The sequence below is a fragment of the Chlorocebus sabaeus genome, chromosome 14 (genome assembly GCF_047675955.1).
Source record: "Chlorocebus sabaeus isolate Y175 chromosome 14, mChlSab1.0.hap1, whole genome shotgun sequence".
NCBI lineage: Eukaryota > Metazoa > Chordata > Mammalia > Primates > Cercopithecidae > Chlorocebus > Chlorocebus sabaeus.
In genome coordinates, this window is record NC_132917.1 from 38339199 (window position 1) to 38479988 (window position 140790).

Below are 140790 nucleotides of genomic sequence, written 5' to 3' on the forward strand. Positions count from 1 at the left end.
GGGTGAAGAGTGGGAGGAGGGTAAAGATCAAAAAACTACCTGTTGAGTACTATGCTTATTACTTGGGTGAGAAAATAATCTGTACACCAAACCCCTGTGACACGCAATTTACCCAAGTATAAAACCTGCACATGTACCCCCTGAAACTGGAATAAAAGTTGGCGGGGGGGAAAGAAGGGACATATTTAAAAAGGAGAGAGAACTTAACTTTAGAAATTAACAAATAAATGTTCACAAAATTGAAAAAATATATATATATATGGTATTTCCATAACATTTTCCAGCCATATTTCCTACCTCTAATTTCAGTTTTGGGTTTCTACATACCTTCTTGTATATGGTAAATGTTGGCTCACCAATGGCATCAAGAACAGCACCACCACAATTGCTGTAAGAATTCTCATAGGTGAATATTTGCATTTAATATCGATGGTATGTTCCAACATAGCTATAAGAAGTATACTGTAGACTCAGATGAGAACATTACACATCACTATGCGCCAACAGTTCCCATACTCATTCCAGTATAACCTTATTCCAGTTAGAATTCCAAATGTAGAGATCTTTGTTTTGCTTCTATTAACAGTGCCTGGAATATTGCTGGAATACAGTAGGGCTCAATGAGTATTTCTTTAATGAATGACTGAATCTCTTCGGTCATTTCCCTTTTCTACTTACTTCCCTATTCCACCTTCCGCTTCTTTTGCAGAAGAAAACCACAACATGTCTGACATGTGAGGGCCTTGACCACAAAAGATAGAATTGTCCCCTACTTCTCATTATATGCTATAGTATTTTCACACTGTGCAGCCAGCAAAATGGTATTACCAATCACCTACAGAGAGTTGAACGTCTAGAATTTTTAAATTACATCTAAAAGATTTGATGAAGAAAAATAATTTGCATAGGCTTTACCTCTGCTCCTACTATGTGTAAAAAGCATATTGTCATGGTTGTTTGTGGATTCTTCCTGACCTGTGCCACAGGCAAATGCTCCTGTGTTTTTTAGGGTATAGTTTTAAGGAGCAGGGATTGAGGTGGTCAGGATAGGATGTGTTTGCAAGACCAAATACAACATAAGTTTGAAGCAGGACATTTTTAAGCAGCCATTTTGATGTAGCCAGGTCAAAATGGCCCCATATAAGTGTAAAATCACTGTTTTTTAAAAAAAAGCACAGGTAATGGATGCAACAGACATTCTTGAACTTAGTTCACCTCCTATCAGCACTATCACTAAGGTACTACCTACAAATTTAATGAGTTTTTTTTTTATTTTTAAACTGAGAATAATGGAATCTGTTTGGGGGGTGTGTGTGTATGTCTATTTTTTCCCCCAACCAGAGTCTAATGTATATAAGATCAAGGATAACGTAATCAGGAGGTCTACAGAAAGCAGACTGTCCATCCTGTAGCGTAGAACAGTTTAAAAACACCATTAAAAAATTTTTCTCTGGCACAGTGGCTTACGCCCATAATCCCAACACTTTGGGAAGCCGAGGCGGGTGGATTACCTGAGGTCAGGAGTTCAAGACCAGCCTGGCCAACATGGCAAAACCCTGTCTCTACTAAAAATACAAAAATTAGCCAGGCATGGTGGTGAGCACCTATAATCCCAGCTACTTGGGAGGCTGAGGCAGAGAAAATTGCTTAAAACCCAGGAGGTAGAGGTTGCAGTGAGCTGAGACTGCACCACTGCACTCCAGCCTGGAAAATAGAGCAAGACTCCATCTCAAAAAAAAAAAAAAAACAAAAACTCCTTTTTCAGTACAAAAACCCAAGATCCTATAGCAATCCATTTTCCTATCACCCAAAGAGATTTCATCAAGCTTTACATTCTTTAATAATTTTATTAATAATATTAATCATACTAATTAATTATTATTTTACCATCAGAAAAAGTGGGCCACTAATTTCTCAGCCTGGAGGGATTCGAGAGAGGTCCTCAGCTCCACAGCTCCCGTCGCTTTGGTTCCTTCAGAGGCAGTTCATTGGTCATTTGGGTCAGCAGATTTGCATGAGGCCTGGTAAGCCAAGGAGGAGCGATCGTTGAATAGTCCATCAGGACTGGTCGCTATGGAGAAAAAGACAGAAACAAATAGATGTCTATCATTTAACTGCTGTGGCCTGTGAGCACCAGAAGACAATGTGTGCCTCGCTGAGGGGGAGTAAAAGTCAAGGTGGAAAAGTGAATCTGAGATGAGAACTGGGTTCTAGATTCCAACTATTTGAAAACTGACCAGCCAATCAAAAGTCTCATAGCCTTGGCTTTTAAACAGTCTTCTGGATGATTCAGTCATGGGGACAGATGTCCAGTGGCATCTTCAGGATGGTGGCTCAGTGATACTGGATTGCAGCATTCTGGGGCACTGAGGGGAGGGGCTTCAGATCCAGTTGGTATCCAGGATCTTTGCTGGTCTCTGCTGTGGAAGGACTAGTTTGGTCTTATTCCTGGATGATGACCCCTGAATGAAATGTTCGTTTCTCTCTGCCACTCATGGTATTCTGCTGCCCCCACTGATGGAGTTGATGGTTTTGTCCATTTGCATTTTCGTCCTGAAGTCTCTAAGTACAAGGCTTTTTGTCCAAGCACATACCTCTATTCAGGGTTTGCTGGTAAATGTTTAACTGGCTATCTCCAAATTACTTCTTGTCCTCGGGCCCCTAACTGCTCGGGGCTGTCTCTAGCATGCCTCTTCTAGGACTGTCAGTTACTCTGGTTGTGTCCTCATGGACTCTACCTAATCTCCAAATACGCCACATGTCAAGCATTTTGTCAAACAGCTTACATATATGAACTCATGCAATCCTTACAGCAACCCTGGCAAGTAGATACCAGAGGGTAGAGCGTCTCAAAGATCGCACAATGTTTCTTCTCTGGTCTCTAGGTAAATAGAGATGAGAGCTTAGGGTGGCCAGAAGCAGAAAGGGACTCCAGAGAGCGGCACTGAGAAAACTGATGGTAGTGTCCCACACTCCCTTTCCCTTCAGCCCTCTTCTCATGCAAGACTGTGTTACTGGCCAAACCAGAAAGGAACTGGGGAACAGCCAGCCTTGCTGTCACCTCCTGGTCCCAGTCCTAGCCTCCACAACTCCATGTTGATCGGCCCCATTCACTTTTTTTTTTTTTTTTTTTTTGAGATGGAGTCTCACTCTGTCGCCCAGGCTAGAGGGCAGTGGCGCGATCTCAGCTCACTGCAACCTCTGCCTCCCAGGTTCAAGCAATTCTCCTGCCTCAGACTCCTGAGTAGTTGGGATTACAGGCATATGCCACCACACTCAGTTAATTTTTTGTATTTCTAGTACAGACGGAGTTTCACCATCTTGACCAGGTTGGTCTTGAACTCCTGACCTCAGATGATCCACCTGCCTTGGCCTCCCAAAGTGCTGGGATTACAGGCATGAGCCATGGTGCCCTGCCCCCATTCACTTTTTCAATAAATATTTATTAACTGTCTTTTATGGACAAGGTACACACTAGGTATTTCAGGGAATGCAACCGTGAGTAAACCATGATTCTCATTTGTCTTCTGAGAGATTATAATCTAGAACAGATGAGATGTGTACACAAATTATGATTTTTAAACTTTGCTACTTTATAAGTGTCAGAAGAGTTTTAGAGACAGTGAATCAAACCTCTTGTGTGACCCTATCCCCCAAATGCTCGGTGAGCATCTCTCATAGCTTAAGAGCAGCTTGCATTTAGATTGGTGATTTGTCCTTTAAAGAAATATGCCAATCACCATTAAAGATATATGGACTGAACACAGAAAAATGAAAATGGTTTATTTGTTAAAGTAGTGGAATTACGGGTGATTTTTTCCCCAGTGGTTTTGATTTACATTATCATTATATAATGGTGCTTGAGCTTTGTTATGTTTAAAAGAAAAAGTTGAAATTATTATCATCCACAACTCAGCTCCAGGGACTGATTCCCAAGTTAGCTTAGCTCACCTCTGAATTAATCTCCTGAGGATCTTAGAAAACTCTATAGAGTTCCACAGAACACTGCCAGCTTTACATAGTCACAGCAACATATTTTTAAACCATTTGTGGATGTTTTCTATATCGTATGTAACATGAAATGGTTTTTTTTTTAAATGGTGTTAAACCTTTGAAAAGTGATGTGCTTGTAGAACTGTCTTCTTAAGACCCACTGTGGGATTTTTCCCCTCCCCCGCCATCCTTTTGATGTTAGTGATAACAGTCCCACAAGGGCACACTGTCAGTTAACTAGATAGGAAGCTTCATTAGGCAAACAGGTGTCAGCAGTGGCACAATCTACTCATTTATAAATGATTGTATTAGGGTTCCCTAGAGGGACAGAACTAATACACATATATAAAGGGGAGTTTATTAAGGAGTACTGACTTATACAATCACAAGGTGAGGTCCCACAATAGGCCGTCTGCAAGCTGAGGGGCAAGGAAGCCAGTCTGAGTCCCAAAATCTCAAAAGTAGGGCAACCAACAGTGCAGCCTGCAGTCTGTGGTCGAAAGTCCAAGAGTCCCAAAGCTGAACAACTTGGAGTCTGATGTTTAAGGGCAGGAAGCATCCAGCACAGGAGAAAGACAGAGGCCAGAAGACTCAACTAGTCTAGTCTTTCCTCATTCTTCTGCCTGCTTTTTATTACGGCCATGCTGCCAGCTGAAGATTGTGCCCACGTAGGTTGAGGCTGGGTCTGTCTTTCTCAGCCCTCTGACTCAGATGTTAACCCCCTTTGGCAACACCCTCACAGATACACCCAGGAACAATACTTTGCATCCTTCAATCCAATCAAGTTGACACTCAATTTTAACCATCACAATGATCATTACCTGATTACTTGCATTTAACACCAATCTAAGCCAAGAGTCCTCTGATGAGAAATTGGGCTCTATAAATATGAGGAAAGATTTCTCTGAGCCCTTGGCAGCCGTTAAGCTACTCCCATTAACAGCCTCCCTCATACTCTGTATAGGATTTCCCACTCATAAAGAAGGGCATGGGGACTGCATCAGCCTTTAACAAGATACGATTCCTGAAACTGCAGTGACCATCTTGGACCATGAGGAAACAAAGGAGAAAATCACAAAGGTGCCATTTCTGCCATAACTGGGATATTGAACCAATGCTTGCAGCTGCTACCTCCAACTTCTTGTTTTGTGACAATAATAAATGGCTATTTGTTTAAGCCATTATAATCTGGTGGTGGGTTGCTTGCATCTAATCCTTAGTGATATGAGACTGTGGCCATGGCAGTGCTAACATTGCAGATCAAACAGCTTTACAAGCAGTGACTGTAACTCGACTTTACTCTTTCCAGGGTCAAGAACTCTCTGCCTTCTAACATCTGAATTCCATTTTTCTCTGTTTGTTTTCGTATGTGTCTTTCATGTTGCAGGTTTTCTTGAAATGTCGGAATCCTTGGCTGGTCATTAGTTTTTAAGAGTGCCTCCTAAAAAGACTCTTTGGAAGCTCTGGGTGCATTGGCAAGGTGTGTTGCCTCAAAGGCTTTTCTGTAGGACAATTAGATGGTGAACCAGCTTTATTTTTGGGGGCACCCTGTAATGTCAGCAGCAGCCCCTCCAGAGAGATCCTTCCACCATTTCTCCTCATCAACTTCCCCTCCACTCTTCCCAGCCCCAACTCCAGCCTCTCCAGTGATCTAAGACTTTCAGGAAATAACTTAGGGAAAATAGATCTTTATTTTAGAGGATGATATGGCCATATCTGAAGCTATGTGTCAAGTAATGTTATAGCAGTGCTCTATAATTCTTGGTGATATCACAGTATGCTGTACTCAGTGACAGCCTAACTGGAAAAAAAATTAAGTAGTAATAATGATATTTGACATATTGAGAACACACCATGTGCCAAGCAGTTCGTTAAACACTTTATACATATTAACTCATTACCCAGCCAAGTATACGCTCAGTATCCCATTGTACCAATGAGGAAAGGGAGGCCAGGAGGTTATGTAACCTGCCTAGAGTTACACAGCTAGTGAATGGATCGTTGGAATCAGGTTTTTCGTTGTTGTTGTTGTTTTGTTTTTTGTTTGTTTGTTTTTGAGACAAAATCTCACTCTGTTGCCCAAGCTGGAGTGCAGTGGCGCAATCTCAGCTCACTGCAACTTCTACCTCCTGGGTTCAAGCTATTCTCCTGCCTCAGCCCCCTGAGTAGCTAGGACTACAGGCACCTGCCATCATGCCTGGCTAATTTTTGTATTTTTAGTAGAGACGGCGTTTCACTATGTTGACCAAGCTGGTCTTGAACTCGTGACCTCATGATCCACCTGCCTCGGCCTCCCAAAGTGCTGGAATTACAGGCATGAGCCACCGTGCCCGGCCTGGAATCAGGTTTTCTTACAGTGCAAGCAGGTATAAGCAAATTATGTTTGGCAGGACACACTTTAAAGTCAGACTTCAAAGAATTCTCACAAAGTTCCAAGGAACATGACCTCACAATAAAAAATTATATAACACACAAAGAAACAAGCCACAATATGTGAGAGTCATCAGAAACAACAGCAAAATCAGCTTGCAAAAACTTTTGATATTGGATGATCAATTATAGATTTATTTTATAAATATATAGAATGTATTTAACATTGAAAGCATAAACAGGAGAATATAAAAACTGACAAAGCAGATCTGAACAATTAGAATAACTAAAAATTAAAAATTTTAATTGAAATAAAAAATCAAAGGGACTGGTTAGCATATTAAAAACATGGAAATTTAACAATAGGCTGTCATGACAAAAAAAAAAAAGAGAGAGCGAGAGAATCAGGCCAGGCACAGTGGCATATCCCTGTAATCCCAGCACTTTGGGAGGCCGAGGCAGGTGGATTGTTTGAGCCCAGGACTCCAAGACCAACCTGGCCAACACAATGAGAACCCGTCTCTATCTTAAAAAGTAAAAAATATTTTAACTAAAAAAAACCCATTAGTATACTAGAAGATAGAAGTCAAGAAGTTTCTCAGAATACAGTACAAAGAGAAAAAGAGTATCTTCAAAAACCCTCTAGCAGGTGGTACATTAAAATCATATCCATTAAAATCAGACATTTAAAAATGATGGCCACTATCATCACATCTATCAAATATTGTACTAGGGGTCTAAGCAGCCCAATAAGATAAGAAAGAAATAACTGGAAAAGTAGAAAGAAAACTGTGGTTATTTGAAAATGATAGAATCTGATGGAATAATCTCCAGATAAATTCTTAGAATAAGTAAGGTTCTTAGACACAAAAATCAGTTCACAAATATCAACAGCATTTCTATAAAGTACAAGATATAATAACATTAGTTTTTAAAATACCATTAAAATGGCAATGAAAACTATAAAGTGATTAGAAATAAATCCAGCAAGTTATTTTTGTAACAGCTATGTGTACAACAATATCGCATTTGTGTCCTATTGCTGCTGTAACACATGACCACAAACTTCGCATCTTAAAATAACCCAAGTTTATTATCTTACTGTTCTGGAGGTCAGTAGTAGGAGAGAGTTTTATGGGCCAAAATCAAGTTGTCATAGCCACATTCTTCCTGGAGGCTCTAGGAGAGAACCTTTTCATTGCCTTTTCCATGTGATACAGGCTGCCTGCATTTCTTGGCTAGTGGCCCCTTTCTCGATCTTCAAAATTCAAACCCTGCTTCAGTCCTCACATCTTCTCTCTGACTTTGACCCTCTTGTCTCCCTCTTATAAAACCCTTGTGATTACATTGGGCCCATCTAGATAACTCAGATGTAATGTAACATATCACAGGCTCTGGGCATTAGGACATGGACATCTTGGCAGGTGGCATTATTCTGTCTACCGCAAATATAAATGGAAAGACATATCAGGTTTTATGTTTTTTTGGTTTTTTTTTAGGTGAGGTCTCACTCTTAGCCCAGGCTGGAGTGCACCAGTGCAACCATGCCTCACTGCTGCCTCAATCTTCTGGGCTAAAGCAATCCTCTTGCCTCAGCCTCCCAAGTAGCTGGGACTACAGGCATATGCCATCATGCCCAGCTAATTTTGTATTTTGTGTAGAGACACAGTCTCACCATCTTTCCCAGGCTGGTCTCGAACTTCTGGCCTCAAGTAATCCTCCTGCCTTGGCCTCCAAAAGTGCTGGGATTGTAGGTGTGAATCACCACACCTAGCTAAGACATACCTTTTTCATAAACAGAACATCATAAAGATGTCTGTTCTCTCAAACTGATTTATAGATTCCATGCAATTCTGAATCATACGCCATTAGGTTTTTTTTTTTTAATTAAACTTTACAAGTATTTTCTAGCATTTATATGAAAGAACTAAGTGCTGAGTATAGGCAAGACACTTCTGAAGAACAGATGCCCTACTGGATATTAAGACTTAGTATGAAGCTATAATATTTAAGACTTAGTGGTATTGATCAGAGACAAATCCACCAGGAGAACAGACTCATGTAGAGACCTGATATATGATAGAACTGTACTACATCAGGTCATAGAAGCATGCATATGCTATAATTACGTTGATACAAAAGTTGAAAACAGGAAATATCAAGCAATATATATTATTTAGACACACACACACACACACATATATATGTATGGTAATACTACAAAGAAAAGCAAGGCATAAAATTTACAACTGGTAACCCCAAGACTGGGAAGGTTAAGACTGGGGAGTTTTACATAGTGCTTTCCAAAGTACTGCTAATGTTCTACTTCTTAAGCTGAATGTGGGGTGTAGAGGTGTTAATTTTATTATTAGTGGTGCTAATTTTATTATTAGTCTTTTTTTTTTTTTTTTGAGACAGAGTCTCACCATCACCCAGGCTGGAGTGCAGTGGTGCAATCTCAATCTCATCTTACTGCAACCTCTGCCTCCCAGGTTCAAGCGATTCTCATGCCTCAGCCTCCAGAGTAGCTGGTATTACAGGTGTGCACCGCCATGCTTAGCTAATTTTTGTATTTTCAGTAGAGACAAGGTTCCACCATATTAGCCAGGCTGGTCTCGAACTCCTGACCTCAAGCAATCTTCCCACCTCAGCCTCCCAAAGTGCTGGGATTACAGGGGTGAGCCACTGAGCCCAGCTTATTATTAGTCTTTAAATTGTGCAATATGTTATAGATACCCTTTTGTTTGAATACTATCTTCATATTTTTAATTTAAAAGGTAATCTGAGTTCATTTAAAAATTTCCTTTAAAACAAGTTAAAATTCATAAAACAATGTAAAGTTAAAGTATCAGTGTTGTATCCAGTTCATATAAACTAATCAGATAAACATTAAGACTACGTTAGAAAATGACATAGAAGTCATTAATAAACAAATTCACACAAGAAGAAATCTAAATGGCAATTAAATATATGGAATTTTAAAAAGAAACTTCCATCAATCTAGTAGTTTAAAAATCAAATATTTAAATATTATCGCCTCTCTAATTCAAAGGGGGTTAAAAATATCATACTGGTTGTTGGTATGATACTGCTGATAGGCAAACACATCGACAAGAATTTGACAAAAAAACAATTTATCAATACCTGTCAAGGGTCCTAAAGTGTTTATGCCCTTTTGTTAAATAATACAATTTCCCGAAATCTGTACTAGAGATAATTCTTATATATCAAGAAATATCTTTGTGACAAAAAAATAATATTAACTAAAAGCTTATGCTGGTGCCAAGCATGGTGCTAAATCCGCCCCACAAATTAGGAGACTTGGGTTACTGCCAACACTACTCAGCCTGGAGATACTAGGAGGGTCAGGATCAAAACCCAGCAGTGTGATTCCAGAGCCCATATTTTTAAGCGCCACACCATACTGTAGCATTGCAACCTGGTTTCTACTTGTTGAGAAAGAAAAATTTAATGATTAAATAACCAATGTGAGACAATTATTCAAAATGAAAATGAAAGAAAAAAACCTAGAAATGACCTGAATGTTCAGTAACAGCCAAACAGCAAAATTAAGCATGGTATATTTATATGTCATAGGCAGGGGGAAACCACTCATTTCAAAAATTTTAATACGTGGAAAAAATACATCTTAAAATTGAATAAATATGGTATTGTGATTCAGTACAAATGTATCACTGTTATAATTAAACTAAAAATTAAAGTCCTACCGATAATGGGTCGATAGTATCATCTTAATCATCTTAGCAAAGAACCACACATTGTTTTGTTTTGTTTTGTTTTGTTTTTTTAAGACGGAATCTCACTGTGTCTCCCAGGCTGGAGTACAATGGCGCGATCTTGGCTCACTGCAACCTCCATCTCCTGGGTTCAAGCGATTCTCCTGCCTCAGCCTCCTGAGTAGCTGGGATTACAGGTGCCCACCATCATGCCCAGCTAATTTTTGTAGAGATGGGGTTTCTCCATGTTGGCCAGGCAGGTCTTGAACTCCTGACCTCAGGTGATCTGCCCACCTCGGCCTCCCAAAGTGCTGGATTACAGGCATGAGCCACTGCACCCAGCCCACACATTCTTTATTTCTATTTTAATTTAATGTGAATAGATAACGCATTCATTCATTCACATTGTCCAAGCAGCAAACAAGCATAAAAATATACACAATAGAAAGTCTCACCCCTACTTTGCTCCAGGGCCCACTGGTTTCCATTCTCAGCCTCAAATGGGTTGTCAATATTAGTATTTTCTTATCTGGCCTTCCAGAAGGCTGTTCCTAGTCAAAGACAATATACATTCTTTGTCCTCTTCCTTTTTTATACAAATTATAAAAGACTATACACATTTTTCCAGTAAGTTACTTTTTGCATTTAATAGATCTTGAAGATCTGTCTAAATCAATACAAAAGCACTTACTCATTTTTTAATAGCTATATAGTATTCCACAGTGTAGCTATGCCATAAATAATTTAACAAGGCCTATACTGATTGACATTTATGTTGCTTCCAATTTTTTTTCTTTTTTTTTTTTTTTTTTTTTTTTGAGACGGAGTCTCGCTCTGTCGCCCAGGCTGGAGTGCTGTGGCTGGATCTCAGCTCACTGCAAGCCCCGCCTCCCAGGTTTATGCCATTCTCCTGCCTCAGCCTCCCGAGTAGCTGGGACTACAGGCGCCCGCCACCTCGCCCGGCTAGTTTTTTGTATTTTTTAGTAGAGACGGGTTTCACCGTGTTAGCCAGGATGGTCTCGATCTCCTGACCTCGTGATCCACCCGTCTCAGCCTCCCAAAGTGCTGGGATTACAGGCTTGAGCCACCGCGCCTGGCCCCAATGTTTTTTTCTAAAAAACTTTTCTGAAGTGACCATTTCTTTTGCTATTACAAAAAAAAAGCAATGAATAATATTCATTCAATACTATCTCTAGAAATCATTATTAAAAGTATAATAGAATGCTGGGTCCAAATGTACATACACTTGTAATTTTTAAACATAATTTCAACTTTTGGGCCAGGCATGGTGGCTCACGCCTGCAATCCCAGCACTTTGGGAGGCCGAGGCGGGCAGATCATGAGGTCAGGAGATCAAGACAATCCCAGCTAACATGGTGAAAACCCCATCTCTGCTAAAAATACAAAAAATTAGCTGGGCTTGATGGCAGGTAGTCCCAGCTACTCAGGAGGCTGAGGCAGGAGAATGGCATGAACCCAGAAGGTGGAGCTTGCAGTGAGCCGAGATTGTGTCACTGCACTCCAGCCTGGGAGACAGAGTGAGACACCATCTCAAAAAAATAATAACAATAATATAATAATAATAATAATAATTTTAAGTAGTCCCCCGTGTCTTTGTTGCCACCTTTATGTCCATGGGTACCCAATGTTTAGCTCCTACTTATAAGAAAGAACATGCAGTATTTGGTTTTCTGTTCCTGCATTAATTTGCTTAGGATAATGGCCTTCAGCTGCAACTATGTTGCTACAAAGGATATGATTTTGGTTTTTTTTTAGTGCACAATTATAATTTTAATGGATACCGCTAATCTCTAATCGGCTAACATCTTGATGCTGTTAGGCTTCCTACCAAGAACATGGTCTACCTTTCCATTTGTCCCAGTCTCTTTTTGTGAAGAGCAACACAATCTGGATCCACTACTTTTCAAAAAGCAGTGTGTATATGAAAAACTTCACCTACCAATGATTTCAGCGATGCACCCTAAAAAAAGTTAAAAGGAAATGGGTCACTATGTTAATACTATATAATTTATCAGGGCAGGTGGGATTTGGGGTTATATGGGTATTCTTCTTTATTCCTCCTTGCATTTTTCAATTTCTTGCTTTATTTTGTTTTATTACAAAAGTGATAAAACAAAATAAAGCTTTCTTGCTTTATTTTGTTTTATTACAAAAGTGATAAAACAAAATAAAGCAAGAAATTGTCACCCGTACCCTGGGCGACAGAGCGAGACTCTGTTTCAAAAAAGAAAAAAATATATATTTTTTCTTTAATCACAGAATAGTCAATAACTTTCACAATAATAAAATTTAGCATCATTCACCAGAGAAAAAGCAATATAAATCTATGAAAGTTTGCTCCAAAGGATTAGGTACTTTGAGAAGAAATTTTAAACTGTCTAGATAAAGCACATTCCCCTTTTGACCTAACCATGTCCCTGTATCAGATGACAAACTCATGAAAGACCAGTAAAGAGGAAGCTGTACTCTTGCTCTGAGTTTGACCTTTCTCAAAGCAGAATGTGGTTTTACTAAAATAAGAAAATAATCTATCAAGGTCATGCAGTACTTGATTGTTATCTTACAAAATTTGGCAAAAGTTTTCCCCTAAACATATGAGCAATGCTGACAATTCCACTACAAAATTGATTTAAGCTGGTGCCACTGCTGCTGATGCATAATCTCATTTTCAGAAACTTCATTGTTTTTGGAAATCACAGTTTTAGAGATTTGTAATTTGATTTTTAAGTAAGATAATTTAAATAAAGATTGCCTGAAAGGAAAAATTCTAATATAATTGAGACTCATTGGAGGAAAATTTTACTGAGAATTTCCTTTAGGGGACATTTCCTATGTAGTATAAATGACTTTTCCCTTTTAGTCAATTTTTATAATAATTCTTTTTTATGGCCCCAAACCTTTTGTTTGTTGTCGTCATTATGTTTTGTATATTTGAAATGGGGTCTTACTGTGTCACCCAGGCTGGAATGCAGTGGCACCAATCATAGCTCACTGTAGCTTCAAACTCCTGGGCTAGGTGTTCCTCCTGCCTCAGCCTCCCAAGTAGCTAGGACTACAGGCACATGCCACCACACCTGACTTATTTTTTTAAATAATTTTTGTAGATACCAGGTCTTCGTATTTTACCCAGGCTGGTCTTGAATTCCTAGCCTCAAGTGATTATCGTGCCTTGGCCTGCCAAAGCACTGGGATTACAGGCATGAGCCACTATACCTCAAAACCTCTTGAACTTCTTATTCTGGGAAGAAGAAAAGATGGAAGAAAAGGAAAGCAGGTCTTAAAATCCTGGGGGAAGCAGAGGAAGGACCATCCTTAATTACATTAAGGGCTCATCCTAGGCAAAATTACAAGGAAATTTCCTCTTCTTCTATCATACCTCCTAGTATCCTTTCCAACTTACCTGTTTTGTATTTCTTCAAACTCTTGCTCCTAGCCAGATGTCAAACATGGACAGCTATCTAATAAACAAATCCTCACCAAGATGGTTTCCCTTTCCAAAGAATATTCATATTTCTAAAGACCAAACAAACATAAATCTGATAGTGGTATTTTAGAAAATATGAGAGAGCATTGGGTGCAGTGGCTCATGCCTGTAATCCCGGCACTTTGGGTGGCCAAGGCAGGTGGATAACTTGAGGTGAGGAGTTCGAGATCAGCCTGGGTAACATGGTGAAACCTCGTCTCTACCAAAAATACAAAAGTTAGCCAGGCGTGATGGTGCACACCTGTGGTCCCAGTTACTGGGGAGGCTGAGATGGGAGGATTGCTAGAGCCCAGGATGCAGAAGTTGTAGCGAGCCGAGATTGTACCACTGTACTCCATCCTGGGTGACACAGTGAAACCTTGTCTCAGAAAATAAAAAAACAGAAAGAAAATATGAGAGGCTGGTGGAAAAACATAGGAGGCTTTTATCAGCATCCCTGACTCACAACACACAGGTTGGTCACATATGCCACCTGCTTAAGATTAGTCCCAGGTCCCCAAAATGCCCTAGAGAAAATATCTTGATTACTTCTGCCTTCAAATAAAGAAAGAGCAAAAAGATTTAAAGTGACAGCATATAGATTTTGTTCTTTGAAGCAAAAGAAAACCTCCAAATCATACATCATTAGGGTTTCATTTAACGTACTCAAAATATATTTAAACTATTAGATACAGGAGATTCACAAAGTCTTCATAGAAAAATAAAAAATGAAGATATATACCACATCCAATGTATAGCTCAGTACCAGAAATAATTAATCCTCCCAATTATAGGAGGATTTTTTTGTTACTTGGCAGGTCACTGAGTTTTTCCAGATTAGGGGCAATGAAAGCTCCCACCTACTATATATTTTTATTCTCCTGGCTGGGTGCAGTGGCTCATACCTGTAATCCCAGCACTTTGGAAGGTCAGGGCAGGTGGATCGCTTGAGGCCAGGAGTTCCAGCGAGACTCCGTCTCAAAAAAAAAGAAAGAAAGAAAGAAAGATAGTGAGTTTTCCTGAGATCTGGTTGGGTAGCACCTCCCCTTTCTTCATCCTGCTCTGCCATGATAAGGCCTGCTTGCTTCCCCTTCACCTTCTGCCATGATTGTAAATTTCCTGAGGCCACCCAGCCATGCTTCCTGTACAACCTGTGGAACTGTGAGTCAATTAAATCTCTTTCTTCATAAATTACCCAGTCTCAGGTAATTCTTTATCACACTGTGAGAACAGATTAATACAGTTACCAAGAGACTAAGATGCAGAATTGTAGCAGGGAGAAGTCAAGATATATCTAGAAGACAGCATCCCACTAGATCTGACGGCTAGAGGGGACTCACAGACCACTTCTTCAAGGCCTGGTGTCTGGGGATACAGCTGCCACCTGGCATACCCCAATCCAGCAGGGAAAACTGGAAGTCCCAAGATTAAGAGCAAGCAGCAAGAACTCCATCAGAAAAGGAAAGGAAGGAAGGGAGGGAGGGAGGGAGGGAGGAAGGAAGGAAGGAAGGAAGGAAGGAAGGAAGGAAGGAAGGAAGGAAGGAAGGAAGGAAGGAAGGAAGGAAAGCCGGCCGTGGTGGCTCATACCTGTAATCTCAGCACTTTGGGAGGCTGAGGTGGGCAGGTCACGAGGTCAGGAGATCGAGACCATCCTGGCTAACATGGTGAAACCCCGTTTCTACTAAAAATACAAAAATTAGCTGGGCGTGGTGGCACAAACCTGTAGTCCCAGCTACTCGGGAGGCTGAGGCAGGAGAATGGTGTGAGCCTGGGAGGTGGAGCTTATAGTGAGCCGAGGTCGCGCAACTCTCAATTCCATAAGGCAAGAAAACTTTATACTTTTCTGTATTTTTAATTTAAAATTTTAAAAAATGGAAGAGATTGAAGTAGAAGGGGGTGAATTCATAAAGGATTCCTGAAGAAGATGAGTTTTGAGTGGGTATGTAATGTACCTCTAAATGTAAAAAATGAACCTTGGAGGAGTTTTCCTTTTGGATCCTGTGATAACACAGAAAGCACAATTAATAGTCCCTGATTTTTAGAAGTTGTTCGGGATATAAAAATTAGCTATGTGAAACACTCAGTGACCAATATATACTCAGAGTTTAAAGTTATTGTTTATTACTAATAAAAGAGAAAGCAAAGAATTACTCAGAATGAATGATTCAGAATTTTTCATGACCCCATCTCAAATATATCATCTCCATTTCTTTCAACCTTCCCACCCACTGTCATCTACACCTATGCCATCATCACATCAATGATGCCTTTGGAATGGTCTTAAACTAAAAACGAAGGAAGGAAGAAAAGGAGGTAGGGAGGGAAGGAGAAAGAGAAAGAATGGGGGGGACAAAGGAGGGAGGGAAGGAGACAAAGAGGGAGAAAGAGGAGAGATGGAGAGAGACAAGGAGGAAAGAGAGCAGAGAGCTCAATGTATATCGGTAACTCACTAATGGGCAGGATTATCATTCATTCTAGAAAAAAAGGAAAAAGCAGATAAACCCACAATATCACACTGGACAATAAGAAGTTTTCTTTTTCGAGGGACAAGAGCAAAAGTTGTCCTAAAAGGATACAAGTCTCCAACCCTGTGACTAAAATATACCAGAATATTTTTGGCTCTTTTGGGTTGGCTATTTTTATGAGTATATGATTTCAACACAAATCCTCCCTCTTCATGTTTCTCAATCCTGTGTGAATCCACTGAAGTTCTTTTTTTTTTTTTTTTTTTGAGATGGAGTCTCACTCTGTCGCCCAGGCTGGAGTGCAGTGGCACGATCTCGGCTCACTGCAAGCTACGCCTTCTGGGTTCCTGCCACTCTCCTGCCTCAGCCTCCCGAGTAGCTGGGACTACAGGTGCCCACCACCATGCCCAGCTCTTTTTATTTTTTTTTTTTTTTGTATTTTTAGTGGAGACGGGTTTCACCGTGTTAGCCAGGACGGTCTCGATCTCCTGACTTTGTGATCCTCCCGCCTCAGCCTCCCAAAGTGCTGGGATTACAGGCGTGAGCCACCACGCCTGGCCTCCACTGAAGTTCTTGATGTCATTTTTTGTGTTAGGTCTTTTTCTTTTTAAGAATAATTCATGGCTGGCGCTGTGCAACCCTCCAAGTGTGAAGTGACAGCCTTGTGTGTGATCTCCCCAAGTTTGCATTTTCGACATTAAAGTTTACTCTTTATTTAAAAGAAAAGAAAAGAAAAGAAAAGAATAATTCATGGCTAGGTGCAGTGGCTCACACCTGTAATCTAAGCACTTTGGGAGGCCGAGGCAGGCGGATCACCTGAGGTCAGGAGTTCAAGACCAGGCTGGCCAACATGGTGAAACCCCGTGTCTACTAAAAATGCAAAAATTAGCCAGGTGTGGTGGTGCATGCCTGTAATTTCAGCTACTCGGGAGGTTGAGGCAGGAGAATCGCTTCAACCTGGGAGGCAAAGGTTGCAGTGAGCCGAGGTAGCACCATTGCACTCCAGCCTGGGCAAAAGAGCGAGACTCCGTCTCAAAAAAAAAAAAAAAAAAAAAAAGGATAATTCATTTCATTATCTTGCTATCTTTGAGTACCATGGTATCAATTAACAACATAAGCCACAGGACACCTGTCAACAGGAGATGTTGCCACAGCTGCAGAACTCACCTATGCCATAAAGCTGCATTTACATTTTGTCTTTTAGAGTTTAAATAAAATCTGATTTCATTACTATGCTATTGAGCACATTTATAGTGTGAGCATTCATAAACACCCCTCCATGATAAGATGACTCAATTGCCCTTTTTTCCTGAACTGCTGAAGCCTGAGATGCTACCTGTGAACAGCCTAAAATGTGAGGTCAGAGTCAGGCTAAAAGTATATAAAACAGTATGTCTTTCCCAGAGAAAATTTTTAAAAAGAAATTCTGATGCAGATAAAATATTTAAATGAAGGGGGAAAGTAAAAACATGCAAGCCACTCTGAAACTAAATAATGGTAAATTATCTAACAGCTTTCAACAATACTTAGTTCTCATGAAAAGTATTTACCATGGCAACCATTGCATCCAACTGCTCTTAAACAAGGAATAAATTCAAGAGATCTATTGTACAGCATGGTGACTATAGTTAAAGAAAATAATATTGTATTCTTGAGAAATGCTAAGAGAGTGGATGTTAAGTATTCTCACTACAAAAATGATAACTATATGAGGTAATGTATTTGTTAATTAGCTAGCTTTAACCATTCCACAATGTAGATATACTTTAAAACATTACGTTGTATAAATTCTTATAATTTCATATCAATTTTTAAAAAAATAAATTTAGTTTGTTCAGCAGCAATAAAAAATAAATAATTTAAAATTTTAAATTTTTTAAATTACAGGTGGCTCACGCCTGTAATCCCAGCACTTTGGGAGGCCGAGGCTAGCAGATGACCTGAGGTCAGGAATTCGAGACCAGCCTGGCCAACATGGTGAAACTCTCTCTCTACTAAAATCACAAAAATTAGCCGGGTGTGGTGGTGGGCGCCTGTAATTCCAGCTACTCAGGAGGCTGAGGCAGGAGAATCTCTGGGACGCGAGAGGCAGAGGTTGCAGTGGGCTGAGATTACTCCATTGCACTCCAGCCTGGGAGACAGAGCAAGACTCCATCTCAAAAACAAATGGCTAGGCACGGTGGCTCATGCCTGTAATCCCAGCATTTTGGGAGGCTGAGGTGGGCAGACCACCTGAGGTTAGGAGTTCAAGACCAGCCTGCCCAATATGGTGAAACCCTGTCTCTACTAAAAATACAAAAATTAGCCAGGCATGGTGGCGGGCACCTGTAGTCCTAGCTACTCAAGAGGCTGAGACAGGAGAATTGCTTGAAGCTGGGAGGCAGAGATTGCAGTGAGCTGAGATCATGCCACTGTACTCCAGCCTGGGCAATAGAGTGAGACTCTGTCTCAAAAAAAGTAAAAAATAATAAATTTGAAGAAAATTGTTCTTAAGCAGGTCCCAAACTATAACAAAAAAGGGAAGCAAGAGGTTATCTCCTAGAATTATATACTTCCCCTATACATGCTTATCCATTTTTATGAACTCAAAAGCTCACCTTAAAAACAGCAGCACCCTTTGACCCAGCATGTCACTTCTACTCCTAAGTACAAATATTAGAGAAGCACTCACAAGATAATATGTACATAAACATACATAGCAACATTGGAATTACAAAAATTTGAAAATGAACTACATTTCCATCAATAAAAAGAGAGTTAAATGAATTATACGTATAATTCATACTAAACTATACAGTACTTATGAAACTGAATAACTTGAACTACGTATAACAATAGTTAATCTCACAAATAAAAAGTTGAGCAAAAAAGCAGGTTGAGGAAGATTACAGTATGTAGCACTAAGCCAGACATGGTGGCTCAGGCTTGTAATCCCAGCTACTCAGGAGGCTGAGGCAGAAGGATAGCTTGAGACCAGCCTGGGAAACATAGCAAGACTCTGTCACTTAAAAATATATGTATATATTTTTTCATATTCATATGAAATGTAAGTATTTATATATAAATATATATTATCTATACATATTTATTAAATATGTAGCACTACTAGAAGTATACCAAATAAACATTTTGGCATAAGGTCAATAAATTGAAATCAATATTTAGTTGAGGAGAAAATGAATATTAACATCAAAGAATTATTTCTGGGGTACAAGAACAAACCTGAAATCATGGCCAGGTGTGGTGGCTCACGCCTGTAATCCCAACACTTTGGGAGGCCAAGGCAGGTGAATCACCTGAGGTCAAGAGTTCAAGACCAGCCTGGTCAACATGGCAAAACCCCATCTCCACTAAAAATACAAAAAATTAGCCAGGCATGGTGGCGAGCACCTGGAATCCCAGTTACTCGAGAGGCTGAGGCAGGAGAATCACTTGAACCCGGGAGGCAGAGGCTACAGTGAGCTGAGATCACGCCACAGCACTCCAACCTAGGCGACAGAATGAGACTCTGTCTCAAAAAAAAAAAAAAAAGAAGAAACCTGAAATTACATTTAAAACATTGATGGCTATTGTATTATTAATTTTAGCAGTAATTGCATCATAGCACATGAACACTATTTCTTTAGCACTGTCAGATGCTATGTTGCTCTCGTAGTCACCCATCTGCCCATGTGTGATACCAAAAAAACACTCCCTTGCACCTGAGGTCAGTTGAGGAGCAAGATATTTGGGGATCATCTAATTTTTCTCTAATACTTTTTTCTTTTCTTTATATATTTTATATTTTTATTAGGTTTGACTCAAAAACTGATTCGTTATAGATGTTGTACATGAATTTGGAGTTTTTCTTGGTGAAATTTTGAGATGACAAAATTAATATTCTACTGTAAATGTATCCTCATAAAGACCAAGCACTGTGCCTCACGCCTGTAATCCCAGCACTTTGGGAAGCCGAGGCAGGCAGATCACTTGAGGTCAGGAGTTCAAGACCAGCCTGACCAACACGGTGAAACCCCATCTCTACTAAAAATACAAAAATTAGCAGGGCATGGTGGCAGCTGCCTGTAATGCCAGCAACTCAGGAGGCTGAGGATGAAGAAGTCCTTGAACCTGGGAGGCGGCGGCTGCAGTGAGCCAAGAACGGGTCACTGTGCTCCATGCTGGGCAAAAGAGTGAAACTTGGTCTCAAAAAAAAAAAAAAAAATTATCCTCATAAAGAAAAAAGAGGCCAGGTGCAGTGGCTCATGCTTGCAATCCTAGCACTTGGGGATGAGGAAGGCAGATCACTTGGGGTCAAGAGTTTGAGACCAGCCTGGCCAACATGGTGAAACCCCATCTTTACTAAAAATATAAAAATTAGCCTGGCGTGATGGCACAGGCCTGTAGTCCCAGCTACCTGGGGGTCTGAGGCAGGAGAATTGCTTGAGCCCAGGAGGCAGAGGTTACAGTGAGCCAAGACTGTGTCATTACACTCCAGCCTGGGTAACAGAGCGAGACTCTGTCTCAAAAAAATAAGTAAATAAATAAAATAAAAAAGAGAAAATAATTTCCAAATGACACTTTTTCTTGAACACTCATGATCTAAATGGAATTTAAAAGCTAAAAGTCAAATAGAGTTCTGAAAGATTATTTGTTTTGGATACTAGTATACAAGCAATTGTAAAATGATTGAAATTATAATATAATGTCTATTATTCTAACTTGTATTATTTTTATAAGGAGTTATCAAGTCAATAAAAGTCTACCATTCTTCCTAAAATTGTCAATGAATACACTGTCAATATTTTAACTATTTATTTCCCTATTTAACTATTAAAAAGTTCTTAATAATTTTGTATGTAAATGAGCAGCTTTCAAAATTGTAATTATTACAGCATATTCCTCTTGCAATAATAAATACACATTTGTACTTCAACCTACTGAAAATCTCAACATACACAGGAATACAAAGATATTTTCAGTACCAGTTACATCTAGAATATGCTTAACTATGTTTGGAAATGACTTTCCAGCTATTAACAATAAATTGAAATAACATGTCTTGTTTGTGTAACTGCTACCATGGCTTAAATAACTATGATCTGCCTACACAATCACATGATCATTGACTGGGCCTCGACCGCTGAACCAAGTGCCAGAAACTACACTGAAATAGGTATTCTACTGTTTGGCTCTCCAAAACCCAAAGCTGAGGCAGGAATTGTAGTCCTTCCCTCATCTTGAAGTTTAAAGTATGCAGAAACAACCTGATTTTGTTTAGGGAGCATCATATGAGTATTTATAACAATTACAAAGATATGCCTGAGAAGAGACATGAACCCAAGGCATAAATTTCATTCTTTTTGGGGAGAAGGTGGGGAATGCAAAAGATACACAAAAGGGCCAGTTGTGTTTGTAGTGTTTTTTGTTTGTTTGTTTTAAGATGGAGTCTCACTCCCATCACCCAGGCTGGAGTGCAGTGGCGTGATCTTGGTTCACTGCAACCTCTGCCTCCCAGGTTCAAGTGATTCTCTTGCCTCAGCCTCCTGAGTAGCTGGGATTACAGGGGTGTGCCACTACGCCTCACTAATTTTTGTATTTTTTGTAGAGATGGGGTTTCACCGTGTTGGCCAGGCTGATCTTGAACTCCTGACCTCATGTGGTCCCCCTGCCTCGGCCTCCCAAAATGCTGGGATTACAAGCGAGAGCCACTGCACCTGGCCTGTAGTGTTTTATTTCTTAAGCAAAATTTGGAATTTGAGTGTTTATTATTCTCTATCTCTTTTTTGCATGCCAAAATATTTTAATAGCAAAAGGATAAGAAAAATAGCAGCTAAGCAAACTCTGTGATTATTAAGAAGCCCATACATTCTAGAAACCAGAAATATTACTTTCTCATTTATGAACTTTGTAATTTGGAAAAAATATTTGAAAATAGGGACTTATCTTCAGAGAAGATATTATTGGTTTTTTTTTTTTTTTTTTTGGAGATGGAGTCTTGCGCAGTCGCCTAGGCTGCAGTGCAGTGGGACGATCTCGGCTCACTGCAAGCTCTGCCTCCCGGTTTCACACCATTTTCCATTCTCCTGCCTCAGCCTCCTGAGTAGCTGGGACCACAGGCGCCCACCACCACGCCTGGCTAATTTTTTGCATTTTTAGTAGAGACACAGTTTCACCATGTTAGCCAGGATGGTCTCGATCTCCTGACCTTGTGATCTGCCTGCCTTGGCTTCCCAAAGTGCTGGTATTATGGGCGTGAGCTACCGCGCCCAGCCGACATTATTGGTTATTAAAGTGATGCTGACTACGTTCACTCTGCCAGAACCTAGTAAAGCAATCACTGTGACAATGGGTTTTGTAAGAGAAGATTTATTTCCAGGGCAGCCTAGCAAGGAGGTAGAAGAAGAGCTCTCAAATCTGCCTCTCCAAAGATAAGGTTTAGGAATATTTATGGGTTAGAGAAGTGGGGTGGTCTAAGGAATGGGGAAAGATGACTGGCAGTGAGGAAAAAGAAGTAATCAGTGATCTGTGCAAGCATAGTCCGGGTTCATGGCTCTTTACAGGATGCATGTTCAGAAAATAGTGATGTTAGCATGATTTGAAGGTGGAGTTTTTGGCCCTCTGACATCAAAAGGCCATGTCTCATGCATCTGAACAGGTCCAGTTGAAGGGGAGGTGGTCTCAACCGGTTTGAACAGAACAGGAGCTGCTCTCAAGTTCCTGATAAACAACTTAAGCAACTGTTACCATGGTGACATATACATCAGAAATGTTATCAGTAAGGTAACCAGTGAAGGTTAAGTACTAGCATTTAGCAGCATGGCTTTTAGATATATGGGTAAAAAAATTAGCAAAAAGCAACCAACCAAAAGAAAGCCAAGGCAGATTAAATTTGGCAGACTGAATCAGATTATCAGATTAGCCCTTCAGTTTCGAAAGCATTCACTTAATGAGTGATTTATGTAAATCTCAAAAAATAAAATAAAAATAAGCAGCAGCTAACTTTATAGTCAATCATTTTATTTATTTATTTATTTTTGATACAGAGTCTCACTCTGTCGCCCAGGCTGGAGTGCAGTGGCGTGATCTCGGCTCACTGCAAGCTCTGCCTCTTGGGTTCATGCCATTCTCCTGCCTCAGCCTCCCGAGTAGCTGGGACTACAGGTGCCTGCCACCATGCCCGGATAATTTTTTGTGTTTTTAGTAGAGATGGGGTATCACCGTGTTAGCCAGGATGGTCTCGATCTCCTGACCTCATGATCTGCCCACCTTGGCCTCCCAAAGTGCTGGGATTACAGGCGTGAGCCACTGTGCCCCGCCTTTATTTCATTATTTTATTTTATTTCTTGAGACAGGGTCTTGCACTGTTGACCAGGCTGGAGTGCAATGGCACAATATCTGCTCGTTGCAACCTCCACCTCCCGGGTTCGAGTGACTCTCCCGGCTCAGCCTCCTGAATAGCTGGGACTACAGGTGTGCATCACCATGCCTGGCTAATTTTTTTATTTTTAGTAGAGATGGGGTTTTGCCATGTTGGCCCAGCTGGTCTCGAACTCCTGGTCTCAAGTGATCCACCAGCCTAGGCCTCCCAAAGTGCTAGAATTACAGGCCTGAGCCACCTCTTCCAGCCTACTGAGTCATTTTAAATAGCAAACTGATACAAAGTATCTTTCTGCTACAGCAATCATAATTAAAGGCAAAAGAAAACAAATAGCTCAAAAAAAAAAGAAACTTGGTAGTCTGACCCTGATTGAAACCAAATGAACAAAATTCAAATCTGCAGTCCTGAGGGGTAAATAACATCTGTCTATCTTTTTTTTTTTTTTTTTTGAGACGGAGTCTAGCTCTGTCGCCCAGGCTGGAGTACAGTGGCGCAATCTCGGCTCACTGCAAGCTCCGCCTCCCGGGTTCACGCCATTCTCCTGCCTCAGCCTCCCAAGTAGCTGGGACTACAGGCGCCTGCCACCGCGCCTGGCTAATTTTTTCTATTTTTTGTAGAGACGGGGTTTCACCATGGTCTCGATCTCCTGACCTTGTGATCCGCCCGCGTCGGCCTCCCAAAGTGCTGGGATTACAGGCGTGAGCCACCGCGCCCGGCCACATCTGTCTACCTTAAGTGGTAGTAACCCAATATCAAAAGCCAACTCACTGGGATGTCCCCTCAATTCTGTTTGGGCACAGCTTTCTTTTCTACTATTATCTGGTACGAATCTGGTTTTCTCTACATCTCAACCTCTGACCAGAAAGCCTTCACCCTGGAATCTCTTGGTGATAGTTGTTTGCCTGTGCTAAACAACCTCATTTCCTGTTTTCTCTTTTATCTCAACACAACAGGTACAGAGTGGAGGATGTAACAGTTAGAGGGAATGTTGCAACAATAATGAAAGCAATTAGTCTTGAGTCTTAGGCTTCCTTGCTGGTTTTCATTTTAGTAGATTATCTCTTGTGAATAACACTTAAAGTGCACAGGGCCTGTACAGATACCAGGGAAAAAGAAAAGGCATGTGACTCCAGTGTCACCGTCAATGAGCAGCTTGTCTGGCCGCTTCTGGCGTTGGGTAAATTTTGTTTTTGTTTTTAATCAAAGCCTTACCTATCATCAGACCCTCAGGTTCTTTCTTTTCTTTTCTTTTTTTGAGGTGGGAGTTTTGCTCTTATTGCCAAGGCTGGAGTGCAGTGGCATGATCTTGGCTCACTGTAACCTCCACCTCCCAGGTTCAAGCGATTCTCCTGCCTCAGCCTCCGGAATAGCTTGGATTACCCTGCCACCATGCCTGGCTAATTTTTGTGTTTTTAGTAGAGACCGAGTTTCACCGTATTGGTCAGGCTGGTCTCGAACTCTTGGCCTCAGGTGATCCGTCCTCCTTGGCCTCCTAAAGTGCTGGGATTACAGGCGTGAGCTACTGTGCCCGGCCCCAGACCTTGAGTTTCTTTTTGAGTTTTGTAATTTTATATCTACTTTATGTCTTTATAAATCTCACTTACCTTAAAGAAAGCCTGAACTATAAGATAGCCACGATTTAGAAAACAGCATGATTATTTAGGACAGTGTAATGAGGAAAGAAAGTGCTTAGAAATTTTGCTTTCACTAAGTGCAGTATGGAATCAGTTCCTTCACAAAAAACTCTCCTACAGCAGATGAATTGCCTTTCATGATATATTTAAATTTAAGTATCTACCCTGCAGCTCATTTTTATAGTGTTTTCTACTGACTTTCCAGCAGAAAATCTGGCTCTTTTAAACATTTTTGCTCAAATAGAAATTAAATGAGTGGTTGCCTGGCGGTGGGGTTTGGGGTACAGATAGGATTGACTCCTCTGGGATGGGAGTTCCTTTTGGAGATGATGGAAATGTTCTAAACTTGGATTTTGGTGGTAGTTGCACAGTTCTGTGAATATGCTAAAACCATCGAATTGTATACTTTAAACGGGTGAATTTTATGGTATGTGAATTATATCTTGATAAAGATGGTTTTTAAAAATCTATTCTGGAGGAAGAATCTAAAAGAGGAAGACAGCCGTAAGAGAGAAGTTAGAGGTCTCTTAGATTTAGGTGATTTCTTTGCTAAAGTGGAGAGCCCAAGAAACCAATGACAGACTTTGTTGGTCAGCCTGGTCTCGAACTACCGACTTCAGGTGATCTGCCCACCTCGGCCTCGCAAAGTGCTGGGATTACAGGCATGAGCCACCATGCCCAGCTCTGACTTTTTTGTTAACGTACTGTTATTGCTGTTGAAACCACTATCCTGTTATTTGTGAGCAAAAGCACTCGAATAAAGGCCAGGAGTGGTGGCTTACGCCTGTAATCCCAACATTTTGACAGGCAGATCGCTTGAGCTCAGGAGTTTGAGACCAGCCTGGGCAACATAGTGAAACTCCATCACTACAAAAAATACAAAAAATTACCTGGGCATGGTGGCATATGCCTGTAGTCCCAGCTACCCAGGAGGCTGAGGTAGGAGAATGCCTTGAGTCCAGGAGGCAGGGGTTTCAGTGAGCCAACATCTTGCCACTGCACTCCAGCCTGGGTGACAGAGGTGAGAGGTGACAGTGTGCTAGCAGCCCTCACTCTCAGCGCCTCCTCGGCCTCGGCGTCCACTATGGCGTCACTTCAGGAGCCCTTCAGCCTGCCAGGCACCATGGGAGCCCCTCTCTGGGCTGGCTGAGGCCCGAGCCTCCTCCCTCTGCTTGCGGGGAGGTGTGGAGGGAGAGGCGCGGCTGCGCTTGCGGGCCAGTGTGAATTCCGGCCGGCGCAGACGCGGGCTCAGCGGGCCCCACACACTGAGCCGCGGGCCGGTACCCGCTGGTCCAGGGCAGTGAGGGGCTTAGCACCCCGGCCAGCAGCTTCGGAGGTTGCGGTCCAGCAGGGCCGGCCCCACACTCAGATTCTCACTGGGCCTTAGCTGCCTCCCCGTGGGGCAGGGCTCGTGACTTGCGGCCGGCCATGTCTGAGCTCCTCCCCCTGTGGTGGGCTCCCGCAAGGCCTGAGACTCCCCAACGGGCGCCGCCCTCTGCTCCACGGCGCCCAGTCCCATCCACAGCCCAAGGGCTAAGGAGTGCAGGCGCGTCTCAGGACTGGCAGGCAGCTCTGCCTGCAGCCTTGGTGCAGGATCCACTCGGTGAAGCCAGCTGGGCTCCTGAACCAGATGGGGACTTGGAGAACTTTTATATCTAACTGGAGGATTGTATGTGCACCAATCAGCACCCTGTGTCTAGCTCAGGGTTTGTAAATACACCAATCAGCACTCTGTGTCTAGCTCAGGGTTTGTAAATACACCAATCAGCTCTCTGCAAAATGGACCAATCAGCAGGATGTGGGTGGGGCCAGATAAGGGAATAAAAGCAGGCTGCCAGAGCCAGCCAGTGGCAGTTTTCTCAGGTTTCTTTTGACACTGTGGAAGCTTTGTTCTTTTGCTCTTTGCAATAAATTTTGCTGCTGCTCCTTCTTTGGGTCCGTGCTGCCTTTATGAGCTGTAACATTCCTGGCAAAGGTCTGCAACTTCACTTCTGAAGCCAGTGAGACCACGAACCCACAGGGAAGAATGAACAACTCCAGACACATTGCCTTTAAGAGCTATAAGACTCACCAGGAAGGTCTGCAGCTTCTTTTCTGACAGCAAGACCACGAACCCACCAGAAGGAAGAAACTCCAGACACATCTGAATGTCTGAAGGAACAAACTCCAGACACACCATCTTTAAGAACTGTAACACTCACTGCGAGGGTCCACGGCTTCATTCTTGAAGTCAGTGAGGCCAAGAACCCACCAATTCCGGACACAGAGGGAGACCCTGTATCAAAAGAAAAGGAGAAAAAGAAAAAACAGTCTAATAAGCCAACTCTGAGATGTTCATAATTTATAATTATGTAAACATGTCAGTGTCTAAAGTGAGTTTGTTTTAATGACCAGAGGTGGCTTCTTGTGAACAGAGAAGAGCATTTGTTGTTAATTGGGTTTTTAATTACTGCATAATTTATTGAAGAAACATTTTTATTAAATTTTTAAGTTTAAAATAGTTCAGCTTACTTATAAATGTGATAAGTGACATACTAGAGATCTGTGCAAAGAGAAAGAAAAAGAAAAAAATTTTTCACAGAGAAGTGTTTGAGCTAGGGCTTAAATAATGAAAAGAAAAGAAAATTTAAGGCAGAAAAAATAGCACATGGGGTCCTAAAAGGGTGTATTATGTTAGATGTCCATGTGAGGCAGGAAAAATAGAGATAAGGCTGGAAAGTAAACGAAAGCCCAATTGCTTAAAGTCTTACTTACACCAGACTAAGCAGCTGAAAGTTTATCCTATTGAAAATTGAGGTTGGGCATGGTGGCTCATACCTGTAATCCCAGCACTTTGGGAGGCTGAGGTGGGTGGATAACTTGAGGTCAGGAGTTCAAGACCAGCCTGGCCAACATGGTGAAACCCCATCTCTACTAAAACTACAAAACTTAGCAGGGCGTGGTGGTGGGTGCCTGTAATCCCAGCTGCTCGGGAGGCTGAGGCAGGAGAATCACTTGAGCATGGGAGGCAGAGGTTGCAGTGAGCCAAGATCGTGCCACTGCACACCAGCCTAGGCAACAGAGCAAGACTCTGTCTCAAAAGCAAAAGAAAAGAAAATTGGAAGCTCTTAAGAATTTTTTTATGATTTTCAGGGTATTTTAGAAAGATGCTCTGCAGCTGTGAGGAAGAGACTGGAGGAGGCCATAGGTAGAGAGGCTATTCAGAGACAATTATGGTGTAACTAATGAGAGAGGACACAAGTCTGAACCAAGAGAAGCCCCACTGCATAGGCTGCAACAGGCCACTGCTACTACAAAACCAGGGCTTCGGTCTAGGTCCTACTGCTGGCCACACAGAAACCCAATCACTGGAGCAGTGAGTATTACCAGGGAAGAAGGCTTTAATTGGGGGCTACAGCCAAGGAATTGGGAGATCAGTCTGAAATCTATCTCACTGATCAACTAAAATTAGGGGTTTATATAGCAAGGAAGAAATGAAACTACATGCAGGAAAACAGGAATCAGGGAGGGGTGAGGAAGAGGAGTTGGTCAACAGGAAGCAGGTGGTGGGTTAGGCAATCATGATGGGTGAGGTGTCTGGTATCTCACTGTCCTGATGCAGCGATCTGGTAAGTTTCAGCTTTCTGATACTATGGGAGGCATGATGGTTGGTTTCCTAGAATGGAACTCAGAGAAGACAAATGGAACTTACTCAAGTTTTAAGACTAAGAGGGTTAATTCATATGTTTATTCAGAAGAAACTATAAACATTAGTTGTATGTGACAATTAGGCAGATTTCACCACCAGGGCAGGCGACAAGTGGGGGACAAAGCAGACGCTCAGGGTTCACAGTCAGAGCCGAGGGCAAGTCACGTCTGTCATGGAAAGGGGGCCAGTGTTCCCAAGATGCATTGCCAAGGCTGTGCAGGACCACGGGACCAGTGCAGGACCTGCAGGACCTTCAGTTCAGGACCACATGCTAACTGCTACAGGCTGCAGCTTCAGAAGCCAGCAGAGCACACAGAAAATAGGTGGATGAAGGAGAGAGAAGGCAGGAGACCCAGCAGGGGCCCGTGGCTCTTCCTGCTGTGGTGAAGACTCATAAGCCATACTACTCTGTCTTCTCCATACATCTGTTCACCACGTTAGGAGAAGAAGCAGGAAGACAGGGAGATTATTGAGATAATTCAACCAAGAGAAACTGAACATAGCTAAATGAATTGTGTCAATGATCAGCATTACCATGCTTTAAACCAGATAGCACATTTCGATCATCCTCACCACCAACGACAACAACTAACCAAGTGAGTGGTGGCTTAAGAGAAGACCAGAGCAGCTATAGACAAAATGATAGGAAAATCTATTTCATCTGCACAACAAAGTTGGAGCACAAGTTAAATTATGCAACTCTCTTGGGGAAGCCAAGCCGGGAAGATCATTTGAGGAATTTAAGACCAGCTTGGACAACATTGTGAAACCACATCTCTACTAAAAATACAAAAATTAGCTGGGCATGGTGGTACGCACCTGTAATCCCAGCTGCACGGGAGGCTGAAGCAGGAGAATCACTTGAACTCGGGGGGTGGAGTTTGTGGTGAGCTGAGATTATACCACTGTGCTCCAGCCTGGGAGACAGAGCGAGACTCCATCTCGAGAAAAAAGAAAAAAAAAAAAATGCAACTTTGATACGAAAGCACAGAAAAAGAAGTGTTGAAGATACAAACATTGGCTGATAATATCCGGCACTGTCCAGGGAAGACACCGAATCTTGGGAGCATCAGTAGTTCGTCATCAGAGAGGAACTCTCCCTTGTGAAGCATGGACTTTCCTTGGGCATGTACATTTCCTAGCCAGCTCTTTGCAGCAACTCATGCTCATAAAATGGCCCTTGATTTTGTTTGTTTGGTTTTTTTTGAGATGGAATCTCGGTCTGTCACACAGTGGCATGATCTCTGCTCACTGCAACCTCCGCCTCCCGGGTTCAAGGGATTCTCCTGCCTCAGCCACCCAAGTAGCTGGGATTACAGGCGCCCACCACCATGCCCAGGTAATTTTTGTATTTTTATTAGAGTCGGGGTTTCACCGTGTTGGCCAGGCTGGTCTGGAACTCCTGACCTCAGGTGATCCACCCTTCCTCAGCCTCCCAAAGTGCTGGGATTACAGGACTGAGCCACCATGCCTGGCAGGCCCTTGATTGTTAATTCTTCTAATTCATCATCACCAGTTCTTTCATACTAGGAAAGGGAGATTAGAACATTCCAGGCCCTGGAAGAGGATAATTTCTTTTAAATAAATAGATAGGCTTTTATCTTATATACCAGTCCTTAAAAGTGTAGCTGGGGTTAGTCTCTAAGCAGGATGAATCCCAGGGCACTGACAATACTGAGTTTCTTGCCTGAAAGACTGAGGACCAGACCCTGGACTAAAAGGTGAATTTACACTTGGCGAGTTTCTCCCGACAACACCGCTACCTTCCTGTCCTGTCCCTTCCATTAGTGTCATGTCACACTGCCAACTCCACCTTAGATGAACAAACAAACTCATGGAAGTAAAGCACAGTTTGGCCAGGTGCACATATTTCCTCCAAGCTCCTATTCTTGCCCTGTGATGCACTCCAGGTGTGTTGGCCAAGCTGTGGCCTCATGGACTCATCCCTAAATCACCTCCCATCACCTATTCCACTCTATTCTGACCTACTGTCAAAGTTCTGGCTGCTGATTTTTATATTCCTTCTGTTTATTTTCCCACTGTTCCTGTTGGATTTGGCTTTGGTTTACTCAGAAAGCCCTGAGTGACGCCTTTTCTATTTCAGCCCATCTTCCTTTACGCCAGCCCTGAACAGAAGGGCTGTTCTCCTACCCGGCCCTCCCTGGCCTTGCAGACAAGACTCAGGACCAGAGAGCCATTCAGGGGACATTCATCACATCAGAAGAAGGTCAAATTGGCATCAACCAAGCTAGATTCAGCATTAGATGTGGAGGTTCCAACAATCTCCAGAACCTTTGGCCAGGCTGTACCTCCGGGATCTGAGATCAGCACACTCTACAGAGAGACAGGGACACATTCAGCAGGACTGCTGATTCCCCAGGGAGGGTTTGAGAAAGTGGCGCTTCAGGAAGCAGCATCTGGGAGCTGATCGTGCTCCTACTTGGCAGCACAGAGCTGTCCCGTCCCTCCCACTGTTCCAGACGCAGTGATGATGGAGCAAACAGCACTGCACTGTGGCTGCAGCAGCTCGAGCTCACAGCCAAGTCACACAAGCTGAACATGTTCCCTGCCCACTGCGTGCTATTTGGGGGTAGACATTGGAGCCAGGCAGGCCTGAGTTTGAATACCAGTGTGACTCTTTGGCCCCAGTCCCCTTTTAGCCTCAATTTTCTCAGCTATGAAATGACAGTGGTTATACTTCCCTCACGGATTAAACCACATAAAAATGCACAGCATGCACATCACTTGATACAGCAGACACTGACCAATGTGAATTCTGATTCCTTTTCCGGAGAGTCTGATTCCAACCTGCGGCAGAATCTCCAGGATCCTAAAGTAGATGTGCTCCACCGAGACATCCTCTGTACTCAGCCGTCCTTCTGCCTGGCCCTTCAGGAGAAAGGCCATAACCTGAGTCAGATGGGGCTCTTCCTTCAGAGCATGATTGAATAGGCTTCATGGGAAGGAGTGGTGCTGAGGGTGAGGGACTCAAAACAATGTATACCACTTTGTTTTCAAACTTCAGTGAGCGTGGGAAGTTTTAGAGAGTTTATTAAAAATAGAGGCCAGGGCCAGGTGCAGTGGCTCACGCCTGTAATTCCAGCACTTTGGGAGGCCAAGGCGGGCGGATCACTTGAGGTCAGGAGGTCGAGACCAGCCTGGGCAACATGGTAAAACCCCATCTCTACCAAAAATACAAAAATTAGCCTGGCATGGTGGCAGCTACTAGGGAGTCCGAAGCACGAGAATCTCTTGAACCTGGGAGGCAGAGGTTGTAGTGAGCCAATATCACACCATTGCATTCCAGCCTGGGCGATGGAGCAAGACTCCATCTCGGAAAAAAAAAAAAAATAGAGGCCAGGTCACTCCTTAGACTTACTGCTATTAAATAAAATTTAGAGGAGGCCATTAGTTTGGACTGAGCTCCTGCACTAGGCCTGACAGACCAAACCAAAATAGTCACTCATGCTGAAGCTCTACCCCACCAAGTTGAAAATAAGTTGTTTATCTGACCTTCCCAGAAATTGAGAATGAAATAATAGCCTAGTCCCCAAGCTATTTGAGCTGGTCGGTTTGAGCTGGTATGATAAGAAAATCTTCTCTACTTCAACCTTTACATGGAAAGGAAATTTGAAACCACCAATCCACTTTTCATTCTCTGTTTCTGCTTCTCTCCCCTCTTCTCTATTTCTAAATCCAACCTCCTCTGCTCAGCTTATCGGAACACTCATCGTTTTTTATGGAATGAGGTATATTGCTCAATTCTAGAATTGTAAATAAAAGCCAATTAAGATCTTTAAACTGGCCGGGTATAGTGGCTCACACCTGCAGCCCCAGCACTTTGGGAGGCTGAAGCAGGAAGATCATGAGCCCAGGAGTTCAAGACCAGCCTGGGCAAAACAGTGAGACTCCAACTCTATAAACAACTATTTTTTTGTTTTCTTTTTTTGAGACAGGCTTTCCCTCTATTACCCAGGCTGGAGTGCAGTGGTGCAATCACAGCTCATGGTAGCCTGGATCTCCCAGGATCAATCAAGTGAGCCTCCTCTCTCAGCCTCCAGAGTAGCCAGGACTATAGGCATGCACCACTATGTCTGGCTAATTTTTTTTTTTTTTTTTTTTTTTAGTAGAGACAAGATCTTATTGTGTTGCTCAGGCTGGTCTCAAACTCCTGAGTTTAAGCGATCCTCCCACCTCGGCCTCCCAAAGTGCTTGGTTTACAAGCGTAAGCCACCATGCCTGGCCTACAAAATTTTTTTAAAGAATTAGCTGAGGCCGGGCGCGGTGGCTCACGCCTGTAATCCCAGCACTTTGGGAGCCCGAGGTGGGCGGATCATGAGGTCAGGAGATCGAGACCATCTTGGCTAACATGGTGAAACCCCATCTCTACTAAAAATACAAAAAATTAGCCGGGCGTGGTGGCGGGCGCCTGTAGTCCCAGCTACTCGGGAGGCTGAGGCAGGAGAATGGCGTGAACCCGGGAGGCAGAGCTTGCAGTGAGCCGAGATCATGCCACTGCACTCCAGCCTGGGCGACAGAGCAAGACTCCATCTCAGAAAAAAAAAAAAAAAATAGAATTAGCTGAGTGTGGTGGCACAAATCTGTATCTCAACTACTTGGGAGGTTAAGGTAGAAGGATCACTTGAACCCAGGAGGTCAAGGCTACAGTGAGCTATGATAGTGTTACTGCACTCCAGCCTGAGCCACATACCAAGACACTGTCTCTAATAAATATATAGTCTTGTCCCTTGGAATCTCCTGAGTTATAAGGGGTTTTTTAATATGCTAATGAGATGACTCAAGATGGGGGGGGGGCCCTAGATAGCTTCAGGATGGGGGCTGGTTGCCAGAATAACCAACCAAGAGATTTGAGGATTAGAACTGTCAGCCCAACTTCCCTAGCGGGTTGGGGGAGGAGTGAGTTAAAGACTGAGTTTGATTATCAAAGACAAAGACTTGATTAATCTTGCCTATGTAATGAAACCTCCACAAAAACCCCTAACCAATGGGTTTGGTGAGTTTCTGGGTTGGTAAACATATTGATGTGCTGGAAAGGTGGGGCGCCAAGAGAGGGCACAGAAGCTCTGCGCCACCCCACCCCCATATCTTGCCCTATGCATCTTTTTCATTTGGCTTTTCCTGAGTTTTAGCCTTTATAAGAAACCAGTGAGCACATGTAAGGTATTTTTCTGAGTTCTGTGAGTCATCCTAGTGAATTAACAAATCTGAAAGGAGGTCATGGAAATCCTCACATTTGTAGTGGTCTGGGCGGAAGTGTGGGTAGCCTGGGCACTCTGTTTGCAGCTGGTATCTGAAGACAGGGGCAGTCTTGTGAGACTAAGCCCTTTAACTTGTGGGGTCTGACGCTAACTCCAGATAGAACATGTCAAAATTGAATTTGGGACACCCAATTGGTGTCATGGAATTGGTTGGTGTGATTGGGTGTCAGAGCTGGTGTCAGAAAAAAACACTGCACAGGAACCTGTCACATTTGCCCTCTCCTGACTTCATCTGGCCCTTGTATAACCACACATCTTTATAGAATGTGGTTAAGCTCAGAAGAAACTGCCAATTCCACTGCAATTCTCTGACCTAGATTCAGTGTTAGCCTTTTGAAGAGACGCAGAAGCGAGGCTTACATTTCTCTGTTCAAGCCTGCCCAAGGCAGGGCTGGATTTGCCTTCGGGCCTCTGATCTTCTTCTGACTACAGTCCACACTGCACCCGGTGGGCTGTTTCAACGGACCATGGAGCACAGGACCTCAGCTCTAGAACAGGGCAGAACACACTTGCTGGCCATCTGATGGACTCACTGCCTGCCCTGACTGTGGAGGGACCCTGTCTTGTAACCCTGGCCACATGGGGTCTGCCAGAGCCATCCTATCTGGCTAGATTTTTGCTCTAGTTCCTCTTGGCTTTTTATCAGTAGTTCAGTTTTTCCTAGGGCCCCAAAGTTGCTGAAATAAACTCGCTCAGCCATTTCCACTTGAATGTGCCCCAGGAGTCCAGGCAAAGGATCTGCTGAAAAGACTTCCCTCTTGCCCCTGAGGTCACAGACATGCTGCTGTTCCAGTGTGTGTGGTTAAATGCCATCTCCTCCCCTCCTTGCCTTCCCTTCTCTCTTTCCTTCTGGAGAGGCCACACAGTTTCATCAATCAATGCCACCTGTCTTAGTCCATTTGTGCTGCTGTAACAAAACTACCTGAGACTAGGTAATTTATCAACAACAGAAATTGATTTCTCACAGTTCTGGACTCCGGGAAGTCCAAAATGAAGGTACCGGGGAGGGCTTGGTGCCTGGTTAGGGTCAGGTCTCTCCTTCTAAGGTGGTGCCTTGAAGTCTGTGTCCTCACATAGTGGGAGGGAAGGAAGGGCAAAAGCACCTAAACTGGTTTTCTCCAGCCTCTTATAAGCCACTAATCCATTCATGAGGGCGGAACCTTCATGACATCATCACTTCCCAAAAGGTCTCACTTCTTAATACTACCACAGTGGGGATTAAGTTTCAACATGAATTTTAGAGGGGATACATTCAAACCACAGCACCACCTGTCTTGGTGTACCTACTGGTATACTTGAAACCATTCAAAAGGGCTTCATTCTCAGTCTTTTTTTTTTTTTTTTTTTCCCAAAAAATGTGGCGTTTCTTGACAGGAACTTCCTCTGCTAAGACCCCATTCAGAACAAAGTTAATCTGGTCAATGAGTGTCTCCCTCACCTGCAAGGAAGAATTTGGTAAGCTATGGCACAAAATCAAGGGACATGACTGAGGCTCAAAGAGCTGTAGAATTCCAAGTGGAATTTGCTGGCCAAGCTTCTACATTGAGCAGAGGCTGAAGTCATCCATAGAGAGGCTTTGTTGGGACTACCGGGAAACACTGCAGAGCTTCCATTAGTTAGTGGAAGATCCTACCAGCTGCAAAGCCATCCCTGGGGACCTCATCTGGATACGACTTGGGATAGTGTCTCAGCTAGCTCCCAGTCACTTGGTCCAAGGAAATTCCTTACTGTAACTACACTGGGTCAGTGCTGACTCCTGGAAACCTCTCCTGCCAACTCTGTCTCAGTCTCCTGTGACTTGAAGTTCTCCACGTCTTTCACGGGCTCCTGCTCTGCGAGGGTTGAGGGGAAACCCTGCATGACTTGAGCTCTTCTGTTGACAAACCCATTGCCATCAAAATGGCTCTTTTACTCTGTACAGTCACCCTCTGAGCATAGTGAACATCTCTGTGTAGAGCTGTTTCAGACCTTCCCACTGCGATCCTCAGGGTCCCTAGCTCCACACTCATAAGTGCACCATCGTCTAAAGTAAAAGTGCTGTGTTCTTCTAGATCCCAGAAAATCACCCGACTCCTCTGTTTTCTCACCTTGGGTCATGCCTGAAGTGCATCTGACACCCCAGGTGTGTGCTCATAAACACCTAGCGACCAGTACACACCCAAGACACAGGCTCAGATTCTCAATGTATATGAAGGATGGGAGGAAAGGGGATGCACTGCCAACCCTCCAAGGTCCCCTGAAAGTATATATTTAAATACCATCAACAATTAATAAAGAATGCGGCAGAGTTCTAGTTATTCCCGTAATGTCTTCTCCTTTTTGCTACATTAACAGAATGCCTAGATTAATGATTATACATTTCCAAACCCCCGCTGCAGTTTGATATGATTATTTGAATGTAAGTTCTGGCCAATGGAATGTGAGGGGAAGTGATGCATGGAACTTTCAGGATGTGTGCTTAAAGAAAGGGGCTGGCCAGGCGCGGTGGCTCACACTTGTAATCCTGGCACTTTGGGAGGCCAAGATGGGAGGATCACTTGCAGTCAGGAGTTCAAGACCAGCCTGACCAACATGGTGAAACCTCGTCTCCACCAAAAATACAAAAATTTGCCGGGCATGGTGGCACATGCCTGTAATCCCAACTACTTGGGAGGCTGAGGCAGGAGAATCACTTGAATCCGGGAGGCAGAGGTTGCAGTGAGCTGAGCTAGCACCATTGCACTTCAGCCTGGGCAACAAGAGCGAGGCTCTGTCTCAAAAAAAAAAAAAAAGAGAGAGGGGCCATGCCACTTCTCCAATATTCCCTCCCCTGTCCCCTTTTTTATCCTGCTGTGGACATGGTGGCATCCTTGGCCAAGTGGACTTCAAGCCATACCCCACTAGGGGATGGTGAGACAACAAGTCAGAAGAGGACTAGGTCCCAGATTACCATAGTGAGCGCAGCTGCCATACTACCCCTGGATCACCTATTGAGTGAATCAATCAGCCAGGGCCCTGATCATTACTGAACATCCTTTTTGGATATGCCAAAAAAGGAGAAAGAAATGGCCTGACTGCTCTTTAGTCGGCCATTTCTCAGGGTTACGTTTGTATGAGTAGCCTTGAGGGATGAGGTAACACCTCCCAGAAAAAAAGCAGGCTTGCTTGCCACTCTATAAAAGTGGTAGATTTCAGCTGCAGTGTGAGTCCACTATGTGTACAGTGTTCACCTGGTTCTCTCTGTGTTGTCTTCATGGGTCTTGGGGGACATGGGGAACTAGCCCCAAAATCATGAGTATGCTACTTGTTGTACAGTGAGTAATAAAATCCTTTGTCTCACGCTGCCTGGCCTGTTTTGCAATTTTTAATATTATATAAATGATATATATGTATCCTTTTGTCACTGCTTTTTTTGCCCCCTCCCCCCTTAACATTGTAGTTATGAAATTCATGTCTGAGGATCTGTGGAGTCCTAGCGCAATCATTTTCCTGTTTTCTCATCTTCCATTGCATGGATATACCACAATTTGCTTATCTGCTCTTCAACTGAAGAACCTTGTTTGTCTCAGACGAAGGCATCTTCTGCCAGCATCCATGCAATAGTAATTTATTACCTTGCAAGTCGGATAAAATTCCAGAACCTGACATACCTTCCTCTGACTCCATTCCGGAGATAGGATACTGTAGGATAGCGTGGGGATGCTAGAGATCGTTAGGTAAAAAAAGCAGGATTGAAAATAAGGCCAAACTAATAGGAGACAAAACCAAAAGGAAGAGAAAAACAAGTCTTACTGACATAGTTTAGTCTAGAGTCATCCATGCCTAGAGGCTGTTTTTAGGAGAGAAATCATCTTGTCTCGCTCTTAAACCAAATCCAAAACTGCTATTTTGGATTTCTGTCACATGCAGCCAGTCCTACTCCTAACTAATCAAAGAGTAACTTCTCCAAGTTCTGATTTGGCAAAAAAATCATGATTATATCTTGTTGGATATTTATCATTCAAGCTAACCACATACAATCCATTCAAAAGCAAGATATTATAAGAGTGAGATGTGCACATTAGTCAGGACCTCTTGAACAGGTGGTGTCAGATAGGAATTATGAAGACCACAGTGGCCAGGCGCGGTGGCTCATGCCTGTAATCCCAACACACTGGGAGGCCAAGGCAGGAGTATTACTTGAGTCCAGGAGTTCAAGACCAGCCTAGGCAACATGGCGAAACCCTGTCTCTACAAAAAATATAAATATCAGTCAGGTGTGGCAGCACGTACATGTACTCCCAGCTACTTGGTGGGTTTATGTGGATCGCTTGAGCTCAGGAAGTTGAGGCTGCAGTGAGCAATGACTGAGCCACTGCACTCCAGCCTAGGTGACAGAGCAAGACACTGTCTCAAAAATAAATAAATAAATAAATAAATAGGAAGAACATACTATGCATGGCTCCTATAGTTAGCAGATATCAAAGGCACTGTTACTGGATCAAGCTGTCAAATCTTTGAAAGTGACTTCTCCACATTTATTGAAGAATTTTTTTTTTTTTTGAGATGGAATCTTGCTCAGTCGCCCAGGCTGGAGTGCAGTGGCACAATCTCTGCTCACTGCAACCACCGTCTCCCGGGTTCAAGTCTCAGCATCCCGAGTAGCTGGGATTACAGGCACCCACCATCATGCCCAGCTAATTTTTGTATTTTAGTAGAGACAGGGTTTCACCATGTTGGCCAGGGTGGTCTTGAACTCCTGACCTCAGGTGATCCACCCGCCTCGGCCTCTGAAAGTGCTAGGATTACATGCATGAGCCACCGTGCCTGGCTGAGTAAGATAATTTTTTAAAGCTGCTTGAATGTTATTTTCTTCCATGAATTAGATTAATCCATGCTTTTAAATGTAAGATTCCCTATTACAGGGAATGGAGCCCAGATGAAGTTGGAGGGCAAATCCCTAATCTGCCTTGTCCCCAGAGTTCTTTCTAGTATGTCGGCAGCTTGTTTTTTGAGAAATAGCAGGGTAACTGGAAATATTGAGAAAGGTTCCAATAAGGTTTTATCACTACTACATAAATCAGGAGACAGGGCAGACACAGATAAAACAAGAATCAATGTAAGGGTGTGGCAACGCCTGCTACTGAACCTCAGACAAAATGTCAGAAGCTCTTCTGTGAGACACAGGTATTTTGATAAGTCAAAATATTCTAAATGCTTGATTTCTCAACCATAATTCCCTGTGTAGTTATTTCTGATTTCCAACTTCTAACATGTTCACAATTCTCTAATGAGATTAGCACCATCACTCTATTTTGGATGCATGTTGCTTTTGCCAGCTCGGCATTCATTCTCACCTTGGGAACAGCATCCAGATTTTCCCTTGGGGAACCACTCATCCCTACTCCCAATCCATATTGTTGAATGAGGCTGATGCTACCTTACCAAGCACCAGGTAATTGGTTCACAAGGGCACATGATTCAAGCCTGCCCAGTGAGATTCAATACTGAGACTTTTGTGAATATACTGGGAATGAGAAACTTGTTTTATACTTAGATTGCAACTGTAGGATAACCTGGTGATGGTGCTAATTTCACACGTTGACCTCCTGAGTAGCTGGGATTAGAGGTGCCCACCACCACACCCAGCTAATTTTTTTTTTTTTTTTTTTTTTTTTTTTTGAGACAGAGTTTCACTCTTGTTGCTCAGGCTAGAGTGCAATGGCGAGATCTCTGCTCGCCGCAACCTCTGCCTCCTGGGTGCAAGCGATTCTCCTGCCTCAGCCTCCTGAGTAGCAGGGATTACAGGCATGTGCCACTACACCCAGCTAATTTTTTTGTATTTTTAGTAGAGACAGGGTTTCACCATGTTGGCAAGGCTGGTTGCCAACCCCTGACCTCAAGTCATCCGCCTGCCTCAGTCTCCCAAAGTGCTGGGATTATGGGCGTGAGGCACCCCGCCTGGCCTGTTTTGCAATTTTTAACATTATATAAATGATATATATGCATCCTTTTGTCACTGCTATTTTTGTCCCCCCCCCCCCCCAACTTAACATGGTAGTTATGAAATTCATGTCTGAGGATCTGTGGAGTCCTAGCGCAATCATTTTCCTATTTTCTCATCTTTCATTGCATGGATATGCCACAATTTGCTTATCTGCTTTTCACCTGAAGAACCTGAAGTTGTTTCCACATTTTTATTCTTATACATAATATGGCTATAAATATTCTTACATGCATACGCAAAATATCATCCAGAGTATATTACAAGGAATGAGGTGTTGCTGGTTTATGTGCAATTTGACTTTATTAGATATCAACAATTTGTCCTCCAGAGTGGTTTTACCAACTGAGACATCCACCAGCTGTTTATAAGAGATGCTTCACATTCTCTCCAGCATTCAGTCATTCACTCAACACATATTTATTAGTGATCTACTAGTTTGTTCTACTTACTGGTATGCAGCAGTGACAGTTCCCACTCTCTTGTAGCTTCCATTCTCTTGGCACTAGATATCCAATAACAAATAAACGAATGAATATATAACACATCCGGAAGTGATAAGTGCCTTCTTTTTTCACTGCAACCTCTGCCTTCCGGGTTCAAGTGATTCTCCCGAGTAGCTGGGATTACAGGCGCGCACCACCATGCATGACTAATTTTTTTTTTTTGAGAGGGAGTCTCTGTCACCAGGCTAGAGTGCAGTGATCCCGACTCACTGCAACCTCTGACTCCCCGGTTCAAGTGATTCTCCTGCCTCAGCTACCTGAGTAGCTAGGATTATAGGCATGCGCCACCACGTCCATCTAATTTTTATATTTTTAGTACAGCTGGGGTTTCACCATGTTGGCCAGGATGATCTCGATCTCCTGACCTTGTGATCTGCCTGCCTCGGCCTACCAAAGTGCTGGGATTACAGGCATGAGCCACCGCACCCGGCCCTAATTTTTGTATTTTCAGTAGAGACAGGGTTTCACCATGTTGGCCAGGCTGGTCTTGAACTCCTGACAATTGATCCACCTTCTTCAGCCTCCCAAAGTACTGGGATTACAGGCGTGAGCCACTGCACCTGGCTGAGTGTCTTGTTTTGAGGCTCTGTGGGTACAAAGGACTAGCCCTTCTTCCTGGAGACTTCTTTACTTACGGTAAGTGAATGCAATGCCCTCATGAGCCCAACATGACCTAATTCAAGAAAACAACTTTTAAAACTTGTAATTACCATAAAATTAGAAGATGAACATTTTACATTGCTATAATGTGTTAAAATATACAGTATTTTGGAATCCATGTTCTCAGATGACCTATATAACACCAGGCAGTATATGAGGAAGTGGTGAAGTGTTCCCATCTTTGCAGTCATGCTGCCCAGAATTAAATCTTGGTTTCCTGACTTACCAACCTGGTGACCTTGAACTCTGTGAACTTAACCTGTCTAAGTCTCAGTTTCTGTACCAGATAATCGTGCCTGACTCATAAGGGTGCTTATCACGGTGCACACTAAGTTTTTAGCATGGTGTCCAGTACATTTTACTACCAGTCAATTAATAATCATTGAATAGGCCAACCATGTGACATTATTCCTCTTTTACAGATGAGGAAACTGAGGTTCTCAGTGGCTGCACAAATTGTCCAGCCAGGAAATACTGGTGCCTGTTTAACCCAGGTCTTCTGATACCAGAGCCAATTTTCTACTACAACATTGCTTGTATATATAAATGTATCAGGATTCATCCAATAATTATTTATTGAACATCTACTATATGATAGTTACTTGGTGCTTGGTGCTAGGAAATTCTAAAATAATCCTAACAGGGCTAGTCATCTTTGAGCAACCCTGAAAGCACACATATCCTGAGGCAGGTCCCAGCATTCTGTTTCATCCAGCATTGGCTAGTCATGAAGTGTGAAGATTTCATTGACACTTTTTTTTGTTGTTGTTTTTTTAGATGGAGTCTCGCTCTGTTGCCCAGGCTAGAGTGCAGTGGCGCAATCTCGGTTCACTGCAGGCTCCACCTCCCGTGTCCACGCCATTCTCCTGCCTCAGCCTCCCGCGTAGCTGGGGCTACAGGTGCCTGCCACCATGCCTGGCTAATTTTTTGTATTTTTAGTAGAGACGGGGTTTCACCGTGTTAGCCAGGATGGTCTCGATCTCCTGACCTCATGATCCGCCCGCCTTGGCTTCCCAAAGTGTTGAGATTACAGGCGTGAGCCACCGCGCCCGGCCTTATTGACACTTTTATAGGGCATGGAGATGAGGATTGTATCACATTTGATTGTAAGCTCCTTGAGGGCAAAGACCAACTTTTACTTATCAGTGTATAACCACTACTTAGCACAGCGTCTAGCACATACTCATTGAGTATTTGATGAATGAGCAACATGCCACGCAGTCAAATTTAATCCATCTTCTTAAATAACTTCTCACATGCAACACACCATGCAGTCAAATTTAAAGCATCTTCCTAAATAACTTCTCACATGCCCCCCATAATGCCTTCCCCAGCAGCTGCTCCAAAATCTTTGATGAAATTGAGTTGAATTAAACTGTGAAGGCTTGGTGCAGTGGCTCACGGCTGTAATCCCAGCACTTTGGGAGGCCAAGGCAGGCAGATCACTTGAGGTCAGGAGTTTGAGACCAGCCTGGCCAACATGGCAAAACCCGTCTCTACTAAAGATACAAAAATTAGCCAGGCATGGTGGTGCACACCTGTAGTCCCAGCTACATGGGAGACTGAGTCAGGAGAATAGCTTGAACCCGGGAGGCAGAGGTTACAGTGAGCCCAGATTATGCCATTGCACTTCAGCCTGGGTGACAGAGAAAGACTCTGTCTCAAACAATAAAAAATAAAAATAAAAAATAAAAAAATTAAACTGTGAATAATTCTACCTTTTTTAAACTTGATAAGATTCTCTCAGAGATTCCTGGCTTCCAGTGCAGGTAGTATTTTTATTTGTTTTTTGTTTTTGTTTTTTTTTTGAGACAGGGTCTCACTCTGTTGCCCAGACTGGAGTGCAGTGCGCAATCTTGGCTCACCACAACCTCCGTCTCCCAGGCTCAAGCAACTCTCCTGCCTCAGCCTCCTGAGTAGCTGGGATTACAGGCATGTGCCACCATGCCCGGCTCATTTTTGAATTTTTAGTAGATACAGGGTTTCACCATGTTGGCCAGGCTGGTCTCGAACTCCTGACCTCAAATCATTCACCCACCTTGGCCCCCCAAAGTGCTGGGATTATAGGCATGAGCCACCACGCCAGGCATGTACAGGTAGTTTTTATCTGAAATCAAGTAGAGTGAGTTTGGTTTGCAAAAATACATAAGTTGGGCTGGGTGTGGTGGCTTGTACCTGTAATCTCAGCATTTTGGGAGGCTGAGGCAGGAGGAAGGCTTGAGGTCAGGAGTTTGTAACTAGCCTGGGCAACAGAGCAAGACCCCATCTCTAAAAAAAAAGTTAAAAATTAGCCAGATGTGGTGGCACATACCCATGGTCCCAAGTACTTGGGAGACTGAGGCAGGAGGATTACTTAAGCCCAGGAGGTTGAGGATGCAGTGAGCCATGTTTGTGCCACTGCATGCCAGCCTGGGTTACAGAGCAAGACCCTGTCTCAAAAAATAAATTAATTAAAATAAATTAAAAAGGGGGCCAGGTGCAGGGGCTCATGTTTGTAATCCCAGCACTTTGGGAGGCCGAGGCAGGCAGATCACAAGGTCAGGAGTTCGAGACCAACCTGGCCAACAGGGTGAAATCTGTCTCTACTAAAAATACAAAAAATCAGCCAGGCATGGTGGCTTGCGCCTGTAATCCCAGTTACTCAGGAGGCTGAGGCAGGAGAATCGCTTGAACCCAAGAGGTAGAGGTTGCGGTGAGTGGAGATCGCAGCATTGCACTCCAGTCTAGGCAACAGAGCAAGATTCCGTCTCCAAAAAAATAATTCATTAATTAAAAATATGTAAGTCTGGCCAGGCACGGTGGCTCACGCCTATAATCCCAGCACTTTGGGAGGCCAAAGTGGGTGGATCACCTGAGGTGAGGAGCTCGAGACCAGCCTGGCCAACATGGTAAAACCCCATCTCTATTAAAAATATAAAAATCAGCTGGGCCTGGTGGCACGTACCTGTAGTCGCAGCTACTTGAGTGGCTGAGGCAGGAGAATCACTTGAACCTGGCAGGTGGAGGTTGCAGTGAACCAAGATCACATCACTGCACTCCAGCCAGGGCAACAGAGTGAGACTCTGTCTCAAAAAAATATACATCTATATATATGTAAGTCAAAATATTGAGTCAGAGAGCCAATAATTGAGTAAGCAACAACAAAAATGTACTCATGGAAAGATAAGGAATCATCTAAGATAGTAGCTACTGAGTGCCCTTTAAGGAGAACTGACGATAAACAATGTTGGAGTTCAGAGAAATGACAAAGAGAACAGGAGTGTGGTAATGGACCAATGTGACTGGAGAGAATCTTTTCCAGGGCTTTTTATAGACAAACTGTGACTCAGTTTGGTTATTATAACTCAGGGAATTTTCTCTGTGTCGCAGCTTGTCAATAGCTTAGAACTTCATATTGTTTTTATTTTTATTTTATTTTTTGAGACAGGGTCTTGCTCTGTCACCTCAGCTGGAGTGCAGTGGTGTGATCACAGCTCACCACAGCTTCAACCTCCAAGGCTCAAGCAGTTCTCCAGCCTCAGCCTTCCAAGTAGTTGGGACCAGAGGAGCCTACTACCACACCCAGCTAATATTTTTTTGAGACAGAGTTTCGCCTTGGTGCCCAGGCTGGACTGCAGTGGCATGATCTTGGCTCACGGCAACCTCTGCCTTCTGGTTTCACGCTATTCTCCTGCCTCAGCCTCCCGAGTAGCTGGGATTACAGATGCCTGCCACCATGCCTGGCTAATTTTTGTATTTTTAGTAGACACAGGGTTTTACCATGTTGGTCAGGCTGGTCTCGAACTCCTGACCTCATGATTTGCCCACATCGGCCTCCCAAAGTGCTGGACTTAATAGTCATGAGCCACCGTGCCCAGCCTAACTATTTTTTTTTTTTTTTTTTTTTTTTTTTTGAGACGGAGTCTCGCTCTGTCGCCCAGGCTGGAGTGCAGTGGCCGGATCTCAGCTCACTGCAAGCTCCGCCTCCCGGGTTCACGCCATTCTCCTGCCTCAGCCTCCCGAGTAGCTGGGACTACAGGCGCCCGCCACCTCGCCCGGCTAGTTTTTTGTATTTTTTTAGTAGAGACGGGGTTTCACCGGGTTAGCCAGGATGGTCTCGATCTCCTGACCTCGTGATCCGCCCGTCTCAGCCTCCCAAAGTGCTGGGATTACAGGCTTGAGCCACCGCGCCCGGCAACTATTTTTTTTTAACTTTTAGCAGAGATGAGGTCTTGCTATGTTGCCCACTCCTGTGCTCAAGCGATTCTCCTGCCTTGGCCTCCCAAAGTGCTGGGATTACAGATGTAAGCCACTGTGCCCGGCCCAGAATGTTTTTACGAAACAGGGTCTGACCCACACCCTGCCATTTCTGTGTTGAATGCGGAGGTGGTGGCAGCGTCCAAGGGTTCAGATTTCTTCATGCCTGGCTCCCCAGGCACTCAGTTTTGGGGACTTACCTCTATCCGATAAGAGACAGACCTTGGCTGGACACAATGGCTCAAGCCTGTAATCCCAACACTTTGGGAGGCTGAGGCAGGTGGATCACCTGAGATCAGGAATTCGAGACCAGCCTGACCAATATAGTGAAACCCCATCTCTACTAAAAATACAAAAATTAGCAGGGCATGGTGGCAGGCACCTGTAGTCCCAGCTACTTGGGAGGCTGAGACAGGAGAATTGCTTGAACCCAGGAGGTGGAGGTTGCAGTGAGCCGAGATCACGCCACTGCACTCCAGCCTGGGCAACAGAGTGAGACTCCCTCTCAAAAAACAAACAAACAAACAAAACAACACAGAAAAAACCCAGAACTTATTCTTCACCAGGCCACCCTGACATCTCCCTTTCTAGTTAGAGGAAATGCTATCTACTTTAAGTAATTCTCCTTTTACATAAATGCCATAATCCCTTCTCCCTTTACCTTATAATCTCATCCTCAGGCCCTTACCCCCAAAATAAAAATAAATACCTCCTGAAATTTGACAGTGCTTCATTTTCCAGATTACTACCTTACATCTGACTTCCATGCAGATGGAGAATTTCCCCTAGATTTAGGCTTTTTTTTTTTTAAGTGCACAGATATTCCTTTAGAGTTTCACTGTGGGATGAAAATGGGATATTAGGGTGAGGAAAAATCAAGGTTTGTGCCTGACAGTTGATTCAAGCACAAGGTAATCCTATTTGCGACAATATATGTTAGTTAAACCCTTCAAAGGAAAATGAAATCGAGAAAGGTACTCCTTACAATTTTTTTTTTTTTTTTTTGGAGATGGAGCCTCTCTCTATCACCCAGGCTGGCGTGCAGTGGCACAATATCAGCTCACTGCAACCTCTGCCTCCCGGGTTCAGGCAACTCTCCTGTCTCAGCCTCCCGAGTAGCTGAGACTACAGGCACCTGCCACCACACCTGGCTAGTTTTTGTATTTTTAGTAGAGACAGGGTTTCACCATATTGGTCAAGCTGGTCTCAGACTCCTGACCTCGGGTGATCCACCCACCTCTGCCTCCCAAAGTGCTAGAATTACAGGTGTGAGCCACCGCGCCCAGGCCTCTTTACATTTTAGGGAGACATCATGGTACATTCATTTTCTACCAAATGGAGTAACAAGACCTTTCCTAGAGACATTTAGCATTGGGCACGCAAATGCATTTCTTTCTTTCTGTAACAGCATGTGCTTGGCAGAACACTGAGAACTGGAGGTTGAGAAAAAAGAAAAAAGTGGTCTTCCTGCTCAGAGAAGAGATTCTAAGACATCCTTGCTAGCACAGCATTGCCAAAGGGCTTATGTGTGAATCAACCACAAAGTTAAGTGGCTGATGAAACTCAGAGTTTATGAGAACTTCTGATGAAGCAGCACATAGGAGTGCCTGTTGGTTATTGTATGAGTGTGATGCAGTCTATAATTTGACTTGTTTGGGTCTTTTTATTATTATATGTTGAGCTCCACTGAAGCCTGTTGCAAGTCTTTTTTATTTTTCGATTGCTATCAGAATTCTTCTGCTTCATGATGGAGAATTGAGGCTCTATGGCAAGAATGCTAAATATTCCTTAAATTACAGACAGAAGAGGCTGAGAGATAGTAATTATGTTTCATTAGCATCTGATTCCAGGCACATAATCCCAATTCTCCTAATTTCCTAATCAAAGATGCATTTCATTTCTGCACTCACCACAGTCTAGTTGGATACCCTCTGAAGTACCCAGGAGCCAAGCCAACAGCAGTATCAAGAAAAGATAGATGATTATGCAGATGGCTTGAGTAAAATTTGTCTTTAGGCTCCCAGTACCCTCCCACTTCCTAGGCTCAGTACTCCTCTAGAGTTGCCAGACTTAGCAAGGAAATACATAGGTGCCTGTATGTTATCTCATTAAGGCCCTTAATAGCTTTATTTTAATCCTTCTGCCATCAGAGCCTACTTTTTTGGGGAAAAAAAATTTCAGATTAGTCATCAAGCCTTAGAGCAATATTTCTCTAAACATGGTCCTAGATAATCTGCAGAAGAATAACTTGAGGAATATGAAAAACGCAGATTCCTGAGTTTCACCCTAGACTTTCAGAATTAGAAATTCCAGAGGTGGGCCTGGGAATATGCATTTTAAATGTCCTCAGCTAATTCTGAGACACGATCAAGCAAGACAATTATTTAATGACCTTAGTGTCTTTTCTCTCCAATTGTACATACCTGAAGACTCCATCCTACTTGCAGAAAAGGAGATAACAAAGGTTCAGTACCTGGCATTTACAAGGACCTCAATACTTGTTCCCTGAATCCCTTCTTAAAGGAACTGTGGAATTCAGGAGCCAGAAAACACCCGAGGTCCCTTCCCAGTCCCCTGAAGTAAAGAGAGTCTGAGGCTGTCTCTAATCACCTCCGCACATGGAGGGGAAGGCCTAATTCATCTACCTGACCCTGTCTGGGCCAAGCTCCTCGAGGCTGGCACAGCTTTGGCTGTCAGGAGAGCCTTCTGGGTAGTTGGAGCTTCTGGCTCCAACAGAACCAAGTCCAGGACTTCATCCATGGGACAAAAAGAATGGATCTTCAGTAAGTCTGTGTGCAGAGAAGACCAAAATGATTTACCTCATTTCTAAACTATGGCTGTACTTTTTTTTTTTTTTTTTTTTTTTTTAAGACAGAGTCTCGCTCTGTTGCCCAGGCTGGAGTGCAGTGGCACGATCTCGGCTCACTGCAAGCTCTGCCTCCCGGGTTCATGCCATTCTCCTGCCTCAGCCTCCTGAGTAGCTGGGATTACAGGCATGTGCCACCACACCCGGCTTTTTTTTTTTTTTTTTTTTTTTTTTTTTTTGTATTTTTAGTAGAGACGGGGTTTCACCGTGTTAGTCAGGATGGTCTCGATTCTCCTGACATCGTGATCCCCCCGCCTTGGCCTCCCAAAGTGCTGGGATTACAGGCGTGAGCCACCGCGCCCGGCCAACTACTCCTGTACTTCTTGCCCCTTATATCAAAGAGTTAAAATAGAATTTTCTCCCAAGATCGGTCTCACTGTAAGTCTGCTATCTATATTTTCCCCTTCTTCGTCTGATAGCCACCGACATTAATGACCAGCTCATTACATGTTGAGGTGTAGGGAGATGGAGGTAGAACACTGTCAACCCAGGATTCGAGTTTAGAAAGACTACAGGCCCCAAAATGCAATTTCACCTCCCAAAAACTACAATTCCCAACATGCAATGCAACCAGGGCGAGCCAAGGAAAAGAACTGCAAGCGTGGCTGCAAAGTTTGCCCCTCTTGTTACCCTCAGGCAAAGGAATGATTTAGAAAGGCCCCAGGGGCTATTTTTTGCAGGAACGGTCACTCCCTAAATCCAGGCAAGGAAAGGGAGGAGTCTGAGCCGAGTCACGCCCCTGCTCCTGTAAACTTGTGTCGCCTCTAGTTTAGCGAGCGCTGGAGTTTGAAGAGCGGGCAGTAGTTGCACACGCCGAACTTTCCCTATGGCTTCAGTGACCAGAGCCGTGTTTGGAGAGCTGCCCTCGGGAGGAGGGACAGTGGAAAAGTTCCAGCTGCATTCAGACCTCCTGAGAGTGGACATCATCTCCTGGGGCTGCACGATCACAGCCCTAGAGGTCAAAGACAGGCAGGGGAGAGCCTCAGACGTGGTGCTTGGCTTCGCGGAGTTGGAAGGTGGGTTGAACTCGGCAGAGGGCTGCGAGCAGGCCCCAGACCCACGCTACACACCTCCCGGATCTATCGGGCCACTTGCAATGAGAGGGACCAAGGGGGAAAGTCGCCTAGCTTGGGACCGTCTGACTTGCAAGTGCATGCATCAGGCTAACAGAGGGCTGTGTGGCCATCCGGTGTTTGGGAAAAACTGTAATAAATAAGCTATGGGAGTTGGCCTCTGGTTATCCGTTCAGGCTTTGCCCCAATTAACGTAAAAGGTCAGCTGATGGTAAGATACACTTCAGCGATCCTGGAGCGATCTTTGAACTGCCTGATCTTTGAACTGCCTGATCCCTTGAGAGGGCTGGAGAGGAAAGAGCAGGCAAGAGGGGGTGTGGCTCCCAGTGCTTCCCTTCTGAAGAAGGAAATTCAAATACTTGCCTCTTCTACTTCCTTCTTCCTTGATCAGATTCTCTTTGAGGCCTGGTTGTCTCAGAAATGCTCCAGTAAGCTCAGTGGTTGCCTAGTATACCAGCTACCCAATAACCATTTAGGGAACAAAATAGACAAGACCAACTCAGTGTCTAGAGATCAGGTCTCCTACCAACTAGGATTGACTTTTATCCCAGAATCCATGGGCAATTAGGATCAGGCACTAATTCATACATTTGAAAACTCTATTAATCCATTGACCCTCATTCAACAGGACAGACAAGGTCCCCACTCTTGTGGTTTGGCTGGGGAGATAGACTTTGACTCAATAATTGCATAAAGAAAGAATGACAATTGCAGCTTTAACTCAGTAATTGCATAAAGAATGACAATTGCTGCTTGATTGCAGCAAAGGAAAATGTACATCATGCTCTCTTAGCACCGTGGTGTAACTAGACAGAAAATGAGGTGTGAAATAAAGCTGGCAAAGAGAAACTGAGAGTTAATACTCTCTGCTTAGTGGTTGGGGCATAGACAAATTCTGCTGGAGAGGAGGTTTGAGGTTTTCCTTTTGGTGTGTCATTCTGTCTGTTTGGTTCTTCAGATATGTAACGTGGCTCATGGTTACATGTTGGCCAGACAAGCCTGGTCAACATGGTGAAACCCTGTCTCTACTAAAAATACAAAAAAATTAGCTGAGCATAGTGGCACGTGCCTGTAATCCCAGCTAGTCAGGAGGCTGAGGCAGGAGAATCACTTGAACCTGGGAGGTGGAGGTTGCAGTGAGCCAAGATTGTGCCACTGCACACCAGCGTGGGTGACAGAGTGAATCTCTTATCTTAAAAAACAGAGAGCAAATTTCAGATTCCTAAGAGAAAAAACCAAAACCCAGCTTTCTGTTGAACACCACTATGCCCGGCTAATGTTTTTGTAATTTTAGTAGAGATGGGGTTTTGCCATGTTGGCCAGGCTGCTGGCAGGCACCTGTAATCCCAGCTACTTGGGAGGCTGAGGCAGGAGAATCGCTTCCGGGAGACGGAAGTTGCAGTGAACCGAGACTGCGCCACTGCACTCCAGCCTGGGCGACAGAGTGAGACTCCATCTCAAAAAAATAAAAATATACTCTAACCTTTCCCTCTGCCTTTCTGTGTAACAGCTGGCCATAAAGAAAGTAAAACCCTCATTCCAGAGGGGTCCTGCCCCATACCTGGGAGGAAGGAATGCTGCATGGGGAGGCCAAGAAAAATCTGAACACAGGCCTTGCCAAGTTTCCCCACTCACTCTATTAGTAACAGATCTTACCTTTTTTGTCCAATCATATTTCTACATGGCTGTCCATGCTCCACTGGACCTAAGCATAAAAATGGATTGTTTTCCCTGTATCTGTGGGTCTTCATTCTGAAAGCTCCTTTGTCACATAAAACTATAATCAAATAAATTTGTTTGGCTTTTTATTTTTTATTTATTTTTTAGAGGGTGAGTCTCACTCTGTCACCCAGGCTGGAGTGCAGTAGTGCAATTACAGCTCACTTGCAGCCTCGAACTACTGGCCTCAAGCAATCCTCCCACTTCAGCCTCCCAGTGCTGGGATTACAGACATGAGCCACTGTGCCCAGCTGTTTTGCTTTTCTCTTGTTAACCAGTGTTTGTTGTAGAGGTGTGGGCTGTGACTCTTGCAGGGGAGATATACAGCACTCTGTTACTATTTTGATGGTGTGATACTACATTTCTAGTGCATTAATACCTATGTTAACAATAAACTGGTAACAGTAGTTGTTAAGAAAGGATCCTGGGGGCCGGGCGCGGTGGCTCAAGCCTGTAATCCCAGCACTTTGGGAGGCCGAGGCGGGCGGATCAAGAGGTCAGGAGATCGAGACCATCCTGGCTAACACGGTGAAACCCCATCTCTACTAAAAATACAAAAAACTAGCAGGGCAAGGTGGCAGCGCCTGTAGTCCCAGCTACTCCGGAGGCTGAGGCAGGAGAATGGTGGGAACCCAGGAGGCGGAGCTTGCAGTGAGTCGAGATCGCACCACTGCACTCCAGCCTGGGTGACAGAGCAACACTCTGTCTCAAAAAAAAAAAGAAAGGATCCTGGGTACCCAGGGTTCAGGGGGTGGGAAGGAGACTTAATTTTCACTGTATATTCTTTTAAAATGTCAGAGTATATAAACATATATAAACAAACAGAGGTAAATAATTTAAAGTAATAAGACTTGACAGAGGCCGGCATGGTGGCTCATGCCTGTAATCCTGGGAGTCCAAAGTGGGAGGATCACTTGAGGCCAGGAGTTTGAGACCAGCCTGGGCAACATAGTGAAACCCTGTCTCTAAAATAAATAAATAAATTTAAATTAAAAAAAATTTTTTTTAAAGATTTGACAGAATAAGGGGCTATCTTGACATTACCATATCTCAAAAATGGTTTTGAGCCATGTGGAAGATCTGAGCGTGAATAATTCCATGAGACATGGTCCTTTTGTAACTGCAGAGTTAGAGATGAACAATCTCCAGTTTCCCAGACAGGTTATATAAACTGTTTGGATGACAGCCATAACCAGAGGTCAGAATGGTTCAGTTTCTCCCTGGGAAAATGAGATTTTTTTTCTTTCATGGAATTCTAAAGAAGAAAATGATATAAATTTTTAGTTATAGTAAGGGAGGAAACCACCCCTCATATTGTCTTATGCCCAGTTTCTGCCTCCAAAGAAAGAAGTAGTAAAAACTAAAAGGCAGAAATGAAATCCACAGGTAGCCAGCCTGGCATTGCGCCCTGGACCTGGTAGTTAAAGATCGACCCCGGTTATGTTATCTATAGATTCCAGACATTGTATGGAAAAGTACGGTGAAAATCCCTGTCCTGTTGTGTTCCGTTCTGATTACCAGTGCATGCAGCCCCCAGTCAGGTACCCCTAGCTTGCTCAATTGATCACGACCCTCTCGTGTAGACCCCCTTAGAGTTGTAAGCCCTTAAAAGGAACAGGAATTGGTCATTCGGGGAGCTCGGCTTTTGAGACGCAAGTCTGCTGAATAAAGCTCCTTCCTTCTTTAACCCGGTGTCTGAGGAATTTTGTCCTGCTACAACAGCCTAGAAAAATCAGTAACGCCTCCTATGAGTTTTTCTACCTTTTTTTGTGTTGAAAAATGTTTTTTGCCAGGCACAGTGCCTCACGCCTGTAATCCCAGCACTTTGGGTGGGTGGATCACAAGGTCAAGAGATGGAGACCATCCTGGCCAACATGGTGAAACCCGTCTGTACTAAAAATACAAAAATTAGCTGGGCATGGTAGCGAATGCCTGTAATCCCAACTATTGAGGCTGAGGCAGGAGAATCGCTTAAACTTGGGAGGCGGAGGTTGCAGTGAGCCGAGATTGTGCCACTGCACTTCAGCCTGGTGACAGAGCAAGACTTCGTCTCGAAAGAAAAAAAAAAAGAAAAGAAAAACTTTTCTTTAAGTGCAGTGGCGCGATCTCGGCTCACTGCAGCCTCCACCTCCTGGGTTCAAGCGATTGTCATGCATTAGCCTCCCAAGTAGCTGGAATTACAGGTGGGCACCACCACACCCGGCTAATTTTTGTATTTTTAGTAGAGACGGGGTTTCACCATATTGGTCAGGGCTGGTCTCAAAATCCTGACCTCAAGTGATCTGCCCACCTTAGCCTCCTAAAGTGCTGGGATTACAGGCATGAACCACCACGCCCAGCCTAAAAATGTTTTTCATTGGCATGTCTCACCTACAGTCATTATGATTTCTTTCAAAGCCTGTGCTGAGAGTATTTGCTTATAAGCCACAGATATAAACAACCTACGCATACAATTATTGAAACGCCTTCCTTTTCATGTTTCCCCCAGTTACCACCAAAGATCTGGCTATTAACTGCCATGAGAGGCATTAAGGAAAAAACAGAAAAAGTAAATTTAGTGCCTTTAGAAAACCTGGGTTCAGAAGAGGGGATGAGGGAGAAAAAGGATCAGGTTAGAGGCTGTAGTTTAATGTCACACACGACCAGGAGCACCCTGGTGGGAGCATTGAGAATTCCTGGTTTAAAGTTCTGCTTCCTTCCTTAAAGCTGTGTGACCCCGGGCAATTTATTTAAACTCTCCAGACCTATTTCCTCAGGTGAAACAAATGGATTGTGATGATTTAATGAGCTATGGGCTGTGATATGTGTCTGACCATATCTGACCACATATTTGATATATCTCTGACCAGAGTGAGCAATTAATAATTTTTATCCCCTTTCTTTCCTTTGCCCCCAAATACCATCTATCACTCTACTAGAACTTTTTATTTCACTTAATTAACACTGCAAAAAATGGCATGGAAATTCATCTAGGACAGCAAGAAGCCACTAAAAAGTATATAAATTATCTGAGATTACTAAAGTGCTTATTAATTAAAGTTAATTGTTTTCTTCATATAACCAAAGGATAAGTCATTCTGTGAATGGAGGTTTTGATTGAGAGTGGTGAGTAATTTTATTTCAGACTTTAGTGCATGCTGGCTAATTTTGGTCTGTCCGAGGTGGGTGTCATAGTTGTGGTCCTTGGGATGTTAGAGGAATGGAAAGGGCCATATCCCATTAATAAGCGTTTATTTATTCTCACCAGTGCCTTGCCCAGGAAAAGGGGCGAGCATTTCCTCTAAGCTCAGCAATTGTCTTGGTTAAATCAACATTCATGGCTTGACGCAGGAACTTGGAACATTTTCATGGAAAAGAGTATTTTCTGCATTTCAAAACAGATTTTTAGCCATGCCTTATTCGGGATTTGGGGATTGTCACTTTTTGTAATTCTGATTTGATGTGAAAGCTTAGTAACTGTATTAGTCAATTTTCACACTGCTCTAAAAGAACTGCCTGAGACTGGGTAATTTATAAAGAAAATAGGTTTAATTGACTCACAGTTCCTCATGGATAAGGAGACCTCAGGAAACTTACAATCATGGCAGAAGGCGAGGAGGAAGCTAGACAGATCTTACACGGCAGTGGGAGAGAGACGGAAAGCAGGGGAAATTGCCACTTTTAAACCATCAGATCTCGTGAGAACTCACTGACTATCACGAGAACAGCATGAGGGAACTGCCCCCGTGATCCAATTACCTCCGCCAGGTGGGATTACAATTTGAGATGAGATTTGGGTGGGGGCACAAAGCCAAACCATATCAGTAACATTTGAAGGTAATATAAAATTTGTTCTAAAGGGTTTTTCAGAGACAGGATTTCTGCTGTGCTTAGAGTTTAATTCTTAAACTATTCCTCCAGGGGCAGAGTGGCTCTCACCTGTAATCCCAGCATTTTTAGAGGCCTCGGTGGGAGGATCACTTGAGTTCAGGAGTTCAAGACCAGCCTGGGCAACACGGGAACACTGTCTCTAGAAAAAATACAAAAAGTATATAGATGTGGTGGTGCATGCCTGTAGTCCCAGCTATTTGGGAGGATGAGGTGGAAGGATCACCTGAGCCCGGAGGTCAAGGCTGCAATGAGCCGTGATGGCACCACTGCACTCCAGCCTAGATGACAGAGAAAGACCCTGTCTCAAAAAAACAAAAACAAAAAGCCCTGATAATTATGGGGTTTTCATTGGCATGTCTCACCTACAGTGAGGGGGTACAGTGAGGGGGTACAGTGAGGGGGTAACAAACAAACAAAAAAAAAGTTTGTACAGTGAGGGGGTAACAAACAAACAAAAAAAACAACTATTCCTCCAAACCAAGGAACTGGCCTGGCAAGTGCTGCTTATTTCTTTCACACGCATCCCTGTGAAGAGACCACCAAACAGGCTTTGTGTGAGCAATAAAGCTTTTTAATCACCTGGGTGCAGGCAGGCTGAGTCCGAAAATAGAGTCAGCGAAGGGAGATGGGGTGGGACTGTTTTATAGGATTTGGGTAGGTAAAGGAAAATTACAGTCAAAGGGGGTTGTCCTCTGGTGGGCAGGGGTGGGGGTCACAAGGTGCTCAGTGGGGGAGCTTTTTGAGCCAGGATGAGCCAGGAGAAGGAATTTCACAAGGTACTGTCATCAGTTAAGGCAAGGACTGGGCCATTTTCACTTCTTTGTGGCGGAATATCATCAGGTAAGTCAGGAACAGGCCATTTAAATTTCACTTCTTTTGTGATTCTTCAGTTACTTCAGGCCATCTGGATGTATATGTGCAGGTCACAGGGGATATGATGGCTTAAGTTGGGCTCAGAGGCCTGACCATCTCCAAGACGTGATTGTTTTCAGGTAGTGGTCACTTGTAAGGGAATTCTTGCACGCCCGAGTAGTAGGAGCCCTGCAGTTGGCTTTGTGGTTGTCTCCAACACCCAGTATGCCTCTGGCAGAGAGCGGGAGGTCAGTGTTCATTTGTTGAATGAATCAAAGTAGGACTCAAAAATCTCTACAGTCAAACATCTTGTTTTTAAGAAAAAAATTCTGCTTTTCTATAATTTTTGAGTTTCTGAAAAGCAGATGAAACAAAACCAAGGAAAGATTGTTTGGCTCTTTGGGACTCCATTTGGTTTACCAGCGTATGGGATTTTAAAGCTATTTTCAGAAAGAGAAGAAGGTGGGGAGAGGTGGGAACAGGAGAGAGAGATCAGCCTGGCCTATGCCCAGGGGTGGAGGTAAGGTCAACAGAAAGCCTGTGCTTTCCACATAATTTGATACTGAAGAGCACGAACTCATGAACTAGACTGTCTGGGTTCAAGTCTTTGTTCTGCCACTACTTAGCTGTGTGTTTTGGGGCAAGTTATTTAACTTTTCTGTCCTCAGTTTCCACATCTGTAAATTGGGATAGTAATAGTATCTACCTCATAGAAACGTTCTGAGTATGAAATGAGGTACATGTAGAGCACTTAGAAAGTGGCTGGGACACACTTTGGGAGGCCGAGGCACATGGATCACCTGAAGTCAGGAGTTTGAGACCAGCCTGGCCAACATGGTGAAACCCCATCTCTACTAAAAATACAAAAAAAAGCCTGGGCACGGTGGCTCATGCCTGTAATCCCAGCACTTTGGGAGGCCAAGGCGGGCGGATCAGGAGGTCAGGAGATCGAGACCATCCTATCTAACACGGTGAAACCCCGTCTCTACTAAAAATACAAAAAATTAGCCAGGCATGGTGACGGGCGCCTGTAGTCCCAGCTACTCAGGAGGCTGAAGTGGGAGAATGGCATGAACCCGGGAGGCGGAGCTTGCAGTGAGCCGAGATCATGCCACTGCTCTCCAGCCTAGGCTATAAGAGCGAAACTCCGTCTCAAAAAAAAAAAAAAAAGCACTCAGTAAGCGTTAGCTCTATTATGATAGTCCATGGCAACACTCTGATGCACCTGCAGATTAGCAAAGAAGCAAACCAGGAAAGGCCTGGAAGAGAAGGATTAATGTTTAATCTGTACCCAACCAGTTGGGTAGTGGAAACCTGTGACCTGTTACTGGCCTAATGAGCTCAGGATCTGTATCCTGAGAGCCTCTCCATCCCGTGGAAGAATAGTTCATAAGCTTGAATTGCATTCTCCGCTGATCTGAAGTAGACATGACAGATACAGAGTACCATGGGAAAAGAGAATGGAATTCAGAGGACGTCTAAGTGAAAACTAGAGTGGAAAGTAATCTTGGTGATAATACAGAAAACAATCTCCAAACCTTAATCTTTTCTATTGTAAACTAAGCACAGAGGAACTTAAAGAGAAGAAAAGTACCGTAATATGCCCACACACAAAGCTGTAAGTGTGAAGATGCTACTTTGCTTTTTATAGCCCCTCCCCTAAAAAGGCCCCAAACAGTTTGTGCTCATTATGTAACCATCAAAAGGAATATGGGGCCAGGTGCAGTGGCTTATGCCAGTAATTTCAACACTTTGGGGGGCCAAGGCAGGAGGACCACTTGAGCCCAAGAGTTTGAGACCAGACTAGATAACATAGGGAAACTCTGTCTCTACAAAATAAAAAGTAAAAAAATTACCCAGGCATGGTGGTATATACCTGTGGTCCCAGCTACTCCAGAGGCTGAGGTGGGAGGATCATTTGAGCCCGGGAGGTCAAGGCTGCAGAGATCTATGATGGCTCCACAGCACTCCAGCCTGGGCAACAGCGAGATCCTATCTGAAAAAATAAAAAGGAATATGGGCCGGGTGGGGTGGCTCGCGCCTGTAATCCTAGCACTTTGAGAGGCCGAGGCAGTTGGATTGCCTGAGCTCAGGAGTTTGAGACCAGCTGGGCAACATAGTGAAACCCTGTCTTTACTAAAATACAAAAAAAAAAAAAAAAAAAAAAATTATCTGGGCGTAGTGGCGTGTGCCTATAATCCCAGCTACTTGGGAGGTTCAGGCAGGAGAATTGCTAGAACCCGGGAGGCGGAGGTTGCAATGAGCCAAGATTGCACCACTGCACTCCAGCCTGGGCAACAGAGCAAGACTCTGTCTCTAAAGAAAAATGAAAAGGAATATGGTAGATATGTCATGACATGGAGCAATCTGAAGATATTTGATAACTGAAAAGTTGCAGAACAATGTATGATTATAGTGTGATACTCTATATAGTGTGATTCTCTTTATATGGAATATGTGTGTTTGTATATTTGTGTATTTACTTATATGTAGTTAATTCAAATTTTAAAATAAAGTGTGTGTGCCAGACTGTTAATAGTGGTTACCATTGGAAAGGAGGGGAGTGGAGAGGTGAAGGAAGGCTTTTGTGTTTTATTCTTTGTTTAGGTTGCTAGATTTCACAAATAAAAGTACAGGATGCCTGGTTAAATGTGAATTTCAGATAAATAGCTTATACTTTTTTTTTTTTTTTGAAACAGTGTCTCACTTTGTCACCAGGCTGGAGTGCAATGGCTCGATCTTGGCTCACTGCTGGAGTGCAATGGCTCGATCTTGGCTCACTGCAATCTCTGCCTCCTGGGTTGAAGTAATTCTCCTGCCTCAGCCCCCCAAGTAGCTAGTACTACAGGCGCACACCATGATGCCCAGCTAATTTTTGTATTTTTGGTAGAGATGGGGTTTCACTATGTTGGCCAAGATGGTCTCGATCTCTTGACCTCATGATATGCCTGCCTTGGCCTCCCAAGTGCTGGGATTACAGGCATGAGCCACCACGCCCGGCCACAACTTTTAAAGTATAAGTATGTCCTGTGTATTTTAATAACATGAACATACTTATACTAAGCAATTATTTATTGTTTATTTGAAATTCACATTTAACCAGGCATTCTATATTTCCTCTGGCGAGCCTACTCTATATCCTTGTGTATTACCTAACTCTCTTTAAAGGATATTTTAAAGTACTAATTATGTGATTAAAAAAATAAGAAAAGAAAGAAGAATAAGATCGTTTTCCCTCGAGACCACAGGAAAGTATAACTTTGGCCTAGAGAAAAGGAGATTACAAAGCAGTGTTATACAGTCCGCCATCAGCCATAGTTTTGTTTCCTGCAGTTTCAGTCACTCAGAGTCAACTTTGGACCGAAAATAGGTGCATACAGTACAATAAGATGTCTTGAAAGAGAGGGAAAAGACTGGGCACGGTGTCTCATGCCTGTAATCCCGGCACTTTGGGAGGCCGAGTTGGGTGGATCGCCTGTGGTCAGGAGTTTGAGACCAACCTGGCCAACATGGTGAAAGCCCATCTTTACTAAAAATACAAAAATTATCTGGGTGTGGTGGTGCATGCCTCTGCTCCCAGCTACTCAGGATGCTGAGGCAAGAAAATCACTTGAACCTGGGAGGCGGAGTTTGCAGTTAGCCAAGATGGGGCCACTGTACTCCAGCCTGGGCAACAGAGTGAGACTCTGTCTTAATAACAACCACAACAACAAATAGTTTTATAAAAAGAAAGAAAAAAAGCACACAGATGCATGTACTAAAAGATGGAAGACTGTGTGTGCACATAAGAATATTAACAGTGGTTCTCTCTAGTGATGAGATGAAGGATAATTTCAGTTTTTTCTTTGTGCTGTATAAAATTCTTTACAATTTTATATAATGAATATTAATTACTTTTGGAAAAGGAAAGGATCATATGTAATGAAAGCTATTTTCTGTGATTTGGTGAGGACTTTGACATGCCCAAGATGTTACCATGTGCAGCATCCCTCTGAAGAAGGTGGGGGACAGTGGCATGCGCCACACCTTTGGATTGAGGGTTTTTTGTTTTTTTTTTTGAGATGGAGTCTTGCTCTGTCGCCCAGGCTGGAGTGCAGTGGTGCAATCTCGGCTCACTGCAAGCTCCACCTTCTGGGTTCGTGCCATTCTCCTGCCTCAGCCTCCTGAGTAGCTGGGACTACAGGCACCTGCCACCACGCCCAGCTAATTTTTTTGTATTTTTAGTAGAGACGGGGTTTCACCATGTTAGCCAGGATGGTCTCGATCTCCTGACCTGGTGATCCACCCGCCTCGGCTTCCCAAAGCGCTGGGGTTATAGGCGTGAGCCACAGCACTCAGCCTGAATTGAAGTTTTAAAAGTGCTGTCATCCCTTGTCCTTGCAGGATACCTCCAAAAGCAGCCATACTTTGGAGCAGTTATTGGGAGGGTGGCCAACCGAATCGCCAAAGGAACCTTCAAGGTGGATGGGAAGGAGTATCACCTGGCCATTAACAAGGAACCCAACAGTCTGCATGGAGGAGTCAGAGGGTTTGATAAGGTAAGTCTGGCACATGTGATGGAGTTCCCTTTAGGCTCACTTTATGCGTACCTTCTGCTTGCCAGGCACGGTCTTAGGCCCTAGAGCACGTGTGTGGTGAGGAAATACAGGAAAGAGGCCACTCCCGTGGTTCAGGGCAGCAGGTGCAATGGGCATGTCCCAGGACCCATCCTTCTCTAGTTCATCTGTTGGAACAGACAGGAGAGCCCCAAGAGAAAGGATGTCAGTCTTTGACTTAGGAAAAACAAGAAACAACGTTCTCACAGTGTTGCGATCAGGGAGTTGAGTTGAAGAGAAGTGGATTGATAACAGTATCTTCCACTTATTGGACAAGACACTGACATATATTATCTCTTATCCTTACTAAAACTCTGTGTTATCACTAAATGGGAAAACTGAGGCACTAAAAGACCACATGACCGGGCACAGTAACTCACGCCTGCAATCCCAGCACTCTGGGAGGCCAAGGTGGGCAAATCACCTGAGATCAGGAGTTTAAGACCAGCCTGGCCAACATGGTGAAACCCCATCTCTACGAAAAATATAAAACTTAGCTGGGTGTGGTGGCCACCTGTAATCTCAGCCACTCAGGAGGCTGAGGCAAGAGAATCGCTTGAATGTAGGAGGTAGAAGATGCAGTTAGCTGAGATCACGCCACTGCACTCCAACCTGGGCAACAGAGCCAGACTCCGTCTCAAAAAAATGAAAAATAAAAAATAAATAAAGGACCACATGACTCCTAAGTGGGACAACCAGGGCTGCCTGGCCCAAAACACTCATTCTTACACCATAGCTGCTGGTGTCCACCCAGGCTGCATGGGTGCCCCCATCCAGCATGCTTCCCTGTACCTGTCGTTAAGCCCCCGCCCCATGCCGCATGGCCTTGCACCAAGGCCTGCCCTTCCACTGAAGTGCCTCCCCTTCCACTGAAGTGCCTCATGCCTCAAAATCATATCAGATTCTCCCCAGTTCCTCCCCTCCACATGAAAACGTCCCTTCTTTAAGCGGATCCCTAGAAAACAAGGTCAAGAAAGCAAATTGATCGAACAGCTTCTCCCTGGGTTGGGAGTGCTTGGCCCCCTGCTTCCTAGCCCCATGGGAGTCTACAGGTTAACCCCAGTGATTGCTCTCTTACTAGTCTGATTTCAGGCTGTGAAGGAGTAAATTTAGTAGTTAACTTTCTTTTACATTATACCACCCAGGTTATTTGCTAGAGAAGAGCCAGAGAAGACAGAAACATGTATGCCCACTAATGGCCACAGTTTCTTCTCTTCTGCCTCTAACCATCACTTGTCCTGCAGAAGGAGGCTGGTGGCTCTGGCTTCCCTGCTTCCATGAGCTTCCTGCTGGTGGCCTGGAACCAGACTGACTGCCCCATGGGTTTCCCTTTCCTCAGGATGGGACTCTTCATGCCAGGGAGGCAGAGGGCAGCATGTGCTCTGCCCATATTAGTGCAGAGTCTCTAGAACATGCCAGGATCATGAGCAAACCCCAACCAGAGGAAGTAAGGCCCGGCCTGGCTTCAGACAGGGATCTTCAGAGGAGCCTTAGGACAGCACCTCGTTCTAGCTTGTCCCTGCTCCCCCTGTTCACTGTGGCATTTTCTGTGGTGTTACTTAACTTATATTCCCTTCAAGAACATAGCAAAATCGTGAGTGTATGTAGCCTTCAGTGCAGTGTGCCCTTGAGCCCCTTCTGTGAAGCGGGGGGCACAGTAGGCTGGGGACTCCTGAGGCTCACAGTATAAAGAGGGAGGTGGACTCTTACATGATAACTGTTAAAGGCGAGAAGCCACAAGTGCCGCAACAGATGACAACAAGGCGCAATAGGAACTGGGTGTGAACAAATGAAATAGCAACCTAGGAGGTAGGATTGGAACTGGCCTTGAAGAGCCAAAGCATTTCATTCAATACATGGATATGGGAGAGAATGGCTGCACAGTGGCCCTGAGAGGGATAGGGAAAGACTTTGAACTTTTTTTTTTTTTTTTTGAGGTAGAGTTTTGCTCTTGTTGCTGGAGTGCAATGGCGCCATCTCAGCTCACCGCAACCTCCATCTCCTGGGTTCAAGCAGTTCTCCTGCCTCAGCCTCTCGAGTAGCTGGGATTACAGGCATGCGCCACCACGCCTGGCTAATTTTGTATTTTTAGTAGAGATGGAGTTTCTCCATGTTGGTCAGGCTAGTCTCGAACTCCTGACCTCAGGTGATCCGCCCACCTCGGCCTCCCATAATGCTGGGATTAAAGGCTTGAGCCACCGCACCTGGCCGACTTTCAACATTTTTATGAAGCCACTGAAAGTTTTTGAACAGTCGGTTTTGACATAGTGCCATGCACCCATCAGATGAACGTTGTTTTACCTTGTGTCACGTCTCAACAATGACTGAATAATTGTTGGTTTGGAGGTATGTGTTTTTCTATTTATACCAACGCCTTTTTTTTTTTTTTTTTTTTTTTTTTTTTTTTTTTTTTTGAGACGGAGTTTTTTTGCTCTTGTCCCGCAGGCTGGAGTGCAATGGCGTGAGGTCAGCTCACTGCAACCTCCGCCTCCCGGGTTCAAGCGATTCTCCTGCCTCAGCCTCTCAAGTAGCTGGGATTACAGGCATGTGCCACCACGACTGGCTAATTTTGTATTTTTAGTAGAGTACAGGGTTTCTCCGTGTTGGTCAGGCTGGTCTCAAACTCCAGGCATGAGCCATTGCACCCGGCCACCAACATATTTTTTTTTAAGATGAAAGTTGAATAGGATTTGAAATGGTATAAGAAGGTCTAGAGCTGCAAAGTTTGTGGAAATTTGGAAACTATAGGCTCAGGGAAATCATTCTATAAATAGGAATTATACTTAACCAATCATATTGGTTTACCAAAAATCTTTCCATAGTGTCCTTTCTCTGCAAAAGAAAAACTAGGTAGCAAGTTAAGATTTCATTTCAATTATTTAATTCCTGAAATGTTCTATTTGGGATATTCTATTTCCTTTTTAATTACACATGTAACAGGCTTCATATTTTGAGTGTCTTGACAGTTCAACCTTTCTGGGAGCTAACTAGGGTGTAAAATGAATTTTTCACTAAGCTCGGTGAAAGTATTTCACATACCAGCTGCTTTCACTGTAGGTGAAGGCAGAAACCTCCGTTCCTGCTGGGTTCTCCTTCCTGGCAAATGCCGTGTCTGTGAGAGCAAAGTGGACAGATCCTGGGCTCAGAGGCCACTCCTGTGTCCCACAGAGGCTGTTATCTTTCAAGTCTATAGAGTTTGGCCTCAACTCTTTTGTTGAAAAGGAAGATTCAAACAAAAACTTCACTGAGACTAAAATGTGGAATAGTGGAGACAGCCAGTCCTGAGTTTGAACCCCAGCTCTGTCACAAATAACATGTATAACTTTATCTATTTACTTATTTTTTGAGATGGAGTCTTGCTCTGTTGTCCAGGCTGGAGTGCAGTGGTGTGATCTCGGCTCACTACAACCTCCACTTCCCAGGTTCAAGCGATTCTCCTGCCTAAACCTCCCGAGTAGCTGAGATTACAGGAGCCCACCACCACACCTGGCTAATTTTTGTATTTTCAGTAGAGATGAGGTTTCACCATGTTGGCCAGGCTGGTCTCGAACTCCTGACCTCAAGTGATCTGCCCACCTTGGCCTCCCAAAGTGCTGTAATTACAGGTGTGAGCCACCACACCTGGCCACATGTGTGACTTTAAACAAGATTTTTTTTCCTTCTAAACAATGGACAGGAAGTATGAAACTCCCTACCCTCCCCGATGCACACTAGGAATGTGGAAGGTAGATGTGGGTATAAGTTAACTCCACTGAACTCAATTTGCTCATCTGTAAAATGGAGGTAAATAATATTTGTTGAAGCCACATGAAATTGCCAGTGTTCAACTGTTTTGACCTACAGTGATGGTCATTTCATTTGGTTCAACCAAATCTTTACCTTGCAAGATGATTTATGTAAAGCACCAGGTCATTGACTATTCAGCATTCAACAAATCGGAGGTCTCATGCCTGCAACAGGCCCCTTCTTTAGTGATCCCAGAGCTCTCTAAAGGCACTGGGAATCTCTGGCCAACTCATCCCCTGATAGTACAGAATAACGGAACAGACTCAGGATCCAATCCAATGCCACACGCTAGCTGTGTGGCCTGGGGCAAGCGGTTTATCCTCACTGAGCCTCCATTCTTTCATTATTCAATGAGGATGATGTTACCTACTTTAAGTCTGCTTTGAGATAGATGAGACAGTGTCTGTGAAGTTTCTAGCAAAGAGTCTTGACTCATAATGGGTACCAGATAAATGTTCGTTTTCCTTTCCCTATAAGTGTAATCATGGAGCCTCTAGGGCAAAGCTGAGAACAGCCACTATGTTAATCCAAGATTCCAATTCCTATTTCCAAAAGCAAAATGCTTTTTACTTATTTATTTACTTTTTTGAGACAATGTCTTACTCTGTCACCCAGATTGGAGTGCAATGGTGCAATGGTATGTGCAATCTCAGCTCACTGTAGCCTCAACCTCCTGGGCACAAGCGATCTTCCCTTCTCAGCCTCCTGAGTAGCTAGGACTGCAGGTATGCACCACCATACCTGGCTTTTTTTTTTTGAGACAGAGTCTCGCTCTGTCGCCAAGGCTGGAGTGCAGTGGCGCGTTCTCGGCTCACTGCAAGCTCCGCCTCCCAGGTACATGCCATTCTCCTGCCTCGGCCTCTTGAGTAGCTGGGACCACAGGTGCCTCCCACCACGCCTGGCTAATTTTTTGTATTTTTAGTAGAGACGGGGTTTCACTGTGTTAGCCTGGATGGTCTCAATCTCCTGACCTCATGATCCGCCTGCCTTGGCCTCCCAAAGTGCTGGGATTACAGGCGTGAGCCACCGCGCCCAGCTCATACCTGGCTAATTTTTTAAACTTTTTTATAGAGATGAAGTCTCACTATGTTGCCCAGGCTGGTCTTGAATTCCTGAGCTCAAGTGTTGGGATTACAGGCATGAGCTATTGCACCCGACCACAAAAAAAAAACTTTAAAAATAAACTCCATACTTTTTTTTGTCAGTCTTAGAATCATATTTTCTAGAACAAGAAGAAACTTTGAGATAATTTCTTCAACCCCTTTATTTTATGAAAGAGATTAATACCTAGAGTCACACAATGAGCTAGGGACAAATGAGGCCCCCCAAATCAGGACTCTTGACTTGTGGGCTACAACTCTTCTTAATGGCACAAGTGCCTTATTTGTTTTGAACTCTGCCTAGGGAACACAGACAGCCTTGCAGGAATTTTAATAAATATTTGTGTATAGTACCCCCAAGAGACAGGGGCTGATTTATTAGTGTTTTTAGTACTCTCAGCAGATATTGCTATATGGCATTTAGCACAGTGGGGCTACAAGATAAAAAAAAAAATCAAAGAAAAATCATCAAAGAAGAGGAGAGGAAAATATTGTAGACACACATATACGTACAAAGTTAGAGAAAAGAGAATGGGGAGTGTGAGAAGGTAGAGAAAAACAAAAATTTGGAATAATTAAAATCCAGGGGCCGGGTGCGGTGGCTCATGCCTGTAATCCCAGCACCTTGGGAGGCTGAGGCAGGTAGATCACTTGAGGTCAGGAGTTCGAGACCAGCCTGGTCATCATGGCGAAACCCTGTCTCTATGAAAAATGCAAAAATTAGCCGGGCATGGTGGCTCATGCCTGTAATCGTACTCGGGAGGCTGAGGCTCGAGAATCTCTTGAACCTGGGAGGTGGAGGTTGCAGTGAGCCAAGAATGTATCACTTCACTCCAGCCTGGACAACATAGTGAGACCCTGTCTCAAAAAAAAAAAAAATCCAGGCTATCATGCAAAAGTCTTAATTGATTGTATAACCATTTTCCTTGTGAAATCAGTTGTCTTTAAATATTGAAATGTGGCATTTAACTTGAGGTTGGAGCAACTACACAACTTTGAAAATACTTTTTTCCAGGTACTCTGGACCCCTCGGGTGCTGTCCAATGGCGTCCAATTCTCACGCATCAGTCCAGATGGTGAAGAAGGCTACCCCGGAGAGTTAAAAGTCTGGGTGACATACACCCTGGATGGCGGGGAGCTCGTGGTCAACTATAGAGCACAGGCCAGTCAGGCCACACCAGTCAACCTGACCAACCATTCTTACTTCAACCTGGCAGGCCAGGTAAGTGAATTTGTTTCTTCTTTCCTGCTTCGTGCTTTGTGGAATGTCCTGGGCTGTGGCTAGAAAGATCAGAGCAGTGTGGAATTGCTGTGGCAGTGAGGTCACCCTCATGATGACAAAAAGGGCCCAGCAGAGGACTTATAGTAGGTGCTCAATAATTGAAAATTATAGAGAAAGACAGAATGAGTACATTGTACTGCCAAGAGAGTACCTATTTCCCATTTGCTTCAGACAGGTAACTAACTGTTTCAAGAACTCCCTCTCAGAATCTAATTGTAACATGCACTTATATTTACTTCCCTTATTCCACTTCTATTCCCCCCTAATTTGTTCCAATTAAGGTGCCTTCCACCCTTGGAGCTTTGGAAATGGCATGGCCCAGCTCCTTTAGATATGCTGCCAATATGTGTGTGCTTCCCCTGTGAACCTGCCACCTCCTCCTAGGGGTTTGGGTGGGCCAGTCTTGCCCTCCACAGTACCATGGAAAGAGCACTGGATTTGTATGTAGAAGACCTGTTTTTTTTTTAGCTTAATAGGCATGTTCTCGATTTCGTAATAATAACACTACCTACTGTTTGTCAGCTGCTGTTAGAAGCCCTTTATGAAGTTGTTGGTTAAGACACTAAAATCAACCCAGCAGAGGAATAGACCTCAGTGGGGGACCACTTGAACTGCCCACCTAAGAGTGGTGTAGAGCTGCTGACAACCCCCCTTAAGTAATCCCTTCTGAACTACCTCATTCTCTCCTAACGGTAACAGTTTAGCTCATTGAGGAGGCTATCATATCAGACAGAATAAAAAACTCAGCTAAACTCTGTAGATTATATTTATTACTTCCTCTTTATCTGAAGAACTCATCATTGTCCACTATACTTGACTCACTTTGGCCTCGTTTTCTACCGCAAGATGATATTCACAGTCAACTAGTAATATCTCACATTTTTATACTGTTTCAGGAGTTTGCTGATGATCTGCTGGGTTCTGTTTTCTAGAATTTTCCCACATTGCAGAGTTAATTGGTTCTTGTAAAATTTCCAACGTTCTCTCTTTAAAAAAGTTGACCCTTTACTTGCATGTTCCTTATCTTCAGGAACTTTCACCATCCTTCTTGAAATCTTAAAAACAAGGCTGGTGCTGTGGCTCATGCCTGTAATCCCAGCACTTTGGGAGGCCGAGATGAGTGAATCACCTGAAGTTAGGAGTTTGAGACCAGCTTGACCAACATGGTGAAACCCTGTCTCTACTAAAAATACAAAATTAGCTGGGCGTGGTAGCATGGGCCTGTAATCCCAGCTATTCGGGAGGCTGAGACAGGAGAATCACTTGAACCTAGGAGACTAAGGTTGCAGTGAGCTGAGATTGTGCCATTGCACTCCAGTCTGGGCAACAAGAGTGAAACTCCATCTTTAAAATAAGTAAATAAATAAATAATATTAAAACCAAAACAAAAGACAAAAATAAAACAAAAACACTCAGACCTAAGAGGCTCTACTTCTTAAAATAAGTTCAGAAAGAAACGACAGAAATAGAAAAAAATATTGTTTTATGTAGGTAATAAACTTTGGTGATAATTCTGTTTTTTACATTTCTGCATACTTAGGACATCCTATTTAATAATGGGGAGGGGAGATCTAAAGGAATAGATTCAGAAATAGAAAGAGAAATTATACATGCAGTATTCCATCCACCAGTGTGTTCCAATGAAGGTAAAAAGCCTTTTTTTTTAACCACCCTTCCAGTCCTGCAGGGACTTGGCGTGACGGCTATTTCTGAATCTCTTTTTAGAGGCTGAATAGTTTCCTAGGTCTTAGACGCCACCCAAAAGGGCGGTCAGTATAAACTTCCTTCCATATACCACAGATTGAATATCCCTTATCCAAAATACTTGGGGCCAGAAATGTTTTGGATTTTGGAGATTTCCAGATTTTGGAATATTTGCATTATGTATACTTATTCATTCAGCATTCCTAATCCGAAAACTCGAAATCTGGAATGCTCCAGTCAGTGACTACTTTTCTGAGCATCATGTTGGCACTCAAAAAGCTCAGATTTTGGAGCATTTCAGATTTCAGATTGTCTTTTTTTTTTGAGATGGAGTTTCACTCTTGTTGCCCAGGCTGGAGTGCAGTGGCACAATCTCGGCTCACTGCAACCTCCACCTTCAGGGTTCAAGCAATTCTCCTGCCTCAGCTTCCTTAGTAGCTGGGATTACAGGCGCCTACCACCACACCCAGCTAATTTTTGTATTTTTGGTTGAGATAGGGTTTCACCATGTTGGCCAGGCTGGTCTCGAACTCCTGACCTCAGTTGATCTGCCTGCCTCAGCCTCCCAAAGTGCTGGGATTACAGGCGTGAGCCACCGCACCTGGCCCCAGATTTTAGATTTTCAGATTAGGGATGTTCAACATGTATCTTAGTAAGTGTAGCTTGAATCCACAGTCACCAGCTTCAGGTTTGAAGGTGGATGGGGGCACCAGCCTTCTGAGGCACTCCAGTAGGAGTGGATGATCACCAAGCTGGACCTGGAGTCAAGGGCTTCTGCATCTTCGGAATATGTCTTGCCATACCTTGAGAAGCATTATCATATATCTCAAACCCTCCCCAGGGACATAGCTCAAAACCTGATATTTAAATTAGTCAGCTCATCTTATATATTTTTGTGTGTTATTTAAATTTAATAAGTGGTATTTTTGTTTCCATCTGCTTCCTCAGTATTTTGGCTTTTGTCTTCAGCCTTGTCCCCTCATGGCCACAGCTCCAGGAATCACCTCCTCATATAGTCACATCCAGAGACAAAAAGACTGATTCCTTTTTTCATCTCTCTAATGTCCTCTTTTTAAGAAAAAGCAATACCTTTCCTAGAAGCCCTCCAGCCAACTTTCTCTGACTTCTCATTGGCCAGAAGTGTGGCCTATGCTCTGCCTAACCCAATCGCCAGCAAGGGAATTAGGCCACGATGATTGGCTTAGACCAGTCAAAATTCACCCTCTGGGAATGGAGAGGGGAGTCCCCTTCCCTGAATATCTGAATATCTGGTCTAGCATAGGATAAATCAACAAACCTGGTTTCTCCCTGGGGGCACAGAGTTGCTGGTAAAAGAATTGCCATGGCTTGTAGGTAGTAACCCGCAGTGTCTGTACCCTCCTGCTAGGAGTGATGAGAGCTGAGTTAAGGCTGTGGTAGTGACATTGCACAATGTCTTTAAAGTCCCCTGCAAATCATAATGGGCTCTATACATGGTGAATGTTACAAATGGGTAGCAGCCAAGCAAAGTTAAGCAAAACAAATACTGAACCCAGAGATGGGCCTCAAGGTCTGTTTGTGAATCAGCATTTCTTGCCAAGTTTTCATCAATCTTGAAAGGAAATGATTCCAACAGTAATATTCCACCAGAGTAGATCATTGCATTTTTCCAGCCTAGAAGAGTCATAAAAAGAAGCATGCATCTTTTTTTTTTTTTTTGAGACAGAGTCTCACTGTCTCCCAGGCTAGAGTGCAGTGGTGCAATCTTGGCTCACTGCCACCTCCACCTCCCAGGTTCCAGCGATTCTCCCGCCTCAGCCTCTGGAGTAGCTGGGATTACAGGCGTGTGCACCACGCCTGGCTAATTTTTTGTATTTTTAGCAGAGATGAGGTTTCACCATGTTGGTCAGACTGGTCTTGAACTCCTGGCCTGAAGTGATCCGCGCATCTCGGCCTCCCAAAGTTCTGGGATTACAGGCGTGAGCCACCGCGCCCAGCCACGAAGCATGCATCTCTTTAATGAAGGAATGTTGCTACCGTTTGGTGACCCTTAAGAAGGTAGGTGCCTGCTGAATGTTCTTTTCCTTCTCCTCCTAGGTTTCTTCCTAAATCTTAGATTCATCAGTTTATTTGGTGTGTGATTTTCATGTTGATTCATTTCTCTAGTGCTAAAAAAACCAAAAAAACAGAAAATGGAAATTTCTAAGCAGCTTTATTTATAATAGTAAAACACTGGAAACAACCCAAAAGTCTATCAACAGGAGAATGGATAAACAAACTGTGATACATTCATACAATGAAATACTACTCAACAGTACAAAGGAATATAACATGGATGATCCCAGGAGTGTTATGTTGTGTGGAAGTAACAAGGCACGAAAGAAACAGGAAGGAAACAGAGGGAAGACCTGAATTAATGCTAGGCCAGGAGTCTGGAGAATGGCTTTGCCTCCTGCAGGCGTCCTCATTGGATGACATTAGACCGTGTTCCTCTAGGCTTGTTTGTGCACAGGAAGTATGGAGACGCTTCGGTCTATCTGGGTTCTCCTTTTCTAACACGCTTCAGTTCTGTACGTGGGCTGCAGCTCCCGGTTTAGTGCCACCAAGGCCTTGAACCCAACCTTCGCACCCCTTGTCTTGGCTGACCCAAAGCCCTCCGTGTTGAGCTGAGTAGTGAACAAATAGGGCCAGGAAAGTACAGTAGTCCCACATTCTCTTCCCTCAGCTCCTCTCCAACAGTCCCAGGGGCATCTTCAGGTGCTGGCACCACCTGGGGCATAAGAGGATGGCAGGAGAGAGAGCCGCACAGAAGAGACATCCCCTCTAGTCTAGACCTGCTCTAGGCAGGGGTGCAGACCCTCTCCCATCTTGGACCTGCCGCCCCAACTCAGAGCAGGGACCAAACAAGCTGTAGGAAGTGCAGAGGAGAGGTCTCTGCCCTGGCCTTGTCCCCCACCCACTCATACCCCTGCCCAGCGTGCACCCACTGGGAGAATACAAGAGCATCATGGTTCTTCTGGCCAGGCGCGGTGGCTCAAGTCTGTAATCCCAGCACTTTGGGAAGCCATGGCAGGCAGATTACTTGAGGTCAGGAGTTTGAGACCAGCCTGGCTAACATGGTGAAACCCCATCTCTCCTAAAAATACAAAACTTAGCCTGGCATGGTGGTGGGCGCCTGTAATCCCAGCTACTTAGGAGGCTAAGGCAGGAGAATTGCTTGAACCCTGGAGGTGGAGGTTGCAGTGACCCAAGATTGCACCATTGCACTCCAGCCTGGGTGACTGTAAGACTCTGCCTCAGAAAAAAAAAAGAGAATCGTAGTTTTTCAGAAAAAGAGCCTACTAGTAGTGTAATTAAACCAGTTTCTGTCATGGTTAGACATGCATTCTCATGGTCTCTCAAATCTTGACCTTTCTTCTCAGAATGACTCAGTTTGATTGTGTGGGCCAGTCTTTCAGACCATAGAATCTGTTTCCAGCTAACCTGTCCTAACCCTGTCTCAAAAAAACGAGTTGGCCAGGCACAGTGCCTCATACCTATAATCCCAGCACTTTGGGAGGCTGAGGTGGGTGGATCACCTGAGGTCAGGATTTCAAGACCAGCCTGGCCAATATGGTGAAACCCCATCTCTACTAAAAATACAAAAATTAGCCGAGTGTGGTGGTGCACGCTTGTAATCCCAGCTGCTCAGGAGGCTGAGGCAGGAGAATCGCGTGAACCTGGGAGGCAGAGACTGCAGTGAGCCAAGATTGCACTACTGCACTCAGGCCTGGGTGACAGAGCGAGACTCTGTCTCAAAAAAAAAAAAAAAAGTCTACTGGGCGTGGTGGCTCACACCTATAATCCCAGCACTTTGGGAGGCCGAGGTGGGCAGATCACCTGAGGTCGGGAGTTCGAGACCAGCCTGACTAACATGGAGAAACCCCGTCTCTACTAAAAATACAAAATTAGCTGGGCGTGGTGGTGCATGCCTGTAATTCCAGCTACTAGGGAGGCTGAGGCAGGAGAATCACTTGAATCCGAGAGGTGGAGGTTGCAGTGAGCTGAGATTGCACCATTGCATTCCAGCCTTGGCAACAAGAGCAAAATTCGGTCTCAAAAAAAAAAAAGTCAAATGTCAAATTTCCCCTGAGGGGCAAAATGATCCCCAGTTGAGAATCACTAGTTTAGCTTATCTTTGAGCATTCACTAAGCAAAAGCCCTCACTTGGTTTCCCTTCTGCATCTTCTGGTGTGAAGCTTTAAAATATGTTGCTATTAAATAATAACAATATAATATAAAATAATTATTTTATATAATAAATAAATAAAAATATAAAATAAGCATGTGTATTAGAAACATGCATGTATTAAAGCTATTTGCCGATTTACAAACAGCACAATGCACCTTTTCTAAACTGTTGTTCACAACGACCCTGGAAAAGGTAGAGGCATCAGTAGCCCAAATTTATTTTATTTTGTTTGTTTATTTATTTGCTTGTTTGTTTATTTATTTTTTGAGATGAAGTTTTGCTCTTGTTGCCCAGGCCGGAGTGCAATGGTGTGATCTTGGCTCACCCAACCTCCACCTCCTGGGTTCAAGTAATTCTCCTGCCTCAGCCTCCGGCATATCTGAGATTACAGGCATGCGCCACCATGCCTGGCTAACTTTGTATTTTTAGTAGAGACGGGGTTTCTTCTTTTTGGTCAGGCTGGTCTCCATCTCCTGACCTCAGGTGATCAGCCCACCTCGGCCTCCCAAAGTGCTGGGATTACAGGCATGAGCCACCGCGCCTGGCCCCATTAGCCCAGTTTTAAACCAAAGGAAATGAGAGTCTATGAGGTTAAATAAATTCCCTAGGACCGCTCAGGAAGAGCTGGAACTAGAACCCAGGCCTTCTGACACTGACCAGTACTTCTTGCACCAGCCTTTGACTCCCCCGAAAAGGGCAGACTGCATCTTCATGGAGGAGGTGGGCAAATTCTCAAAAGCAGGGACCACAGTTCTGACACCTGGGCTTCTGTCATGGAGCAGAGAGTGGGGTCTCTGTGTGGAAACTGGGCTAGAGGGGAGTGCCAGGTGCACCCCCAGGAGTGAGCCTGGAGCAGTCCCCTGACCTCTCAGGATGTGTTTCTGGTTACCAGCCCTTGCTCTTCTGGTTGCCTGGTGTGTGAGAAGAGTAGAAGAAACACCTACACTAATAAGCCAAAGTCCAAAAGGCTTTCAAACCAGTGTGGTCTCTGATTTTTCACCTTCATATTCTATTTAGAAAAGAAAATGCGTGCACACTTGAAAGTTTCTTCCAAATTTATCTGTTGCTATTTTGAGGCTTTATCTACCTACACTTAAATGATTATATTCAATCATTACCATCAGCCAAACAAGATTTTAAAAGTTTTTGTCAATGCCTGAAAACATTTTTGCAAGAGAAGTTAAAAAGTGGGTATATGAAATAAGACTAAGCAGAAAACCTTTCCCCTATCTTTTCCTCCCAGGGTTCCCCGAATATATATGACCATGAAGTCACCATAGAAGCGGATACTTACTTGCCTGTGGATGAAACCCTGATTCCTATAGGTTGGTGAATTTAACCTTTTTTGTGTTATGTGGGATCTTGGATTGGCTCTTGAGGCCAAGAAAGACATTAGTGGAGAAAGTGGTGAAATCTTTATAAAGTCTGTAGTTTAGTTAATAGAATTATTCCAGTGGTAATTTCTTAGTTTTGATATGTGTACTGTGTTTATGTAGTCTTAGCATGAGGGAAAGCTGGGACAGAGATGTAGTATTTTTACCACTTTTCTGTAAGTCTAAAATGATTTCAAAATTTTAAAAATTTTTAAAAAATGGTGAGTAAGATAATACCTTACTGGGGCTGGGCATGGTGGCTCATACCTGTAATCCCAGCACTTTGGGAGGCCAAAGCGGTTGGATAACTTGAGGCCAGGAGTTAGAGACCAGCCTGAGCAACATGGTGAGACCCTGTCTTATTTTTTTTTAAGATTAAAAAAATGTTTTTTTGGCCGGGTGCAGTGGCTCACGCCTGTAATCCCAGCACTTTGGGAGGCCGAGGTGGGCAGATCACGAGATCAGGCGATTGAGACCATCCTGGCTAACATGGTGAAACCCTGTCTCTACCAAAAACACAAAAAATTAGCCGGGTGTTGTGGCAGGCGCCTGTAGTCCCAGCTACTTGGCAGGAAAATGGAGTGAACCCGGCAGGAGGTTGTAGTGAATCGAGATCGTACCACTGCACTCCAGCCTGGGCGACAGATAGAGACTCCGTCTCAAAAAACAAAACAAAACAAAAAATTTTTAATGCAAAAGAAATTTTAAAAAATTTTAAATAAGTTTACTGGATACTCGTCTTACACCAGGTAACAGCTTTTGTTTTAGTTGGCTTTTTTGGGGGTTCGGGGGAGGGGACAGGGTCTCACTCTGTTGCCCAGGCTGGAGTACAATGGCGTGATCTTGGCTCACTGCTGCCTTGACCTCCGCAGGCTCAGGTGATTCTCCCATCTCCACCTCCTGAGTAGCTAGGACCACAGGCATACACCATCATGCCCGTTGTATTTTTTAGTAGAGACAGGGTTTGACCAGGCTGGTCTCAAACTCCTGGACTCAAGCAATCTGCCCGCCTCGGCCTCTCAGAGGGCCCGGATTACAGGTGTGAGCTGCTGCGCCCAGCCACTTTATTGTCTTTAATGGGTTGAGTTTATGGCTGCTAGTTCAAACTTTTTATGAGGAAGAAAGGTAAGCATGTGAGCCTGCATACCAAACAACAACTTCAGTTAACAGCAGGCATTAGGAACTCCCATAAATAGAGTGACTACAAAACTAATTGGAATAATAAGGAAAAATTGAGATCAATGGGGTCAAATTTTTGGCATCACAGTTTTGAATATTTTCCTGGCTCCAGGGCTGAGTTTAAAGGCTTTTCTGTTTGTCTTGGTAGCACGTGTCATCTTGTGATATTTACATGACTCAGTAGAAGGGCATGAGTAAGCTGGCTCATCTGGTCCTAGAGTCAGAATTATTGCAGTAGAACTATATGTTGTGAACTGCAAGGAAAAAATAGTGGTGGCTGCTGTTTTATGACTGATAAGGAAGAAAGTGAATCAATTAGCTTATAAGTGAAGGTTATGAAATAAGTGCACATTTATTTGTGTATATTTATGAAATCTTCTCATGCTATCTGGTTGAGTTGATGAGATGAAAATCACAACAGGGCATAATTTGTGCATTTAAAGGCCCTGTAAAGGCCAAGTTATTTTACTTGATTGTAAAAAGTCATTGTGGCAAAGCATAGTAGGGCTTAACATGCACTCTAATGGACTGTATAAAATTTGTGTTCGCTGGGTGTGGTGGCTCACACCTGTAATCCCAGCACTTTGGGAGGCTGAGGCAGGGGAGGATCACTTGAGCCCAGGAGTTCGAGACCAGACTGTGCAACACAGTGAGATCCCATCTCAACAAAAAATTGAAAAAAAATAGCCAGGTGTGGTAACACGCACCTGGGGTCCCAGCTACTCAAGAGGCTGAAGCAGGAAGATCTCTCAAGCCCAGGAGTTGGAGGCTACAGTGAGCCGTGATCTCTGCTACACTCCATCCTGGACAACATAGCAAGACCCCATCTCAAAAAAAAACCTAACTGGGACTATATATGTTATATTTCAGCTTTTTCTTTTTTTAAAAAAAAAAAGACCAAACTATCATTTATAATCATCATCTTTTCATGAAAGAATATTTTAGTACCATAAAAGTGTAAATATATTTAATCTCAGAATAACAACTATTTATATTGAATTTATGTAGCTTTTTAAAAAATATATGGTATCACTTGGAGCCAATACTGTAAAAAAATAAATAAATAGCAGATTATCCAAATGCATCTGTTTTCTGTGGACCAGTGAAAATGTTATCACTAACTCATAATTGAGAACTAGTAATTGATCTGTAAGGCCACTTCTATCTCTTGCATTCTTTAATTCTACGAGGCTCCTAGCACGACATTTTACTGCTATTTCCACAACTCTTCAAATGCTTTAGAACTCTATCATTGAAGTAAATAAGTTGCTGCAACTTCAGAGCTCATGAAAAATTTGTAATTCTCTCCTACCTATCCATACTTGAGCCAGACCTACATGTTATACCTGTTTGCCCAGTGACACTTAAACAGAAATTATAGTATTGTTTTCTCTTTTCTCAGAAGTCCTTAAGAAACAAGTTTATTGTCTGATTCCTTTGAAACTTCCTCCAAAAATGGGTGGGAACTGCTACCCTGCACTTTAGGAATGTAAGAATTCACATGTCTAGCCCCCTTTCAACTGAGAACAAATCTCTAGGAGCCCAGATTTTCTCTTTTTTTTTTTTTTTTCTTTTTTGTAGAGACAGGGTCTCCCTATGTTGCCCAGGCTGGTCTTGAATCTCTAGGCTCAAGCAATCCTCCCACCTGGGCCTCCCAGAGTGCTGGGATTACAGGTGTGAGCCACCACGCTGGTCCTCATCTGACTCTTAACACTGATCAAAAGCCCATGAGCTTAATTTTGAAAGAAGTCCAAAAGGCTTGCCCATCATTTGATCATTCAGAAGTGCTGCTGGGCTCTCCAGGAGCTGGCAGTCTATGGGAAGGGTCAGCCAGAATTGTGTCCATTACTCTGGAAAATATCAGGATAGACATAACTAGGAGACTTGGCACAGAGGGCAGGCGCTGCTGAGGGGGCTTCCAGATAGAGGAAATGAGAGTTAAATAAAACCTGGAAGGGAAAGTGGAAGTTTGCCAGGGAGTGAGGAGGAGAAAGGTGTTCCAGATAAAGATGAACAAGCGTGGGCGGTGCAAGAAACAGCAGGACTAGCCCAGGGAAGTGCTGTGCTTTTGAAGCAAAGCATTTGGGGCATAATTTTAGTGGCAGAGAGTAGATGGGCCTGGAGAGGTTGATTGCAGCCATGTCAGATCTGTACCAGGCTCTGTGGAACTGTGATCCCTAGGGTGGCCTTGGGTGGCCCCAGGCTGGCCTGGAGCTCAAGGCCGATCCACATAGCTGATTCACAGGTGTACCTGAGTCCAGTCTCAAACTTCAGCGTGTTCTGCCAGAGCTGGACTGAACCACAAGGCCACTTTCCTGAGACGTGCTACAAGAACCTATTAGACCAGGCCGGGCACAGTGGCTAACATCTATAATCCCAGCAATTTGGGAGGCCGAGGTGGGCAAATTATTTGAGATCAGGAGTTCAAGACCAGCCTGACCAACATGGCGAAACCCCGCCTCTACTAAAAGTTCAAAACTTAGCTGGGTGTGGTGGTGGGTGCCTGTAATCCCAGTTACTTGGGAGGCTGAGGCAGGAGAATTGCTTGAACCTGGGAGGCAGAGGTTGCAGTGAGCCAAGATCACGCCACTTTACTCCAGCCTGGGAAACAGTGAGACTCCGTTTCCAAAAGAAAAAAAAGAAAGAAAGAAAGAAAGAAAAGAACCTGTTAGACCGGTCGTACTCCATTAAGACTTCTCAAAATAAATATGCATTATCTACCAACTGTGGTTTTGTTGAATTGAGAAAAAGAAGATACTGATTATCTGTGAGATAAGGTAAAGATTTATGATAATAATAGCTAGTATTTCAGGGAGGACTTTATAAATAATTCATAACACAAACCTGTAAGGTAAGTTCTGTTCATTTTTCTTATTTAACAGATGTCAAAACTATAGAACAAGGAGTTAAAGTACCTTACAGAGGATGACCCAGTTAGCAAGTGGGGGAAAGCTGGGATTCACACCAAGGTAGTCTGGTATTAGAACTCAGGCTCTTAATAGACCTGCACTCTGCAGATCTTACAGTGTGGTTAGATGTCAAGAAGGTTCGGTGCCAGACACAGTGGCTCACACCTTTAATCCCAGCACTTTGAGAGACCAAAGATTGGTTGAACCCAGGAGTTCAAGAGCAGCCTGGGCAACATAGGGAGACCCCATTAATACAAAAAAAATGTTTTTAGTTAGCCAGGAGTGTCAGTGCATGCCTGTGGTCCCAGCTATTTGGGAGGCTGAGGTAAGAAGATTGCTTGAGCCCAGGAGGTCAAGGCTGAAGTGAGCTGTGATTGTGCCACTGCACTTCAATGTGGGTGAAGAGCAAGACCCTGTCTCAAAAAAAAAAAAAAGAAGAAGAAGAAGATTTGGGAGGTAAGGGAGAGGCAGAAAGGAGTGAGGATAGAAAGAAAAGTAAAATAATTTCTTTTTTTTTTTTTTTTTTTTTTGAGAATAGCGTGACCAGGAGGCGGAGCTTGCAGTGAGCCGAGATCACGCCACTGCACTCCAGCCCGGGGGACAGAGTGAGACGCCGTCTCAAAAAAAAAAGAAACACACACACACACACAAAAAATTAATTTCTTAACTATATAAATACCCAAGTGCAACATATAGTCAAGAAATGGGAAGTAAGCCAAAACAAAGAACATACTTTTGCCAGTTGTCAGTCCTCAGCTCTTTTGTCACCTTTTGTACAGGGAGCCTCCCCAGTCCTCTCACTGTCTCCTCCTTGTTCCTTCCTCCCTTCAATTTATTTCTACTTTTCTGCAAAGAAAACAGGAAACCAAGTTTGTTTAAATTAAATATAAGAAAGGGAGAGAGAGAGAGAAAGAGGAAGGAAGGAAAGGAAAAAGGGAAGGAGGGAGAGGTTTTCTTGAAATTAAAGAGCATGAATTTAAGTGTCTGTCCTTGTTAGTCTGACAAGAAAGGGAAAGTCCAAGGAAAGTCACCTCAGGTGTCATTGTTCTGTTGCAACATGTGGTGTTCCTGACGGATCCCTTGTCTTTCCGGTTCTTGGTTTTCTCATATGCAGAATCTTGTTGTGACCAAGTTGTGTTGGAAGTTCACTTTCTTTAAGTATGTATGTTGGTCATCTCTGTTGAAGATGATAGAAAAATCACCGTCAGTAGAAAATTTACAAACAGGCCAGGCGTGGTGGCTCATGCTTGTAATCCCAGCACTTCAGGAGGCAGAGGCGTTTGGATTTTTGAGCCCAGGAGTTCGAGACCAGCCTTGGCAACAAGGTGAAACCCCGTCTCTACGAAAAATACAAAAATTAGCCAATCTCACAGCCCGGTCTCGAAATAAAATAAATAAATAAATATATTAAAATTTCAAAAAATGAAAGAAAGTTTACAGATATAGTCAAAGAAAAGCCATACCACTTACAGGGTGGCGTTCAGCTATCTGGAGCAGCCCCGTATGGTGGGTACTTCATTTATCCGGGGAAGATGCCAGATAATGAGCTCATTTTAGACCCTTTGCTCTCCCTGGCTTTCCCTGGGAAGGCTGCTTGGTTGTGTTGAAACCCTCAGAAATCAACAGTAGAAAACTTCTCTAAAACAGCTTTGGCCTTTTTGCATATGAATGACTTTTACTCTGTAAATCAGTTCTTTTGTTTACCATCCTAGTCCTCTGCTTTCCACCCCAAATCCTGGTTTATATGTTTGTGGTTTTCTTTGTTTGTTTGTTTGCTTGTTTGTTTGTTTTTTGACATGGAGTCTCACTCTGTTGCCCAAGCTGGAGTACAGTGGCTTGATCTCAGCTCTCTGCAGCAACCTCCACTTCCCAGGTTCAAGTGGTTCTCCTGCCTCTGCCTCCTGAGTGGCTGGGATACAGGTGTGCATGCCACCACGCCCAGCCAATTTTTGTTTTTTTGGTAGAAATGGGGTTTCATCATGTTGGCCAGGCTGATCTTGAACTCCTGACCTAAAGCCTCCCGCCTTAGCATCACGAAGTGCTGGGATTACAGGCGTGAGCCACCACATCCGGCCTATATGTTCTTAAAATCTCTCTTCCTAGGGTCATGAGAATTCTCATTGATTTCACTTAGAGCTCCTGGAGAGAAAAGCCTCTATTTTTGTCATTGTAACAATAAAAAAAGTGTAGAGGTTTTTTTTTCTTTTGAGACAGTGTTTCGCTCTTGTTGCCCAGGCTAGAGTGCAGTGGTGCGATCTTAGCTCACTGCAACCTCCACCTCCTGGATTCAAGCGATTCTCCTGCCTCGGCCTCCCAAGTAGCTGGAATTACAGGCATGTGCCACCACACCTGGCTAATTTTGTATTTTTAGTAGAGTCAGGGTTTCATCATGTTGGTCAGGCTGGTCTCGAACTCCTGACCTCAGGTGATCTACCTGCCTTGGCCTCCCAGAGTGCTGGGATCACAGGTGCGAGCCACTGTGTCCAGTTTTTTGTTGTTGTTGTTGTTGTTTTGAGACAGGGTCTCATTCCATTGCCCAGGCTGGAACACAGTGGCACAATCATAGCTCACTGTAGCATCAAACTTCTGGGCTCAAGCAATCTTCCTGACTCAGCCTTCCAAATACCCAGGATTACAGGTGCACACCACCACGCCCAGGTAATTTTTTCTTTTTTTACATAAATGTGTCTCAACATGGATTTTTTTTTTTTTCTTTTTTGGCAGAGATGATGTCTCACTGTGTTGCCAGGCTGGTCTCAAAATCCCTGCCTCAAGCCATCCTTCCACTTTAGCCTCCCAAAGTGCTAGGATTACAGGTGTGAACCACCGCACCTACCCCCAAGAACTCTTTTTTTTTTTTTTTTTTTTTTTTTTTTTGAGACGAAGTCTTGCTCCGTCAACCAGGCTGGAGTGCAGTGGCACGATCTCAGATCACTGCAACCTCTGCCTCCCAGGTTCAAGCAATCCTCCCACCTCAGTCTCCCGAGTAACTAGAATTACAGGTACACGCCACTACGCCCAGCTAATTTTTGTATTTTCAGTAGAGAGGGGGTTTCACCACATTGACCAGGATGGTCTCAAACTTCTGACCTCAAGTGGTCCACCCGCCTTGGCCTCCCAAGGTGCTGGGATTATGGGCATGAGCCACTGCACCCGGCCCCCAAGAACTCTTTAAATGCACCTAGTGTCACAAGAACAGATAGCTAAACTGTGTCTGAAAAAGTGGCTCACACAGGGAAATTTGTGATGGATTTGGGGAAGCTTAGGGCAAATTTTAAACATGAGGCCTTTTGTCAGATCACCTACATTCCTCGGATTGTGCGTGAGTTTGTCGCAGATGCTTGATGTGACAAATTACACGGCTCATATCGCTTCATTTGATCAGCCACCCGTTGACTTTCAGCCAAGTCCTGCAGGGTTGCTTCTCAGATTGTATCTTTCTGCAAGACAAATATGTTTTCATAGTCTCTCTTTAACTTCTCCCTTTTGTGGCTATTAATTTATACTTTTATGTTTTTCAACTCCTTATTTTTGTTTTCTCTTTATGAAAGCTTTTAACGTGTGCTATTCTTGAGGGAAATACTGATGCATATCTAAACTTTAGGGGTGTTTTTCATGCTGGCTACAGACACTCGGTAAATAATTTTTCAGGTGATGGGAAAACCCATCATCATGAGAATGTAGCAACTTTTATTTTGTAGTAACTGTTAAAATTGTGGCCATGGTGCTCAGTAAAAGGGGACCTTCCCCTTGTAGATGTTTGGGGAGGAGTGAAGTCCTGTCCTCCATTTTGTTAGTAAACTGCTTATGGATGGGGCATTATCACCTAGAAAGAAAAGAGATACCATGGTATGCAGTAACAGGGAGCCGGAGCAAGAGCAAGACAAAGAAATTCCCTTATGCTTTCAATGCAGAGCCAGCATTTAGACCTCAACCTCGGGCAGGGCCCACAAATATCTGGCAGCTGTGAGCACCTGTTTTGCTCCTGCCTTCTTCCTGTTGGCAGTTTTGAGTTTTGGTGGTTTTTTAGACAGAGTCTCACTCTGTCACCAGGCTGGAGTGCAGTGGTACAATCTCGGCTCACTGCAGCCTCCGCCTCCTGGGTTCAAGTGATCCTCTTGCCTCAGCCTCCTGAGTAGCTGGGACTACAGGTGCGTACCACCACAGCCAGCTAATTTTTGTATTTTTAGTAGAGATGGGATTTCGCTATGTTGCCCAGGCTGGTCTCAAACCCCTGACGTCAAGTGATCTGCCCACTTCAGCCTTTCAAAGTGCTAGGATTATATATATACGTATATATTTTAAATATACGTTTTATATATATAAATATAAATTATATATATGTATATATTTTAAATATATGTTATATTTTAAATATATACATATATATTTTAAATATACATTATATTTTGAATATACATTATATATAAATATAAATTATATATATACGTATTGAGTGCATGACCCTTACTCACAGGTGCTTCTTTCCTGTCCCATGGCAGGCGGCACCAACAGAAGGCTTCTGCAAGGCTGAGAGCTCCTTTTACCCATGGACCAGGAGCAAAGTTTGCAGCTACACTGTCAGGCTGTGTTTGGATGTTAGCAGTTAGTTTAGCTTTGCGTCTTCAGAGCAATTATCCTTAGCTATTTAAAGATTTAAAAAAAGGGAAAAAAAATGACGCCCATAAAGCATTTGCTGCTCCGTAGGATGGGAGCACACTCTATTGTTGGGCATTTGAGGCCCTCTGGCATGAGTTTTCTGTTTATTGTTGTCAGGGCTGTCCCTGTAGTTTCCCAGAAGTAGAACTCCCCGAAGCTGTTTCCCAGAAAGGACAGGGGTGTAGATAATGGATGTCCAGAGACAGAGAACACTCCAGTGCCAGATCCGTGTGCTGCTTTGTCAGACATTTGTTTATTTATTATTTTGTTTGTTTGTTTTTGAGATGGGGTCTCACTGTGTTGCCCAGGCTGGTCTTGATCTCCTGAGCTCAAGTGATCCTCCCACCTCAGCCTCCTAAAGTGCTGGGATTACAGGCATGAGCCACTGTGTCCAGCTGTTGTTGTTGTTGTTGTTATTATTATTATTATTATTATTATTATTCTGAGACGGAGTTTTGTTCTTGTTGCCTAGGCTGGAGTCCAATGGCACAACCTCGGCTCACTGCAACCTCCGCCTCCTGGGTTCAAGCGATTCTCCTGCCTCAGCCTCCCGAGTAGCTGGGATTACAGACACCCGCCACCATGCCCAGCTAATTTTTGTATTTTTAGTAGAGGCGGGGTTTCACCATGTTGGCCAGGCTGGTTTCGAACTCCTAACTTTAGGTGATCCACCCACCTCGGCCTCTCAAAGTGCTGGGATTACAGGCATGAGCCACTGTACCTGGCCCCAGCTGTTATTATTTTTAATTGATACCTAATACATATTTAATTGATACCTAATACATATTTACAGGGTCTATTGTGATATTTTGATACATGTTTACAATGTGTAAGGATCAAATCAGGGTAATTAGCATATCCATCACTCAAACATTTATCATTTTTTTGTGTTGGAACATTCAAAATCTACTGTTCTAGCTATTTGAAAATATACAATAAATTGTTAATTATAGTCACCCTATAGTGCTTTAGAGCACTAGAACTTATTCCCCCTATCTAGCTGTACTTTTGTAACCATTAAGCAACCTTTAGGCTGTGCACAGTGGCTCATGCCTGTAATCCCAGCACTTTGGGAGGCCGAGGTGGGTGGATCACCTGAGGTCAGGAGTTCAAGACTAGCCTGGGCAACATAGCAAGAACCGTCTTTAAAAAGAAAAGAAAAGAAAATTTAAAATTTTCTTCACTGATCATTCAGGAGCATATTGTTTAATTTCCGTGTATTTGTACAATTTCAAAAGTTCACCTTATTGTTGAGTTCTGGTTTTATTCCATTGTGGTCAGGAAAGATACTTGATATAATTTCAGTTACTTTAAATTTGTTGAGACTTGTTTTGTGGTCAAACATATGGTCTGTTCTGGAGAGTGTTTCTTGTGCTGATGAAATAATGTGTTTTCTGAATCTGTTGGATGAAATGCTCTGTAAATGTCTCTTTGTTAGTCTAAAATGCAGGGGTTTTTTGTTTTTTTGAGAGTCTCACTCTGTTACCCAGGCTGGGAGTGCAGTAGCATGATCTTGACTCACTGCAACCTCCACCTCCCAGGTTCAAGCAATTCTTATGCCTCAACCTCCCAGGTAGCTGGGATTACAGGTGCCCACCACCACACCCAGCTAATTTTTGTATTTTTAGTAGAGACAGGGTTTTACTATGTTGACCGGACTGGTTTTAAACTTCTGGCCTCAAGTGATCCACCTACCTTAGCCTCCCAACGTACTAGGATAACAGATGTGAACCACTGCGCCCCGCCTAAAGTGCAGTTTAAATCTAGTGTTTTGTTGTTGATTTTCTGTCTAGATGATCCATTCGGTGCTGAGAATGTGGTGTTGAATTCCCCAGCTATTGTACTGGTGTCCACGTCTCCCTTTAGATCTAATAATAATTTGCTTTATATTATATACCTGGGCGCTCCAGTGTTGGGTGCATATAGATTTAGAATTGTTACGTCCTCTTGCTGAATTGATCCCTTTACCATTATATAATAACCTTTTTCTTTTTTTTAATCGTTTTTGACTTGAAGTCTGTTTCATGTGATGCAAGTACAGCTACCCTGCTTACTTTTGGTTTCTGTTTGCATAGAATATCTTTTTCCACCCTTTCAGTCTATGTGTGTCTTTACAGATGAAGTGAGTTTCCTGTAGGCAACCATAGTTGGGCCATATTTTTTAATCCATTCAGCCAGTCTATATATTTTAAGGGGGGGAAATTTAATCAGTTTACATTCAAGTTTATTATTGATAGGTGAGGACTTCTGTCATTTTGTTAATTATTTTCTGTTTTTTTTTTTTTTTATATCCTTTGTTCTTTTCTTCCCCTCTTATTATTCATCCTTGTGATTTGGTGGTTTTCTATAGTGGTAAAGTTTGATTCTTTTCTTTCTTCTTTGTGTATGTGCTCTACCAGTGAGTTTTATACTTTTTGTGTTTTCTTGATAGTAATTATCATTTCACTTCCAGATGTGGAACTCCCTTGAGCATTTCTTGTAAGACTGGTCTAGTGGTGATGAATTCTGTCAGTTTTTGTTTGTCTGAGATATGTCAGACATTTAGTTTCAGGACCTGATTCTAGTTCCCTGCCCTGTGGCAACAAGTAGAAACAGATCCCTGGTACACTGCTTAAGTATTAGGCCAGCTAGATGTGAGCAGATAAGAAAATCAAATCCTTCTATTTTGCCAGGGATTAATTCATTCTCAGGATTGTAAATATTACATTTCACCTTCACCTCACAGAACTGTAGAATTAGGGGGTGAGCTGGGCAGCCTGCCCAGCAAGACATTATGATGTGTACAACACAGTGCACTGCTAAGGAGGTGTGTTAAAAGGCATTTATAGCACATAGCTTTTTTTTTTTCCTTATAAGTTTGGTGCTCATTATTTGTAGTAGTAGATAAGGAATTAAGAAAGCAAAAACGAGTGCTTTGACTAGGTCTTTTGCCTTTGAAGGTAACATTAGTAAAATCCCCTCTTCTTTTTTATTCTTATAAAATTTACCCAATTCACTCTGCCCCCCAGCCCATCTGTGTTCACTTGCTGTTCTTGATGCTCTCAGTTTTTAAAAGCTTATTCTAAAATTACATGAAAGCAACCCCATTTTGACAAAATTAGAATTCTGGTAGGAAACGCTTGCCACAAGGCTATGGAGAGAGGCCCAGCAAGACTTTTGTATTTTTTTTCAACCTCTCTCGGTTAAACCTACAATTCGGTAGATGATATAATTACCTCCCTGGGGTAAGTCTCTATCTCTGCCTTGGAGAAATAACAAAGTCCAAAGTAGTCTCTTCATTCAAAGATGTTGCAAATGAAGGCTGTTTTGATCTTTATGTATTAGCATTTGGGTTTTAATCTTTCTGGAGCTCCTGACAGAAAATTCCTTTACATTTATTATATAATTCTAAAATATTGGACATATTTGTTGCAAGCATCTGTCAATATCCTTACTCTTTCCATTCTACTCCCCACTGCCTTCATTAGTCATCAGGTCCTACTGATTTTTAACTCCTAAGTATTTCTCAAATCTGTCTCCTCAGTGTGTATCATGGGTTATATAACTCCATCTCCATTGTCACTGTGCTGCTTTAGACTATCTTTTCTTGTCTAGATTAGTGCCTGGCTTATGTTATGGGCTTCATAAAGTGGGATCAATGAATGAATGATTCATATTCTGGACAACTGCACTCTAACACCTAACTGAAAAAAAAAAACTTAACCTCTATCTTCCATGTAAAAGCATCTATCTAAAAGGCAAATCTTACCTTGATAATCTCCAGGTTAATAAACCTCTTAGACAGTTCCCAGGCCTCCCCAAAACCATCTCTCATTTCACTGATCAAAAAAATAAAAATTTAAAAATTGTAAAACTAAAAAAAAATCAAACATTTCTCTGGTCAAAAAACAAAACCAAAAATGATCTCTGAGCATGCCTCACTCACACCCCACCCTGCTGTGCATCCCTCTCCCACCCCCAGCCTACAGGGACCACCCAGTAACCTCTTCTTTGCTACATAACCCTTACCCTCCTTCTTCACAGCTCATATTTTCTCCTTAGAAACTTTCCCCCCCACTTTCTGGAAACCGTAGATTCTTTCTTGCTTATGGTTTTTGTGATGACATCAGCCGTTTAGAATACATCAGCCGTTTAGAATTCATGATGTGCCCAGGCCCTGCTATTTGCTTCTCCACAGAGCTTGCTCAGATAATCCATCAGGATTTAGTCACAGATTGAAAGTAGGGAGCTTCAGGCTTGGTCTTTTTGGGTTGAAGCTAGAAAACTAATCTATACTGAACACAAAAATGAAGCTGAGTAATAGCCAACCTATACATCCTAGGAATTAACTATTGCTTTTTTTGCCCCCAGCCAGTCTCTCTACACTCCTCTCTTCTTTACATTTGTTTTAAACACAGTATACACACACACACACACACATATATATATATAATTTATTATTATTTTTTTAATTTAGCTGGGCATGGTGGGGCATGCCTGTGATCCTAGCTGCTCAGGAGGTTGGGAAGCTGAGGTAGAATGATATGTGGGAATTTTTTTTTTTTTTTTTTTTTTTTTTAGACAGAGTTTTGCTCTTGTTGCCCAGGCTGGAGTGCAATGGCATGATCTCGGCTCACTGCAACCTCCACCTCCCAGGTTCAAGTGATTCTCCTGCCTCAGCCTCCTGAGTAGGTGGGATTGCAGGCATGCACCACCATGCCCAGCTAATTTTCTATTTTAGGTAGAGACGGGGTTTCTCCATGTTGGTCAGGCTGGTCTCTAATTCCCAACCTCAGGTGATCCACCCACCTCGCCCTCTCAAAGTGCTGGGATTATAGGCATGAGCCACTGTACTCAACCTTAAACACAGTATATTAGCCCAACACTGTGTGAGAACTGGGATTCAGAAAACCAGAACGTAGGTCTCCGTTCTGCCATCCACTAGCTGTGCTATGAGTCAGCCATGAAAATTCTCTGGGCCTGATTGACTGAATCTGTAAAATCTGACTTGATGAGGATTATATTCATTGAACTTTGAGGCCCTGTCCATTTCTTACACCCTGATTCAAAGACCGCACAGAATCTCTAACCCAGGTGTTCTTAACTAGGGTTCTTGTATGTCTGGGAAAATGATGAAAGAACTTCAAGGGGATCATGAGCTCTTTAAATTCTATGTAAAATCCAAGGCTGGACATGGTGGCTCACGCCTGTAATCCCAGCACTTTGGGAGGCTGAGGCGGGCAGATTGCCTGAGCTCAGGAATTCGAGACCAGCCTGGGCAACATGGTGAAACCCCATCTCTATTGCAATACAAAAACAATCAGCCAGGTGTGGTGGCATGTGCCTATAGTCCCAGCTACTCAGGAGGCTGAGGCATGAGAATTGCTTGAACCCTGGAGGTGGAGGTTGCAGTGAGCCAAGATCGTGCCACTGTACTCCAACCTGGGAGACAAGGAGAAATTCTGTCTCAAAAAATAAATAAATAAATAAATAAAATTAAATTAAAAATTCTATGTAAAATCTTTTGTGAACTGGCTGCATCACCTTGGCCCACAAAGGGGGTTTTCTTATCTTTTTTCCTCTTTCAAAGTAATGGTAGTTTATGGTTGCCCTACCATGTATTCTCTTTTTATTATTTTATTTATTATTATTTTTTTAGAGACAGGGTCTCACTCTGTTATCCAGGCTGGAGTGCAGTGGCGCAATTACAGCTCACTGCAGCCTTGGCCCCCTGGGCTCAAGCGGTCATCCCACCTCAGCCTCCTGAGTAGCTAGGATCACAGGTATGCCCCCACCATGCTCAGCTAATTAAAAACAAATTTTTTGAGGCTGGGAACAGTGGTTCATGCCTTTAATCCCAGAACTTTGAGAGGCCAAGGTGGGAGGACTGATTGAGTCCTCCTGGACTTCAAGAACCTGAGAAATATAGACCCCATTTCTACTACAAAAAAAAAAATCAAAAAATTAGCTGGGCCCAGTGGCATTCACCTGTAATGCCAGCTACTTATGAGGCTGAGGCAGACGATTGCTTAAACCCAGGAGTTCAAGGCAAATTGAGCTACGATGTGTACCACACTCAGCCTCGGTGACATGGCAAGACCTTGTCTCTAAAAATATATATATATATATAGCTACAGGTAAGAAAGTACTTGGATAACAGTAAAAAAGGTAAAACAGTAAAAAAGTTAAAGTCATGACATTGGAGCCTATGAAATGTGTTTACCCGAGAGCCGTTTATTGTATGTTGGGTCCCTCCTAGATAGTGTTCAAGGTTGAATGCAAAAACTCCAAGAACCTCTCCAAGGACCAATGGTATTCTTTAAGAGGGCACATTACTGAATCCTTCCTATGAAATGGTCACAAGATCCTTTTTATGAGCCTCCAGAAAAACTCCTGAAGCTACTCATGTTCCCTACTGGAAAACACATTACCACTACAAGATTGGCAAACATGAACCAGCATGGTAGAAATTTGGCAGGAAGAAAGCTCAAAATTTAGCACTTGGCCAGGCAATGTATAATTCCTGTGAAAATTGCAGGCTAACATTCAGTGAATTTGCCACAAGGGGAATTATTTGCTAGAGCAACCACCCTTGGAGAGTTGATGGTTCACGTCTACCCTTCCTCCAGCACAGGTCTGGACAAGGGCTGGCTCTAGTTCATTCCTGGTGTATAGCCATCCTTAGTGGTCACTACATTCTGAAGGGGCTTAGTGGGACTGTGGGCCTTGGGCAATGGACCTGATGTTAACTCAGGTGAGTTCCCAGAGCAGATTTGTGTTCAGTTCAGCTAACATTTATAGAGCACCTACTGATTGTTACATGCTGCCTGAGAGAGAGAGGACGGAACACTGTCTCTGCCCTTGAGAAGCTCAGAGGGATAGAGAGAACCTAATGTGGTCAGAGCAGTTGTAGACATAATGCCTGTGGGACTGACAGAGTATAGAAGCCAGGGTAGAAGGAGGCTTCTCAAGATTGTCCTGAGCTGTGAGAAGCCTCTCAGTGTCTGTGAGGATCTAGCCACACGGAGAGTGAGAGTACCAAAGCACAGAATTCAGGAGTGGGGGTGACTGTTAAGCCAAGAAGCCAAAGAGGCAGTTGGACAGGGCAAGGACTAGGGTGCAGAATGTAAGGAGCACTCACTCTCAGGGTCATGCACGTGCAGGGTCAGCACCTGAGAGTGTGTGTCTCCTTAAATTTTGCACCCTAGGCACCTCATTTGCCCAGCCCTACAGTTGAGTACAGTCTGATTGTCTTTGTGGGCCATGCTGATGAGCTGGGATTTTTTTATTTTTAATTTTTGATGGAGTCTTGCGCTGTCACCCAGGCTGGAGTGCAGTGGCAACCTCCCCGTCCGGGTTCAGCAGTGCAACCTCCCTCTCCGGGTTCAATGGTGCAGCCTCCCTCTCCAGGTTCAACCTGTTCTCCCACCTCAGCCTCCCGAATAGCTGGGGTTACGGGCATGCACCACTACGCCAGGCTAATTTTTTTATTTTAGTGTTTTTATTTTTTTTGAGACAAAGTCTCACTCTGTTGCCCAAGCTGGAGTGCAGTGGTACGATCTCGGCTCACTGCAACCTCTGCCTCCCAGGTTCAAGCGATTCTCCTCCCTCACCTCCCAAGTAGCTGGAATTACAGGTGCCCGCCACCATGCCCAGCTAATTTTTGTATTTTTAGGAGAGACAAGGTTTCACCATGTTGTCCAGGCTGGTCTTGGACTCCTGACCTCGTGATCCACCCGCCTCAGCCTCCCAAAGTGCTGGGATTACAGGCATGAGCCACCGTGCCAGGCCAATTTTTGTTATTTTTAATAGAGACGGGATTTCACTATGTTGGCCACGCTGGTCTCGAACTCCTGACCTCAGATGATCCACCCACCTTGGCCTCCCAAAATGTTGGGTTTACAGGTGTGAGCCACTGCGCCTGACTGGAATTTTAACTTTAGATCATAGAGGGCTTTCAGAAGTCAGATTTTACAGATTCAGTTAATAGGCCCAGAGAATTTTCATGGCCGACTCATAGCATAGCTAGTGGATGGCAGAACGGAGACCTATATCCTAGTTTTCTGAATCCCAGTTCTCACATGGTGGCACTACAGGTGAATGCCACTGGGCCCCGCTAATTTTTTTATTTTATTTTTTTGTAGTAGAAATGGGGTCTCTCTATATTTCTCAGGTTCTTGAACTCCTGGACTCAATCAATCCTCCTGCCTTGGCCTCTCAAACTTCTGGGATTAAAAGCATGAACCACTGTTCCCAGCCTCAAAAAAATTTGTTTTTAATTAGCTGAGCATGGTGGGGGCATGCCTGTGATCCTAGCTACTCAGGAGGCTGAGGTGGGATGACCACTTGAGCCCAGGAGGCCAAGGCTGCAGTGAGCTATAATTGTGCCACTGCACTCCAGCCTGGATAACAAGCGCATTCTAAGCTGGGGACTCACCTGGCAAGATTGGCATTTTAGAAATATCACCCCAGGTTGAGCGTGGTGGCTCACACCTGTAATCCCAGCACTTTGGGAGGTCGAGGCAGGCAGATTGCTTGAGCCCAGGAGTTTGAGACCAGCCTGGGCAACATATTGAGACCCCATCTCTTAAAAAAAAAAGTAGCCAGGTGTGGTAGCCCACACCTCTAGTCTCAGCTACTCAGGAGGCTGAGGTGGGAGGATCCCTTGAGCCAGGGAGGTGGAGGTTGCAGTGAATTGTGATCCAGCATGGGCGACTGAGGGAGATCCTGTTTCAAAAACAAAGAAATATCACCTCAGCAACTGTTCTGGTAGGGCTTGACTGGAGACAGAGACCAGTTTAGATGCTGTTGTTGGAGCCGGGCACAATGGTGTGTTCCTGTAGTCGCAGCTACTCAGGAGGCAGAAGTGGGAGGATCACCTGAATCTAGGAGTTCAAGTCCAGTCTGGGCAACATAGTGAGACTCTATCTCTTTAAAAAAAGGGGGTGTGGGGGGTCGCTATTTTAATAGTCCAAGCAAGAGATGAGACCCAAACTAAGGGTCAGGTGGAAGAAGGCAGTTTAATCATATTTAGGGGGTAAAAATCAAGAGGCCTGAATTGAATGCGTAGATGAGGAAGCAGGAAGGCTATGTGATGACCTCGGGACTCTAGGGCAGCTGCTGGGCAGTAGGGATGGGAATGTTCAGTGAGTCGTGAGTAGGGGAGGAGGGGGAGCTGGCATGGGACTGGGGGCTGGGGGAACTGTGGATTCGATCTTGAAATATTTGAGGTTAGGGTGACTGTGGCGTGTACATCTCCTCTGTACACCTGACCTTACACCTCCAGCAGTTGGACCCATGAGTGACGTTAGAGAAATGAGAGCTGGAGACATACATCAGCGTGTACTTTGTAGATTAAGCCACTTGGATTTCCCAGAGAGGAATTGTAGATTGAGGAGAGCAGTGGTCTGAGGACCAAACCCTGGGAAACTCTAGGAACCAACCACCAATATTTAAGGTCCAAAAAGGGTCTACCTTAAAGTGCCAAGGGAGATGGCCAGGGGTAGAAGGCAAGGAAAGAGAAGAGGTGTCTAGAAGTCTTGGAGTGACCAACAGTGTCAATACTCCAGGGAGGTCAAGTGGCAGGAGACCTGGGAACCTGCATGGCTGTGATGGTTGTTGTCCTGAGCCCGTTTAAGTATTTAACAGAGTGGTCAGGGCAAAAGCCAGACTGTAACCGTTTGAGAAGTGACAAAAAGTGAGGAGAGATTCAGGAATATAGGCCAATAACTGATTCCCAACTAGGCAGCTTTCTTGAATACGGAACTCTGCCAGGCACAGTGCCTCACACCTATAATCCCAGTCCTTTGGGAAGCTGAGTCGGAAGGATCACTTGAGGCCAGGAGTTCAGGACACAGCAAGACCCCATCTCTACAAAAAATATATAAAATAAAAAATTAGCAGCCGGGTGTGATGGCTCATGCCTATAATCCCAGCACCTTTGGGAGGCCAAGGCAGGTAGATCACTTGAGGTCAGGTGTTCAAGACCAACCTGGCCAAAATGGTGAAACCCTGTCTCTACTAAAAATACAAAATTAGCCAGGCATGGTAGCACACACCTGTAATCACAGCTGCTCGGGAGGCTAAGGCAGAAGAATTGCTTGTACTTGGGAGGCGGAGGTTGCAGTGAGCCGAGGTCGTGCCACTGCACTCCAGCATGGGCAACAGAGTGAGGCTCTGTATCAAAAATTAAATTAAATTAAATTAAATTAAATTAAAAAGCCTGGCATGGTGGCTTGCACCTGTAGTACCAGCTGCTTGAGAGGCTGAGGCAGGAGCATCTCTTGAGCTCAGAGAGCTAGGGGCTACAGTGAGCTATGATCACACCACTGCACTCCAACCTGGGTGACAGAGCAAGACCCTGTCTCTAAAAAAAAATAATAAAAATAAATAAAAAAGAACCCTGGGCCCCACCTCAGAGATTCTGATTCATTGGCTTTAGCACAGGGCCATGGAATCTGTCCCAGCATCCTAGATGCTGCCTCAGTGAGTTAACAGAAAGGACTGGTATTGAAAGTGCTGTTGGTCAGGCGTAGTGGCTTACGTCTGTAATGCCAGCACTTTGGGAGGGCAAGGCGGGCAGATCATGAGGTCAGGGGATCGAGACCATCCTGGCTAACATGGTGAAACCCCATCTCTACTAAAAATACAAAAAAATGAGCTGGGTGTGGTGGCGGGCGCCTGTAGTCCCAGCTACTCTGGAGGCTGAGGCAGGAGAATGGCGGGAACCCAGGAGGCGGAGCTTGCAGTGAGCCGAGATCGCGCCATTGCACTCTAGCCTGGGCAACAGAGCGAGACTCCGTATCAAAAAAAAAAAAAAAGAAAAGAAAAGAAAGAATGTGCTGTCAGCAAGCTGTGACAAAGAGAAGGCTCCTCTGTGAGGCAGGGAAGTGGGGTCAAATAACAGTTTTGTTTTTGTGTTTGTTTTTTTTTGGAGGAGAGGAGCTGATTTAGGACAAGTAAAATGGTTGTCAGAGAGCAAAGGAATCCAGGGAAGGCTTGAGACCGTGAATCTGTGGTGGCCTCAGCGGGTGCTTCTGTGGGCTTTCTCCTCTCTCGGCAGGGTGGAGTCAGGAGCAGAGAAGGCAAATGGTGGGATGACCCGAAGCTGGGGTTTTATCAGAGAGGAGGAACAGGAGGACAGGGTGTAAGACGGATCAAGGAGTGTTACTAAGGGGCTCAGGTCCTAGACAGTGGGCCTAGACAGGTAGGCAGTGAGGGTCGTGGGGGACAGGGAAGATGCATGACAAGGGGCCCTGAAAACCCGGGGAATATTGCCACATCAGGGGCCCAGCAGTCCCAGGAGAGGAGCAGGTCTAGCAGGAATGCCCTTGCGCCTGTGCAGGAGAGCAGCAAGACTAGGAGACTGCAGACAGATAGTGGGTAACTGAAAGGTGAACTTTCTACCAGATAGCAAATCCCTGGATGTCATCCTGATGGATCTAAGATGAAAAATACCCCACCATGAAAATGGCTTACATGGTCCCAACCATGAAGCATAAAATTGCCTTTTCACCTGAAAACGACCTGCAACATGGTTTAGCATTTTATGCTTCGGATGTCATGTAACATCCAGAAGCAATACCCTCCCCACGTTGCAAGTCAAAGTAAAATCAGAAAACGCTCAGTGGAAAGGAAAAAAAAAAAAAAAAACCATAAGACAAAAAACCAGCAATAGAATAAAGCCGCAAACCCAAAGCACCAACAGAGGAAAGGGAAAAAAAGCTGCAGCATAGACAAGCTTTGATGTTGTGTGATCTGTGAAAATGTATAGAAATGTTACCTTACCAAAAAATTCCCAAGGTGCTTTACTTGCCAACCACTGGAAGGATGTAAAAATTCCCACCCAGGGTGTTACTTTTAATTATCATCCTCTTTATGTTGTTTCCTAAAATAACAACAGGCATTCTAGAGATGATTTACCAAGATGGCTTAATGAAGTGTCAGATGAGTACCTGTGCCCACGAGCCCCTTTACCGCAGGCCTCCTTATGCAAATTTGACTGACTCTTCTAAGCCCGACTAGATAAAGAAACAGACATAATTGGAGCAGCTGGGCTGGAAGCACAGCTGGGCCATCCCCATGGAGACTAGACTCTAGCACCACGTGCTCTTCCTGCTGCCCCAGCGTCCCTCCCAACTCTTGCTTTTCAGAGCAGCAGCCCACCTGAACCTGGGTCTTGCTCAGATGATCTCCACATCAGTGCTTGTCAGCTTTCATGTGCACACAGATCACCTGTGCAACTTGCGAAAATGCATATTCAGACTCAGTGGCTGGGGTGTAGCCTCTGGATCTATGTGTCTAACAAGCCCCTGGGTGATGCATGTGGTCGTCAGATGGTCCTAGGCCCACACTTGGAGGAGCTATTTAGAGCCTATAAAATAGTTACTCCCCTATCCAGTGTTTGAGTCCCAGACTTCTGGATTCCGCCAGCACTGAGATGCTTCTGGGACAGGATGCTTACTATCCCTCTTGGGTCAACATGTCAGAAAGGCCTTCCTGTATTGAGCTGAGATCTGTCTATGTACGGCTCACCCTCACCTGCCCTACTTCTGGGCCTTGGTTCCTATGTATTCGGCTTAAGGCCTTAGAAAGTGGCTGGCATGTCTCCCAAGTATTTTATTCAGGCAAAACATGCCAGGTCCTCTGGCTATAATTTAAAATTTTTTTTCTAGAGACAGGGTCTCACTATGTTGCCCAGGCTGGTCTCAAACTTATGGGCTTAAGTGATCCTCCTGCCTCAGGCTCCCAAAGTGCTGAGATTACAGGCATGAGCCACCATGCCTGGTCTTGGCTATTCTTCTTATGCTATGGTTTGGTCATACTGGTCATTTCCTTCTTTTTTTATTTTTTTGAGACGGAGTTTCACTCTTGTTGCCCAGGCTGGAGTGCAATGGCGCGATCTTGGCTCACCGCAACCTCCGCCTCCTGGGTTCAAGCAGCTCTCCTGCCTCAGCCTCCCAAGTAGCTGGGATTACAGGTGCCTGCCACCACACCCAGCTAATTTTTGTATTTTTAGTAGAGACGGGGATTCACCATCTTGACCAGGCTGGTCTTGAACTTCTGACTATCCGCCCACCTCAGCCTCCCAAAGTGCTGGGATTACAGGCGTGAGCCACTGTACCCACCCCTGGTCATTTCCTTCTGATCCTGCTCTGTGTGTCTTTAGGCCTCTCCTCTTGTGATACTCATGCTGCAAAAAGTAGCTTGGGAGTGTCACCACCTCATTACAGATAGCCTTTTTTTTTTTTTTTTTTTTTGAGACGGAGTCTCGCTATGTCGCCCAGGCTGGCATGCAGTGGCGCAGTCTATGCTTACTGCAACCTCCGCCTCCCAGGTTCAAGTGATTCTCCTGCCTCATCCTCCTGAGTAGCTGGGATTACAGGCACGTGCCACGACGCCTGGCTGATTTTTGTATTTTTTAGTAGGGATGGGGTTTCACCACGTTGGTCATGCTGGTCTCGAACTCCCGACCTCGGGTGATTTGCCCACCTCGGCCTCCCAAATTGCTGGGATTACAGGCATGAGCCACCATACCTCGCCTTACAGATAGCCTTTATGTGACTCGTGTTGAACTTGCTGTCAGCCATCATCCTTAAAGTCATTTTCACACATGCTGTGGATCAGCCACATTTCTTCCTAGTCAGTAATAATGATAATAATTACACTTAACACTTATGAGAGTTAGTATAGCAAGGTGATTAAGAACACAGTCTCTGGAATGAGACTGCCTAGTGGGAAACACTATGATTAGCACCATGTGTTATCTATCACCATCACCATCATCATCATCCATCACCATCACTATCACCACCATCGTTGTTACCATTATCATCACTATCACCACCATTATCACCATCACTATCACTACCATCATCACTATCATCACCATCACTATCACTATCACCACCATCATTACCATCACCATCACTGTCACCACCATTATCACCATCACTATCACCACCATCACCATCATCACCATCATCATCATCACTATCACCACCATCATCACCATCACTATCATCCATCAGCATCACTATCACTACCATCATCATTACCATCACCATCACTATCACCACCATCATCACCATCATCACCATTACTATCATCCATCGCCATCACTATCACCACCATCATCACCATCACTATCACCACCATCATCATTACCATCACCATCACTGTCACCACCATTATCACCATCACCATCACTATCACCACCATTATCACCATCACTATTACCACCATCACCATCACTATCACCACCATCATCATTACCATCACATCACTGTGACCACCATTATCACCATCACTATCACCACCATTATCACCATCACTATCACCACCATCACCATCACTATCACCACCATCATCAGTACCATCACATCACTGTCACCACCATTATCACCATCACTGTCACCACCATTATCACCATCACCATCACTATCACCACCATTATCACCATCACTATCACCACCATCACCATCACTATCACCACCATCATCATTACCATCACATCACTGTCACCACCATTATCACCATCACTGTCACCACCATTATCACCATCACCATCACCATCACCATCATCACCATTACTATCATCTGTCACCATCACTATCACCACCATCATCAGTACCATCACCATCACTGTCACCACCATTATCACCATCACCATCACTGTCACCACCATTATCACCATCACTATCACCACCATTATCACCATCACTATCATCACCATCACCATCATCACCATTACTATCATCCATCACCATCACCACCATCACCATCATCATCATACCACCACCATCATCACCATCCCCACCATCATCACTACAACCACTGTCATCACCAGCACCATTATCATCACCATCACCATCATCACCATCACTATCATCACCATCATCACCATCACTATCATCATCACCAGCACTATCATCACTACAACCATCATCACCATCACTATCACCATCACCATCACCATCATCACAACCACCATCATCACCATCACCATCACCATCACTATCATCCATCACCATCACCACTATCATCACCATCATCACAACCACCATCATCACCATCACTGTCATCACCATCATCACCACCATCATCACTACAACCACCATCATCACCATCACCATCATCATCATCACCAGCACCGTCATCACTAAACCCACCATCATCATCACCATCACTATCATCATCATGATCACCAGCACCATCATCACCATCACTATCATCATCATCACCATCATCACTATCACCATCATCACCATCACTATCACCACCACCATCATCATCATCATCATCAATATGTTAAGTAAGTGCTCTGCCTACATTTACTGATTTAATCCTCATAACAACTTCATGAGGCAGGGGCTATTGTTATCCCAGTTTTATAAGTGAGGAAGTGGGACCTCACAAGATTATGTTTTGTGCCCAGGGTAACAGTGACAAGAATCTAAATCTGAGCAGTGTCCATTGGTTGGTTTTGTTTCATTGTTGACAAAAGTGCAAGACCATATCTGTTCCTGCTATTCATAAATTTCTTCTTTCAGTCAGCATTTTACCCTTACTTTACACTATCTTTTGGATTCCTGGTTCTGTCCTCCCAAGTGTATCTGCCCCTAGCTTCATGCTGTCTGTCATATTGTGAGAAAAATATGTATCTTCACCTAGATCATACACAAGGTCAGAGGCCATGTGGCAATTCCCTACAGATTCTGCTCACTGAAGCCCGATGGTGCACATCTCCTGAAGCTCCCTGAGCCTGTAGTCTTGTAACCCACTCAGGGAAGCCTAGAGAGTGGTCAGGCATGATTTGTATTTGAACATATTTGTATTTGGTTCCTGGGAAACATGTTTCCTCACCGCTTTCAGGTCTGCATTCCAGAATCCTTTCCAAGATGGACCACACCCTCCAAATTTATAGTTGTTGAAATTAGTCCTCTGGGCAGGGCTAGATGCAAGGAACAGATAGAAAGCAGGGTCTGCAGAACACACATCCCAGAGGGGATAATGACCAGTTAATCCCCGCAGATAGTTAGATCTAGGAGACTGTTCCTGGGCTTCAGGGCTCCCTGCCTCTGACTCCAACGGTGCAAATGCAAGCCTCTGTGTTCCCACTAAGCCATAGGTGGCTGAGCAGTCATGGTGTTGCCTGCATTTCTATAAAGGAGGAGCTCAGGGCAGCAATCTCATCAGAGGGGAGGCTGGGGCTGAATTTAGGTTGTATGTTTATTTGGGGTGATTTGCAGGCAGGGGCTGCCCTGATAGAGATTACGGGGGCTAAATCCCCCACATAAAGCCATTTTGTGCCACTGCTCCTGTGCCAAATGACCAGAAAGACTGGACTGATTTTTTCCCGTCTCCTTTCCTGGTTCTGTTCTCTGACCCTGGGTAATTAATGTAACCTAGCTAAGTTCAATTACCCACCCTTTTCACGATGTTAGGATGTCTGCCACCTGTCCCTGGTGCCCTTCTTGGCTTCCTGTGAGTCGTGACTGTGGGAGCCTTGCGACTTTTGGAGGAGAGCAGGAGGTCCTGGGTCTGCCATCAGCATGGGCTCCCTAATCACGCCATTGTCACCGGAGCCTGCCCGAGCTGCTTGGAAGTAGCAAAACAAGCATGCAGGGAACATTCTTCCACCCCAATATGTTCCCCTCATGAAATCATCAAGCAAACCCTGAATGCCTTCTCTTGGTGTGGTCAGGCAGAAGGGTTGTCTCTCATACTGGAGAAGTCCGTGACCATTGGCTGACTGAGCCAGTGGATTTGGGGAAGGCTGTCTGTTCTCTTAGAACAGCATGTGGCCCTAGCAGTCCTCCTGTTCTTGGACAATGGTGGCCCCTCATGCCATGAAAACTGATGGGGCAGGCAGGGGAGCCCCAGCCAGAAATGGGAAGTGTCTCAAACCCTAGTGAAATGATCTTGAATCGCTGATTTACAGGGCTGATTTTGACACATTATTCTCAGGAAAACAGTGGTTTAGGGCAAGGTCTCAAGCTCTGTCTAGGTTGAAATCTTGTCGGGTGTGCTGGCTCACAGTTGTAATCCCAGCACTTTGGGAGGCCAAGGCAGGAGGATTGCTTGAGCTCAGGAGTTTGAGACCAGTCTGAGCAACATAGAGATACCCCATCCCTACAAAAAAAATTTAAAAATTAGCTGGGCATGGTGGCACACACCTGTAGTTCCAGCTACTGAGGAGGCTGAGGCAGGAGGATCACTTGATTCTAGGAGGTTGAGGTTGTGATAAGCTTTGGTCGTGCCACAGCACTCTAGCCTGGGCAACAGAGCAAGACCCTGCCTCAGAAAAAAAAATCGTTACTGGCTCTGTGATCTAGCACAATTTATTTGAGTTCTGTAGGCCTCATCCAAAGATAATAATTGGAGTTACCTTACTGGTTGTGACAACTAAATAAAAAATAATACATGTAAAATGCTTAGAACAGTTCCTGGCATTTAGTAAGAGCTTTGTAAGTATTAACTATTATTAGTACCATCATCATCTTTATTGCCAGTATTTACTGAGTGTCTAATATGTACCAGACGTGTCTAAACACATATAGCACATGCACTATGAGCTCATTGAACTACTTTGGGGTTTTTTTGGTGGTGGGGAGGGTTGTTGTTTTTTGAGATGGAGTCTTGATGTGTCGTCCAGGGGGGAGTGCAGTGGCACGATCTCGGCTCACTGCAACCTCCGCCACCCAGGCTCAAGCAATTCTCCTGCTTCAGCCTCTCGAGTAGCTGGGACCACAGGCGTGTACCACCACACCTGCTTAATTTTTGTATTTTTAGTAGAGATAGGGTTTCACCATGTTGGTCAGGCTGGTCTTGAACTCCTGACCTCAAATGACCCTCCCACCTCGGCCTGCAAAAGTGCTGGGATTACAGGTGAGCCACTGTGCCTGGCTGAACTACACTTGGAAGTAGGGTTTAACCCTGTGCCTCAGTTGAGGAAGCTAAAAATGGGAGAGTTCAGTAACCTGCACAGAGTTAAACTTGTAAGTAATTGGTGAAGTCAAAACCTAGAATCAAGGGGTTTTTGTTGTTTATTTTTTGTTTTGGAGACAGGGCCTTGCTGTGTCGCCCAGGCTGGAGTGCAGTGGTGCAATCACAGCTCACTTTAGCTTCAACCTCCTGAGCTCAAGTGATCCTCCCACCTCAGTCTCCTGAGTAGCTGGGACCACAGGCATGCACCACCACACCTGGCTAATTTTTGTACTTTTTGTAGAGACAGGGTTTTGTTGTCCTGGCTGGTCTTGAACTCCTGGGTTCAAGTGATCCACCCGACTTGGCCTCCCAAAGTGCTGGGATTATAGGCGTGAGCCACCGTGTCTGGCCTGGAATCGAGTTTTCCTAACTCCAGAGTTACACTGTTATTGTCCTCTGCTACTGCCCATAGTAACAGCCATATTACTGAGTACTTCCCACTTGCTGAGGAGGGTGCTGAGCACTTTACCTGCCTCATTTCATTTAATGATCACAATAATCCTAAGAGGTAGATTCTCGTTGTCCCCATTTTACAGATGACGTAATCAAGGTTCAGAGAAGCTAAGCAGCCTCCAAAAATTTATACAGCAAAGAAAGCCAGCATTTAAATCCAGGCCTGCCTGACTCTAAAGGCTGTTCTCTTGAGTTTGACTGCCGAACAGGTGAGCAGGATGCCCCTAGGAGGTTGGTAACAGCAATTGGTGATCCATGACTTCTAGGATCCACTGAAACCCAGGGATACAGTTTGCCTAATCAGCCCTATTTTCTGAGCTGTTGTTAGGGACAATTTTCACTTTCTCTGATGCTTCATTTCCCTGCAGCTTCTGAAAGCTGTTGATTTGCTCAGATTACGACCAGCTTCTGTGCCTTTCGCGTGTCAGATTGTTGTGTACGTGTTCAAGAGTATAGATGAATCATAAACAATCCAGAAGAGGCCTGGTGTACTACACAAAGTTTTTGCCACGTTGCTATGGGAGGAATCTGTGTTTCTTGAACAAACACTTGAGGTTATGTGACTGTGAGATTCCAAATGTGCATTTCAACATCAGGTCGTGACGGGGCAACTTGTTTTGTGATGAATAGCACCGTAAGTAGAACATATTCTATAGACCAGGGATTCTTAGCCAGGGATGCATGGCAGGGCTTCACAGGCTCTGGGAACATTTTGTATGTGTGTGTGCATTTTACTGGAGAGAGAGTGCATAACTTTTATAATATTCTCAAAGGATTTCATAACTCAAAAAAATCACTTAAAAATCATTGTTCTCAATTTTAAAATCACTAGAAGAGGAAGCTTCAGAAAACAGAATAAGCCAGGCACAGTGGTGTGTGCTTGTAGTCCCAGCTACTCAAGAGGCTGAGGTGGGAGGATGGCTTGAGCCCTTGAGTTCGTGGCTGCAGTGCACTATGATTACACCTGTGAATAGCCACTGCACTGCAGCCTAGGCAGCATAAGAGACCCTGACTCTAAAAACAAGCAAACAAACGAACAAACAAAACAGAAACCTTAAGTACTCTTATGAAAATGACAGTGTGCCCTGGAGGCAGAAATGCACCTTCCTTTTTACGTGATTTATGCTATGGGGCCCAGGCTGCAGTGGCTCATGTCTGTAATCCCAGCACTTTGGGAGGCCGAGGCGGGGAGATCACCTAAGGTCAGGAGTTCAAGACCAGCCTGACCAACGTGGTGAAACCTCATCTCTACTGAAAACACAAAATTAGCCAGGCATGGTGGCACATGCCTGTAATCCCAGCTACTCGGTAGACTGAGGCAGGAGAATTGCTTGAACCCAGGGGGCAGAGGTTGCGGTGAGCCAAGATTGTGCCATTGCACTCTAGCCTGGGCAACAAGAGCGAAACTCTGTCTCAAAAAAAAAAAAAGAAAAGAAAAGAAAAGAAAAAAAAATGTTTCTGCTGTGATTAATACCTGGTCTCTGTATTAAGGAAGTGTGTGTGTGTGTGTGTGTGTGTGTGTGTGTGTAAAAGAGAGAGAGAGAGAACACATACTATGTGCCAGGTAAATACTAGTATTAGTTCCATTTTTCTTTTTGAGTCTCACTGTATCGCCCAGGCTGGAGTGCAGTGGCACCATCTCGGCTCACTGCAACCTCCGCCTCCTGGGTTCAAGCAGTTCTCACACTTGAGCCTCCCAAGTAGCTGGGTTACAGGTGCACACCACCATGCCTGGCTAATTTTTTGTATTTTTAGCAGAAACAGGGTTTCACCCTGTTGGCCAAGCTGGTGTCGAACTCCTGGCCTCAAGTGATCCCCCCACCTCAGGCTCCCAAAGTGCTGGAATTATAGGTGGAAGCCACCATCCCAGGCCTTAGCTCCATTTTATAAATGGGGAAATTGAATCTTACAGAGGCATAGAAATACCCGAGATCAGTTAGTAAGTCCACACAAGCCCTAAGACAGCTTGCATAGATTTGTAAAGCAAAATAAGGAACAAATTATATAAAACCATTTTCTTTGTTTTCTTTTTTTGAGACAGAGTCTCGCTCTGTAGCCCAGACTGGAGTGCAGTGGCACAGTCACAGCTCACTGCAGCCTTAACCTCCCAGTCTTAAACGATCCTCCCACCTCAGCCTCCCAAGTAGTTAGGACTACAGGCACGCACCACCATGCCTGGCTAATATTTTCTGTTTTTTGTAGAGATGGGGATCCTGCTATGTTGCCCAGGCTGGTCTCAAACTCCTGGGCTCAAGAGATCCTCCTATATCGGCCTCCCAGAGTGCTGAGATTATAGTGTGAGCTACTGCCCCCAGCCAGAAAACAGTTTCCAAATAACATGCTTAATATTTGTACAAGTATTTCTTTTTTTTTCTTTTTTGAGATGGAATCTCCCTCTCTCGCCCAGGCTGGAGGGCACAATCTCGGCTCACTGCAACCTCTGCCTCCCAGGTTCAAGTGATTCTCCTGCCTCAGCCTCCCAAGTAGCTGGGATTACAAGTGCCGCCACCTTGCCCGGCTAATTTTTGTATTTTCAGTAGAGACAGGGTTTCACTATGTTAGCCAGGCTGGTCTTGAACTCCTGACCTCAGGTAATCTGCCTGCCTCAGCCTCCCAAAGTGCTGGGATTACAAGCGTGAGCCACTGCACCTGGCCCAAGTATTTCTGTTTTTAGGGGAGAAAACATTATTGGAGAAAATTTCTTTCCTACTCATTTCCCAAATTTTTCTAGGAAGTCTATGTCACATTTCCTTTCTTTTCTCTTTTCTCCTTTAAAATAATTTTTAATTGTTATTATAAACAGGATGTACCTGTGCTGAGGAGCACAGGTGCTGTGCTTTTATACAGTCCTCGTCTGGCAAGACTGTGGTTTTATTCCTGGATTGTCTACTGGGTTGTGTGAAGATGGGCTAGAAAGAGGATCTGTTGGGAAGGAAGAGTCTAAAAATGAATGAACTCAAGAGTCAATAACTCTTCCAGCGTCATTACCATCTGTTCCTCTTCTCAGAGAGTCAGGCATGAGGGCCACCAGGCAGGGGAAAAAAAGCAACTTCAGATCATGAGAAATTAAAAGCTTTGAATTAAAATTCACCCCAGGTGAGAGAGTGTTCATGGTCAAGTATTATAAAAAAGGCTATTTTCCTGTAATTAGTGCTTGATCAGAAGTTCATAGACCCAGTTCACTTTCTACCCCATTTCTTCAGTCTTCCCCCTCAAAATTAAGTTAGCGCTAGGATCCTGTAGAATGTGTGTGGCATAAATGTGTCTTGCCTGTGCCACAGCTGCACCTTCACTGGTGGCTGGAGCCAGTCCTGTGCGCGTTCTCTCCTGTGCCTCATCAGTTAGCCAATCCCAATTTACCCTTCAAGATTAGGATCCTGTCTGGGCGCAGTAGTTCATGCCTGTAATCCCAACACTTTGGGAGCCCGAAGCAGGTGGAACATGAGGTCAGGAGTTCAAGACCAGCCTGGCCATGATGGTGAAACCCTGTCTCTACTAAAAATACAAAAATTAGCCAGGCATGGTGGCAGGTGCCTGCAATCCCAGCTACTTGGGAAGCTGAGGCAAAGAATTGCTTGAACCTGGGAGGCGGAGGTTGCAGTGGGCTGAGATCATGCCATTGCATTCCAGCCTGTGCAACAAAGCAAGACTCCATCTCAAAAAAAAAAAATTAGGATCCTGGCCGGGTGCAGTGACTCACACCTGTAATCCCAGCACTTTGGGAGGCTGAAGTGGGTGGATCACTTGAGGTCAGGGGTTCGAGACCAGCCTGGCCAACATGGTGAAATCCTGTCTCTACTGAAAATACAAAAATTAGCCAGGTGTGGTGGTGGGCATCTATAATCTCAGCTACTTGGGAGCTGAGGCAGGAGAATCGCTTGAACTCGGAAGGCGGAGGTTGCAGTGAGTCGAGATCACGCCATTGCGCTCTAGCCTAGGGGACAAGAGTGAAATTCTGTCTCAAAAAAAAAAAAAAAAAATTAGGATCCTGTCACACCTCGGAGAACCTTTTGTGACCCCCGAGGCTGAGTTCGATGCTGCTTCTCCCTGCTCCCCCAGAGCCTTAGGAATTCCACTGTCCTTGCATGTCTCACACTCTCCTGTAAGTGTTATTGTTTTGGCCAGGTGCGTTGGCTCACACCAACACTTTGGGAGGCTGACCGGGTGGGTTGCTTGAGCCCAGGAGTTTGAGACCAGCCTGGGCAAGATGGTGAAACCCCATCTCTACTAAAATAATAATAATAATAATAATAATAATAATAATAATAATTAGCCAGGGGCGATGGCACACATTTGTAGTCCCAGCTACTCGGGAGGCTGTAGTGGGAGGATCACCTGAGCCCAGGGAGGTCAAGGCTTCATTGAGCTATGATCACGCCACTGCACTCCACCAGGGTGACAGAGTGAGACCTTGTCTCTAAATAAATAAATAAATAAATAAATAGTTAGGGTTTTAATCTGTCTCTTCCGCTAGATTCTAGGTTTCCTGAGGTCAGTTTAATGCCTGGCACGTAGAAAATGCTCAAAAATTGGTAAACTAACAAATTTGTGTTTGTTTTTTCCCCATCCAAAAGTAATTGCAAGGACTAGTGTTCTTAAGGTATAATCATGTAAAGGCACTTCTGACTATGTTAAAAAAAAAAAAAAAAAAAGGAGTGGGGGGCAAGGAGGAGCTGGGGAGGAAAATTAGTCTCCTGTCAGAATTTGTGAAGTCAGTGCTAGGAGGTGAAAACATCACCTCTTAGATACTAGCAGTATACTAGCAATCTATTGCTATACAACAAATTACTCCAGCACTTCGTTCATTGTTTCTATTGGCCAGGAATTTAGACAGGGCACATCTTGTTTCTGCACATGATGTCTAGGGCCTCAGCTTAAAAGATTAGAACAGGGCTGGAATCATCAGAAGGCTTGTTCACTCACATGTCTGGCAGTTGATGTTGGCTGTTGGTTGGAGGCCTTGCTGGGGCTGTCAGCCAGAACAGCCCACACACAGCCTCTCCACGTGACTTGAGCTTCCTTACAGCATGGTGGCTGGGCTCCAAGGGCAAATGCCTTGAGAGAGAGAGAGAGGGTGAGGCTGGAGCCTTTTATGCAACCTGGTCACAGAAATCACACCGCGTCATTTGGCCACATTCTTTTGGTTAAGGTGGTTAAAAAGGTCCATCCAAGTTCCAAAGAGGAAACACAGACTCCACCACTCAGTGAAGAAGTGTCAACATCACATTGTAAGGAGAGCTTGTGGATGGGATCTAGACTAGTGTGGCCATCTTTGAAAAATGCAATCTGTCACAAGCAGTCATGGGGAAAAGGCCAAATTCCTCATAATAGACTGTGGGTGTGAATCTCTTATGTAAGACAAGACATATGAATCAAGGCAGATGGATTTTGTGAAGGCAGTGAGTTTTTCCTTCACTTTCAGGGTGCAGGTAATTATAACTCTATCAAGAATGCAAATAGAAAGAGGAAGGTTTAATCTTTTGTGACAGAGATCTGGAATGTTAGAAAGTCCTATTTCCAGTGATCAGATCTACTTCATCTTCTTGCAAAAATGAGGCAGTCGTAGTGGCTAGAGTAACACCCTCACGAACTCTCTTTGTTAAGTCATCCCCCCCCCAGTCACTTCCACCTCTTCCTGGCTTACTGTCACTCTAACATCACTCTTGTCATAATCTTTGATTATTTTCTTATCCATGTTGGTGATACTCTGACCACTCTGCTTCTTTTTTGAGATGGCCTCTCACTCTGTCACCCAGGCTGGAGTGCAGTGGCATGATCATGGCTCTCTGCAGCATTGACCTCCCAGGCTCTAGTTATCTTCCCACTTCAGCCTCCCTAGTAGCTGGAGTCACAGGTGTGTGCCGTACCACGCCTGGCTAATTTTTTAATTTTTTGTAGAGACGAGATCTCACTGGGTTGCCCAGGTTGGTCTCGAACTCCTGGGCTCAAGGGATCTGCCCTCCTCAGCCTCCCAAAGTGCTGGAATTACAGGTGTGAGCCACCACGCCTGGTCCGCTCAGCTTGAGATCCACTCTTCCAATGATCTTGTCCTTCACCCTTCTCAGCTGCTCACTTCTTTGACTTTGTCATGACCTCTCTTTGCAACCTTCCCTGATCGCTATCCAGATGTCTTTCAGCTCCAATAATTCTTCAGCACCACAAGAACATACCGTTCTTTGGCATAACTATCGCCTTTTCACTGTCCCTCCCCAACTATACCTTCCCTTCCCCACCCCCTGCCCCCACCTAGAACAAAGGTGCATCATGCAGGCCGGGTGAGGCGGCTCACGCCTGTAATCCCAGCACTTTGGGAGACGGAGGCGGGTGGATCACTTGAGGTCAGGAGTTCGAGACAGCCTGGCCAACATGGTGAAACCCTGTCTCTACTAAGAAGTCTATCATGAGAATCATCCCTTTGCACACACTCAACTCTCTTGCCCCCTCCCTCCTTCTTGTGTGTTCCTAACAAACCCAACCCTGATTAACCCCACTCCGCACACCCTCCACAGCTGTCACCATGCAGCTTCTGGTCTCTATATTTATGAAAACAACCTCTAGCGGGCCCTTGATGCTGCCTGCAGTCAGACATTCTTTGAAATAGGGCATGAGCTGCTCCTCTGGCCCAGAGCTGTAACCCTACAACATTGGGTCATATAGCCCCTCATCTGCCAGGCACTGCTGCCCAGACCTGAATACACACCCATCTGGCCTCCAGGAGAATAAAAAATCCTCTTCAGAAACTGCTTCTCCCTGCCGACACCCCTGGCTTTCTGGTGGCTTCAGAACTAAAGTCAGAGGATGTGACATTCTCTCTGAGGGTACCCTTTCCATTTCCGCTTCATTTTTCTGAACACTCAGCGTTGCTGAGAGAGCTATTTTGACATCTCCTTCTATTCTTAGCACCAAAGCACGAAGTCATATATGCAGATAAACCAGGGTTAGAAAAACTGCACGTTCATTTTCTAAATTCTTAGTGAGAAAAATCAAGAGCACCTGTTGGGGTTGGGGGTGTAAGGGGCTGTAACCAAGTCGGACACTCCAGAGGAAGGTGGAAAGTGCCTGAATGGAGGTTCTGACACTATGCAGATGTGTCACCTTGGGCAAGTCCCTTCAGTTGCCGGGGGCTCAAGCTCACCATCTGCAAGGTGAGGGGACGGGATGAGGGAATTCCTAAGCCCCTTTCTAGATCTTTCATTCTTCATCACCAGATACTACAATATACACAGTTGCCTCTGGGTTTTTCTCTGCCTCTCCTGCCTTCATTCATCAGTTTTTCAATCAACTAAAGGCTCTGCTTCATGCCCAGAGGGTACAGAGATAAATAGGGCACAATTCTTGCCCTTTAGGAACTCACATTCCTTACAGACAAATCACTTGATATATGTGAAAGTTGGTTATACAAACTGGGTCATTCTTGTCATACCCAACTAACTCAGAATTGAGAGGCCGGGGGAAAAGGGCATTTAGGGTACATAGCACCTGCTCCAAGAATTGATTTTTCTGCAAAGCTGAAACAGCCTACTGTAACCCTAAGACCAGTTTCACCCTAGTAATTGCTAAAATGACTGGCTGTGACTCTAACACTAGTTTTACCTACTGCTGTCACTCACCAGTCAGAGCCTGCCAGCTCCCAGAAGTTTCTTTAGTGCCAATGAGTGTTCTGTCAGAATAGTATGTAACATTTCTCTTTCTAATAAAACTCCCGGCCAGGTGCAGTAACTCACGCCTGTAATCGTAGCACTTTGGGAAGCTGAGGTAGGAGGATCACTTGAAGCCAGGAGTTCAAGAGCACCCTGGGCAACACAGTGAAACCTCATCTCTACAAAAATATTTAAAAATTATAGCTGGTATGGTGGTGTACTCCAATAGTCATAGCTACTCAGGAGGCTGAGGCAGGAGAATCCCTTGAGCCCAGGAGTTTGAGGCTGCAGTGAGCTCTGATGAAACCACTGTACTCCAGCCTGGGTGACAGAGCAAGACACTGACTCAAAAAACAGAAAAACAAAAGCAAAAAAAAAATATATATATATATATATAAATTTCCCAACCTTCTCTCTGTTTTCCGGACATACTGAGGACCACCCAGGCTGTGTGTGCGCTCTGAATTGCAATTCTGTGATTCTCTCTTTTTTTTTTTTTTGAGACTGAGTCTCGCTATGTTGCCCAGGCTGGAGTGCAGTGTCACGATCTCAGCTCACTGCAAGCTCCACCTCCCGGTTCAAGCATTTCTCCTGCCTCAGCCTCCAGAGTAGCTGGGACTACAGGCATGCACTACCATGCCCAGCTAATTTTTGTACTTTTAGTAAAGACAGGGTTTCACCATGTTGGCCAGGCTGGTCTCGAACTCCTGACCTCAAGTGATCTGTCCATCTCAGCCTCCCAAAGTGTTGGGATTACAGGCATGAGCCACCACGCCTGGCCAATTCTGTGATTCTCAAATAAAACATTGAGAGATTCATCTCTATATTTTATTTTGACTTTGATAAATCATGTAATTATGTCATTATGTGATGAATGTTTTGAGAAAAGTCTGTCCTAAGTATAATGGGAGCAAAGAAAAAAAGATTGGTTCTGGCTATAGAGATTAGAATATTTCACAAGAGGAAATTATGTTAGAGAATATTCTTGAACGATCAATTGGACTTTGCCAGAGTGTGGTGGGCATAGGGAACCCAGAAGGAACATTCATTCCAGTTATGAGAAAGGGCCCAGAGACATGGCAAATCTGGGGGACAAATTCCATATTTTCCATATACCTGACCATTAAGCACATGACCAAGTGTATCAGTGCATGACGTTGGACAAGATAGATTGGAGCCTTCTCTCTTTTTTTTCTTCTCATTTAGCAAAAATTTCATCATTCTAGAATTGTCCCAGTTTTCTAATTTTAAGTCAGGGCTTCTTTGTCATGCTTAAAGTCCTACCCTCTGTACCCTCTGCTCTGTATTCTATGTGCTAGCCTGAAATCTGGCCCTGTTATATATATTTATTTATGCCAGCCTTCTGAAGGTGTTCAAGCATATCATTTATCAAATATTTCCATGTAATGTGGCAGCAAATAACAGCTTCATTTTACAGAGGGAAGAGCTGAAGCAAACACTGATTTGTAGATGCTTGGCAACAGGGAAAGAGACGTGATATACGCCCTCTGTCTTTCCTTCACAAAAATTTTGTAGCTTTCTTTGTTTCTTCAAGCCTTCTACCTGTAGTTATACCTTAAGGGAGATAATTGTAAGCAATTTTGACTGACCTGAGTGAATCACACTAGGACCATCATAAGGGTTAGATTTTGAGTTGACTGTGGCTTTAAGGAAGAATTAAATATTGTGAACACCATTTAAAGTTATAGAAGAAAGCATAAGTTACCACTCAGAATATAGGTTGGTAAAGCTAAAATCTTCCTGAGCCCGTGAGAATACCTGCTTTTTTTCCCCAAGTCTAATTGTTTCATGAAGAATTGCTGAGCATGGTGGCTCATGCTTGCAAACCCAGTACTTTGGGAGGCTGAGGCAAGAGGATTGCTTGAACCCAGGAGTTTGAAACCAGCCTGCGCAACAAAGTGAGACCCCCATCTCTACAAATAATTTAAAAATTAGCCAGGGGTGCTGGTACATGCCTGGGGGTCCTAGCTACTCAGGAGACTGAGACAGGAGGATTACCTGAGCCTGGCAGGTTGAGGCTGCAGTGAGCCATGATCATGCCACTGCACTACAGCCTGGATAACAGAACGAGACCCTCTCTCTTAAACACACACACACACACACACACACGTATGTGTATATATATATAAATTGGACATACACCTGTAGTCCTAGCTACTCAGGAGGCTGAGGCAGGAGGATCACTTGAGCATAGCAGGACCCTGTCTCTAAAAAAGAAAAATTATTGCTGCCTTTTTCTTTGCTTTGCTTTTTGTTTTTGTTTGTTTGTTTGTTTTGTTTTGTTTTGCTTTTTTTTGAGACAGGGTCTCACTCTGTCACCCAGCCTGGAGTGCAGTGGTGAAATCTTGGCTCACCGCAACCTCCATTTCCTGGGTTCAAGCGATTCTTGTGCCTCAGTCTACTGAGTAGCTGATATTACAGGCACGCACCACCACACCTGGCTAATTTTTGTATTTTTAGTAGAGATAGGGTTTCGCTGTGTTGCCCAGGCTGGTCTCAAACTCCTGACCTCAAGTGATCTGCCCGCCTCGGCCTCCCAAAGCGCTGGGAATACAGGCATGAGCCACCATGCAAGTCTGGAAGGTGGTTTATCATGTAAATGTTGCAGGACAAAAGCATACCCAAGTGAGTCACACTGCTATCTCGGATTTGGCCTTTGGGTTTCAAGATCCAAGAAGTTCAACTATGAATCCTGCCAGAACTGATCAGGGTTTAGGGGCTGTAAAGCAACCTCTTTCTATTGTGTCTCTAGCACCATCTACTGGGAGACAAAAGTGCCTTTATTAGTATACCTTCAGATGAAAGTGTCAGCAACCTAACTCAGGTAGCAGAGGAAGGAGAAAAGGGGAGGAAAGAGAAGCTCAGAGCAGATTGTGTGTAAGAAAAAGAGGATTAAATGCTTATATATTAGATGGAACCACTAAAACAAAAATACAGACCTTCTAAATTTAAATTACCAGAAATGCACACAAGCAAACACAGTCCATATGGTAAAAGTTTTTTTTTTTTTTTTTTCTTGAGACAGGGTCTTACTCTGTCACCCAGGCTGGAGTGCAGTAGCACAATTTTGGCTCACTGCAGCCTCGACCTCCTGGGCTCAAGCGATCCTCCCACCTCAGCCTTTCTAGTAGCTGGGACTACAGTGTGCACCACCATGCCCTGCTAATTTTTGCTTTTTCTTTTGAGATGGAGTCTCGCTCAGTCGCCCAGGCTGGAGTGCAGTGGCGCGATCTCAGCTCATTGCAAGCTCCGCCTCCCGGGTTCATGCCATTCTCCTGCCTCAGCCTCCCAAGTAGCTGGGACTACAGGCACCCGCCGCCACGCCCAGCTAATTTTTTGCATTTTTAGTAGAGATGGGGTTTCACCACCATGTTAGCCAGGATGGCCTCGATCTCCTGACCTCGTGATCTGCCCGCCTCGGCCTCCCAAAGTGCTGGGATTACAAGCGTGAGCCACCGTGCCCAGCTGCATTTTTTTTTTAATAGAAATGGGGTTTCATCATATTGCCCAGGCTGGTCTTGAACTTCTGAGCTCAAAATAACCCCCCTGCCTTGGCATCCCAAAGATTTAAAAAGAAAAACAAAAAAACAGAAGTCATAAAAACAGAAAGTATACTATAAAGTACAATGACAGAACTAACAACAGAACACACACACATATATTTTTATATATATAAAATATATATATATATGCTGTATTAATGCAGTTAAATGTGCCTATTAAACAAAGTCTCTCGGTTTTTTGTTTTTTTGTTTTGTTTTGTTTTGTTTTTTTGAGATGGAGTCTCCCTCTGTCACCTAGGCTGGTGTGGTTGCAGTGGCATGATCATAGCTCACTACAACCTCGAACTCCTGGGCTCAAGCAATCCTCCTACCTGAACCTCTCAAGTAGCTAGGAATACAGGCGTGCGCTACCACACCCAGCTAATTTTTGTATTTTAGTAGAGACAAGTTTTCACCATGTAGGCCAGGCTGATCTCAAACCTGTAATCTCAGTTACTCGGGAGGCTGAGGCAGGAGAATCGCTTGAACCCGGGAGGCAGAGGTTGCAGTGAGATCATGCCATTGCACTCCAGCCTGGGCAACAAGAGTGAAACTACGTCTGAAAAAAAAAAAAAAAAAGAACAAAACATTAGATGAGAATGGTGGCGCGTGCTTATAATCTCAGCTACTCGGGAGGCAGAGGCACAGGCAGGAGAATCACTTGAGCCGGGGAGGCGGAGGTTGCAGTGAGCTGAGGTCGCGCCACTGCACTCCAGCCTGGGCGACTGAGTGGGACTCCGTCTCAAAAAACAAAAACAAAAACAAAAACCGTCTCTACTAAAAATACAAACATTGTCTGGGCTTGATGGTATGTCCCTGAAATCCCATCTGTTTGGGAGGCTGAGGCGGAAGAATCACTTGAACCCAGGAGGCAGAGATTGCACTGAGCCAAGATCGCGCCACTGCACTCTAGCTTGGGTGACACAGTGAGACTGTGTCTCAAAAAAAAAAAAAAAAGAGCAAGGAATCCTTTGTGCACTTCCCAGATTCTCTCGGTTGAACACTGGACACCCAGACACGCGGGATGGTATCACCTGGACCTCAGTGTCTCACTTGAGTGCTTCGTACCCAGGCACCCTGAGGCTGTATGTGAACTCAGAACTCCAGTCTTCAGACACCAGGAAGACTACATTTTTGAAGAGCAGTTCTGAGTTTAAGAAAAGAAATGGGGCCGGGTGCAGTTGTTCACACCTATAATCCCAGCCCTTTGGGAGGCCGAGGCTGGTGGTTCTCGAGGTCAGGAGTTCAAGACCAGCCTGGCCAATATGGTGAAACCCTGTGTCTACACAAAAATTAACTGGGTGTGATGGTGTGCGCCTGTATTCCCAGCTCCTCGGGAGGCTGAGGCAGCAGAATCGCTTGAACCCAGGAGGCAGAGGTTGCATTGAGCCAAGACTGCGCCATTGCACTCCAGCCTGGGCAACAGGCAGGGGGAAACTACGTCAAAAAAAAAAAAAAAAAAAAAAGAAAGAAAGAGAGAGAGAGAGAGAAAGGAAATGTCCTCTTTTACTCAGATAGATTTGTGTGTTCTCTCAGCATTTAGGAACCCACAAAAGCAGAACCAAATGTTTTAAATGACTGGCAACTGGGTCTTCTTTTACTTTTTAAATTATTTTAGTGGTAAGGTACAAGTTCCTGCTTTTTCTTAGCCTCTTAAGATTTCAGCCCTACTTTGCATGCTAATTCTCTCCCCTAATAACAGTAGAAGCCAAGTTCCTAAAATTGCCATTTGACCACATGAAAGGGAAAAATAATTATCACCCTAAAAGAGTATGTTAACCTCCTATCACTTGCATTTACCTTTAAAATATATGAGACAGCTCTGGGACTATAAGAAAACTTTTTAGGCCAGGCATGGTGGCTCACACCTGTAATCCCAGCACTTCGGGAGGCCACGGCCGGTGGATCACCTGAGGTCAGGAATTGGAGACTAGCCTGGCCAACGTGGTGAAACCCTGCCTCTACTAAAAATACAAAAATTAGCTGGGCGTAGTGGTGTGTGCCTGTAATCCCAGCTACTTGGGAGGCTGAGGCGGGAGCCTCCAGCCTGGGCGACAAGAGCAAAACTCTGTCTTTAAAAAAAAAAAAAAAAAAAAAAAAGCTTTTAAGAAGACTCAACTGTATCATTGTTTCAGGCTCTGAAACAGAGTCCTTTTCTCTTTCCTCTTCAAAAAGAAAGGGCTGGAGCGATTTGGCCTGCTACAGAGGAAACTGGGATTCTCTATTCTTGGTGCAAGGTTCTAGCACCTGGCTGTTACTTACTCCTGGGTGGGCCATAATTTTAAGAGGAAGTGGATCATCTTATCCTGGGGTTTTCCACCTGAGCTGCTCAGAACCTGTACTTGATTCAGCCAGAACAACTCTGGCTTTTATATATATGTTACTATATATTTATAAGTATATATTTTCCACTGTCCCTTGGAATCCACAGAAGACTGGTTCCAGGACCCCCTACTGATACTTAAATAATTGGACACTCTAGTTCGTTCTATAAAATGGTGCAGTATTTGCATATAATCTGAGCCCATACTCCCCTATATTCTATTTACTTATTTATTTATTTGAAGGTTGTTTTGTTTTCTCTTCCCCACCCTCTCCATATTTGTTTGTTTTTGAAGACAGTCTCATTCTGTCACCTATGCTGGAGTGCAGTGGTGCAATCATGGCTCACTATAGCCTTGACCTCCTGGGCTCAAGCAGTCCTCCTGCCTCAGCCTCCTAAATAGCTGAGACCACAGGCACACATCACTATGCCTGGCTAATTTTTTACTTGTATTTATTTATTTATTTTGGTAGAGATGGGGTCTCTGCATGTTTCCCAGGATCTGGGCTCCCATCTCCTTAACAAATTAAAATGAAGGTGGAGAGGGTAGAACCAGTGAGTGTTTGGGGAGGCTCTATATAAAGATGAAACTTGGGCATTTATCATCTTTGTTTTCTGTCTCCTCCCATCAGGAGAAGTTGCCCAGGTGCAAGGAACTGCATTCGACCTGAGAAAGCCAGTGGAGCTGGGAAAACACCTGCAGGACTTCCATCTCAATGGTTTTGACCACAATTTCTGTCTGAAGGGATCTAAAGAAAAGCATTTTTGTGCAAGGTTGGGTACTTTTCACTTCCTGAGTCTGTAAGGAAGAAAGAAATGACACCAACTCCTATCTTCCTCTGGGGCTTTTCCTCTGGCCACATCAGTGGCATTTACCGTGCTACAGGTGACCCAATACCACATCCCATATTTTCTCAAAGCTCCCATGGCACAGGTGAGCTCTGTAGAATGTATCCCCCTCCCGCTGCCTGCCATTACCCCTATGCCCCCTGCTCAGCACCCCTTCTCTCACTCTCTGCCTGTTCTTTAAGGCTCATTTTCTGTTAGAAGCCTTAACTCTTCCTAGCGTAAATCACCTCGGCCATCATTGAACTTCCAGAGGCTTTGTGTTTTCTTGATCTGTGACTTATGCCTGCCTACTCCATGGCCAGTTGGAGGCTAGGCATCTCCCGTGGCACTCACCGCCTCCAGCCTTGCCCGATAGACACTTGTGTGCACACTCTCGCCTTCTCACCAAATCCCAGCTCCTCATGTCATTTCATCTTTGTGAAGCCCTACCTCTACCCTAACACCTAATATCATCCTTGGCACTAGCAAATAATGAATAAATATTTGCGGAATTAACAGTTTGTTTTTTTTGTGAGACAGAGTCTTGCTCTGTCGCCCAGGCTGGAGTGTAGTGGCGCGATCTAGGTTTACTGCAACCTCCGCCTCCCGGGTTCAAGCGATTCTCCTGCCTCAGCCTCCTGAGTAGCTGGGATTACAGGCATGCGCCACCATGCCCAGCTGATTTTTGTATTTTTAGTAAAGGGGTTTCACAGTGTTGGTCAGGCTGGTCTTGAACTCTTGACCTTGTAATCCACCCGCCTCAGCCTCCCAAAGTGCTAGGATTACAGGGGTAAACCACTGCACCCGGCTCAACAGTTTTTAAATAAAGCAGAGAAAATGTCTCAAACCTAATAGTGACAGAAAAAAGATCAAAGGCCTTCTCCGGGCTGGGGGTGGTGGCTCACACCTGTAATCCCAGTACTTTGGGCGGCTGAGATGGGCGGATCACTTGAGATCAGGAGTTCGAGACCAGCCTGGCCAACATGGTGAAGCTCTGTCTCTACTAAAAATACAAAAATTAGCCGGGTGTGGTGGCACGGGCCTATAGTCCCAGCTACTCGGGAGGCTGAAGCAGGAGGATTGCTTGAACCAGGGAGATGGAGGTTGCAGTGAGTGGAGATCGCACCACTGCACTCCAGCCTAGGTGACAGAGCAAGACTCTGTCCCAAAAAAAAAAAAAAAAAAAAAATCCCTTCCCTGACTCCGAGCCCCAGTACAAGGTCCCAGCAGTGTTCCTGCAGCTCCACCCCACTTTCCTCCTCTGTGCTCTTACTCACATTCCTCTCCCCACCCCGGGAGACCCTCCTGCTCTCTCCCCATTTACCCAAATCCTAGCCCTCCTTCTCCAAGCATCTTTCTCAGAACCTCTTGGTTAACTGCCTGTGGTGGGGATGTTTCAACTATTTCATGCATGTGTTTTGCCTCTCAGTGAAACTATAAGACCCAGGCCTGTTTTAATCTATATCCCTTCAACACCAAGTGCAGGACCAGGCAGGAAACTCCCCACTGTAGAGGCCTGGATTTTTATGTTTTATTTTGCTTTGTTTGGTTTTTGAGACAGGGTCTTGCTTCATCACCTAGGCTGGAGTGCAGTGGCGAGACCGCAACTCACCTGCAACCTCAATCTCCCAGGCTCAAGCAATCCTCCCACCTCAGCCTCCCAAGGACCATGCGCCTAGCTAGGTTTTTTAATCATTTATTTTTGTAGAGATAAAGTCTCACTATGTTTCCAGGGGTGGTCCCAAATTCCTGAGTTCAAGCAATCCTCCTGCCTTAGCCTCCCAGAGTGCTGGGATTATAGGCTCCACCATGTTTGGCCAAGGCCTGATTTAAAAAAAAAAAAAAAAAAGAACGCAGTGAATCTAGTGAAAACCCACAGCAGGACTGTTATGAGGGGAGACCTAACTAAAAAACAGCCTGCTTAAGTCCCAGGGAAGGGAACAGTTTAATTTAGAAAAGCTTCTCTTCACTTTCATGAGACAAGGCTGGTGGTTTTGCCAGGTCAAGCAGAGAGCCCCAATTCTTTATGAAAAAGAATCTCAGTAGGGCATGGTGGCTCACACCTGTCATTCCAGAACTTTGGGAGGCTCAGGCGAGTGGATCACCTGAAGTCAGGAGTTCAAGACCAGCATGGCCAACATGGTGAAACCCCGTCTCTACTAAAAATATAAAAATTAGCCAGGCGTGATGGTGGGCACCTATAATCCCAGCTACTCAGGAGGCTGAGGCAGGAGAATCGCTTGAACCCGGGGGGCGGAAGTTGCAGTGAGTCGAGATCGCACCACTGCACTCCAGGCTAGGCAATAGAGCAAAACTCCGTCTCAAAAAGAAAATAATCTCAGGCTGGGCGCAGTGGCTCTCATGCCTGTAATCCCAGCACTTTGGGAGGCTGAGGTGGTCAGATCACCTGAGATCAGTAGTTCAAGACCAGCTGGGCCAACATGGTGAAACCCCATCAATACTACAAGTACAAAAAAAATCAGCTGGACGTGGTGGCGGGCACCTGTAATCCCAGCGACTCTAGAGGCTGAGGCAGGAGAATCGCTTGAACCATGGGGGCAGGAGTTGCAGTGAGTCAAGATCACACCACTGCACTCTACCCTGGGCGACAGAGCCAGACTCCATCTCAAAACAAACAAACAAACAAAGACACAACAAGTAGCTGGACGTGGTGGTGTGCACCTGCAGTCCCAGCTACTGGGGAGCTGAGGTGGGAGAATTGATTGAGCCCGGGAGGCTGAGGTTGCAGTGAGCCGAGGTCATGCCACTGCACTCCAGCCTGGACAATAGAGCAAGACTCTATTTCAAAAAAAAAGAATCTCAGCCTCTCCAGGACATTCTTCTCTCCAACCTGGCTGCTGCCTTCCTCCTTACTCCCCAGCTGGCAGGAGTGAGTCTGTTTTGTGATGCCCCCAAGAAGCCAAGATCAGAGTGAGACGTTGCTACTGAGGATCCTGAAATCTACCGGCTCATGCCTTGCTTTTGAGACTGGAAGAATTTTCCATCATGTTCTTCCTACCTTCATCTCCTCCTTATATCTGGTCCCTGCTCTGTGGCTGGGTCTGATTCCTGTCTCAAAGCTGCTTCCCAGCTTCTACTCCTCCCCACCTGCTTTTCTGCCCTGGACCCATGTGGTTTGTGTTTCTTACCAGGGTGCATCATGCTGCAAGCGGGCGGGTACTAGAAGTATACACCACCCAGCCCGGGGTCCAGTTTTACACGGGCAACTTCCTGGATGGCACATTAAAGGGCAAGAACGGAGCTGTCTATCCCAAGCACTCTGGTTTCTGCCTGGAGACTCAGAACTGGCCTGACGCAGTCAATCAGGTAATGCCACAGGCTGGCTTGTCGGAGTGGAGTTGTGTCCAAGGTCACACTATACGACCGAGTTCACTACACTCGGATCAGGTTGTATGATTCAAAAGTTCATGCTTTGTTTGTTAGGTTGTTTTTTGAGACAGAGTCTCATTCTTGTCGCCCAGGCTGCAATGCAGTGGCGTGATCTCAGCTCACTGCAACCTCCGTCTCCTGGGTCCAAGCGATTCTCCTGCCCCAGCCTTCCAAGTAGCTGGGATTACAGGCACCTACCACCATGCCTGGTTAATTTTTGTATTTTTAGTAGAGATAGGGTTTCACCACATTGGTCAGGCTGGTCTCAAACTCCTGACCTCAAGTGATCCACCTGCTTTGGCCTCCCAAAGTGCTAGGATTACAGGCATGAGCCACTGTGCCCAGCTCAAAAGTTCATGCTTATTCTCTTCTCCAAGTCACAGAAACCCACAGCCAAGCTACTGACATGGGCTTCACATGGTTTTAAGAACGCTCAAAGCCTTTATCCTGTTTGTTTCTCCTTACCAATACCTTCTCGTTTTCTGCAGCCACACTTAAGGAGAGCTTCCATATCGTCTCCTCCTATGTGCTCCCTCATAACTTTCTTTTCTGGTTGTTACCTAAAGCAGTACTCCTGAAAGTGCCAGCCCACAATAAGAAGCTTGCACCTTGGGCTGGGCAAGGTGGCTCATGCCTGTAATCCCAGCACTTTGGGAGGCTGAGGCGGGAGGATTGCTTGAACCTGAGATTGAGGCTAACCTGGGGAACACAGGGAGACCTCATCTTTACGGATTATTAGAAAAATTAGCCGGGTGTGGTGGTGCACACCTGTGGCCCCAGCTACTTGGGAGGCTGAGGTGGGAAGATCACCTGAGCCTGGGAGGTCAAGGCTGCAGTGAGCCATGATCACACCACTGCACTCTGGCCTGTGCAACAGAATGAGACCCTGTCTTTAAAAAAAAAAAAAAAAAAAAAAAAAAAGGGCCAGGTGCGGTGGCTCACACCTGTAATCCCAGCACTTTGAGAGGCTGAGGCAGACGTATCACTTGAGGTCAGGAGTTCACGACCAGTCTGGTCAACATGACAAAACCTTGTCTCTAGTAAAAATACAAAAATTAGCTGGGCATGGTGGCAGGTGCCTGTGATCCCAGCGACTCAGGAGGCTGAGGCAGGAGAATCGCTTGAACCCAGGAAGCAGGGTTTGCAGTTAGCTGAGATTGTTCCATTGCACTCCAGCCTGGGCAACAGAAGTGAGACTTCATCCCAAAAAAAAGCTTACACCTTGCACCGGATTATAGATCAATACACTGCTTCCCTTCATCAGGAAAGCCTTCGTTTAACAAAGTGTGCTTTTTTTCACTCTGATTAAACTTCTTTATCTCACCATGAACCAATCATAAACAGTTCCCGCACTGGCAGCCCTCCACGGAGCACTGGTCTAGAGGACTGTCCAGAAGCACACCCGAATGGTTAATGTTGCAGCCTGTGGTGTCAAACGTCACCTGTGTTGCTTCCCCCTTCACAGCCCCACTTCCCTCCTGTGCTGCTGAGGCCTGGTGAGGAGTATGACCACACCACCTGGTTCAAGTTTTCTGTGGCTTAAGAAAGTGTGAAGATATGATCCAGTCCAGGGCTAGGCTCAGCCGCCTGTCTCCTGTCCAGAAAAGAGGTGAAGATTAAGAAGCTTTCAGAATGATTCTATGGATTAAAATCATACAAATGGTGGCTGTCATGAGAATCAGTCTGGGTATTGATTTCCTTTTCCAGTGACTGTCTCTAGGCCATGTCTAATGACCAGCTCGATTCCCTGTGCAGTTCAGAGGGCAAGTGAACCCAACCAACGATGTCGTCATCTAAGCCCTGATCCTAGCCAGGGACTCCCACGCTGCTGTTGGCTCCATCTCTCCACGCTGCCTCTTTCAACTTTTCGCCCTTCCTTTCTTTAAAGCTATTCTCGCATTGCTTTTGTTTCCTCCTCCTTCACCTCCAACCGCTGTCAGCAGCACTCCGGAGTTTTCAAATGTCACATTAGCTCACCCTGCATGCTGGGAGATGGACCTGTCTCTATACAGCAGTAGATGATTGATAAGTGAGGAAACTGAGACTTAGAGAGGTTGAAGACCAACAAGCTAATAAATAAAAAGTTGAGGCTGGGCACGGTGGCTCATGCCTGTAATCCCAGCACACTTTGGAAGGCCAAGGCAGGCGGATCACGAGGTCAGGAGATTGAGACCATCCTGGCTAACACGGTGAAACCCCATCTCTACAAAAAATATTAGCCGGGTGTGGTGGCACACGCCTGTAGTCCCAGCTACTTGGGAGGCTGAAGCAGGAGAATTGCTTGAACCTGGGAGGTGGAGGTTGCAGTGAGCCAAGATCGTGACATTGCACTGGGCAACAGAGCAAAACTCCATCTCACAAAAAAGAGAGAGAGAGAGAAAAAACAGCTCTGTCTGTCTCTAGGGAGAGGGAGGGGACTTCCGAGAGGAAAAGGCCTGCAAGAGCCTTTGGGTTGACTGAGAAAGCACAGCCAGGCCAATGCTTGGGAAGAAAGGCAGGCAAGCACTGGAGACAGGAGATACTAGGGTGAAGAGAGAGCCTTGCCTTTCACAGCACAGTGAGGATGACATTGCACCAGGGACAGAGGTTGTGTTATATGACAAGGCTGGGGGATCCTTCTTTCCTAGACAATCAAAGCATCGGTGATGGGTTTTGGTTGGTGATTTTGAAAAAAAAAAGTATGTTATACTAATATATACTGTACTGAATTGAAATAAAACCAAAATCTGCATCTTCAAAAGACTTGTTCCTTTACTCAGCTTTAAGTCTCTCAGGCGTGGACCTTTGGGAAATGGACCGAGAATATGGGTGTGTTCTGGATTCTACGTTGCCCTGCAGTGGGAGCCCCGGCATTTTCCTGCCTAACAGTTAGGAAAGCTATCTCAGTGGAAGTTGCTTTCCATACTTCCTCTTTCTTTGTAACCGATAATAAACCAAAGATCTTGTTTATTTTTCAATTCATTTCGGCATGGATTTTCTGAGCACCTGCTCTGTACACAGCCCTCTGCTGGGTCTGTGAAGGGGTTCGAGTCAGGTGTGATGCTGCCCACGACAGCCCGTCAGGTGGGGCAACGTACTCAGGTGTCTTCTCACTGGTGAGGTTAACTTTGGTGACTTGAGGCTGCCTGCAGGTCTCTCCACTCTTAAAGTTACCAATGTATACATTAGCCAAGAGGCCTCAGAGATGAACTGTTAAGCTGACTGCAACCCAGCTACCAATTTGATTAAACTGTTCGATGCAGGGTTCTCATACTCTGGGTGCCAGCAATCATTTAGGAAATCCCAGAGAAGAGAATGAACGTTTTCTTATTCACAAGTGCAGGGTTGCCAGTTGCCCCTGCTTTCTGTATCCTGACCAAAAGTCACAGAGTGCCTTGACCTCTGTCCCCTAGCCAGCTGCAGGTTTTTCCCAGCAGGCTTGACAGCTGCAGGTTTTTCCCAGCAGGCTTGAACCCAAACCGGGCCTTGAACATTCCCAGGCACTGATAAAGCTATCTAGGTTGTTCCCTAAAACACTAAAAGAAACTGGCACTGGGCCGGGCATGGTGGCTCACGCCTGTAATCCCAGCACTTTGGGAGGCCGAGGCGGGTGGGTCACCTGAGGTCAGGCATTCAAGACCAGCCTGGCCAGCATGGTGAAATCCCATCTCAACTGAAAAAAAAATACAAAAAAATTAGCTGGGCATGGTGGCAGGTGCCTGTAATCTTAGCTAGTCAGGAGGCTGAGACAGGAGAGTTGCTTGAGCTCGGGAGGTGGAGGTTGCAGTGAGCCAAAATTGCGTCACTGCACTCCAGCCTGGGTGACAGAGCGAGACTCTGTCTCAAAAAAAAAAAAAAAAAAAGAAAAAGAAAAAAAGAAACTGGCTCTGGCCCTGAGCCAAATTCCTTAAACTGTCAGAAAAACTCCCTCACTGCTGACATACCTGGGCAGAACACCGCTTTTCTCTCTCAGAGATTGCTGCAGCACTCTGTAAGGAAGTTCCTCTAATACATGCTTTGGATTGATCACCCTGGCGCTTAGAGCTTCTTTCTTTGGAATCCCAGCCGGCCCTATCTCGAGACAGCTTGGAGCACTCCCTGGTGGGGTCTCCCCTGCCGCCACTATGGGGACGATTCCAGCCCTGGATCCACTGAGACAAAACAAAGAAGTGTAACAACTACAAATTAGTTCTTAGTGTAACGGCCTCTAGGTTTGAGAATGCCAAATTAATTAATTTATTATTAATTAATTAGCCAAATGCTTTGTTTTCTTCTGTCCAAAAAGAGTATTGTTTTTATAAGAAGCCAAGTCTCCAGGAGTCCAAGTAAGGATACTCATCGCCTGTGGGGCAGCTCAAATAAGTTACTGGCACTTAAATTAATGGTGTTTATAAAAGCAAGTAAAAAGGCGGCCAGACGCAGTGGCTCACGTCTGTACTCCCAGCACTTTCGGAGGCCGAGGCGGGCGAATCACTCGAGGTCAGGAGTTCAAGACCAGTCTGGCCAAGCTGGTGAAACCCCGTCTCTACTAAAAATACAAAAAAATTAGTTGGGCGTGGTGGCATGCGCCTGTAATTCCAGCTACTCAGGAGGCTGAGAGAGGGGAATTGCTTGAACCAGGGAGGCAGAGGTTGTAGTGAGCTGAGATCTCGCTACTGCACTCCAGCCTGGGCAACAGAGTGAGACTCGTCTTAAAAAAAAAAAAAAAAAAAAAGGCTACATTTGTCACACCATGCATCTGAGGGAAGCAAAAATTTGGAGAAACTCTTTTTGTGGCAGCAACCAATCTGTCCTTTTTCATGAAACACACGAGAACTTTGCTTGAGAAGCCCTTCCATGTGCTTATAAGACATAGATTGTGACGTGTGACAGCATGTGAGCATAACTGTGTGATTTTATTTATTTATTTATTTATTTTATTTTATTTTATTTTTTGAGACGGAGTCTCACTCTGTCACCCAGACTGGAGTGCAGTGGCCGGATCTCAGCTCACTGCAAGCTCCGCCTCCCAGGTTTATGCCATTCTCCTGCCTCAGCCTCCGGAGTAGCTGGGACTACAGGCGCCTGCCACCTCGCCCGGCTAGTTTTTTGTATTTTTTAGTAGAGACGGGGTTTCACCGTGTTAGCCAGGATGGTCTCGATCTCCTGACCTTGTGATCCGCCCATCTCGGCCTCCCAAAGTGCTGGGATTACAGGCTTGAGCCACCGCGCCCGGCCAACTGTGTGATTTTACAAAATCTCTGAAGGCCCCAGCAAGAAATAAAATTTTAGAAGGTGCTTGGTGCAGTGGCTCATGCCTGTAATCCCAGCACTCTGGGAGGCTGAGGTGGGTGGATCACTAGGTCAGGAGTTTAAGATCAGCCTGGCCAAGATGGTGAAACCCCGTCTCTGCTAAAACCACAAAACTTCGCCAGGCGTGGTGGTGGGTGCCTGTAATCCCAGCTACTTGGGAGGCTGAGGCAAAGAATTGCTTGAGCCTGGGAGGCGGAGGTTGCAGTAAGCCTAGATTGCACCACTGCACTCCAGCTTGGGTTACAGAGCGAGACTCTGTCTCAAAAAAAAAAAAAAAAAAAAGTACAAGGTAAGATGTAATATTAAAATAATCGCACAAACATTGCTGTAAAGATTAAGATGTCATGCTGTGGAGGTGGAACTGGAGTTTACAGAAAGCAGAACATGAAAAAAATGCAGGACTACCAGCACAGGGCAGGAAGGAAGCCCGGCATGTGTCCTGGTCCCTGGCCAGTTCCCATTTTCACTCTTAACCATTTTAAGCAATTGGATCACCAGTTTTCAAGAGGCTGTTTGGACAGGAGTACAGTCCTTTTCCAATCAAGGCATTTCCTGCGTAACTCAGTTACGCAGGTCATCGTTAAAGTCTCAGATGCTTTGGGCAGCACTTCCAGCTATAGTCAGGCAAGGACGTCAGCAAATCCTCTCCTTATTATAGTTCAAGCAATTAAAATGCTGAAAACATTTGGCAAAACATTTTTTTTGTTTGTTTAGAGATGGGGGTCTTGCTATGTTGCCCAGGTTGGTCTTGAATTCCTGCCCTCAAGCAATCCCCCCTCCAGCCTCAGCCTCCTAAGTACCTGCAACTATAAGCACACACCACTACTCCCGGCTCAAAACAATTTTGGTGCTCTGGAAACAGACATAAAACCTTCCAGTCTGAGATATGTTGTCTGAAAAACTACTGAGCTTTGAGTAGGAATAGTGGGAGTCTGTAGTGTTCTTGCCTGGGGCTGTTCCCATCCCCCTCACTCCTCCAACTCAGTAATTATGAAGGTTCTGTGGAGGACGAGCAAGGAGCTGTGGTTGAAAGAGGGTTCACTCCTTTTGGAGGTGTGAGTGGCAGCCATATCCAAATCATCGTCAATAGAAGTAACGATCCCAGTGCTGTGCAGGCAGGAAGGGCCTATGGCTCTACTGGCCTGAGGTTGCAGTCGTGGCTGCAGCAAGCAGATTTTTGGCTGATCGGAGGCTGGGTGCATGTGCAACAAAGATGAAGGGCTCAACAAAAAGTAAAACTCAGGATAAACTTGAAAGCAGCCTGAATATTAAAATTACTCACCTGCCTACACACAGACCCATCAGCAGAGGGCAGAAGTCTGACTGGTTGAGGTATCCGCACAAACTCTCCAGAAAGTGGCTGCCCCCTAAGCTGTGCAGACACAAGGCAACCCCCTAGAATTTTAAAATAAGCCTAAGAAGCTGGACATAGTGGTTCGTGCCTGTAGCCCCAGCTACTCAGGAGGCTGAGACAGAAGGGTTGCTTGAGCCCAGTGTACTACGGCTATAGTGTACTATGATCCCACCTGTGAATAGCCAACTACACTCCAGCCTGGAAAACATAGGGAGACTCTGTCTTAAAAGATAAACACAAGAATGTTGGCGGGGGGGAACCTGGAGATTATAAAAAGGAATCAAGTAGGCTGGGCCTGGTGGCTCACACCTGTAATCCCAGCACTTTGGGAGCCCGAGGCAGGCGGATCACCTGAGGCCAGCAGTTTGAGACCAGCCTGGCCAACATGGCAAAGCTCAATCTCTACTAAAACTACAAAAATTAGCCAGGTGTGGTGGCGCACACCTGTAATCCCAGACACTTGGGAGGCTGAGCCAGGAGAATCGCTTGAACCTGGGAGGCGATCTCAGTGAGCTGAGATCGCGCCACTGCACTCCATCCTGGGTGACAGAGTGAGACACTACCTCAAAAAAAAAAAAAAGGGAGGTGGGGCATCAAGTGAAGAGTTTGTTGAAAACAGTACAATAATGCATGAAAAGTTAACTAGAGAGGCCAGGCACAATGGCTCACACCTGTAATCCCAGCACTTTGGGAGGCTGAGGCAGGCGGATCACTTGAGGACAGTAGTTCAAGTGAAACTTGGTCAACCTAGTGAAACTCCATCTCTACTAATACAAAAATTGGCCAGATGTCACCACATGCCTGTGCCTGTAATACTGGGAGGCTGAGGCACAAGAATCACTTGAACCCAGGAGGCAGAGGTTGCAGTGAGCCAAGATCATGCCACTACACTCCAGCCTGGGTGACACAGTGAAACTGTGTCTCAAAAAAAAAAAAAAAAAAAGTTAACTAGAGAGACTCAGAAGTAGATTTGAGACAGCAAAAGAAAAAGTGAACTTGAAGGTAGAGTAATAGGAATTATTCAATCTGAAAAACAGAAGAGATTGAAGAAAACTGAACAGAACCTCAGAGACCTGTGAGAAAATAGGCACATGAGTGTATGTGTAATGGGAGTCCAAAGAGAGGGATAGAAAAAATAATGGCAAAAAACTTCCAAATTTGATGAAAACCATTAATCTATAAATCTAAGAAGCTCAACAAACTTCAAGATAGTGATTCCCATCTAGGTACATCAAACTGTTGACACATTTAAACTGTTGAATGTCAAAAGCAAACAAAATTTGAAAGCGGCAAGAGAAAAATGACTCCTCACTATAGGGGACCACCAGCACCAGTTACAATGAACAGCTGACTTCTCATCTGGAACAATGGAGTCCAGAATGCAGTGGAATGACATGGTCAAAGTGCTTCAAAACCAGAGATTCAATTATCACCCAGAACTATCCTTCAAAAGCAAAGGTGAAATAAAGACTAGAGAATTCACTGCTAGCAACCCTGCCTTATGAGAAATACTGGAGGAAGTCCTTCATACTGAAATTACACCAGAATCAATGGAAATAAAGATCAGAAATAGTAAATATATGGATTAAAAAGAAAGATGCTGTAATTTTTCATTTATTCTCTTAAAAGATGTAAGATTGGCTGAGCATGGTGGCTCACACCTGTAATCCCAGCACTTTGGGAGGGTGAGGAAGGCGGATCACAAGGTCAAGAGATCGAGACCATCCTGGCTAACATGGTGAAACCCTGTCTCTACTAAAAATACAAAAATTAGCTGGGCATGGTGGCATGCGCCTGTAGTCCCAGCTACTCGAGAGGCTGAGGCAGGAGAATCACCTGAATCCAGGAGGCAGAGGTTGCAGTGAGCTAAGATCGTGCCACTGCACTCCAGCCTGGCAATAGAGTAAGACTCCATCTCAAAGAAAAAAAAAAAAAAAAAAGACATAAGATTGCATAAAGCAATAATTATAACACAGTATCGAGTTTAGAATACATAAAAACAGCATAAAGGAGGGAAGAGTAAAAGGAAATAGCATTGGAGTATAATTTCTAATTTTACCAGAATATTAATCAGAACTACATTGTGATAAATTAAGATTCAACCACTAACTAAAAAATAGTTTTAAAAAATCAAGAGGAATTAAGTAACACATTTATCTTAATTTTTTATACTAAAAAAAATATTTAGGTCAGGTGTGGTGGCTCATGCCTATAATCCCAGCACTTTGGGAGGCTGAAGCGGGAGGATCACCTGAGGTCAGGGGTTTGAAACCAGCCTGGCCAACGTGGCGATACCCCGTCTCTACTAAAAATACAAAATTAGCCAGGCATGGTGGTGCATGCCTGAATCCCAGCTACTTGGGAGTCTGAGGCAGGATAAATTGCTTGAATTTGGGAGGCGGAGGAGGTTGCAGTGAGCCAAGATCATGCCACTGCACTGCAGCCTGGGCGGCTGAGCGAGACTCCATCTCCAAAACAAAACAAAAACAAAAAACAAAACCAAAAAAACCCACACACACACAAAACCCTGTCCTCCTTCAGGGCCCTGCCAGGGCTTTACTTCTTTGTGACAGAGTGTAGGGAAGTTTAGGTCATCAGAGAGACCTGGTAAATTCTTCTTCAAAATTCCTTAATAGAGGGCCAGGCGTGGTGGCTCACACCTGTACAATCCCAGCACTTTGGGAGGCCGAGGCAGGTGGATCATCTGAGGTCGGGAGTTTGAGACCAGCCTGATCAACATGGAGAAACCCCGTCTCTACTAAAAATACAAAATTAGCCGGGCGTGGTGACACATGCCTGTAATCCCAACTACTCAGGAGGCTGAGGCAGGAAAAAAGGTCAAACCCAGGAGGCGAAGGTTGCAGTGGGCAGAAATCACGCCATTGCACTCCAGCCTGGACAACAAGAGCAAAACTCTTGTCTCAAAAAGAAAAAAAAAACAAAATTTCTGAATAGAACGTTAACTTTTTTTAAAAGATGATTATTTCCTTGAGCACAGTGACCTCTACTGGTACTAATATAAATTAAAATGCAGTTTCTGTTTTTTTCAGTTTTGTTTCCAGCATGGGATCATTTGGAGACAGAGAAACCTAGAGGACACATAGTAGAATCCTTCTTTGAAGCACGTGTGAGTGCTGCTACTTCCTTATTATAATAGAATAAACCAAGCCCATCTTCAATAACAAAAACCACTTCCAGAGCAGTGGTTTTCAATTCTGGTTGCATATTAGAACCAAGGGAGAGGTGAGGCACTGTGGCTCACACCTGTAATCCTAGCACATTAGGAGGCTGAGGGTGGTGGAATGCTTGAGCCCAGGAGTTCAAGACCCACCTAAGCAACATGGCGAAACCCCATCTTTAAAAAAAAAAAAATGCAAAAATTAGCTGGCATGGTGGCACGTGCCTGTAGTCCCAGCTACTCGGGAGGCTGAGGCAGGAGGATCACCTGAGCTCAGGGAGTCAAGTGATCATGCCACTGCACTCCAGCCTGGGTGACAGATGCTTTCAGAAAAAAATCACCAGGTAAAATGTTTAGATTAATACCTAGGCTTCACCACCCTCAGTGATTCATTCATTCAAATGTCTTTAAGCACTCTGGGTGATTTTAGTCTGCAACTAGCAATCAGAACCACTGTCCTAGAGTAAAAGTTTTCCCTACTATGATCTCATTCACCAATTTTATGGTGTGTAAATGTGTTTGGCTAGAATTTGCCCCCTAGCTTCACAAAGCACTTCAAGGAATGAGTCCTGGAGAAGTCGGTCTTACCAGACCAAAAGTCTTATCTTAGTAAGGCCCTGGCAACCCTACAAATAATCTTGGTACCCAAGATCTCCAGGTAAAAATTGTTTTGAAAGTTGTAAAGTTGAAGACAAATGTCTAAACCAGGGGCTGGCAAATATTTTCTATAAAATGAAAAGGAGAGAGTAGATATTTTAGTCTTTGTGGCACTTTGTCACAACTACTCAACTCCACTACTGTTAGCACAAAAACAGTCACAGCCGATAAGCAAACAAGTCACGGCTGTTTCCATAAAACTTATAAACACTACAATTCAAACTTCACACAATTTACATGTCATAAAACGTGAACAATTTTTTTTCAACCACTTCAAAATGTAAAACTTGGCCGGGCATAGTGGCTCACGCCTGGAATCCCAGCACTTTGGGAGGCCAAAATGGGAGGATCACTTAAACCCAGGAGTCCAAGAATAGCCTGGACAACAAAGCCCGATCTCTACGAAAAATAAAAAATAAATAAATAAGCCCACTGTGGTGGTGCATGTCTGTAGTCTCAGCAACTCAGGAGACAGGTGGCAGAATCAACGAGCCCAGGAGTTCAGAGGCTGCAGTAAGCCAATGTACCAAGGCACTCCAGCATGTGCAAGAGTGAGAACCCGCCTCAAAAAAAAAAAAAATGTATGCTGAGGCCAGGCACGGCGGCTCACGCCTGTAATCCCAGCACTTTGGGAGGCCAAGGCGGACAGATGACCTAAAGTCAGAAGTTCAAGGCCAGCCTGTCCAACATGGCAAAACCCATTTCTACTAAAAGTACAAATTAGCAGGGCGTGGTGGTGGGCACCTGTAATCCCAGCTACTTGGGAGGCTGAAGCAGGAGAATCACTTGAACTCAGGAAGCAGAGGTTGCAGTGAGCGGAGATCACACCACTGCACTCCAGCCTGGGTGACAGAGCAAGACTCCATCTTAAAAAAGAAAAAAAAAATCTATGCTGAAAGAGCATTTTTCAACTTGAGATTGGTAAAAATCAAGTTTGATAGCCCATCAGGTAGGAATTGATTCAAGGAATCAGGTACTCCTATACACTGCCATGAAGGCAAACCAACAATACCCAGCAAAAATCATAATGCACATACCCTTTGACTCAGCAATTCCATTTCCGAGGATGATCTGGATAAGCATGTTCACCTGTCAGTGGTGTACACTGTACAGTTATTCACTGCAACACTTTTTTTTTTTTTTTGAGACGGAGTTTTTCTGTCGCCCAGGCTGGAGTACAGTGGTGCGATCGCAGCTCACTGCAATCGCTATTCAATCGGGTTCAAGCAATTCACCTGGCTCAGCCTCCCAAGTAGCTGGGGGATTACAGGTGTGAGCCACCACACCCGGCAAAAAAAAAATTTTTAATTAAAAAAAAAAAAAAATGATTCCTCATCAGTGCTAGGCTGTAAGTTTAGAAGGAATGAGTCTGGACCAGCACTTTTCAAATCAGTATCTATTTGGCAGTTCCAATCACAGAAAACAAGTGGGAGATGCACCAAAGCTTATTTTGAGATCAGTAACAGGGGTGCCAAGTTGCATGTGATGTAAGAGAGCCCAGACAGCCCTCTTCCCAAGGGTAGAATTTGTTTAAAACCATTTTTGCCCCTACCCCTCCTCCATACCCTTTTTAGCCTTTCAATGCTCATTTCTAGGACGCTGCTAGCTGCCCATCCTAAAGCTACAGGATTAATGCCTACTTTTGGCTGAGAGCTCCCACTTCCAAAAATTAAGTATCAGGATTATTTGTTCAATCTCTGCAGATTTATTGTTGAGTAAACTTATCTTTATATAATACAGAACAATTAAAGCTAACCAAGTGCAACAGATAAATAAGCCTGTCAATTATACACATAACTTTATACCAACCATAATTCAGCCAGTTGTCAAAATTCCAAAAACAAAGAATCCAAATAACTTCCAACATACTAGCAATCAAACTACCAAATAAACTTGATGCAGACCAGTATTCCCAAGTTGCAATGGTATCCAATGACTTTGCTGAAATGCATAAAATGGACAAGCCTAGGTATCTGTGCAACCAGCAGGGTTTTTTTTTTTTTTTTTTGTACCAAGGCTAGAGAATGCCTGGTAAAAGCTTGACCAGAAAACTCTCAAAAGTAACTGTTACTGCCCTACTATTCTTAATATATTTTAAATCTGAATAAAGAACCTACTGGCTATAACATTCTAAGGTCTACCAGATGCTACCAAAAAAAAAAAATTAGCTACATGGAGTGTTGCTAAATATAGCTGAGATTTACAAAACCACTTTAGTCTCATTGACATTTCTGATTGACATCTTTAATTACTTTGCACCAGCCTGGCAAAATAGAAGAATGTTGGTAGTTGGGAACTGCAAAACCTAGCTTGAAGATTACCAGGTCTTTGCTCAGAATAAGACAATCCATTTGAATACAGGAGTAGTATCTGGGCTGGAAAATTTTGCAAAGCTGGTTTACATGGTGTTTTGTCCTTATTTCAGACAATTCCTCAAACATGCATTTTTTTGGTATAAAACTGGTTATAACTAATGTAGAAAGCAAAGAAACGAAAGACCATTGAGTAGAATTCCCCCTATGTTGGGGAGTTCTAATTGACACTATGCCACCTAGTAGTAGCCTGAAAGCTGCAATTAGTATCAAGATCATCCAGAAATCAGTTTCTCCCTATTTGTCATACATTTAATCACTTTTGCTTAGTTCCTGTCATGCTCATTTACAGACAGATCAGCGGTCCCACTAGCCTGACCACTGATCATTAGTTTGACAATACCTACTAACACCAACTTCAAACGGATTAGCTAACTTAAGGATCTGTCATGATGCATTCATGCTATATTATAGGGGACTCAAGGTCATCTTACCCAAAGCTACAAGGGTAAAATTTAATTTTCAAAGTCCCTTAAGATCCTGGCCAAGTTTTATGTATAGAACAGTTAGTGATGTTCAAGACTTAACCAACACCTTTCAATTCTGAATGTAGGTCTGTATGAATAAGGTTAACAATTATAACGTCTGACTCTGAAATTCATCAAATTGAGAAGTGTTAATATTGAACACAAATCAAAAATCTAGTTAGAAACATTTTATTTAAATGTGCCAAATAAAAACCCACATTTTCAGACCATAGGATGTTAATACATTCAACAAAAATTTATATTATCTTACTGCTGTGAATTTACAGAGTAGTAATCCAGATCCATTTTGATTAGATGGTTGAATTATCTTTCCTAGGTTACACTTTACAAACATCACAAATCCCTTATAATAATGTAAACAAAATAACTTTTCCCTAAAGGGTGAACTTGAGAGCTTCAGTCCATTCTTTCAGGACTTGCACTTCTGCGAGGACTTCCTGATGGGGAACGACTAAAAAGAAAAACATTAGGTTTGGATCCAATTAGTGTCAATTGAAACTCTCATGTACACGTACTAACTTTCAATAAATTCAAAGGTAGCCTAAGGTACTAATTTCCTATAGCAAAGATGTCAAAATGTCATGAGACTTACATATTCATCTTTTGTCCCTGGCTTAAGATTAGGCTACCCTGGCCGGGCACGGTGGCTCGCACCTGTACTCCCAACACTGGGAGGCCAAGGCAGGTGGATCACCTGAGGTCAGGAGTTGGACACCAACCTGGCCAAACAGGTGAAACTCCGTCTCTACTAAAAATACAAAAAATTAGCCAGGCGTGGTAGTGGGCCTGTAATCCCAACTGCTCAGGAAGCTAAGGCAGGATAATCGCTTAAACCCAGGAAGCGGAGGCTGCAGTGAGCCAAGATTGTGCCACTGCACTCCAGCCTGGGCGACAGAGTGGAAACTCCATCTCGAAAAAAAAAAAAAAAAAAATAGGCTATCTTCCTTGTCAAAATTGGAGGGTCAATTTGCAGTTAAATATGACAACTATTTGAAGTTTTCTGGTCATTAGCACTATGCAGGTAACTATTTGCAAGACTTTTCTCCTCACTTTGTATCTATTACATGTGGGGAAAAGGCATGTTTCTTAGCAAAATTTCTACCAAGTACTCACAGGACCAATCACATCTTAATAATCACACTAACATTTTATGACTAAATATTTCCAGCTAAAGTATAAACTAATGTTCTTGAATCAAGAAAAGCAATCATTTCAGAAACTTAGCATAGTATTTTAATCTATATAGCACCAATTCTCCAAAGAGCTCAAAGACTGCAAAGCAGTAAGCAAACAAATTCTGCAGAGGCCACACTTGACAGGCAAGATCTGGCAACAAAACATTTCGCTTACCTTCTTTTTGGAGATGGAGATCTGGACTTTGATCGGCTGTCAAAACATGAGAAATTCTATTAAAGAAAGAGTACTAACCAATCCCTTTCTTGTAGTCACCAATACCGTAAAACAAACCCCCAAAGGTCCTAAGTTTAAAATGTCAGACTGCACTTAAACTGAAAAACATCCTACCAGTTGTTGCTAACAAAGGCCAATCTTCCAACAACTGTTTTTCAAAAAAATGAACCAATTACTGTATCATGATTAATCTTTTACATTGCATATTAATTTCAGGATGCTTCTCCATGCACCTATCAGTTCTAACAAGGGCCTCTTTAATATAATCCCCAAAGTCACAAACTTCTTTCTCACTACAGTTTTACATTCCCTTTTTCAGGGAAAGTCAGTCAGTAATAAATAGGACATACACAAATAAGGTACTGTGCTCCCACTAACAACTACGTTTAGAGTTAACACTTAAAATTTCAACAATTAAAAAACACTTTGAACTCTTTGGATATTGGTGCCATATAACTAGAAGAGCATAATCAAATTTTTACCCTACCTGCTTCTTGGTCTTGAAATAGACCTGGATCTTGATCTTGACCTCGACGGGGATCTTAATAAAAAAGTGAAAAACACAATTATATCAATTATCCAAAGGAATTTCCTTAAACAACTACTCAACACTGTATTAGGTAGGTCAGGCGTAGAGAAGCTAAGACTAAGCAAGATACAACACTTGCCTTATTCTAACACACTTTCAAACAAACTGTTGCGAGACATAAGGAACCACCATTTCAATTACTTGTTTCTATCACTCAGCTGGTTACAGTTCCCGTACAGGAATATTCTCAAACACTGTGTAATATCCAAGGGAAACACATGGTTTTCATTTGATAAGACTGGTATGAAGGAAGCAAAATTAACCTCACTTAAGGCACGGATTCCTCAGCTGGGCACTGTGGTGCACAATGGTAGTCCCAGCTACTCAGGAGGCTAAGACAGGATGAAAATAACCAGACCCCAGCTGGTGTGGTGGTTCATGCCTGTAATCCCAGCACTCTGGGAGGCCAAGGCAGGTGGATCACAAGGTCAGGAGACAGAGACCATCCTGGCTAACATGGTGAAACCCCATCTCTACTAAAAATACAAAAATTAACTGGGCATGGCATCGTGCAACTGTAGTCCCAGCTGCTGGGGAGGCTGAGGCAGGAGAATGGCATGAACCCAGGAGGCGGAGCTTGCAGTAAGCCAAGATCGCGCCCCTGCACTCAGCCTGGGCAACACACAGAGACTCCATCTCAAAAAAAAAAAAAAAAAAAAACACAGAAAAAAGAAAATAACCAGACCCCTGAACTGAGACTAATTCAGGTGATAAGGCCAGATGAGAAGAAAGCCACCACTTAGTAAGGCTTTACATTCCTGGATCGTTATGTTTGAGAGCCATCAATTTGTTAGACAAACCAAATCGGACATATCTATCTTTTAAATATATCTAATGAGATAGTCCATAGCTTTCTCAAATAGACCACAAGATTCAGAGTTCCTGCATTTAAAGGTTTTGTGCTACTAAACAGCAATTTAACTCCCAGTAGCATTCTGTACCACTGTTTTATCATTGATACAGATAATATTGTTGGGCCAGGCGCGGTGGCTCAAGCCTGTAATCCCAGCACTTTGGGAGGCTGAGGCGGACAGATCACAAGTCAGGCAATCAAGACTATCCTGGCTAACACACGGTGAAACCCCGTTCTCTACTAAAAATACAAAAAATTAGCTGGGCGTGGTGGTAGGCGCCTGTAGTCCCAGCTACCAGGGAGGCTGAGGCAGGAAAGTGGTGTGAACCCAGGAGGTGGAGCTCGCAGTGAGCAGAGATTGCACCACTGCACTCCAGCCTGGGCGACAGAGCAAGGCTGTCTCACAATATTGGAATATTATTAATTACATATTACAATACTCATTTTACAATTTTTTCCACTCTATCTCCTTTTAAGGCCGCCTACAAAGAGTAAAGCTCTGGTTCTTAAGTTTGTTTTTTCAGGTCTCTGTCTAAAAAAAAAAAAAAAAAAAAAAAAAAAAATCCACATTCATTTGTATGTACACACTACTGCCCCAACTTTCCAGTGTCTCCAATCAACCCCATCATTCCAAAAATGAGAAATGTTACTACTTGCTTCTAATCTCTTTTCCTGGTTCTAACCGGCCTTTTTGTCGGGAAAATCAATTACCATCTTTCAGAGCTAGTATCATCTAATCTGAAGCCACAAGTTTATAGCAGTATGCCTATCCAGAGTGTTCACTAAAACTGTGTTGCTTTGGACCTTTCTCTACCACCATGGCCTCTCTAACAAGCCTTAAAATCTCTAGTAGCCGTTTTCTTCAATCTATAAAAACTAGATTAATATTTATGTTACAAGTTACGTATCAATTCCAAACTTTTACATCTCAAATATTCCCTGAAACAATCCATTTGAATGTCTTTAAGACACTCTACTGCTGCTAAGATGTGAACAACCCAAACACAAATAAGAAAAGAAAGTGTTACATACTGGAAATACCTCGATCCTTTTATAGAACCAGACCTAGATCTTCTGAGTGAAGCTGATCTTGATCTACGAAGAGAGATAGATCTTGATCGTCGAGGAGATGCTGACCTTGACCTAAAATAAACAACTTTAAGTCCATCTCCACATTTTTTTTTTTTTGGCCTGTTAAGACTTCAATTGGGGAACGGTGCAATGGCTTATACCTGTAATCCCAGCACTGGTCTCAAGCCCAGGAGCCTGAGACCAGCCTAGGAAACAGTGCAAGACCATTTCTACAAAAAGAAAAACTAGCTGGGTATGGTGGCAATGCCTACAATCCCAGTTACTCAGGAGGCTGAGGCAGGAGGACTGCTTAAATCCAAGAGGTCAAGGCTGCAGTGAGTCGTGATTATGCCACTGTACTCTAGCCTGGGTGACAGAGCAAGAACCTGTCTCCAAAAAAATAGTGAGCTTTTTCTTTCTGTATTGGACTATCAATGAATTTAATAATAATACAAAAAGACTTCAATTAAACAAGATCTCACCTCCGTCCCCTGCTCCTGCTGCGTGAGCGAGAGTATCGCCTTCCTCTGGATCGAGAATGTGATCTAGACCGTGACCTATTTTTCAAGTTAGAGAAAAAACAAAATGTCAGACAATAACTCGTTTTTAAGAGTTTGTGTGCCTCTGCTGAAATCAAATCTCAAAACTATTTAAATTTAGTGTCTCATTTGGAAATAAACTCTGGGCCTATTAGTTGTTGAGTATTTTTTTTTTTTACTACCTAAAAAAAGATTTGTTAAAAGCTGAATTACAACTTAGAATTACATAATATAAAACACTGTAATGTGTATTTAAAATAAACCTTGCAAGTTTGCAGGTCGACCCTCTTTGGCCCATGGTCTAGTAGATCTAGACGATCTAGAAGTATCTATAGCCGATCGCTGCATCTAGATGTTTTCTTCAATCTAACGACGATCAAACTGACAGCCAAATGAGCCAGGTGAGGCTTGATTGACGCAAGAAGATTTTTCTAGTTGGGAATGTGGTCAATCTGGTGTTCCTCTTTCTAAACCGGAGGGGGGCCCCAATTGTAAGCCAAATTTACTGTTACGGCGATCACCGTCTCAAATTTTCTGCCCTTTAAAGAATAAGGTGAAGCTAGGTGTAGATGACTCGAGGGGATCTGGCCTCTTATGCTGATCACCTCAAGGTCTAGGAGGATCTTAATTGTCGGATTTGCAAGGCGCCTCAGCATGATATCATAAGGCTCGTGACATTCTGAATCAAGGCGACTGACTCAAACGAAGAAACCTGAAAGGTTTTGACCAGGTTGATTATTAATATAGTAACATTTTTTTAATTAAACAAAAATTGTAAAATACACCTGTACAATTAACATTCAAGTTTATAGAAAAACACTAGTTTCTGCCTTGCTAATAAAAGAATTACTTGATTAACTAGAATACCAACCATTCCTTTATTAAAATAAATACCTGCTTCTTCTTCGCCGGCTGTAACGATGACAATCATAGGCATAATGTCCCTTTTCGCCACACTCATAGCATCTATCATTTGGATCAAAGGGACGTCGGGCAGGTGGTCTATCAAAACGTGATCTCCGAGGCATGCCTGTCGATAGTTCAACCCTCACTCGGGAGCCACAAATCACTCTAATAAAAGTAAATTAACAAAATTCTAAAGTTAAAAATATATTCAGGACTTCTAGATTTAAAAAGAACTCTTTCCAACCACTCCTTCCCCCTCACCAACTTTGGCGGTCTTTACTAAGCCCTAACTCCATCTCCGCTATCTTCTTTAACCTTCGTGTGCCTTTAGCAAGTAACACTCTGACTAGCTACTTAAGGTCTCTTCCAGACTTCAGTATCCAAGCTTAGCACTAAGTTTATTATCTAGCCACAATATATTTTAATGAACAGAAGTTTCATAACATCTTACTTACTTTCCATCCAGTCCTCGTACTGCATCTTCTGCATCTCTAGGATCTTCGAATTCCACAAAGGCAAATCCTGGAGGATTTCTCGCAATCCATACAGTTCTTAAAGGACCATAATAACTGAAAGCCCTTTCTAACTCTCCTTTGCCAGCGCCAGTTCCCAGGTTACCAACATACACCTTGGTTTCTGTTTAAAAACGCAAATAGAAGAATGCACGTCATGCAAAACCTGGCCCAAGTTTCAATCAATTATTAGCCTTAAAACGGGCCATCCTCAAGATTGGGTAAAGCACATTAAATGCCCTCTATCCAAGATTGAACTTAGTCCTAAAACTGGTGAAAGTCCGCAAATCCCTGAAAAACTAGACTTTTGACAAAGTTCTTAACGTTCTAAATAATGCGAAGTGACCCTCCCGAACACAGAGATGCGTGGTAGGATACACCGAGGCGTGGGGCGGGACCCGGCCCGGCCCCGCCCATGAGTCCCGGCAGCCCCGGGCGCACCGGGAGCGCGCGGGCCCGCAGCGGCAGCGGCGTCGGCGGCGGGAGGGCCTCGGTAGGGGCCGGGCAGGGAGAGCAGGGCTGCACCGGCTCTCTTCCTCCGCGGCAACCGCCCCAGGCACAGGCTTGCCCAAGACTCCAGCTCCCCGCCCCAGAGCCATAAACCGCGCTCGAAAGAACTAAAAGAGAGAAAGAAACCAGCCGCCAGTCGCAAATTACGTCCCCATTCCCATTCCGCAATTTAACCGATTGTTTGACGAGAACACGCAGCTCACAGCTGTCAATTTCGTTCCTTCTCAAACACAACCACGATCTTACAGCTGCGGCCAGATCTGTCCGCTGAAGTGGCGGGAAAGTGCTGAGGAAATGCGCCACCACGGTCGTCAATGTGCGCAAAATGGCAGCCGCCGCCGAGGGCGGGGGGAGGGGGGGCCGCCGGGCGGCTCCGAGAAAGGCAACGCGAAAACCGTGATCTCAACCCTGCTTCAGGCTGCATTGGGCCACAAAAATGCCCGAGAGTACGGAACTCGGCAGAGATGTACACCCGCCATCCTCTGTCTCCCTTCAGCACCCCGCCCCCGCTGCCTCCGGCTTCGTATGGCGTGCGCCGAAGCCGCCATTACGCACGCGGAATAACCGTCTCCCAACCGCCGCGCCAACCCTATGGCCTCGCAGTGCTCACTACACCCACAGCAACGTCCCCCACCGGACTCCAGTCTCTTACCTCCTCCGTACCGCCCGTAACGCGACATGATGACCGACCCGCGTGCTCGGCTCTTCAGCTCGCAGCGCCCAGGGCTCGAGTGACGCAAAAGCTGACACAGACCCACACCCGCCAACAGTCCCAGCGGCACTACGAGGAAGAGCCCGGGTTCGCATTTATATATGCGGCCGCTGGGCTCTGCGCATGCGTCATCCCGTTGTTCTGCGCGGCACAAAGGAGCTGGGCGGAAACAGCCGAGAAACGACGCGGAAGGAACTGAAGAAACGAACACGCGGGTCATGGGCGGAGGGATACGTTTCCATGGGAACGCCACGATCTCGCCCGTAAACCTGAGACCTTCCCCATGCTGTCCCGCCCCCTCCTCTCCCCCTTTTCTACACCCTCCTTGTCTTCCTTCCCGTATCCCTACCCCCTGCCTCCGTTCGTTTTCCCCAGTCCAGGGACCCTCAGCCTTAACAATCTTAGTACGGATGCATTAGACCGGCCTATGAAAGGCTGTACCATTTAACCGCTGATGTTGCAGCCGTCGCGCCTTTCCGTTTGGGGGACCTGGCCTAGTCAGCTACTCTGTGATCTTTGGGGCTCATCAGAGGTAATCGAAGGTTTGGCCCTGGTGAAAAGTCCATGAACCCCGCCATTCTGAGTGGTGGTTTTTACACCATAGGCTTTAGGAAGGATGACGCACCCAGGGACTGGTGGTAAAGCCTCCTGCCCTGCACGCCCCCTCCAAATTCTTCTCAACCAGTCAGTCACCAGTTTGTCACCACCACGGTCTGAGTTCTTGGAGTCTGAAAGACAAAGGAATAGAGAGCTGTGGGGTCCCGCCCCCCCCCCCCCCGTTATATTGAAATTGTGACAAAACCCTGAATGTTTAAAGCATTTTGGGCAGTGACAATTTGGAAATTATTTGCATCTGAAGCTCAAAGTAACTGATTTGCACTTCCTAATGCTTTCCTTTTGTAGTACGTGTGATCCACCAATACTCAGATCCTGAGGACTGGGACTCATAAGTCATCTTTTTGTATCTCCACTCAGTGGAAATAGCAGCCTTGCGGCTCAGCCACTCAATAGTACCAAATAAATGCAAAACTTCTTTACATTAGAATTGCTCTAGACACCAACTACAAATAGAGAAATAGTTCTTTTTTGCTAGAAACATAGACATTACATCGTAAATTCTTGGAATACACAAAAGTTGGAAATGTACACAAAAAAGGACATCTTTAGGTATTTGCATTTTTATCTTTTTCATCTTCAGCAACTTCATTTGGTGTGTATAGGTGTGGAATGTAAAGTACAGGGAAAGGAGGCCTAGTTGGTGAATAAAGCATGGATTCTTTCCAGGTCATGCTATGATTTTCTGCATATTTTTTAAATAGGTTAAGTTATAGAGAGAATTAGTCTGTCTCAGGAAAATCTCTAGGAAGGAAATAGAAGCCCTGTAGAGAATATGTGTTCTCACTTAGTCTTGGTGATTTTTGTCTTAACAAGGTTCTTCTCAAAAGAATTAAACAATAATTATAAAGACTATATAGGGGCCGGGCGCAGTGGCTCACGCCTGTCATCCCAACACTTTGGGAGGCCGAGGCGGGCGGATTGCCTGAGCTCAGGAGTTTGAGACCAGCCTGGGCAGCACAGTAAAACCCTGTCCCTACTAAAATACAAAAAATTAGCCTGGCGTGGCGGCGTTTGCCTGTAGTCCCAGCTACTCGG

The 140790-nt window shown here is 44.4% G+C and overlaps 2 protein-coding genes across 3 annotated transcripts; one reads left to right on the forward strand and one right to left on the reverse strand.

The window, feature by feature from the left end:
* The first annotated feature begins 48814 nt into the window (after positions 1–48814).
* GALM (galactose mutarotase) lies at positions 48815–121455 on the forward strand. Its single transcript, XM_007970893.3, has 7 exons — positions 48815–49256; positions 60138–60292; positions 66251–66457; positions 73675–73756; positions 115130–115271; positions 118478–118652; positions 120181–121455. The coding sequence occupies exons 1-7, from the start codon at positions 49067–49069 to the stop codon at positions 120256–120258; spliced, it is 1029 nt and encodes a 342-aa protein (XP_007969084.3). The 5' UTR covers positions 48815–49066; the 3' UTR covers positions 120259–121455.
* Positions 121456–132187: 10732 nt separating this feature from the next.
* On the reverse strand, positions 132188–139225 carry SRSF7 (serine and arginine rich splicing factor 7). Of its 2 annotated transcripts, XM_007970890.3 has the most exons (8): positions 139078–139224; positions 137859–138039; positions 137392–137568; positions 136441–136515; positions 135920–136030; positions 133933–133986; positions 133386–133421; positions 132188–132486 (listed from the first exon to the last, which is right to left on the reverse strand). In XM_007970890.3, exons 1-8 carry the CDS (start codon positions 139103–139105, stop codon positions 132432–132434), a joined length of 717 nt encoding a protein of 238 aa, XP_007969081.2. In that variant the 5' UTR covers positions 139106–139224; the 3' UTR covers positions 132188–132431. The 2 variants fall into 2 exon arrangements, with proteins under 2 accessions (XP_007969081.2, XP_007969082.2); XM_007970891.3 differs by lacking the exon at positions 133386–133421 and having other exon boundaries at positions 139078–139225.
* Between the last annotated feature and the right edge of the window lie 1565 nt (positions 139226–140790).

Excerpts from the sequence above, each read along its gene's own strand:
- GALM (XM_007970893.3), top strand. The coding sequence starts at position 49,067 with ATGGCTTCAGTGACCAGAGCCGTGTTTGGAGAGCTGCCCTCGGGAGGA. Across the intron at positions 73,757-115,129 it reads TGAAACCCTGATTCCTATAG|GAGAAGTTGCCCAGGTGCAA; the intron begins GTTGGTGAATTT and ends TCCTCCCATCAG. Across the intron at positions 118,653-120,180 it reads GGCCTGACGCAGTCAATCAG|CCCCACTTCCCTCCTGTGCT; the intron begins GTAATGCCACAG and ends CCCCCTTCACAG.
- SRSF7 (XM_007970890.3), bottom strand. The coding sequence starts at position 139,105 with ATGTCGCGTTACGGGCGGTACGGAGGAG. Across the intron at positions 136,031-136,440 it reads AGCAGGAGCAGGGGACGGAG|GTCAAGGTCAGCATCTCCTC; the intron begins GTGAGATCTTGT and ends TGTTTATTTTAG. Across the intron at positions 132,487-133,385 it reads TCTCCATCTCCAAAAAGAAG|TCGTTCCCCATCAGGAAGTC; the intron begins GTAAGCGAAATG and ends TTTTCTTTTTAG.